A 144,179-nucleotide genomic window follows, 5' to 3' on the forward strand; every position below is an offset into this window, starting at 1 on the left:
TACTTATTATTAGCTTCTAGTTTTTAAATGTGGTATATAATTGTTAACAATATATCATTGTGTATGTGTCTGGGTTTATCATGCCTTCAGAATGAGTAAAAGGATCCTTGCATAAGGCAAGATGGCTAGGCAATTTGGGAACATTGAAAGAAAAGATATTTTAGGATGTCTAGACAAGGGAGTGTATTGTCCCAAAGTTTAGATAAGCAAAAACAAAACCCAGAAATTGGGGAAAATGTAAAAGTGAGTTGTAGAACTGGGTTCAAAAGAAGCACTTTGTGGAAGAATGTGAGGAATGATTAAGAAAAAGAAGAAAAGGAAAATATTAGCCTAAAAAGTAGCAGCCTAAGAAGATATGAGACAAAATGTAAAAGAAAACAAGTACAACTGGTCATAAACAACCTTCCCTACAGATATCAAGAAAGAAAAGTAATTTGGAGATACAAAGGAATCATCACTATCAGTTGGAGCTATTCAGCCAAACCGGGAGAGAAAGGATAGCAGGTTTTCACCAATGAGGAAACAGTTACAATGGATCAGTGATAGAAAGAGGTTTCAAAACAAAAAAAAAAGAAAGGAAAAAATGGATCATAGACAAATTCCTTGTGATATTCTTTTCATCCTTCCTAGTAGTACTTATCTCTTCCCATTTATGGCTATAACCTTGTTGCTTGTATCGTTACAATTTATATTGTTTTATTGTTTCCTGGTATGATTTGATTGCTTATTAGTATCCTATGACTATCACTAAGTGTTGTATCTTATGATTCTTGATGATTATATGCTATTTTTTCCTTATGTACACTGAGAGCATATGCACCACAGACAAATGCCTTGTGTGTACAATCACATTTGACCAATAAAGAATTCTGTCCTGTCCTGTCCTGTCCCTTCCCATCCCATCCCATCCTGTTCCTATTCCTATTCTCCCAGATATCAATTTTGACTTGACATCTACACTATTTATTTATTTGTTACATTTATTTTCAAGCTATCTTGCTGTGAGGCTACTTATATGTGGCTTGCAACAGGAATAGCAAATGAAGAGGAAATGTAAGCATAACAATAGCAAAATAGTGAAACAATTAAATGCACAATGAAAATACAGTAATAAGAGATGGGCTCAGGAGAAGTAGGGAATACAGTGGGGGGGGGGAGGTGGGGTTTTCTGTTAATCTAGTAGCCACCTCCAGTGTGTAACTTCCCCATAGGATCCCCAGGTCAATTGGTGGAGCCTTGTGGAAGGATAGAGGGTGGGGGAAGATCTCACCCTGGGAGGGGGAGGGGAGGATGTTCCAGGAAGAAGGTTTCCTGTTACAGAACCCAATAATGTTCCCCACAATTAAATCATAGGAACAAAAACCTGAGTTCCATTCAGGCATTACTGAAACCAGAAGGACTCTAATTAAATTCTGTCTCTTCACTGTTATCCCAATGACTTTTTATTTTGCAAGGAATTGCGCATGCAACACAACTGTCTGTAGGGGGAGTACCAGCATGGGAATGAAGAAGTTGATTTTTCAATGGTCAACTTCTAACTTTGGGTAGTCAACATTTTTTTGGAGTGGGGAAAGCATACTCCCTCCCCCTCCCCCCATATGGAAAAGGGAAAGATACCAAGAATATGGCTGTTCAGACCCCCTTAGTTGATCTCTATTATATTACGATATAGCAGCTTTAAAATTATTTGTTTGTGCAAATGTGCACCAGGTTTCGTTCTTTAACTGTTCTGTGAATAGAATAGCTAGTTTTAGTTGATTTGAATGTGATCTGAACAGAAATGTTTGGAATGTTTGTTCTAAGATAAAGGTAAAGGTTCCCCTCACACATATGTGCTAGTTATTCCCAGTGGTGGGTTTCAAAAAAAATTGGAACCTCTTCTGTAGGTGTGGCCTGCTTTGTGGGAGTGGCTTGCCAGCCATGTGACCGGGTAGGAGTGGTTTGCCGGCCATGTGACTGGGTGGGAGTGGCTTGGCAGTCATGTGACTGGGTGGGAGTGGCCAAGACAATGTCACTGAATTCTTTGCCCCAATGGATGATCTACAAAAAGAAGATATAAAAAAGAAATTTATTATTTTGTGCACTTACTACTTAAATAAGATTAAAATAAGTACACAAAAAAATAAAAGAGCTACTTACAGAAGGAAGATGACTGTCCTTGCCAGTCTTTGGTATCACTGACTCCAATGAATGGCCTGCACAAAGAAGAGACACAGAAATGAACTCTTCCATTGGATATACTGCATTAGGATGAAACAAGCACACAAAGCAATAAAACAGCTTCTTACAGAGGAAGGATGACTGTCCTAGCGGTCATACTCTGTTGCCTCTTCATCCTGTTAAATAATACTAACTGCAGAAGAAATAAAACAATATTGGACTTGATTGTGGTTGTAAGCTGAGGACTACACTACAGGTAACAGAAGGAACCTCTGTTTTCACCCAACAATGTACAGTCTTTTCAGGAAGGATGTCCCCCAATAAACAGGAAAGATATAGTTTTTCATCTAAGAAGTTAGATCAAGAATGAATGTCATAGGTAGATTCACAGAGCAATACAGATTTCTTTTTCTGAAATTTATTTATTCCTCTGTTCAAAAAACAGGAATATATGAATTAGGTTCAGTACTTAGGACAAGTAGCTATTCAAGAGTTAGTGGTGTCATGGTTAGAAGCAATGGTAAAGCAAGATATGGATTTAAAATCAGTAATATTTTGTTGTGTATTTCAAAGGGAATACAATACATATTTAATTTTACACATGTTAACAGCTGCTGGAATTGTGTTTGCACAACAGTGGGAAAACAAAGATATGAAAATGAATAAATATTAGAATGTGCAGGAATTAATAAATTGACAATTAAAATCAAGAAGGCTTCAAATATTTTTTCACGTGGGGTTTGTTTTATCAATGGCTAATAACAGAAACAGAAATTAGAAATCTGAAAGTATGAAAGAAAACACCAATTATGTAAAGAAAGGTAACTAAAATGTATAAGGAAATATTGTTAGTACTTGATCATTATTAATGTGTAGATAACTGCAGGACATTACACACACACACACACACACACACACACTCACACACAAACTATGATAGTGCCAGGAAAACACCAAAAAATAACAATTTCCCCCCAAAATACTGCAGATGAAACCAGTTTTTTTCCCCCTTAACCCTAAGCAAGTCTGGGGAAGTTCTTTGTGCTGGCCTTTGCTGGGCAAAGCATGGGGCGACGGGGTGCAAAGGACTTCCCCAGATTTGCTTTGGTGAGCAAGGGGCGACGGGCTCGCACCTCCACCAGCAGAAATCTGGAAAAGGTCTTCACTCCCTCTTGCAGCATGCCCCGATGTGAAAAACGCCGAGATTATCATGCTTTGGTTTGCTGCGATGTCCAGGGAGGCTAAACCAAGCCATTTGCCTCTCCCAGCCACTTTTGCGGCTTTCCGGGGTGCCGAGAACCTTCACGCTCTTCTCCGCACTCTCCTCAGTTCCTCACAACTGCAATAGACGTCCAGAAACAGCGGGGGCTGTCAGGCTGGAAACCCAAGCCCCATTAGCCCCAAAAGCCAATGCGCCAGCAAAGAGCTTACTTACCTCCTTGGCAGGCAGATAGGACTCTTAAAGGCGTGGTGCAGGTGGGCGGGGGGAGTGAGCGGACGAGTGGCCTCCGGATAGATGTGGGTGAGCAAGCAAGGGGGCCAGTTCTAAACGGCACGGTAGATTTGTGCAACCTCTTCTACCAAACCGGTTAGAACCAGCCGGAACCCATCCCTGGTTGTTCCTGACTCTAGGGGGTGTTGCTCATCTCCATTTCAAAACCGAAGAGCTTTGGCCACACCCCTCCAGCAACAGGGCAGCGAACCCGTTTCTGTAACTTTTGAAGCCCAGCCCTGAGCCAAAATACTAGATGAGACTAACAGGGCAGATAAGCTAAATTTGGTCCTGAACTACATTGATGAAAACTGGCTCTCCCAGAGATTTCCTTACTCCTGGTTTTCTTATTTGAGACACAGAGAATAATGTGTCTTTCTATGAGAATTCTCTTGATCTGAGAACCACAGGTTACAGATTCCCTCGGTTCAGGCTGACGTTTTTCTGTGTACTGAAGAATTCATCAAAGGGAACTTCAGATGCAGAGAAAGGAACAACCTTTAGTAAGCAGATATATTGATTCAGGATGAAAACAAATTCTGTTCCTCTTGTTAAATTATATGCCTCCAAACTTCTCTAAATAAATGATTGATTGTTTGATTAGATGCCATCAAGCCAGGGTCAACTCTCAATAACCATACAGATAAATTTTCTCCATGTTATTCTGTCGCCAACCTTGTCCTTCACGTCTTCCAACAGTGCATCGACTGTCACTGTAATTCAGTCCATCCCCTTTGCTGCTAGCGCTTGTGTCCTTTTCTCTTATCTTTCATTGTGAATTTTTGGGCATTTCTGGGAAGGGTATTGAAGAACATCAGTTGACCCACTTTTGTGTAGCTTTGCAATAATTGATTACAGGTAGCCCTCAAGTTATGACAATAGAGCCCAACTTTTATGTTGCTAAGTGAAACATTTGTCAAGTGAGTTTTGCCCCATTTTATGACCTTTCTTGCCCCAGTTGTTAAGTGAATCACTGCAATTGTTAAGTTAGTAACACGGTTGTTAAGTGAATCTGGCTTCTCCATTGACTTTGCTTGTCAGAAGGTTATCAAATGACCTCAGGACACTGCAATCTTCATAAATATGAATCAGTTGCCAAGCACCTGAATTTTGATCATGTGACTATGGGGATGCTGCAACGGTAAAGGTAAAGGTAACTCTTTTCAGTTCCATTGTAATTTTGAATGGTCACTAAATGAACTGTTGCTCTTTTTCAAGAGGCAATTGGACTTTCTGGTTTTTCTTTGAAGACATTTTGCTTCTCATCCAAGAAGCTTCTTCAGTTCTGACTGGATGGTGGGAAATGGAAGGTTCAGCAATCCATCAACATTTAAAAGACAAAGGCTACTCTTTTGAAGACAGCAAAGTCCACATTTTGGACAGAGATTGTTAAGTAATTAAGCTCCCCGTTAGAAGAGCGAGTATGCAGAGAAGCGTAATGTGAGTGGTATGGAAGAACACACACAAACCAGCATACAGGGACACTGAATAGTATAATAATATAGTAGTTTACTATGTAGAAATATAGAAGTATTCAGAGTCTGGTTAACAGTCCAAGTCATACACGGTTCAGTAATTCAGTTATCAATATTCTCAGTTTAACACACAAAAACAGCTAAACAGTGTAGCAAGACTCAGTAACTCACCAGCAGTATCAAACAGTATCCACGATCAGCATCTAACAAAACAGAGAGAGAGAGATTTAACAACCATTCTGGCTCCCTCTTATAGCTGCATGAGGTAACAAACCAATTACACCTCTTAAGCATTTAAAGTAACAGATACACTTGTTACAATCATAGCTTATATACATTGCCAAGCCAAGCCTAGGGTTACATCCCTAACAGAGATGACCATTGGTTTGAAAGAAGGGTTAAAGAGGTGATCTATGTCAAAATTGAACAAAAGAGGGGGAGGGATATGTCATCATCTACCTCCAATCTACAACACAGTCCTTTCAGAAGTTCCAAGAAGGCTCCACACTCATTTGCACCACTCAGGCGACCCTGACAACAGATAAAACGTCTAGGTGGTCTCAACGCCTCTCTAAAAGAATGCAAATGACCAGCTGTCTGCAAGAAAAATAAATCCTTCCATTTCTCACCATCCAGTCAGAGCTGAAGAAGCTTCTTGGATGAGAAGTGAAACATCTTCAAAGAACAACCAGAGAGTCCAATTGCCTCTTGGAAAAAAGCACTGTTTGGGACAACCATGACCTGGATGACTGAGAATCTCCATAGACATTTAAATGATCTGTTGTAAGTCGAGGACTACCTGTATTAGTTTTAGTAGTAATCAGACAAATTAGAACAGTTGATTGACAAGCTTAGCTTTCCCTGGGAAGGACCTGGGTTCTAAATGCCCAATAATAAATGAGATTAGAGTTGTTGATAGGCTAACGGGCTTTATTACTGCAGAAGATTTTCAGAATCAATAACTATGCAAGGTGGGAAGAAAGGGCAGAGGGGGTTGAGGGAGAGAAAGGCAGGCTGGAGGTGAATGGCAGAGACACTGGGAGACAGTAAGAAAAAGAGCAGTCAGGGTTTAGAGACTGTGTCAGGCACTAGAACTGATAGGCAAGGAAACACGCTGGTAGGCAAGGAGGCAGCTGGCAGATGGTCAAACTGGCAGAGACCGACATTACTAGAACAGCGAGAAACTGTTATGAAGAGTAGAGAGATTGTGCCAGGTGGTTTCCAGAGCTTGGGGTATGAACTTAGTAGTGTAGGTTTGTTTTGTTTGTTTGTTTTATTGGATTTATATGCCGCCCTTCTCCCAAAGGACTCAGGGCAGCGTACAACATTAAAAAACACATATCACAAATATGGTTGTGATATAAGGTTGTAGGCTTATCTTTTCAGAGGTTTTACCAGTATATAAGGAACAAAAAGGGAAGGGCCAGCGTGTAGCAGAGTTTAATGTGTCGCTAAAGGAGTGGTGTAAAAGGGAAGGCTTTGGTTTTATTAGTCATGATGCCTGCAGCTGGTTCTGGATGAACATTTAAACTGAATCGTGGGGACAGAGAATTAATTAATACAGAACATTTCTCTCTCCAACAATCTAAAACTCATAGGGTTATTAGTGCACGTAACATTTGCACCCATCCAAGAAAGGGACTGAGTTACTTGGCATTAAATTCACAGATTTTCTGGATGAACATTTAAACTGAATAGTGGGGACAGAGAATTAATTGATACAGAACATTTCTGTCCCCAGCAATCTAAAACTCATAGGGTTCAGAGGTTTTACCAGTATATAAGAACAAAAAAGGAAGGGCCAGCGTGTAGCAGAGTTTAATGTGTCGCTAAAGGAGTTGTGTAAAAGCGAAGGCTTTGGTTTTATTAGTCATGATGCCTGCAGCTGGTCCAATGAAAAACTGTACAAAAGAGATGGTTTGCACCCATCCAAGAAAGGGACTGAGTTACTTGGCATTAAATTCACAGATTTTCTGGATGAACATTTAAACTGAATCGTGGGGACAAAGAATTAATTGATACAGAACATTTCTGTCCCCAGTAATCTAAAACTCATAGGGTTATTAGTGCATGTAACATAGATGTTTGTGCAGGTAAGATTATCACTCCTGCTGTCAAGCAAAACCAAGCATTTAATAGTGAGTGCCATACCATGTGCATGAATCATACAAGAGGCAAGAAAATAGGGGCAGTCAGGCATAACACAGGTTATGTAGACAGTAAACACAGGGTCAATGAAAATGGACTCAAATGTCTATACACCAATGCACAGAGTATGAGGAATAAACAGGGTGAATTAGAAATTCAAGTAAATAAGGGCAGATACGATATTGTTGCCATTACAGAAACTTGGTGGGATGAAACCCAGAAATGGAACATACAGCTAGAAGGATTTAAATTATTTAAAAGAAATAGATCAAATAAAAAAGGAGGTGGAATTGCATTATATACAAGAAATAACTACATCTCTACAGAAATAGAGCACAAAAATGATGAGAACTATCTTGAATGCATTTGGGTCAATATTAAAGGTTGTGGGAGAATGACATTGCCATAGGTCTATGCTACAAGCCATCCAATAAAACAGAGGAAGTAGATGAACTTTTTGCTAGTCAGCTAACTAAGGTATGTAGGAAGCACACCACAATAGTAGTGGGGGATTTAACTACCCTGACATCAATTGGGAAACAAACTCTGCACCAAGTGGATGATCCAACAGGTTCCTAATGAACCTAGCAGACAACTTTGTTTCCCAAAAAATAGAGAAGGGAACAAGGGGACCAGCCATATTAGACTTAATTCTTACTAAGAGAGAGGAGATGATAGAAGATGTTGAAGCCATAGGAACTCTGTGGGCAAGTGACCATACAATATTGGAATTCAACATTATGCAAACAGAAGTAGTAGAACAAAGTCAAACTAGAGTCTTGGATTTTAAGAGAGCTAATTTCAATAAAATAGAGAGAGCTTGGGAAGAATTCTATGGATGAGAATCCTTAAGGGGAAAACAACCCAAGAAGCTTGGGAAATTTTGAAAAATGAGATTACAAAAGCTCAATCTAGCACAATACCAATGAAGAAGAAAAATAACAGCTCCCAAAAGAAACCAGCATGGCTGCATAAAGAACTCTCTGACAAATTGAAAGACAAAAAAGTTAAGTATAAAAAATGGAAAGAGGGGGACATAACTAAAACAGAATATCAGCAAATAGCCCGTGCCTGTAAAGATGAAGTAAGGAAAGCTAAGGCTCACAATGAAGAAAGGCTTGCCACACAAGTAAAAAATAAAAAAAAGCTTCTTCCAACATGTTAAAAACAAGAAAAAGGTTAAGGAAACAATTGGTCCATTGCTGGGAGTGTCACTGCGTTAATTGGTTTGCTAGCTGCGCTGAAGAGTTACTGCGCAGGTCACAGTTCTTATCTGCAAGTGATTTAGTGCGCCTGCTCACTTCACATTCCTTAACTTTCTCTTCTGATCTTCCGTTCGCCTGCCAAGAAGGTGGGCAACATAGCTCTTGCCAAAATGTAAGACTTAGATAGCAAGTTTTGTTTCCCCAACAAGTTCCAGCTCCCGACACATACCAGCCCAGAGGAACAGACTCCAGAGGCAGAAGTAGAGGCGGAAGACAAGGTCATCCTGGTCCAGGGCATAATCCACAAGCTCCACTCACCACATTGGCCTTAACCAACAATCCACAACCTGATCTAGAGTAAGACAGACATCTTTTGTGGACTTTGGACAGTGGCGCAGCTTTAAATGTTACCTACAAAAAGGAACTTTTGACAGAGATGCACGAGCCTGAATCTGATCTTCGGGAATTATATTCCTTCTCCAACCACCCTTGTAAGGTCATGGGAAAAGGAACTGTTTACGTTGAAGAGCTTGATACATTCATCCCTGATGTTTATTACATAGCTTCAGCAACCAGTAATTTGCTTAGTCAGTGTCACTTGTCTAGAGTGTTAAAGTTCCAAGTTCACCACCTCGAAAAAGCAAGTTATATAGTTAAAGATGGAGATATTGTTGCTGAAACCATGCTAATTGGTGGTGTTTATTACTTAAAGCCAAAGCCTAAACCGCAAGCAAAGGCAAGTATGCAAACTCCAAAAAGGGAAAGCAAAGGCCCAGAGAGAGTTGGTTCAGAGAGAGATCCTGTTGCTACTCCAAAGGCTCCTAAAGTCAACAAACAGAAAATAAGGAAGCAGGTTGCTCAGAACAACCTGATGTTCCGTCTTCGCAAGCCACAGATGCTGATGCTAGCGACGAATGTGAGGACGAGGACGAAGAAGAAGAAGAAGAATGGATTATTGTTCCGAGACGTACCAAGAGGGTCACAAAAGGTATCCCTCAACAACGATATTCGTGGCAACTGACAAAAACACCCTTGTCTTTGATTTGCACTTTGATTTACACTTCCTTCTGATACATTCACACAAATCAAGCATCTTCCTGATTCAGAGCAAGAGAAATGGTATGAAGCAATGCAGGATGAAATGGACAGTTTAAAGAAACTTAATCTATTTACACTGCAAAACCTCCAGCAAACAAAAAAAGTCATTGGCACTCGATGGGTCTACAGAATCAAGAAGAAACTGGATGGTGAGTCATTGTACAAGGCCAGACTTGTAGCTCAGGGTTTCGCTCAACGTTATCCTGAGGACTACACAAACACTTACTCACCAACAGTCAGAACTGAGAATGTAAAAATTGCTTTAACCACTGCAACTATTCTTGGTTTAGAAGTTTTCCAGTTTGATATGGACACAGCTTATCTACATGCTGACCTAGATGAAGAGATCTACGTGAGAGGCCCTCCAGGATTCCGACAGCAAGAAGAGGATACCTGGTTCCTGAACAAAAGTCTTTATGGTCTGAAACAGTCAGGTTTAATGTGGTACTTATGTCTTACTGACAAACTAAATTCAATGGGCTTTATTAAGTCTGAAACTGATGAATGCGTGTTCACAAAAAGATCTAACAATGCATATGAGATAATTCTTGTTTATGCTGATGATATTGTTTAAATAAAGAAAATGAGTGAGATTTTTGCTAAAAGTTTGCAGAGATACTTCACATTGAAATCTTTAGGTCACATTAGCACTTATTTAGGTGTTCAGATTGACAAAACACAGAAGGGGTTTAGTCTTTCACAAGAGGAGAAAATTGACCACATTCTGCATCATTGCAACATCATTGTAACACAACAACGACACCCATGCAAACAGATTTTCACAACTTAACACATGAACCAAGTCCTGAGTTCGAGGACCAAACACTTTATCGTTCAGTCATTGGGTCACTGTTGTACATTAGTAGTTGGACCCGACCCGACAGAAGAACCATGGTGGCACAATGATTAGAATGCAGTAATGCAGGTTAACTGTGCCCACAGCCAGGAATTTGATCCTAACTGGCTCAAGGTTGACTCAGCCTTCCATCTTTCCGAGGTTGGTAAAATGAGAATCCAGATTGTTGGGCGCAGTACTCTGTAAACTGCTCAGAGAAGCTGTAAAGGCACTGTGGATCAAGTATATAAGTCTAAGTGCTATTGCTATTAGTCCTATTGTATGACTCCCAGAGTCACTTCTGGAATGAGCAGCTATGTAAATTATATAATTAGCCAAATACTAGTAGAACTTGGAAAAATTTCATCTTCCAAAACTGCACTAGTCTTGTCAAGTAGACTTGATTACAATATGCCAGGTGGTCAAGAAGGGATAGAAGATGTCCTCCCTTTTTCTCCAGTCTAACAAAATACAAGAAGCTGAATTCATTTTGAACAAAGACTGGAAAACATAACTAAAATGGTTAAAGTCCAATACACACACACACACACACACACACACACACACACACACACAATTGTACTGTTCACCACTAGTCTGGGCCTTTTAGTTCAATCAGTAAGAAAGGCCCAGAGGTAGACTATGACTTACAACAACAAAAGAGTAAAAACTCTTCCAGAACTAGGTTTAGTTAAGAAATTCAAGCTACATCTCAAGTTGGAGAAGGATTTCAATTTATTTCTGACATCATTCTGTTTAAGATCTAGGTAGTGCATGCATCTTTAACGATTTGTTCCTATTAGCTTCTATATTGATAGAAGTAGGATAGGATGTCCAACCTAGTTTATTCATTCCCTTTTTAAATGTTCTAAAATTCAGAACATTGGGGGAGTTTGTTAACAGCCAGAGGCCCGAAGAGTAATGATATACTGAAATTGTCTCAATGTTTTCCTTTCAAAATGTTCTGCTTACAATTACCTGCTGCTTTTATTCTTAGCCTGTAATTTCACCATTGTGCACCATACATATATTTACAGTATGAATAAAAACGATCTGTAGTTTAAAAAAACAACAACCCCTCAGTTGCAGAAAGATGGTTCCAGGTGACCTGCCTTGCTTTTCCTAACAAACTTTTCACTCCTTTTTTCTCTCTTCCATTCACCCCACTAGATTGCTAAGAATAGTGCATTTCTGGTCAATAAAGTCTATGGAGCTGTGGTTCATTCTTACTCCTAGCCAAATTTCCACATTTTCAAAAAGAGAGTTTCTTCATTTTTAAAAGTACGATTAATTTGCAATACGAAATGACGAGATTGAAAACAATACAGACTTTTCCCCCTTCATCATCTACGTCCCTTGTTAAAAGTCAGGAGACCCAGCTTTTTGATATAGTGGTTATGTTGCTGAAGGAAAAGCAAGGAGATTGTGTTCCTTAAGGCATAAAAGCCCAACCTACCTCACAGGATTGTTGTCACAGGGGAAAGAAGAGGCAGGAGCATTATATATGCTGACTTGAATTGTTTAGCACAGTGATGGTGAAACTTGTTCTTACGGTGTGCCATAATCATGCATGTGTGCCCACTCAATCTCCCTGCCCACTTGTGCATGCATGCAAGACACCCCCCCATGCGCATGTGTGCCCCTGCACTAGCAGTGATGTGTTCCGGATACCGTTGCAACCGGTACGCTGCAATGGGGGCTGGTGCCCACCACGTGAAGGTGCGCAGCATGCACGCAATGTACACTTGCGTACACATGTGCACTTACTGCCCACGATGCTCCAGCTGCTCAGAGGAGCGTCACGCAGGCACCATACGCTCCGTGCACATGTGCAAAAGCCCCAATCGACTCAAATAGTGGTAAGAAGAACTGGCAGGCGGGCAGGTCCTCCGAAGCAGAGTACTGAACGGTACCTGGTGCTCCCAGCAGGCATTGGTATACCCGTACTGGGGCGTACTGCTCGTATCCCACCACTCCTTCCTAGGCTCTGGAGGTTTTCCTGAAGCCTGGGGAGGGTAAAAATGGCTTTTCCCACCCCCCCGCCCCTGAGGCTTTCCAGAGGCTAGAAACGGATCTTTCCCGAACTCCCTGTTGGGCTGTTGGGGCTGTTTGTTTGCCCTCTCCAGCCTTCAGAGGCTTTCCTGAAGCCTGGGGAGAGTGAAATGGCCTCCCTGGCCTTCCAAAAGGGCAAAAAAATCATCTGGCCAACATGCGCATGCACGCCGGAGCTGACAGCTGGCGTGGCACCAAATATGGCTCTGCGTGCCACCTGTGCCACTCGTGCCATAGGTTCACCATCACGGGTCTAGCATAAAGGCAAAGTGATACAATTACAGGTAGTCCTCGACTTACAACAGTTCATTTAGTGACCATTTCAAATTACAACAAAGTTGAAAAAAGTGACATGATCATTTTTCACACTTATGATTTTCGCAGCATGCCAGTGATCACTTGATTTGCATTCAGATGCTTGATCATTGATTAAAATCTATACAATTGCATTGTTCTGGAGTCACGTGATCTCATTTAGTGAACTTCTAGCAAGCTAAGTCAATGGGAAGACCAGATTCACTTAACCGTGTTACTAATTTAAGAACTGCAATGATTCACTTAACAAATGTGAGGAGAAAAGTTGTAAAATGGGACAAAACTCTATTAACACATTTCTTACTTAGCAACATAAATTTTAGGCTCAATTGGGGTTTTACGTTGAGGACTACCTGTATTCATTTCAGTTACTTTGAAAAATTGCATGGCCACCTATTGTATGCATCACAACTCTGGGTGGCTCAAAAAGCCACAATAAAACTCATCAGCATCAGGAGAGTAAAACCAACCTACAAAAAAGAAGAAAATCAACACCCCCCATTTGTTCCATAATTGCAGTCAGGCTCCAGCTTCACCTTAAACCAGGGCCTGAGGGAAAAGCTAGTTTTTAAATGATCGTAAACATAAATATAATAGTGTCATCTGAAATTGTCTGTCAATCAACACATATATCTTCTTTACACAGTAATGTGTCTCTAGGTAGGAGGTCTGATCCTTTTCTTTCTAATCGATGTAGCTTGCCTATTGTCAACTGTGCAAAGAATAAGTGACACTTTGGAATTAAATGAACATTGATGTCTTTTAAAAAAGGAAGAAACTGTTTCTTCGGAACAGACCTGAAGGGCCTTTATTTAAAACTATCCATTGGATGTCTTTGGTAGCCCAGTCCTCAGAGAGATATCCCCCCTCACACCCAAAGAGAGAAAGAGAGAGAGAGGGAAGGAGGGAGAGACAGATTTGACTTGATCCCTTAGACAGGACCTAAACATCATTTGATGCCTCCGCACCACTTTATAAAACCTTAGTAAGACCACACCTGAAATACAGCATTCAATTTTGGTCACCACATTACAGAAAAGATGTTGAGATTTTGGAAAAGGTGCAGAGAAAGGTAAGTATGATGATTAAAGGCAGGGGTGGGTTGCTACCAGTTTTACTACCGGTTTGCAACCCGTGTGCAATGTGCATGCCTCAGATGTGCACTGTGTATGCTCCCAGAGGCTCGAGGGCGAAAAATGCTCCCCCTCCGCCAAGATGCAGGAGGCCAACTAAGCCATGCCAACCATGGCCACGCCCATCCTGCCACCCGTTGCTGCAATTTTTGAAGCCCACCCCTGGTCATAAATCAGATTTTTCAGGACCATTGTAACTTTGAATGGTCAGTAAATGAACTGTTGTAGGTCGAGGGCTGCGTCAAAGTAGCTTTTTCTGGGCATGTTTTTCTTTGCATAATTCTCAATATCGCTCCTGTGGAATGGCTTTGGTTGAGGGAGCAGAACTGGCCTAAAGTTACAAAATAAATTCTGGAATCGAGTGACGATTTTAACGTGGCATTTTTACCGCACATAGCCTGTCAAAGCAGTTGAGAAATGAGGCTTCAATTATTAAAAAAAGAAAAAAAACTGGTTATTTCTAATACTGCCCATTTCTTTATTACTTATTTGCAGTGTCTTTTGGCATCACCCAGCCATCACTGCTTCAGCATACAGCCTATCTTTATTACTTTGGTATTAGTACAGCAATAATTGGATGATGCTATTAAAAGGCTATAATGAGTAGCTAATTTCTATTCCAGGATCAAAGCAGGGGACAAAGTAGATGATAGCTGCTCCCAGAGCTATCCAATTGGAAAGAGAGAAAGGGAAGGGATTTGGATGAGAATTGATTCCCAAAGCAAAATGAGAAACTGAGGTGAAAGGAGATTTTATTGCACTCCTTATCTGGGCAACATGCTTGCTCTGAAAATTGGATTCCTGGTTTTCAATCTCTTTCTACATATGGAAGACAGTGAAGAGCAGAAAGCAGAAAAAGCTCCAGACGATACCAGTTCTAATTATTTGAAGCAGTTTGGAGAGGTGGATCTGAAGGAAACAGTTTGCTTCCCTTCTCAATTTCTCATTGCCTTTTTGGGGGGCTTAGAAAGTACAGTACAGGTAGTTCCTTGAGTTACGACTGTAATGAAGCCTGCCGATGGACAACGTTCCTCCAAGCCTTCCTGTCCTCTACCATCCCCCAGAGTCCATTTAAGCTCACGCCGACTGCTGCAGTGACTCCATCCAGTCACCTCATTCTCTCTCGTCCCCTGCTTCTTTTGCCCTCAATATTTAGGCACTTCTCTTCTCCTTCCTTCTTATTAGTGGCCAATGTACTTGAGTTTCATCTTCAGGATCTGGCCTTCTAAAGAGCAGTATGGGTTGATCTCCTCTAGGACTGACCAGTTTAATTGATTTTGGCAAAAAGTCATAAAATGTGGTCATGTGACTGGTGCAAACAGCGCCCATATTACCAAGTGTAGAAAGTGTGATCATGTGACCATGGAGATGGAGGGGTTTAACCATTGGAACTTTGAATATGGGTTGTAAGTTTCCTTTTTTTTTCTAGGTGGTTCATAACTTTGAATGGTTGCTAAGTGGCTGGTCGTAAGTTGAGGAATACTTGTATTTTGGAAACCACCCCCTCTGTCAAGCTACAATTGCTTTCTTTTTCATAACTCAGTAGTTTTTTTTCCCTATCAGATGGCTTCAAAAAACAGGGCTTTAAGGTCCTCTAAGAGCTAGCATCTCCAAGGAGCAGAGACCCATGGAAGTGGCCTTGAAAGGAAATTCAGAAGCTGATCCATATGCCAAAGCTGCTTTTTCAAGAAGCAACCGGACTTTCTGTTTTTTTCTTGAAGACATTTACTTTCTCATGCAACAAGCTTTTTCAGCTCTGATTGGATGGTGGACTGGATTGTAGACTTCTTTAGTAAATGCAATGGTAATTATTCTTCATAAATACGAAGAACAAATAAACGTTTTCCCAACATTTTCCTATACCACCCCAATTTGAAGAAGAACATTTTTCCTTTGAATTCAAACTTTGAATATAAATTTGATAATCTTAAGGAATCAAAATAAGTAAGACTGTATAATTTGGCATGTTCTTTATAACAATGAAGTGTGTCTCTGTGTATGTATATGTATGTCTTGATTTTGAACAAGGCTTTTTTAAATATAAAATAAAACTTGCCATATGCCCCAGTTCCTTTAGCACACATAATATGATCTCCAAGATAGGCATCAGTTTGCCCTAATTTACTGATGACAGGGAGAGAAAGAGGTTGGTATGATCTTTTATCCTACTTAAATATCAGCAATTTTCTGGATAGACAAATCAATAGTCCAAGTATTTATCTGCCTATCAGGAAAGAGGTTCCTGATTTTTATTTCTGCTAATTTGAGGAGTGGGCAGGATTTTGGATCAAATTTTAAAGTGATTAAGTTTAGAAACTAACTATATTGTGCTGTGGACTAGAACAGACCACAAGGAGAAAGTGTAGCTGATGTGTTAAGTAGATTTCAGCAAGGAAGAAAAGAAGATAGGATAAAAACCCCGAAGAAAGCAGTATTAAGGAGTCAGTTAAAATCCATGGCCAGGGAAGTGGAGAGAAGGGAGAGAATGATAGAACATATTGTGACATGATTCAAAACCCACACTTTATATATTTGCCTCAGGCATCTGGATTCCAGTACACCAGGGCAAAAGTCACATCATGATGCCTTATGTTAACATTTTAACACCATTTTGATTTGTGGACGATGCCTAAGCTACAATTTAATTTTTCACTCCCAAACTAGCAGCTCCTTCCACTATATTGAGAGTGCAGTTCTCCGAATTCCCAGTTAGCAGAGGTGATGGAAAAATCTCCAGTTCTGATGTTCAAAACATCTAGCGATGTCAAGCTGGAAAAGGTTGCTGTATGCTTAAGAAAAATCCCATTGAACTCAGAATAGATTTATCTGCCCCAAATTGCATCGTAATATCCCTAATATCCCTTAGCATCTATTGCAAACCTTCCTGGATGGCTTTTTAAATTTTATATTGGGGTTTTAAATGGGTTTTAAAATTGTTTTTTTAAGTATTTAAATTGGTTTTGGGATTTTATATACAGACAGTGTGTGTGTGTTGTTTCTGCTCTATGTCTTATGTTATTTTCTGTTGTTTTGATTATGAATGGTCTGTACACCGCCCCAAGTCCCTACGGGGAGAGGGGGCGGTCTATAAATTAAATAAACTATAAACTATAAACTAATGCAATATTTTTGTAGTTATTTCTATTGTAGCGTAGAACAATTTAGGGTAAAAAAAAAATAAGCTGACCAATCGTGAAATAACTTGTCAGGAAGTTTTTCATAAAGTAACAAAATGAACTACTGAAATACTATTTTTTTTATAAAAAAATCGGAGTGTTATTAAAAGAAACAGTAAAGGTTAACAGTGATTTAACACAAGACCCTACTTGGGTAATCGCATTTATGCTGGATAGGAAATGAACCCATCCTGATGGAGAAATGGAAAATGAGTCTTTCCTAGTATAGCACAACTAAAAATGTTTCCATATGAATGGGGATTTTGACTTTTATATGTGTTTGTTTTTAGCAAAGGCTGTTTATTTTTTCTTTATTTCTCAAAAGTGCATCACAACTACCATCTTAATGTAACATTCCAGGGCTGTGAAGTGAATGTTATAAAATTCACGGCAGATGTATCTCTGGTGTGTTAAATAGATTTCATTGTAAATAAGCTGATTTATCTTTATTTTCCAACAAGGAAATTAAAGGATTTAAATGGTTGTATTAGTTTTTTTTTACCCTTTGTGATATTGGTTCATGAATAATAATTACTTGATTTTTCTTTTTTCACAATTATTTCTTGAACTAATATATTGTTCTTTTCCTCTTTTAATTCATTTAGTGGGTTGCATTTTAGTTTTCTCCATTGGCCTAGAAGACAACTTATGTACTTATTAGGGTTATATTTACAGAGTAAATGGTGGTGGGTGGAATAAATCTGATCCTTTATTCAAATCTTTGCAAACCATTTGCATCATTCCATCTCTATTGCAATAAGGTTCGGTTGTGGTGGCCTTTAATGGCTGGCAATAATACACTGCATTTAATCATAAGTTAAAAGATAGCAATGCATATAATTTTCGTTAAATTGCTTTAATCCAAGGAGATGGAAAGAAGCAATTTATGGTGCCTCTTCCATTTAGTTACTTTATACTCATAGTGCTTTGGGACATCCATACCTATCTGTTTTAATGACTCCTTGGAGATGCTAAAAGAAAAACATATAGGGAGATTGCCAAGTATGTGAAAGACTTAATGTGCTGGATCACTTTTACCTTGACAGCTCACAGGTGTTAAATTGTTTCTAGGGGAGAATACCCAATGAACAAGAGTAGAGCTTTATAGTGAATCTGAGTTCTGTTCAGTCTAAAGCAGGGGTCCCCAACACCAACGTCAGGCGCCTGGTGCTGGGCCATAGCCCACTTGGAAGTGGGCTATGAAAGTGATGGGCAAGTGTGTGTTCAGCTGCATTTGTGAAAATGGTGTGTGTGTGTAAAACCATCCCCTTCCCCACTGCCTCTGCCATCTCCGCTGAAAAGATTGGAGACCACTGCCTGCCTGCCTGCCTGCCTGCCTGCCTGCCTGCCTGCCTGCCTGCCTGCTCCCTCCCTCCCTCCCTCCCTCCCTCCCTCCCCCTCTCTCTCTCTCTCTCTCTCTCTCTCCTATCCATCCTATCAGGGATGCATCAGTAGAGCAAGGGTGTCAAACCTGATTTCATTGAGGGCTGTATAAGAGTTGTGCTTGACCTCGGGTGGCTAGATGGGCATGGCTGGGGTGGGCGTGACCAGGGTGGGCATGGCTAGCTTAACATCATTCATGTCAGGGGAATGGTTTCCTGGGCAGGGCTGGGGGATCCTCCTGTAGCCCTCTGCCAGCAAATATGGAGCCCAGGCTTTGTTTTTGCTGGCAGAGGCATTGTGGGCTGGTCCTTCACTATTTCCAGGGTGGATCTGGCCCGCGGGCCTTGAGTTTGACACCCCTGAGCTAGAGTCTATCTGTTCCTTATCTTTCTGGTTGTCTCTGCAGTGATAAATGTCTACTTTTTACACTGTGCTTTGGAAAACCATATTAAATTAAACTACTTATCTGTATGCCAAATGCCATCTCATAAAACATTTCTTATATAATACAAAAATGTCAACATGATGATGGGGGGAGGGGGGCAATGAATGAACAAAATGCAACCAGTGGTCAGTGTGTGTGCCATGCGAATTTCCTTCCTTGGTCTACCAGGTACTCATTGGTCTACCAGGTAATCATAGTCCAGATTGGTCTGTACTTTGAAATTTCCTGAGTGGTCTCTTGAGGGATTCAAATATATTTAATATATAAGAGCCATAATGGCACAGTGGCTGGAATGCAGTACTGCTGGCTACTTCTGTTGCCTGCTGGCTAACTGCAATTTGGCAGTTCAAATCTCACCAGGCTCAAGGTTGACTCAGCCTTCCATCCCTCCAAGGTGGGTAAAATGAGGACCCAGATTGTTGGGGGCAATATGCTGATTCTGTAAACCACTTAGAGAGGGCTGTAAAAGCACTGTGAAGTGATATATAAGTCTGCTATTGCTCTTTTGCAGGGTTTGTTTTGTTTCATTTTGGGGAATCTAGAAAGTAGTATTAGATCCTTCTGCTTCTATGGATACTTATTACATCACCTTCCTGCTGCACTATGGAGATAGAATAGCAGAGTCAGACTGTTCATCGGAATTCCAGGCTGGCACAGAAATGACAAACTGCACCAGGAAGCCCCAAATTTATGTGAGAGAAAGGCTGCTTAGGAATAACAATTTTTGCCAGAAGCTAAACAAGTTATTTACTTGTCTGTGTATTTACGTGTTTCTTTCTTTCTTTTTTGCCAAGTGTAAGTTAAAAGTCCTTGCTTCAATGAGCTTGTCAATTTAAAATAGGACACAATGATGTTTTTATACATGGATAAGCCATGGTCTATTGAATGAATTAAAATTGACTGCATACATAAAATAGGCAAAGCCAAGGCCAAGTAAATCACTTTGGATAGAGTTGTATAGCATGGTCAATTTTTAACAAGGGCTTATAAATAAAATTACATTGATATATTAGTCACTTATTCCCAGGGCATGAAGAAGTTAAATTAGTTGATTAGACTAAACAATTGAATATACAGAATATTTTAGCCTTCTCCTACCATTCTGATTCAAAACCTAATACCCTAGGAAACTCAAACATGACCCAAAGGCACCCAAAGCCAATGATTATTTTCTTCTCATTTCCCCCCTCTCCTTTGTTATATTTTGCTCAACTCTACAAATAGACAAATACACGCACACACACTGTTACCTACCTACCTACCTACCTACCTACCTACCTACCTACCTACCTACCTACATACATACATACATACATACATGCATACATACCTATTTCTCTGAGGCAATAGTGATTCCTGGCAGCTGCATGGACAAATCATTGCAGTTGCTTGTCAAGATTTCAGAAATGGTTTGCTACTGCCTCCTTTGGACCAGAAATACTCTCTGGCCCAGTGCGTCATCCTCCCAGCTGTCTTTGAGCCTAAAGCTGGACTCACAGTCTCTTGGTTTCCAGCTTGGTGCCTTAACTATTACACCAAACTGACTCTACATTCCTATGACATAGGCAGTGGTGAAATTCATTTTTTTTTAACCACCAGTTCTGTGGGCATGGCTTGGTGGGAGTGGCAGGGGAAGGATACTGCAAAATCCCCATTCACTCCCCACTCCTGGGGGAAGTATATTGCAAAATCTCCATTCCCACCTCACTCTGGGGTCAGCCAGAGATGGTATTTGCTGGTTCTCCAAACTACTCAAAATTTCCGCTACTGGTTCTCCAGAACCTGGCGGGACCTGCTGAATTTCACCCCTGGATATAGGTGTCAAATAAGTGGTAGATCTAAAGAGACTCTGTAGAGACGACTTCCGGTCCCCGAAGGCGACGGACGTGTGCGTCTGCCGCTTGTCTCTTCGGTGGGCTCCTTTTAGGAACACAGGGGGCCTTGGAGGGGCTGCCGCAGGGCGGCTTGTTGGGACCCCCTGGATTGGCGGCAGCCGCAGGGGGGTTTCCAGCTTCATCCCAGGAGTCGGGGAGCATGGGGGATGCATGGTGGCATTTTACGTTGTCGCTATGCGCCTTCGCCGATCGGATTCCGGAAGGAAAGAATCAATTAGACATTACAGCTGAAGTGCGGTGAGGTGAGAGGTTTCCCTCAATCTCCTGTAAATCTGTTTAACTGATGAACAGCAGCTTCTCCAAATTGTGGATTCAATCTTTTGAAGTGTTAAGATTGGAGGGGGGATTTTCCACCACCACCCTCAGAAAAAGCAGCACTCAGAATGTCTCTTTCTCTTGGAGGAGAGAGAGAGTGTTAAAAGCTAATTTTCACTTCTGCTAACAGTGGGAGAATGATTCTTGCTACAATTGCAAAGGATGACTGCTGAGTTGTTACTGTTAAACTATTTTATGAAAACTTTGGACATGTTGCTCCCTGGTCCCCTGTGAAGGCGGAGCCAAGATGGCCAACTTCCCCCTTCTTCTTTGCCTTTACGAATGAAGCTTCCCCTTTGAAAGAATTTCTGGCTTTATATTATTCTACACCCCGGAGATCTCCTGGAGCCTCTTTTCTTATGTGGCTCCCTTGGATTTGGATTTGACTCTTATCCTCTGCCTTGAAGCTGTACAGGAGGACTTTCATTTCTGGCTTGTTTGCCTCCATGATCTCTCCCAGCTGTGTATTCCACAGACGCCATTTCTTTTGCATAAGACTTATAGCTATCTCTGAACTTAGAATGGGACCTAAAAAGCCACTGCCTGGTAAGGCATCTTTGGCCCTGACATCTTCTACGTCTAGTCCAATTACACAACAGACACAAATGGCTTCATTTCTACAACCTAAAACAACTGAAGAGAGTTCAAGGACTTATCTGTTGCCCAAATGTTTCAAAATATTTTGAAGGTATAGGATGAACTGAAAAAACAATTAGCAGATCTAAATGAACAGCTCAGAGAAACGCAACAACAAGCAACACAAAACAAGCAGAGAATAGGTGTGTTGGAGGAGGACACGACTGGGTTGAGGGAGGAGGTTAAGACGGTCCAGAAGGGGAATAGAGAATTTGAAAACCATATGATAAAGGTGGAATTTGAAAGAATGTCTTTTTTCTTAGATTTCAAAACTTACCAGAGACAGAAAATGAAGACCTTAAGGAGATTTTGACCACGATTTTATCAGAATATATTAAAAGAGACAAACAACAGCTATGTTGGGATATTGATTTGATTTATAGGATCAATTCAGCATATGCTAGAAAACACAACATTCCAAGGGAAGTACATGTTAAATTTCTTAGGGTGGGACCATTAAAATATAAAGACAAAGAAATAGCCATTCTTAAACAAATTCCGAAGAAAGTAAGATATAAGAGGAAGAAATATTCCTCTTTATCAAAGAAATTATATGATAAAGGAGTTTGGTTCAGATGGTTATTGCCAGAAGGAATGTTGATTTTTTGGGAGGGCAACAGAATTAGAATCAACACAGTTGTGGAGGCAGAGGCCTTCATTAAAAAACACATTGCCTTTCTAGATGGAACAGGGGACAGTACACAAGATATGAAGGAGGGAGGGGCAGTGGCTCCGCCAGAGGGCAGGGGGGAGGAAGCAACATCGAGAACACTCAGGTCACAAAAATAAGTTTGAAATATTATTGCAATTGTTGTTACAATGTAATTGTTGGAAGTGACATATAAGATGATTGAATATATTGTTGATATAATGTAAAACAAAAAGCTGCCAATGTTTATCTTTTAATCTTTGATCTTTATTTCTTTTCTGTAAAAGTTGTGAGATTTGGGGGGTCTTCTACCCTTCGCACGATGTAGCTGTCAAATTTTTTATACCTACCGACCCCATCCTATAAATATTTGTAAAAACCAATAAAATTCTTTAAAAAAAATAAAGAGACTCTGTAATCCAAAACAACAGGAAGGCACTACTGAGTAAAGTTGGAATAGGATTAAATTGAAGCCTATTTAAACCAGATTAAATCAGTGGATTTAGGTCTGTTTAATATTATGTCTGTGTCTAATCTATGGCCTGTAATATATATCCTGCATACAGATTTCCCTGCCCATTCTTTGAACATCAGTTATTAATGACATGTTATCCAGACATTATACTAAATATGTATGCTTAAGAATGCATTGATGTCCAGACGGCAGATGTGCCTTTCAATAAATTAAAAAGTAAGTTCTCTTGGAAGTACAGTATAACTGAAATCACATTTTATAGTGAATATTAATGTTGCATAAAATATTGCATTTTCTGTGCACTGCAGGCACATTGCTAAAATTAGATATTATATGAATCTAATTGGCATTTTTCCCTTGTATTTTCCAGCTAGGCAATGAAAAACGCTAGAGCATTAATTTGTTTCAGATAAAATCTTAATGATAAAAAAACTACATGTTTTGTAGCTTTCATTCACCATCTGATTTCATGAAAACAACAAACCAATCTCTATATTCAATAATAATACAATACAATACAATACAATAGTAGAGTTGGAAGGGACCTTGGAGGTCTTTTAGTCCAACCCCCTGCCTAGGCAGAAAACTTATACCATTTCAGACAAATGGCTATCCAACATCTTCTTAAAGACTTCCAATGTTGGGGCATTCACAACTTCTGGAGGCAAGCTGTTCCACTGATTAATTGTTCTAATCAGGAAGTTTCCCCTCAGTTCTAAGTTGCTTCTCTCCTTGATTAGTTTCCACCCATTGCTTCTTGTTCTGTCCTCAGGTGCCTTGGAGAACAGTTTGACTCCCTCTTCTTTGTGGCAACCCCTGAGATATTGGAACACTGCTATCATGTCTCCCCTAGTCCTTCTTTCTCTTAAGCTAAACATACCCAGTTCCTGCAACCGTTCCTCCTATGTTTTAGTCTCCAGTCCCCTAATCATCTTTGTTGCTCTTCTCTGCACTCTTTCTAGAGTCTCCACATCTTTTTTACACCCTGGCGACCAGAACTGAATGCAGTATTCCAAGTGTGGCCTTACCAAGGCATTATAAAGTGGTATTAACACTTCACGTGATCTTGATTCTATCCCTCTGTTGATGCAGCCTAGAACTGTGTTGGCTTTTTTGGCAGCTGCTGCACACTGCTGGCTCATATTTAAATGGTTGTCCACTAGAACTCCAAGATCCCTTTCACAGTTACTACTACTGGGCAAGGTACCAGCTATACTGTACCTGTGCATTCCGTTTTTGTTGCCTAAATGTAGAACCTTACTCTTTTCACCATTGAATTTCATTTTATTAGATAGTGCCCAATATTCAATATGGGATACTCAACACAAAATTTGCATAGAAGTTACCCAATAATCTCTTTGCTTTACCTGATTTCCAATTCTTTCACTTCCTTCCTCCCCATAATCCCATCAGCTAGCATTGTCTTTATTTTCAAAAATATCTACCTCGGGAGGTCCCAATAGAAAATATAGAGTAGTCACCTACAAAGAACTAAACAGGGGTAAGTTATGTATTGGTAAATATCATCTTGGGATCTTGATGATAGTTTGTCTTTTGAAAAATAGATAACAGCCATTCTGGGAATGTGACATCCAACACTGTGCAACCTGTGACCTGCTGGCATTTGTTTCAGTTGTTGTCAGCGTTCCAAATAGCATCCTTGAACAAATCAAACTTGTTTCAAAGATACTTGCCTAAACAGATTGACAGAATTAACACTAGCAAGCAGGCAACAAAGTAGTGGAAGCAGACTTCCCGCAAGCTACTCCATTGACTTTGCTTGTCTTGGAGAAAATCAGTGGGAAAGCCTGCAGCGAAGGCTGCAAATGTCTTGGGTAATATACCCTCACCTAGTCCCTGTGAGGTCATGCTGCACCGGCCACTTGCGTACCCCTGCACCCTCCCCAACCAACACCTTCATGCACCCTGCCCAACTGTGCCTCACCTTGTGCAATTTCCTTAAGTTGCACTCTCCCTCACTCCCTTGTACCTCTTGGGTATCCTATCATACCACTTCCTTCCTTCTGCACTCCTCTCATACCCCCAACGTCCTTTTGCACTCTTCCTCACCCCCTTATACCTCTTGGGCCTTCTATCATACCCCTCCTTATTGTGCACCATACCTCTAGCACAGACTTGCACACTGTCCCTGACCATCACCACACTTATTGTGCAGCCTCTTGCTCCCTCCCCCACCTGGCTGCAGCCACTTGCAGTATCTTCCAGCTGGCCTTGGACCTGCAACTTTCTTCCGGATTCTCTGTTGAGAATTGACTTTGCTTGTGGGAAGCTGACAGGGAGCATCGGAAATCACAATCAAATTTAGACTTCTTACCAGCTTTCCCATTGACTTGTGGGAAGTTAACAGGAAGTATTGGAAATGATGATCACATGACAGTGGCTGATTGCAACAGTGAAGCATCATTGAAGTCACTGCAACTTTTCTGACTTTCAATCCCAAGGGAGTGATGGCTCTCAGATTTTAGATGCATTCTGTAAGTTAGCCCATTTCTGGTAATTTACTTCCAAAATTATTGCCCTATGACAGTGGTGTCCAAACTTGGGAACTTTAAGACTTGTGGACTTCAACTCCCAGAATTCCCCAGCCAGCCGGCTGGGGAATTCTGGGAGTTGAAGTCCACAAGTCTTAAAGTTCCCAAGTTTGGACACCCCTGCCCTATGATGAACCATTTTGTCCAATTGAACATTACAAATAGACACAAGAGTTTTTAGTATAGTATAGTCTCTATTGTCATTGTAGAAAATAAATACAACAAAATTGGTTTTAGCCTCAGTGATGCAAAATTATAGCAGAAAGGGGAAAAAAAGTACATAGTACATAGATTCATAATATACTCTCAAAATTTCCCAATATCCAGATTGCTATATTACCTGCAACTAGCAAAGAACAACAGAACTATTTACAACAAATCAGTCTTAAATATTCAAGAGACCCAATAAGAGTGAGAAACATGCAGTTACGTAAAAATGAATTCATGTTCTTCCCATTTACATGTTAACCGCTGTGCAGATAATAACACACCAATTAAAACATTGAATAAGTAGCAAGTAACATAATGTCACTTTACATGTAGCTGCCACTAAACTCACTTTTAATAAGGTTTAGTTCTGTTTACTTCTGTAAAACAATAGTCTTCAATCCTGTTCCACTTTATCCGGGAGTAAATCCCTTCCCTTGTCTTCCACTGTATTCTGGCATGTCATCTGGGTGGAGCCATTGAGGGGAATAAATGACTCGTGCAAATAATGTATAGGAGGTTCTTAGTTTACAAATACAATTGAGGCCAGAATGCGTGTTGCTAAGCAAGGCAGATGTCAATTGAATCACATGGCTGTTAAGCAAATCCAGCTTCATTCATTGCATTTGTTTTTTGGAAGCCAGCTGGAAAGGTCCCAAACGGTAATCACATGACCCGTGGCCTTGCAACCTTTGCAAATACGATGCCAATTGCTAAGACCCTGGTTTTCGATCATGTGACTGTGGGTGATGATCATAAATGCGAGGAGAGGCCATGAATCACTTTTTTTTCAGTTCTGCTATAATTTTGGCTGTTAAATGAATACTTTTAAGTTCAGGACTATCTGTAGTGCTTGCATCAGGTATCATTACATTTTTAACATAATTTTCACAATGACACAATCATGATTTGTTATAGATAATGCTGCTCTCCAAACTGGTTAAGTATTTAGCTTCAACCTTGTTTAAAATGTCTCTAGAAAACCAAGACAGATAAGAGCATCAAAGAACACCCTATTAGAGAATAGTAGCAATTTGCATTTATACTTAATACGATCCTAATGAAATATTCTTTCATTAACTATTACAAATTGAGCAGTGATTGAAATTGTGAATAGATATGTGAACTCAAAAAAATATTGCAGGATTGTATCACCAAGAATATAAAATGTTCTTTTTGTTCTAAGGTAAGAACAGGAAAAAAAATCACACATTTGAAAGGAGAGAAATTGGAAAAGAAAAATCCCTTGATAAGATGACAAATAAAATCGCAGACTTTGGACATATAATGCAAATAGGTGATAGACTAGGAAAAATGCTTGGCAAGGAAAGTAACAGCGTAACAGGTAACAGTGGGAAGGTAACAGCGTTCCGTGCACCTTTGGCTTTTAGTCATGCCAGCCACATGACCATGGAGACGTCTTTGGACAGCTTTGAAACAGAGTTGAGCACTGCCCTCTAGAGTTGGGAATGACTAGCACATATGTGCGAGGGGAACCTTTTACCTTTACCTTCTTTCAGCTGTTCTTTTATACTTCTTTAAAGCAAAGATAAAAGGGAAGCTAAGGAGGTTTTCACTGAGGATAGTATATAATGAATTAAGATCATTTTCCTGATTTATGTTAAAGTTGGTGGTCCTTTTCGCCTGAAGTTTGTTGGGCTGACAATATCTACAACCTGTGCAGCTCCTGACCTGTTCTTTTTTCAACACATTCCCACCATCATTCCCTCACACATTCATATATGTTTTACATTGACCATGATTCTATAGTAACAACCCAGACATTGAAAAAAAAACTGGGACATTTAATTCATAATCAGCTTGTTCTCACATTGCATCTTTGACAGGTTGTTTTTTTTAAATCTTGTTTTCTTTATTTCTAACAGTATCTGTAAAGGTAGTTTCTAACAATGAATTAAATCCACAAATGTCATATTTACAAACAGACCTCAGATGTGTAAACCTTTGTTCAGGGGTACTACAGTTTCCTATGTAAAATATTAGCAACTTTCAGTAAAGTGAGGAATAGGCCTATAGTACCAACTCTCCCTGTACAAAACCTTGCTTTTCCCTTCAGATTTCCCTTTTGAGTGGTGGCCTATGAAGCTTGTGGAGTACCTTCAGTTTGTTCTCTTCATGGAACTACATAATACCTTCTGCTTTAATGGTTTCTGGTTCTTAATCCATTCTTAACTCTAAACAGTTCTCTGTGGCCCAAGTATGATAGTTGTTTGTTAGTTAAGGGATTTTTACAGAAAGATCCTGGATATAGCAATAGCACTTAGACTTATATATTGCTTTCACGGTGCTTTACAGCCCTCTCTAAGCAGTTTACAGTGTCAGCACATTGCCCCCAACAATCTGGATCCTCATTTTACTAACCTTGGAAGGATGGAAGGCTGAGTCAACCTTAAGTTGGTCAGGATCAAACTCCTGGCAATGGGAATACAAAGTTAGTCTGCAATATTGCATTCGAATCACTGTGTCACTATGGCCAGATATACTCCATCTGGGAAAGAAATGGGAGGTGCAGGTGCCCCATCCTTCACATTACACTTCTCTCTTGCTTTATGAATAATTCAAGCTGAAAGGTTGAGAATTACCTATGTGTTTTGCATGCAGTTGCCCATTGCCTAGCTTTTCCTTGGACAAAAATATGCTCTGCGTAGCCTATTTGTCAGCTGATTGGTTATGCTAATTGGTTGTTTTCTGATTGGTTGCTAGTCAATTCTACCATGATAGAGAAGTCCTCCCCTTCATGACATGACCTCACTGGGAAGGGAGTGTGTGTGGGGAAATGGCGGGAATCAGGAAGTAAACAAGATTAATTGATTATGTGGCATCAAGTCATTGTCAACTATCAATCTATCAACCATGATGCAGCATTTTCTGTAAAGGTAGTCCTCACAATGACAATTGGGACCATCATTTCTACCAATAAATGATGCAGTTGTAAAGTATGATATGACATGACTGTAATTTTTAGCAACAGCAATACTTGCCGTTCCTGTTGCTGCAGTTAAGCAAACACTGCATGGGTCGTTAAGCAAGGACAACATATGACTGACATGGGAAAAGGTGGGAATTTCAAAGTGCTTGCTTTCACTGCCGAAACCACATCCCAGCCAAGCAGGTAAGACCTATATAAGCAGGTGGGTGAATGCCACATATAGTGCAGGTGGGTGGACATGTTCAATGGTGGGCATGATGGAGTATGGTTAGACGGGCACTGTGGAGTATGAGTCCCCATGTTGCCTAGGTCTCCTTGGAAGAAAAAGTTACAGGAGGAGGAATAGCTTGCAGGAGCATCTTCTGCCATGTTCCCCATTGATTTTGCATGTGGAAAGTTGGCAGAGAAAGTAACAAATGGCAATTATGTGATGGAGGTATACTGTAGCCATCATAAGCCAATTAGAAAGTGCCCAGATCTCAATCATGTGACCATGGGGAAGCTACCTCTACCACAACTTTGCTTGTAAGTTCCCCTTGTTCAGTGCTGTTGCAAGCATACACAGTGGCTAAACAAATGGTCACTAAGCAAAGCATCTGTTGATCTTTGGACTTAGAAGCATCCACATAGATTCAGTTTTAAAGCACATTCACACAGAATTGGTGTTTTTTTTTAAAAAAAAAAGCAGGCAAGGATAAAGATTGTCAAAATGTGAAGGCATCTTTAAAAAATGTTGAAAATATGTGGGAATAAACATTTACATCTTCCATAATTATCCCAACTAGAAAGTAAATGACCTTTACACTTCAGTTGGAAATCATTTCGTATCTATTAAGTATAATCTTTATTGTATAATCTTGTGTAATATTATTGTGTAATTAGATTTTTATCCCACAATCTTTGTATGTTTTGAATAATTGGAAGTGGTGAACAGACTTATTACCTCTTCCTATTATTTTCCCCACAACAATTATCCTGTAGGTGAGTTGGGCTGACAGAGAGAGTAATTGGTCCAAAGTCATTCAACTACTTTCCTGTCTAATGCTGGACTAGAATTCACATGTGCCTGCTTTCTGAACCAACAGCTTCATCACTACACCAAACTGGCTCTCATCCTGGATGATACAATATCCTTTTTTTTATAGCAATAGCACTTAGACTTATATACCGCTTCACAGTGCTTTACAGCCCTCTCTAAGTAACCACGGAGTCAGCATATTGTTCCCAACAATCTGGGTCCTCATTTTACCTACCTCGGAAGAATGAAGGGTGGAAGGATGAGGAAACCTTGAGCCTGGTGAGATTCGATCTGCCAAATTGCAGGCAGCCGTAGTCAGCAGAAGTAGCCTGCAGTACTGCACTCTAACCACTGAGCCACTGCTGCTCTTACAGCAATAGCACTTAATTTTTTATACTGCTTCATCGTGCTTTACAGCCCCCTCTAAGCATTTTACAGAATCAGCATATTGCCCCCACCATCTGAGTCCTCATTTTACCCACCTCAGAAGCCTCAACCTTGAGCCAGTCAGAATATAACTAGTATACTATATTTCCTGTGTGTGTTTATATATTTAGCAACGAATATTTAAGAAAATAAGTTGTTCCTTCAGTTCTAATAAAAATAGTCTTAAAATAGTAAAAATAATTATTTGTATCTCATGATTTTGATTTACTTATAAATTGTAGACTCCTCTGTATAATAGTTTGGGGTATTTTGTTTATCATCTACAATTTCAGATTGCTTTCAGATATGCCTATGTGTACATTATTGCTTACAAAGTCAGAAAACCTGTCCCCGGGAAAAGCACAATTTAATTGCTGAAATATAATTTCCAACCATATGTGTTCTGCAAATGATGTCTAATATTTAGTTTAGGTTGAAGAATATAAACATGATTTTTAAATGTTTTAAAAGCCATTTTTATAAAGATACAGAGGTTCTTAGTTTTATATCTAAGTGATTATTTCCTAGTAATATATGATTTCTTTCTTGGTCCTTCCTTATGCTCATGCTATTCAAGAGCATCATCCTTTTCTGTCAATTATTTCTCTTTGACACTTTCACTTCCAGAAGAAGTTTATGTGCTTAGCTCATGTTGGTTACTTATGCCTGTGATAACATAATTGTGGTCAACAAAATATATGCTGTATAATTTTATTAATATTTTACGTTGTATAATGCCAGGAGTATGGCAGTATAATAATTAAGTAAATCAAGGGGTGGGAGGAGGACTTTGAAGTAATTCTAAAGGTGCTCTAGGCCTCTATGATCTCACAGTATCAGCCATTGTATGTTCAATAATTCAACAGATTCATTCATTCTTCATTTATTCCATAGTTCTGTAGACCTTGTTTTCCCCATTTGCAGGACTACGCTGTCTCTCTCACTATTTTCTAAGTTTATCAAGAGGAAACATACCTTTGATACCTTTTTGGCTCCTAGTCATAGGACCCCTTTTGCAAACAATGAAAAGAGGTACACAATGCAAAGTAAAGGGATGGATACTTTTGATTAAAATATTTATTTCTATACATAAGGAATATGAAATATTCTGAAGATAAAACAATTTCAAAGATAGCATTCTGTTCTCTAACCACACTCCTGATCCACAGTACTTTGGTTGTGATCTAAATAAATAGTATGCAAGACAATGGAAGGTTTTTTTAAAAAAAATCCTTGAAATTATTTCTGTAGATACCTGACAGCCAAATATCTGAGAACTTGGTTTTAAAGAGAGCAGTAGCTTGCCTTTTTGTCAATTCATATGGCTTTGATGAAAGCTTGCTTTCTGCATATTTTTCTCCCAGAATTTCTCTGCTGACAAATTATTGGGATTTATATTTTTAGGAAAATATAAAAGATCATCCATCCTTCCATCCATCCATCCATCCATCCATCCATCCATCCATCCATCCATCCATCCATATCTAAACAGTATTTGCCTGAAACTCACATATTGCATGTTTCTGTTACATTCATATGTTCATATATTTTTCTTGTTTCTTTTTTTATGGCTTCAAATTGCAATTGCAAACACAGTTCAGGGTACAGCTTTTATCCTGACAGAGCCCCATCAAATATCGATTCATCTACATATTACTTGCATCAGAATTTCAAACAGCAAGTTGCAAAATGTAATGAAACAAAATGCCACAATGCACAGCAATCAATTCTAGGTTTTCAAAGTTGCTGAAGAGGGTCCCCCCTCCTACTCCTATAAAATACTTTGCCTTTTCTATATGGAAATGCCCATCAATCTTCTTACTTTTTATTGTTGCTCTATTTTATAACAATAGCACATATATCTAGGCAAATAGCTGATGTTGTTCTAATTTGCACATAAAGAGGATCATATCGTTTTAAACAAAAGCTTTCAAATAGAAATATTCAAAAAGACCCACAATACCAATGGATTAGATTGCTCTTATATTTAAAGAGAGTTTTGTATTATTTCTTAGGCTCAGAAATTTCTTACAAATGCTGCATGTTTACTGTGAACAAGAATCACAATGCTGCCAAAAAAAGAATGATTTCAACCTCAAGCTTGCTGATTGTTTTTTTTTTTTAATTTACTAGCCTTCTTTCCTTTCATTGTTTTATTAGTGAAAGGTTTGGAGCTTCTGATGTTACAAGTGAAACACAGTGATGAGTGTTGAAATGTTGTGAAATTAAACTGGAGTGAGCTTTGGAGATACATGTGGATGTCCTTTAACAAATGGAATATGAAGCAGATCGATTCTAAAGGTTAAGCGGTAGCCTGTATTAAATTGTTCAAGTAAAATTACCCTAATCTAAATTAAGTTTTAAAAGGCATTAAACTGATTGGTGGTTATTTGTGTCAATGTCAGTCAATCACATCATTCATCCCCACCACCGCTGTCATTACCACATTATTCAGATATATGCTATATAATATATTGTGCATAGCAAATTCAAAAATCCAGAAAGAGTAAAAAAAAAAAAACACCTACCACTGATTCCATGGAAGTCTGTGACTAGAAATCATGTGAATTAATTCACTATCCTGAAACAGGTTCAATTTATACATTTCAATTTATAAATCTGATTTGTTGGGATAATTTGATTTCATTTTCATTCAATCAACATGTTCTTCAATGCCTGGCACAGCTTACTATGATATTTTAATTTATGTTTAGGGGGGAAAAGGAAGTTGAGAATTAACACAGCATCTTTTCCAAATGAGAATCATTTTGGAGTAAATCTGAAGACACTTAAAAGGGAATGATGATATTTGAGATTGAACAACTCCAAGTAATCTGGATTGTGTCCTTTGTATATCATATTTTGGGATCTTCTACCAGGAAAAGTAATATTGGAGACAATTTTGTAGGCAAAATTGGATATTGAATAATAGCTTTGCTTCCAACCACCACATTAGATTTCCTCTGTGCTGTTGGAAGTCACTCAAGTGCCATTAATTTGTGCCACCAAAACTCTGCAGATAAAGTGTAAACAATAACAATTCTCAAAAACTTGAATAGCTGTTCAGTTAATTCCATAACAAATATTTGGGCTTTAGTTGAACAGAGGGGATTAACGGATCCAAGGGTTTTTAAATGCCAATAGATTTTTTTTAGGTAGCTGAAAATGCAAATGATGTGGAAGTTGTATTAATCAGAGTTAAGGAGTACAGCAAAAATGGGACTGAGATGAAATATAAAGATCAAACTAAGTAGGTATATCAGCCTTAGAACTGACAACGAAGAGACTGAAACAGTACAGTTTCTGCCATTGATGATCGATTATCAACAATAAAGGACCAGCAGTCAATAAACATGCCTCAGACTGGCACTGTGGTTGAGTACCAATTAAGACCTTGAAAAAGAAATTAGATGCCATGACATGTCAGTACCTATGAAGAAAAAAAAATCTGTGATTTTTTCCAAACACTGTATGAAAGTGAAAGTTGGATTTTGAAGAAACAGAATCAAAAGTATTGACATTTTTCGACTTTGGTGTTGGAGAAGTTTCCTGTGAATATCAAGGACAGGCTAGAAAATAATTAAATCAGTGCAATGTCTTCACTTGAGCCCCAAATTGACCATATTGAAATTATCACACAAGTAGTCCTTAACTTACAGACATTTGTTTATTGGTGGAAGTTACAATGGCATTGAAAAAAGTGACTTATAATCATTTTTCACACTTTCATCACACGTATGATATGATGCGGCTGCCCATCTTATATAAGACAATCCTAGCCAGCTCACAATAATATTAAATAAAAAATAGATTCAGTCAATCAACCAAACCCAAGCTTAGTGCCACGCCATCACATAGACTTTCCATGCTCTTACATTTACTGGGTTCACTTCAGTGGTGGGTTTCAAAAATTTTTAGAACCTCTTCTGTCAGTGTGCCCTGCTTTGTGGGAGTGGCTTGCTGGCCATGTGACTGGGTGGGAGTGGCTTGCCAGCCATGTGACTGGGTGGGCGTGGCCAACTTGTAAAATGTGGTGAAACACACTTAACAATGCTCTTGCTTAGCAACCAAAATGTTGGCTCAGAAACTCTGGCATTTGAAGCACGCAAGTCTTAAAGCTGTCAAGTTACAAGACCCTTGCACACCTAACCCTTTAGAAAAAACAAACAAACCCAGGAGTGTTCAAACTTGACAGCTTTAAAACCTGTGGACTTCAACTCCCAGAATTCCTCCTCTCGCTCTTCATCTTGATGATGTGCAGATGGGTGCGGGGAGGGAGCTGGAACCGGTTCTAAACAGCACTGTAGATTTGTGGAACCTCTTCTATAAAGAGATTAGAACTGGCAGGAACCCACCCCTGGTTCACCTCTACCCTAGCACAAAGCCTGGGTGAAGAGCCAGGTCTTCACAGCCCTCCAAAAGGCTCATAGGTTGGGGCCTCTTCAAATGCCTTTGACAGAATGGGAGGAGTATAGCATGGAATCCCTCAGTTTACCCTACAAGTTTTAGCTAGATCTTTTGAAGGAAATTAGTGGTTGTTCGAAGTATAATGTCACTGAAAAAGAATGACTTGTGACTTTTTTTTCATACTGACTGCTGCAACATCCCCATGCTCACTTGATCAAAATTTAAATACTTGACAACTGACATGACTGTTGTGGTGTCCTGGAGTCATGTGATCATTGTCCTGAAGTCATGTGATCCCATTGACAAACAAAGTCAATGGGAAGCCAGATTCACTCAACAACCATGTTACTAACTTAACAACTGCAGCAATTCACTTAACTGTGGCAGGAAAGGTGATGATATGAAACAAACCTCATTTAATAACCCTTTTGGGCTTGCGGTTGTAAGTTGAGGACTACCTGTACTTTAGACAGATTATGTGAAGACACAAATCCTTTGAAAAGTTCACAACTGGGCAACAGCAAGGTAAATCAACTTGATTATCGCAGTAATGAATGCATTGGAAGGTCTATTGGGGGCAGAAATAGAATTGCAGTGGCTCAGTGGCTAAGATAATGAGCTTGTCGATCACAAAGGTTGCCAGTTTGTGGGATGAATCCCTATCGCTGCATAACAGAGTGAGCTCCTGTTACTTGTCCCAGCTCCTGCCAACCCATCAGTTTGAAAGCATGTAAAAATGCAAGTAGAAAAATAGGAACCACCTTTGGTGGGATTTTAACAGCGTTTAGTCATGCTGGCCACATGACCACGGAAACGTCTTCAGACAGTGCTGCCTCTTTGGCTTTGAAATGGAGATGAGCACTGCCCCCTAGTGTGGGGAAATACTAGCACATATGTGCGAGGGGAACCTTTACCTTTATAGAATTGCTAAGAATCAACATCAACTTGATGGCACCTAATTAACCAATAGAGTTTCTAGATAAATCTTTATATTGCTAAGTGATACAGGGACTTTCAATCCTAACAGAAATAAAGCTTCTTTGTAGCTCTGATTCTCTTTTCTTTTTGGAAATAAATAAATTTGTGACTTTCTCTCCAAAATATTATAGATGAAAAAGAATCAATTTCCCTGTCAGGGCAGCCAGGCTCTGAATAAAACACACTTATCAATCATTGATATTTCACACTCCAAGTTCCTGTTCTCTGGATGTTTTTTAAAAAAGTTTTTAATGTAATTCAACCAGAGAATCTTAGATATTAGGTGGATGACAAATAAAAGAGTATTTTGTACATGTAAGTTGTACACTCACATGCTTCCCAGCCATCATGTTTTAGTATTGTTTTCTTTTTTAAAAAAAAACCTAAGATTTTGTAAATCTTTTCCCTTTTTCTTAGTGGTCATGTTTTATATCAGTAGAAGTGGTGCAATGTAGAAGTTATAAATTCTACAGTTATATTTACATAGGTTATATGTAAATAAATATCATCTCCCCCTCCTCTTAAATTTGAATTGAATACATACGTGGATTGAATTAGGGTTTCCATTTGAATACCTATCTGTGTATGCAACTTTAAAGTACATATCACAATGGACGTGCGGGGAAAAAGAATAGTTGTATGGATTCTGAACATCTTTGTAACTCTGTTCCCTCCCATTATGTGACTGCTTGGGAAACATCTGATTTTTGGTGTTCTGAGTAAATGGACTCTAAAAAATCACAAGGGTAAATATCCTGAGCATTCTTTTTAAATAGGACCTCTTCCTGTTTGTTCTAATCCAATTTATTTCCCATCTTTACTATTTTTATAAATAACTGAAGACAGTGAACACACACACAATATCCTTCTTATTTTCCCCACACAACCACCTTCTGAGGTGAGTTGGGCCGAGAGGGAGTGATTGCCCAAAGTCACCCAACCAGCTTTCAAGACTAAGGTGGGATAGAACTCACATTCTCCTGGTTTTGAACCTGATTCCTTAGCCATTGGACCAAACTGGCTTTAAATCACGTGGAAGACTGTGTCTTAACTTATTTTTGTTTTCCTCAAAATCTTGAAATTGCAATTCTAAACAGTCTGATGAGAAAACCATTCTTCATGGTCTAAATTAAAGTTCAGGGAAAACATTTTTGCTAAAGACATAATAAGACAGAAACATTGCTGACATTCTTTCTTGATTCTTTTCATATGTAGAACTATTTTTTTAAATATCTTGAGAAATGTTAAAAATTAATTTTAGAATCTCTGCCTCCAAGTCTTTACTACTACTATTCTGAACAAATAAGCCCAGTTATCAGTTAGTTTGAGGGGTTTTATATACTTCTATTATGCTGTTAACATATTTTTAGGAAGAGGGAGCAGGTGGTAGCCCCATCTGTCATATCTACCTCTACAGGCAATTTGCATAAAAGTTTTAAGAACAGCAGCTTAAGACTATCAAAATTAGCATAGTAAATTTAATATATAATGACTGAAATAATAACAAAAATGGGACATCCCTTTAATAGTTACAAAAATGGGACATCCCTTTAATAGTATTTTTCAATGGAGTCAAAAGGCAGATTAAAGCATGCATATATACTACAGGAACTATAATAAAAGTTGTGGCTTTCCCATTCTTTGTTGATAAACAAATGGGAGAGGATTCCATTTCACTAGGAAAAATTGGAAGATTTTAAATAACACACATACTGACTTAATATAGTCAAAAAGGGAAAATATTTCTATGAAAGCTTGGAAGAGGAACTGGAAATGATGCAATTGAATCAGATGGGAAATATACAATAAATGCAGCAAGCTTGGATCTTCTGCCTCCTGAACTCATCTGCCTGCTCTACTTCTTCACCTGCCCAGTCTCTACACGGACTGATTTCTCTGCTTTATAAACTATGTCTCCAAAAAGACCACCACCTGGAAAACCTGGCTACCTCTGCACCGACATCTGCAACATCAAGTCCTGCCACACAGTCAAAGATTACAGAACTGATGCAACCTAAGAGTACAGAGATGGATTTGCAACAAATGCTTCAGCAACTCATACAGGGCCAGGAAGAAATTAAGAAACAATTAAAGGAAATGAAGGAAGAAATTAAAAAGAATCAAGTCCAAATTTATAAGAACTCACAGAGACTGGACCTTGTGGAGGGTGGGGTGGCGGAGGCGAGGGGGGGGGTAGAAGCTTTGCAGAAGGGTAACAAAGAACTTGATATACAACAAATGAAAACAGAATTTGAGAGAATGTCCTTTTATCTTAGATTTCAAAATGTTATAGAAGCAGATGGGGAAAACATAAGGGACATCATGACTAATATTCTAGCTGAATATATACACAAAGATAAACAACAGATGGAATGGGAGATAGATCTGGTCTACAGAGTGAATTCAGCATACGCCAGAACACACAATGTACCCAGGGAGGTCCATATCAAATTTCTTAGGAAAAACACAAGAGACATAATTCTGGGTGTACAAAGGGGGCAAGCATTGACATATCACGACAGGGAGATAACCATCTTGAAGCAGATCCCAAAAAAGATTAGGGAGAAACGGAAAAATTATTCGCAATTGGCGAATAAATTATACCAGAAAGGGGTGTGGTTTAGATGGTTGATGCCTGAAGGGATGCTGATATTCTGGGAGGAGACAAGAATCAGAATCAATACACCCATAGAGGCTCAGGCCTTTATGGAAAAAAATAAAGCGAACCTAGAAAAAACAGAAGACTCTACAACGGTCACACAGGACACGGGAGGGGCCGGAGCTCTGCCCGCGGGGGGAGAAGGGGCAACACTAAGAAAGCTCAGATCACAAAAATGAACAAGAAAATCACATTGTTATAAACAGACCGAAAGTAATAATGAAATTATATCTAGACTATATATCATAATATATAAGTTGATTGAAATTTTTTTATAGAATTAATATGCTGATTTTATACGATTTTGTACTAATGTTTTATACATAGATGTATCTTATGAGTTTGGAGGGAGGGGGCGTCTGCCATACTTGCAACTGCCAAAATTTGTATACCATTCCACCTACCCTTTTCCTGATAAATGTTTTAAAAAACCAATAAATTTTTTTTGAAAAAATAAAAATAAATGCAGCAAGAAGATCAGGAGGAGACAACTACATTAGACTTTACAGATCTAGACTTTCCTAAATTTACTAAATTTCTAAATTCTAATGTGGAATATAAATGGAGCAAATACTTGTCTTTTTCTTTGTTTTTAACTGTATTGCTTTATTCACCCTTTAAATATTTTTCCTCTATTTTTCTTTATATTTTCATGTTCTCTCTCTCCCTCCCTCCCTCCCTCCCACCATCATAAACTATTATGTAAACAAAGAGGAAAGTAATATTCCATAAGTTGAAGCCCTGGGAAAGGCAATATTATTAATAACTATTATTATTATACTGACTCTTCCCTGAATCATTGGAAAACAAGGTGGAAGGGAGAGACAGAAAAACACAAGAGTTGCTGTATTCTGTTATTATGGCCTATCTCAATAAAATATCATTCCTTTGGTTTCCTGATTTAAAAGGAGAAGTGGATGAACTAAAAAATGGGAGGGTGAAGCCAATTTAAAGAAGAAGAAAGGACTCTAAACTCAAGTCATTACTGCACTTCTGATCTAGCTTCTCCCTCCCAAGAAATCCACATAAACTTTATATCTTTGTGGGAAGCCCCCCCTCCCCTCCTAGAAGAATGATCTTTTTAAGGAATATTAAAAATGGCAGATCATTATATTTCTCCAAAGGGAGAAATAGAGAAACATGCTGGGGGGGGGGGGGGGCAGAAAGCAGCCCACACTTTCCTTAATAGCCCCAGCAGATACTGAGGCCAGCTTTTAGAAATGCAGATTTGGTGATCCATTCAAGACAGGGTATTTTGAAACAAAGGCAGAATGGTAGGATTAGAAGCACCCATCACTCAAGATCCAACACAGAAGAAAGCCATTAAGCCACAATAGGAATTATTACATCACCCTCAGAGCAGTCCAAACATCAACCAAAATTAGTTCAGAGAAACACCTAGGATTTTTACCTTGCTATAGCACTAGCTCTGACCCTGACATAACCCCTACATGATCCCATGGGAGTCTGACAACAGTCAATATAATGCATGTTCTTTCACAGTAACAGGAAGCTCAAGTGCAAAGCTTAAAGAAGGTTTTATACCTCTCACTTAAAGAAGGTTTTAAACTTCTCACTCTCAATTCCATTTTGTCAGCTGCACCAGACCTATGTCCTTGGCGGTTCTGTTCATCATTAAACCTTTCCAATCAGACTCCATGTTTCCATTGTCTTTCTCCCAGTTTGGAACTGAACCAGATGGATATTTCTTCCCACAATAGTTAATGATCTATTCCACAGTCAACCCAAGATTGATCTCTGCCATTATAGCTGAGCCTTTCCTTCCCCTTGTTCCACTAATGTAGTCACTTTGATTCCTGTGTATTCCGTTGATATTCACTTATATAGGAATTGTTCCGGCTCTTTGAGAACTGCATTAGCAATGAAGAAATCATGGAAGTAGCAGAAATGGATAAGATGTTTTCTTGCTTTATTTTGGCTTCCTGGGACATGCAGTTCAACTACATTTTTCTCCTTACAATATCAACTTTGCCATTCCAATCTCTATCACCAGCAGCACACTTTGCTTGTATTTGTTAAATTTCTCTTCTGCATCAGTGATTTGAGCATAAACTTGGATAATCATCATATGAAAGGGTTGTTCTGAAGTCTAATTGATGTTATTTTATCATTAACTGCATTGTACTGAAGTACTAACCCTTGATACATCCTTCCTGTGCATGAAAGCGAAGTTTTCTGCCCTTCTTTTTAAAACCCTGAGTAGTAAACAGTCAACAGTGTACATTGCCAGTCCATTTCAATTCGCTGATGCTTAAGTTGTCAGTGCAGTTGATTCATTTCACATTTCACTGTATTGAGCTTTCCTATATTCACGCTTCATACATTCCGTGTTCCCACTATAATTCTGTCTTTGCAGCTTCAAACATTCTCTTCCTGCATGACAATATCAGCAACTAGGCATGCCAAAGGGTTTAATCTAGCCATGTCATAAATATAATGGCTAGATTAAGCTACAAAGAACCAACACTGGATGGAACCAACAGAGGAGCTGGTACCTGCAAAGTATGGAAATCACACAAGTACAACTAGATACAGAGACACTCTGAACAAATAGGGATATCCACTTGCTTCTGCTTTTTGCAATTGTGGTGACATGCAGAGAACAAAACATACGTATACCTGCCATTTGTGTCCCCAATCAGTGGTGTACAGGGCCTCCTGGCAGAATCACAGAATGAAATTAATGTTGCTAGTTTCTGGGCAAAATCTGTTTAATTTAATATTTTAATCATGCATTTCATTTTAATCTTGTATTTCATATTTTACATTTTATGTCATATACCAAGACTTATTTTAATCGTGATGCTTCTGACAAGAATAAAGAAACAAACATAAGTATCATTAGTATTTGGGGAAAAAAATAATCCATTCTTCTTCAGTTGGTCCGACTTCAGGAGTCCATCATCCCACATCATATCAGTCCTTCATCTTGACTACACATGTAGCTTTCTTGGTTAAAAAAAAAAAGACAAGTGATTTACTATCGCAGTGTCTTGTGCAGTATAAAATTATACTTTCCCCATTGTCACTAAAGAGGCCATCCACGTTCAGCGTTTTCCTATATTGATCCTAGCTAATGTAGGAATCTCTTTGCTTTAAGTGGGCAGCTGAGATGATCTTCGTGCCTTGGAGAACCCTGTGAAGACGCAAAAGACAAGGTCCACAAGTGAAAGTCCAGTTAAACTGATTTATTGCTACAATCTAAGAACAAGAATCTTCTCAACTAATGGTTAGCACCTGCTTAGGGTTAGATAAGGGACAATAGCACTCAAAGGCAGTGGTGAAATTCATTTTTTTAATTTTTTTTTACTATCGGTTCTGTGGAATGGCTTGGTGGGCATGGCAGGGGAAGGATACTGCAAAATCTCCATTCCCACGCCACTCTGGGGCCAGCCAGAGGTGGCATTTGCCGGTTCTCCGAACGACTCAAAACTTCCACTACCAGTTCTCCAGAACCTGCTGGATTTCACTCCTGCTCAAAGGGGGATGGACTTGGTTCACTTGTGACTATGTAGGCACTCTAGACTGATCCCTCTTTTTACTCCGCCCCAGGTTCTGCCACTCCATCTCCCACACCCTGTTGGGATTATACACTTTTGGCATACATTCCTGGAATTCTTCACTCATAGCTCTCAGGAAAATCATATAGGTTGGATTATAAGTTGTACAAATTTTAATATGATACATGGTGAGGCAAAGGTAAGCTACTTAGTTACCATTTTTAGCTGCAGTTGTATATTAAATGTAATATTACCTTTAGATATTTTTTAATATGCCTAAAAGCTAGCAGTGGCAGTATACACAGACTCATACACATGCATATTAAATTCTTTCGTATTATGTTCCAGACCATAAAATCATGTATATGAATGCTTCTGTACATTAAAAACTGAAATTGAATTTCCATGTGATAAATTACAATAACTTTCTACAGATTTTTGTGATGTTTCTAAAATCTGTTGTCCAATTAAATGAATTGATAAATGCGACAGAAGTTTGTAAACATTTCATGATAGAAGAATGTTAGCATGTTTCAATTGTTACTCGACACTGACGTAATTATTAAGAAGAAATACCTGACCCAGAAGTTATTGCCATTATAAACTGTGAACAGACAACAATGTGACTGTTTCCTTAATTACCGTAGTGCATTTAATTAAAACTGTCAAGAGGGCGATATTTTGTTTATGGAGGAATTTTCTTTGCTAAAACTAATAGAGAAACTGTGAAAAGAAGATGGAGTTGCTTCAAAATAATTTCACTTTTGTTGGAATGCTGTTGTTTATATAATCCGTGTGTGTGTGTGTGTGTGTGCATGCACACACCTATACAGTTAGTCCTCAATTTACAACCACAACTGAGCCCTAAATTGCTTATCAAATCAGTTGTTAAAATGAGTTGGGCCTCACTTTATGACCTTTGTTGCCACAGATGTTAAGCGAATCATTGCAATTAAGTGAACCACGAGGTCGTTAAGTGAATCAGCTTCTCCCATTGACTTTGCTTGTTGGAAGCTAGCTGGGATAGTGCAACTGTTATAAATACATATCAGTTGCCTAATGCCTGAATTTTGATCACGTGACCATGATCACAGTCGTTAAGTGTGAAAAACAGGTCATAAGTCACTCTCTTCCTGTGTTGTTGTAACCTGGAACATTCACTAAATGAATGATTGTAAGTTGAGGTTTCCCTGTACAGAGAGGTAGTCCTCATTTAGCAACCACAATTGGGACTTGGTTGTAGGCCAGGTGGTCACTAAGTGAAACCATGACTGTCTTATAGTCTGGCTTCAGCTCTCCTGTACTTTTCAGACCTACAAAAATAATAAGTGGAGGCATTGGTCACAAAATTATTTTTTCATCACTGTCATAACTGCAAACAGTTGCTGTTTGAGTCAATCGCTAAATAAGGACTGTGTGTGAGCTTGTGTTGAAAGCTTTAACTAAATTGTTGCATATTTATATATGCATTTCTTTAATGTGTACACCTTGCATTCTGTGTCATCAAAGTGGAATCCAAAGTTGCTATTGGCTTTTGTCTAGTCAGGTGAATAGTTAAAAGGGTGCTAGTAAGGATTAAAAAGAAAGTATTTTTAAGAAGAGGGATAGTTGCCTGTAATGGTTAAGGTATCAGGCAGGAAAGGAGGAGGGCACGAGTCTAATCCTGTCTTGGACACAAAGCTGCCTTTGGGCCAGTCACTCTGTCTCAGCCCTACGAAGCAGGCAATGGCAAACCATTTCTGAAATCTTGCAAGAGAAAAATGGAGGGATTTGTCCAGTTAGTAACCAGGAGTCAACTCTGAATTGGAGGGAGGGAGGGAGAGAGGGGGAGAGGAAAAGGGAGGAAGGAAGAAAAAGAAAGGGGGGAAAAAGAAAAGAAAAAATTGAAATAGCAAAAAATACTTTTAAAATGTTCAGGAGGAGCATGATGCCTAGAGGATACAAAAGGCTATCAGATAATGAACGAGATAAAGTGAAGATATTAAACTAATGGAAAGATAGAAAGATTGAATCACTTGGAAATATGTTTTGATTGGAGGTTTGGGTAGCTGGAGCAGTGAGTTCTTGGTGGGTAGGGCATTGGACCTAGTGAGTGATTATTAGTCTGATCTAGATTAAACTGTACCCATTTTTTGATCTGATTCCACGCACCATCAACTGCAGCCTCCCACTCAAATTTTCTGGCGTGTCCTATTGTTCTTACTGATCAATGGCTCTTCATAGAAAAAAATAGTTCACCCCTCCTTTATTTTTATGACTGCTTTGTATGTATTTCCTACCTGATCTATAACCTTGTAATCTTCATTTCTCTATTTCTTTCTAGTTTCACTGCCTTAATAGGTTGCATGCTTCACTGCACCTTGATATCACAACCCGAAAGGAAAACTAGCATAGCCAATAGAAAACTAATTATAGTGGTGATAAGTAGTGAGGCATTATCACACTGCAGAGTTTGCTTTTCAGCCTCCAAATCAAGGTTTTGACATTGTTGCTAGCAGCAGTTGATTACAAGAACAAGACCCTAAATGGGAAATGTTCCTCTTCTATTTAAAGAAATGTTCGTAAATTAAAACAAATGGCCACAATTGGAGAAGTAGCAGAATGCTTACTGAAATGTAAAACATGCGCATAAGTATGTATAGATCCATAAAATAAATTTGAATAGGGATATTAAGAGAGAGCCAGTTTGATGTAGCAGTTAAGACATCAGGCTATAAACCAGGAAACTAGGAGCTCCAGTCTTGCCTTTGGCAGAAATTCTGCTAGGTGACCTTGAGCCAATCACTCCCTCTCAGCCCTAGGAAGAAGGCAATAACAAACCGAAATTCTTGCCAAGGAAACTGCCAAGGAACTAGCTCAGGCAGTTACTGTGGTGGCACAGTGGTTACAATACAGTATTGCAGGCTAATTCTGCTGACTGCCAGCAGTTTGATTCTGATCGACTCAAGGTTTACTCAGCTTTCCATCCATCCGAGGTTGGTAAAATGAGGATTCAGATTGTTGAGGGCAATATGCTGACTCTGTAAACTGCTGTAAGTGGGCTATGAAGAAGCAGCATATAAGTCTAAGTGCTATTGCTATTGTTTGTCAATATTGATTTGAAGGAGTGCATGTATGCACACACAGAGAGAGAGAGAGAGGGGGGGGGGCAAGAGACATAGTAAGAGCAAGGGCAATTCTCTTGTCTTTTGCTGTGTGTTTAAAATCCAGGGTTGAACAATAGTTCAGGAGTGAAACTGGAGATTGGTTTTGGGCAATCTCAGCCAGGGATGTCCACTGGGTGAACTTTGACTCAATCATCTACCCTCATCACAATCTATCTCACAAGGTAGTTGTGAAGAAAAAGAGAAAAGCACCCTGTATGCTACCCCAACTCCTCTATGAAAGGTGACGTATGATTTGAAACCAGAGGGAATTCAGGAAAGAATGCTTTCTTATTGTCCTCCCTTCCAATGAGGCCCAAATCAAATGAGCAGTATCACAAACCTATTGTGATTTGTCCTCCTACCCTTAAATTCTTCCTTAAAAGTATCTGAAATACAGGTAGTCCTCGACTTAAACTATTCATTTAGTGACCGTTCAAAGTTACAACAGCCACTGAAAAAAAATGACTTATGACTTATGACACTCATAACCATTGCAGCGTCCCATGGACATGTGATCAAGATTCAGATGCTTGGTAATTGACTCATATTTATGAAGTTGCATTATCCCGGGATTATTTGATCCCCTTTTGCGACCTTCTGACAAGCCAAATCAATGGGGAAGCCAGATTCACTTAACAATCACGTTACTAACTTAACAACTGCAGTGATTCACTTGAGCAATGGGGCAAGAAAGGTAGTAAAATGGGACAAAATTCACTTAACACATGCCTCACTTAGCCACAGAAATTTTGGGCTCAATTTTGGTTGTAAGTTGAGACTATCTGTATAAGAGTCAGTTTTAACATCAATTAGTGATTGGATTAGCCTAACAGAGGATAGAATATTGAATATTGAATATCTGTATAAGAGTCATTTCTCACTGGAACTTAAATATACTGCTGAAATATGAAAAGGCTGCATTCCTGGAGTAGCTTGTCTTTTGTGTTTAAACTATGCATGTATAAATCAGTGGTGAAATTCAAATTTTTTTACTACTGGTTTGTGGCTTGGTGGGTGTGGGAAGGGAAGAATACTGCAAAATCCCCATTCCACCCCACTCTGGGACCAGTAAGAGGTGGTATTGGCTGGTTCTCTGAACTATTCAAAATTTCTGCTACCAGTTCTCCAGAACCTGCTGAATTTTACCCCTGGTATAGATATAGTTCTTGTTCTGCACAACTATTGAAAATCATCTTGTTTTCTCCCCCCACCTTCCTTCTCATTTTTTCCAATGTGTGTCTTTATTGGTATATACTATATAGTCATCTCTCTCTTTTAGAGCCAGAGCCTTAGAATCTACTTTCAAGTCACATTTTACTCTTAATACCTGAGCAATTTCAGTGATGTGCTTTTCTTCCTTCTGCCTTTTCTCCAAATATATCCGAGAAGGAGAGTTTCTTCTTACATATTCATTAAAAACAACAAAAACAAATCTGCAGAGATATTTATGCTGAATCTGTAACTAAATTTCCTGTTGCCGTGTATAAGTTTGGCTAATGTGATTGTGCCTAATCAGACAGATGCCAGTCTGCTGATGTCGTCGGCAATCAAGCCGGGATGTGACTGTATGAAAAGGACATATAAAACATTTGGGGCATTGTTGAAATATTAAAAACATACTGTATGGTAGGGAAAAGAAATCCCAAACTGCACAGCTGTTGTTTTGAGATTTTCAAATGATTCTGGGGCATGTGTTTGTGTGTGTGTGTGTGTGTGTGTGTGTGTGTGTAGGGAAATCAGTGTTAAAGAAGACTTTAGAATAAGTAAATCACTAAACTTTAGTAGTGGCAGGCAAATTTGCTCCATCCTGAATGCAAATCAGATCCGTAACTGTAAACATTTTGCAAGAAAAGTTAGAAAAGAAATTTGCTAAAAATACTATATATAGCATGTTTTATAAAGTATAGTAGGTGGCAATGATTTGGACTTTGGGACAGTTTTTCCCTCATGGAAAAATCACGGTTACAATAAAACAATGATACAAACGAGTGATAAATCATAAGATACAAATAGGAGACAATAGTAGGAAAAATGAGGAGGATAATAGCCAGTGGTGGGTTTCAATTTTTTTTAGAACCTCTTCTGTAGGTGTGTCCTGCTTTATGGGAGTGGCTTGCCAGCCATGTAACTGAGTGGGAGTGGCTTGCTGGTCACGTGACCAGGTGGGAGTGGCTTGCCAGCCATGTCACTGGGTGGGCATGGCCAACTTGTAAAATGTGGTGAAATTCACTTAACAACGCTCTTGCTTAGCAACCAAAATGTTGGCTCAGAAACTCTGGCATTGAAGTGTGCAAGTCTTAAAGCTGTCAGGTTACAAGACCCTTGCATCCCTAACCCTTTAAAAAAAAAACCCAGGGATATTCAAACTTGACAGCTTTAAGACTTGTGGACTTCAGCTCCCAGAATTCCTCCTCCAGTCATGTTGGCTCAGGAACTCTGGCATTAAAGCATGCAAGTCTTAAAGCTGTCAATTTACAAGGCCCCTTGCACCCCTAACCCTTTAGAAAAAAACCCAGGCGTGTTCAAACTTGACAGCTTTAAGACTTGTGGACTTCAACTCCCAGAATTCCTCCTCTGGCTCTTCATCTTGATGATGTGCGGATGGGCAGGGGGAGAGAGCTGGAACCGGTTCTAAACGGCACTGTAGATTTGTGGAACCTCTTCTATAGAAGAGGTTAGAACTGGCAGGAACCCACCCCTGATAATCGCAATACAGCCTATTACATGGGTAAATATCTTGAGAGTTAAGACAGTGCTGTGGGAATTAGGTGTTCAGCACAGGACAGAATTTAGGTGATGGCACAGGGGAAAAACTACCTTTGTGTCTAGTTATTTTGGCATGCAATGCCCTATAGCAGCATCTTGAGGGGAGAAGTTGAAACAGTTTATGTCCAGGATGTGAGGGATCTATAGATAATTTCTCAGTCCTCTTTCTGTTCATCCAGTATATAGATCCTCAATGAAAGGCAGGCTGGTTGCAATTTTTGGGATGATGGAAGAAGTAGTAGATGGGTTGCTCCTGGGTCCTCCACTTCTCCAGATGTTATTACAGAGTTCTCAGCAGTTCCGGGGTATCCAATTAGAAATTGAAATACATATTTTGAGAGAAAAATGAATATGTAGCAGCCCATATTAAAATTATGTATGTTAAGAGGATTTTCTTTTTAAAGTGGAGCTTATGGAGAAAAAAGAATGGAAAGACATGATTGGATTAAAAACAGCAAGAATCTGCAATAAAGAAAACATGTTGATATTGGGGATAGAAAGAACGAAAAGGTTCGAAGAGATTCATCCTAACTGATAGCAGTTATATATCTGTGTGTGTGTGTGTGTGTGTTTATGGAGACTTATTTATTTTATTTGAGTAGATGTACTGTATAAGGCCGCCCAACAAAAACAATATGACTCTGGGTGAAATCATCACCTTCTTTTAACATCCTTACAGAATGGAGTCTGGGCAACTGAATGGAGCTAGCAGAGTGTTTACTGGATGGATGCTTTTCCTGTCGCCAATGCGGAATTTTGTTCAGCAGATATATTCTCATTGTGCCCAGAGAGAGAAATATCTTCCTCTACCTAGGATCGAACTCACAGCCTTCTGATTGTGAGGCAAGAGCTCCACCTCTAGGTATACTCATACAGTATAAAAATGATAATAAAGGGATTACTTAGGTGAGATGAACCTAAGTGTGATGGCTGGCTGTCTGGCTGGATAGAAAGATAGATGATAGATAGATAGATAGATAGATAGATAGATAGATAGATAGATAGATAGATAGATAGATGATAGATAGATAGATAGATAGATAGATAGATAGATAGATAGATAGATAGATGCCATACTATATAACAATAAACAAATACATAATATAAATAAATATATAAATAATTTTTCGGGACATTATGTTGTCCCTAAGTAAGCAATTAGTTTTGCCTGGATTACATCCACACCATCACTTATGTTGAAGAGTTACTGTGTATTAAAGGATTCCTTCTTTGCAAACACTATCAATAATAAGGAAAAGTTACAACCTTGAATAGGTGGGATTTGTTTGTTTATTATTTATTTATTTATTTATTTATTTACTTACTTGCTTGCTTGCTTGCTTGCTTGCTTACTTACTTACTTACTTACTTACTTACTTACTTACTTACTTACTTATTTATTTATTTATTTATTTATTTATTTATTTATTTATTTATTTATTTATTTATTGGTGTTGATTCCTGGCCTAGAGAAATCCCTGCAGTTTTCTTGGCAAGTTTTTTTGAAGTGGTTTATCCTTGCCTGCTTTCTAGGACTAAGAAAAAGTGACTGGCATAAGGACATCATCTAGCTTTGTGCCTAAGCCGGAAGTAGAACTCCTGGTTTCTAGCCTGGTACCATAACCACTACAGAAAACTGGCTTTCTGTAAAAGGGTGTACGAGGTAAGAAAGAAAAGAGAGAGAATTGATTGTCTAAAAGAGGGATAGGTAAAGGTAAAGGTTCCCCTTCCACATATGTGCTAGGCGTTCCCAAATCTAGGGGCAGTGCTCATGTCCGTTTCAAGCTGAAGAGCCAGCACTTTCCGAAGATGTCTCTGTGGTCATGTGGTCGGCATGACTAAATGCCGAAGGGACATGGAGTGCTGTTACCTTCCCACCAAAGGTGGTTCCTATTTTTTTACTTGTATTTTTTATGTGCTTTTGAGCTGCTAGGTTGGCAGAAGCTGGGACAAGTAATGGGAGCTCACTCAGTTACACAGCGCTAGGGATTGGAACCGCTGAACTGCTGACCTTCTGATTGACAAGCTCAGTGTCTTAGCCACTGAGCCACCACATCCCCAACAGAGGGATAAAATCCCCTCAATACTGCAGAAGGAAGTGGCTGAGTAGCTGGAGAAGAAATCAATTAAGGGTTTGTCAAAAGTAACATTTTCAATGTGTGCTTCTTTGTTAAACCTTTGACAAAATATATGTATTGGGGCTGCATTTGGCTTGTTTATGGATAGGTCAGGTTTTTTTTTTTTTAACTTCATGTACCTTACTTTAAAAACAACAATATATTTTATTCCATTTATCTTTTTGTTGAACTGAGAGTGGCTACCAGCATTAAAAATATATCATAAAAATATAAGCCAAAATTTAAAAAAATACAAAAGGTATCTTAAAACCAAATTGCAAATGTATTAGCATGTGCAGGTTTGCTTCAGAGTGGTATTCAGCTGGTTCTGAAGAAGCGGTAGTGGAATTTTTTTTCTAATATCTTCATATTGGGTCTGGGGGTAGAGACAAGAGGTGGTATTCAGCAGGTTCTGACCAGTTCTGGAGAACTGGCAGTGGAAATTTTGAGTAGTTCGGAGAACCGGTAAATACCTCTGACTGGCCCACCCCATCTATTCTCTGCCTCCCGAGTCCCAGCTGATCAGGAGGAAATGGGGATTTTGCAGTAACCTTCCCCTGGAGTGGGGAGGGAATGAAGATTTTACAGTATTCCTCCCCTGCCATGCCCACAAAGCCATGCCCACCAAGTCATGCCCACCAAGCCATGCCACGCCCACAGAACCAGAATTAAAAAAAAAATGAATCCCACCACTGGTTTGCCTGTAGAGATCTTCTTCTAAAGGTGGAAGGGATGGAGCCCAACCACAACTTGTTAAGGCACCAGAGACCTTGCCTTAAGAGCAGGACAGCACCAGTCTTCCTTCTATGCACCCAATAAACAGGTATCTGCAGGTGGGGGAAAAAAACTTTTAAAATATATCAGATGTGGCAGAAAGTGGTTGATACAGTTATCTTTCCAAATGTGCTTGCTTGTCTGTCTGTCTGTTTGCTTATTTATTTATTTCATATTGGTTGTTTTTCATTTCCCAAATGAATCAAAAAGAAACAGGATAGTTAGCATTGTTCAATCAAGTAAAAATATCAATAGCACTTAAGGATGAAATCCAGGCAATGTTGCTTTTCCAGTGGTACATAACACCATATGGAAAAAGCATTCACTTTAGTTGGTGTCACAAATTAATGTTGATGTTGGCGCCAGTTTTATCTCGGGATGGCGGGTATTCAAGAGTGAAGTCACACTCACGAAATGTTCAAGGATAAGGTGTTTAAAAGGGGCTACGCAGCTGCTCTAATTCAGCAGCCAGTTGATAATAATAGCGAGTGCTCTTTCGTTTACCATCTAATTTATTTAGATTAGCTCACAGGATTTAATCAAACATGTTTTTTTGATGCATAATTAAGCTGCCACCTCTGTTCGCCTTACAATCTCAACAATTCCACGACAGACATTGTCATTTCTACGCGTGTGGGTCCTAGCTGAACCCACAGCATTTGAATTAGGCCAGGGTAGATGCTGAATTTTTTTACTTTTGAACATTGATGGCCTTATTCTAATGCAATATTCTTATTTATTTGTTTATTTACTTGTTTATTTTTGGCCCATATTATTTTTACAAATAACTCAAGGCAGTGAACATATCCAACATAACTTCTTCCTCTTATTTTTCCAACAACAGCAACAATTCTGTGAGGTATTGTTGGCTAAAGAGGGACTTAACTCACGGTCTCCTACTTTCTAACCTGGTGCCTTAGCCACTAGACCCAATTGGTCCTCAAATTTAAATTTGTCTTCATAAATCAAACAGATGTATTTATCTAATTCACCCAAAACTCTGGGCATCAAAAACCAACTAGATGACAGCTATTAACAAAAGTCTCAGTCACACCAAACATGTTATCATGGAAAATCATGTTCTATTGGAAAGATTCTTTGTATTTCCTTTTCAATAGCTGTCTAGCAGAACTGTGAAGGGTTTAGAGCTGTGATGGCGAACCTATGGCACACGTGCCACAGGTGACACACGGATCCATTTGTTAGGGCACATGAGGTGTTGCCCTGTCAGCTCCAGCATGCATATGCACTCTGGCCAGCTGATTTTGGCCTTCTTTTAAGGCCATTTTTCACCCTCTGGAGGCTTCCTTGAAGCTTCCGGAAGGTGAAAAACCAGCCCTAAGGGCAAACTAGACGTCCGGGAATGGACTTCCTGTTTTCTTGTAGGGCTGTTTTTCGCCCTCTGAAGGCTCCAAAGGATGAAAAATGGCCCTACAGACAAACTGGAAGTCACAGTTCCCGAACTTCTGGATTGCCCATAGGGCCGTTTTTTATCCTCCGGAGGCTTCAGAGAAGCTCCTGAAGTCTCTAGAGAGCCTCCTGGGGGCGGGGCAGGGGAGGCTGCTTTCACCCTCCCAGGCTTCTAGAAAGCCTCTGGAACCTGGGGAGGGTGAAAAAAGTGCACCAAAAGCGGGGGGAAGCACTGGTTGCACATGCATGCATGGGGGGAGCGCTGGTCACATGTGCATGCATGCTGGAGTCATGTGCATAGCATTATGGGTGTGGACATGCCTGCGCACAACCCCCCTGCGCTCCCACCACTTTTGGCATGCAATCCAAAAAAAGGTTAGCCATTGGCAGGCAATCCAAAAAAGGTTAGCCATCACTGGTTTAGAATATCTATCACAAGAAATCATGTTGGCAGTGGTTTCTTTTCCAAGCTTGTTGTTCAGCTGCCAAACATTTCACTTGCTAGACGAGGTAACATCATCAGGGGGATTTGAATGGAAGCATCTTGACTCTGTTGTCCCCCATTTATATTGGTCTTGTGTAGTGACAGGCTCAGTTGGTTGGGTGGTTGACTGGTAATGTCATGTGAGTGTTGTGGCCTGCCAGCAGAGCTGGTAGCAGACACTTGATAGTGAGGAGGTTGGGGAGGAACAGAGCCAGTGCTGGAGTCTGGCGAAGGCTCTCTGTCTCATAGGGAATAAAGAGGAGCAAAAGGGGTGTCTGCTTCATGCTTTGGGGAAACCTAGGTCAGAACAGTGAGGATCATCTGGTGAATAGGTGGTCAGTGCCGTCATTGGTTGGTTGTCCAATAGATCCACCTTCTTACATGTTTGTACGCTAGTTCCAAATTGATATGTATTTGATCAACCTGTTGGTTGAATGCCAGACTTCAACGAATTTCTGTGAGCGGTGGGTGGTAGCATGGCCGATGATTTTTGTTCTGTTCCAATCAAACTGGTGTTCGGTGTCGATGTGGGTAGAGATTGGAGATTTGTGGTCGTGCTGACTGACTGCTAGTCTGTGTTTTTGGATTCTTGTCTTGTCCAAGGTAGAAGTGGTTGCAAGAAATAATGTTTTATATCCCTTGGGTGTCTGCTGTAATAAATTCAGTAGAGCTGTGCAAAGCTTCACAGCATGAGTTCACTTCAGTAGAAGGTCATGCAAAACATCCATTCAAGGCAGTTCCACTTCTAAAGCCAAGAAGCCACATGCTTTCACTTCACATTGCCCCAAGTCCCCTATCCAGTATTTCTAGTAGCCAGAAGAGGCTTTTATACACATACAAACATCTAATCACTGAAGTGGAAAAGTACCAGGTGGAGTCTACAGCACAGCCACTTTGCATAAATATCAATTTCACAGAGGTCTTTGAGGATAACATCACATGAGTTAACTGCCCAATTTAGGTCCAACTTTAAGAAATGTGGACAAGATGCTTATGTCTAATTTATTTGTTCCCAGCACAATTAATTTGAAGCAAATTTTGAGTAGGGTGAGGAAGTGTGTCTATCTGAGAAGGTCCAGAAAGTAAATGAATGAGTGGTCTCAGTTGTCCTTAAAGTGATGGAGGTATGTCTGCTTCTTAAAAACCTTTTCAAACCCAGAAAATTATAAAAATTGATTGTGGTCCTTTCTTGGGAAAATGATAAAAATATAACAGCAATGCAGTTACATGGATTCTTGAAGGATGCTGATTGTTTAGATCTATTGTATCCTGGGATTTGCCCCAGATATAAGACTGAATACGTTTTAAGAAAAGTTATAACTGAAAGATGCTAGACAGATCAATATTTTTGCTGGACTTCAGCAAGCATCAGTCTGGGACAAATTCATAGATAAATTTTCAAGAGCACAGATACTGTATATAATCATTTCACAGGAAGCAGTTGCAAGAGAATAGTACTGAGAGAGTGCAAGATGGCTATCTAGAGATCTTACTGTATGGTACCTTTAGATACCATCTTTTTTTTCCAATTCTGTTTAATATCTCTATGCAGCTACCAATACATGATTAAGGCATAACATCACTTTTATGTTGATGATAGCTAATTCTATTTCTGAACCTTAATCAGAAGAGCTTGTGAATAACATAAACTGGTGCTTGAACGAAGTGGTCAAGGTCAATAAACTGAACTCGAATTTTGGTAAGACAAAAGCACTGTGGGAAAATGGCTCTTGAAATTAGAAATTAGAGGAAGTGACTGCTCTAAATTGGCTTCTACTTTTGAAAAAAAAATGGTTTGCCATATTGTAACTCTTGGATCCATTTCAGCAAGTAGGTGAGGAAACAGTGCAAGCATTATAGGAATGCTATTTTATTGTTGTACATAGTGGTGGGTTCCTAACAGTTCGGCCAAACTGGTAGTGGTTTGGTGGCCTGGGTCATTGAAACCGGCAGTGACCAGGCCTGCCATGTCCCTGAACCAGTTCTTCCGGCAGCACCATAGGCGCCACCATCTTGTTTTTGGCTTCTGCGCATGCGCAGAACATTTTTTTATTGAATTGTATATGCGTACGCAGCATGGCCATGAGCGAACTGGCAGTAGTGCCTGCCAGAACCCACCCCTGGTTGTACAGTATAATAACAAAATCATGAAAGCCTATCAGAATTTCTGCCTGTCCCCTCTTATACCAAACAGAATAAAAAGCAGAGTTATTCTAAGTTTATTTCTCATCCTTTCTCATTTCTCATGACTGAGGTGTGTCTTAAATTCCCTGTTTCTGTACTTTGTTTTCATCAAGGCTATCTCTGTGGTCTTCTACAACCCATCACTGTCAGTAGAACCCCAGGTGACTTTTCGAACAAGGAGGTGATCTCAAGACTTTTATTATTATATTTAATGGTGAAATACAGAAACCTATAAATCAGCAGGGGGAAAAAAAGATAAACAGTGTCATACAATCAAGATTTTTAAAAGTGCATGTGTGTGAAAGAAAGCATACAAGAGAAAGGACTACATAACTTGAAAAAAAGGAAAAAGATCCATGCACACTGAGAAGAAATCAATTCAGTGGTTAAGCTTATTATGAAATCTAGACCCCATAGAAACACACTACTTTGTTTTTTTCCCATTTTCATCAAACACGTAAAGCAGTAACAAACACCAATATATCAGATAGATAAGGAAAATAAGAGGGTTAAAAATGGTGAAACTCAAATGAAATATATTAGAAGGGGAAATAACATAAGGAGAATGGTATCGATTTGAAACTGCTATAAGAAGGAACATGAAGTTGCAATGTATTGTGTAAATGTAATTTATGTCTAAGTTTTGTTTGTGTGTATTTTGTATGTTTGAAAGTAAAAATAAAATAAAAAAGAAGTAACAAACACATAGGTGAATCTATTCCTCAAAATCAGGAGCATTTCATAATTTCACCATTCATGTGAAACTATCCTCTCAACTTTGTCATTTGCTCTACATTGGGCTGTTCTTAGGATTTGTTTGGAGGTTGTGTTTAGTGAAGTATGCTTGGGTATTAGCTGAACGACTGTACTACATGCACTGCTAAAGGAACATGCTTGACTCTCAGCCTGAATCAAAGTGGTGGCTTAATATTCAAATCACCACGGAGTACTGCCAGGTGATTCAAAACTACATCTTCAGTTACACCAGATCCTTTTACTCAGTGATACAACAGTCTTCAAAATGGATTTTCCTGGATTTCTAGAACTTCTAGAGCTAGTTACTATTCCTGAAAATAAGACCTATCAAAAATTAAGCCCTAGCCTGTTTTATGTCTGTACTTAATATAAGCCCTACCCCCAAAATAAACTCCATTTAAAAGCCTAAACAGCTGGCCAGCCATCTATTCCATCTGGTTGCTTGTAGTGCCATGGCCACGAAGCGAGACACGGGAGATGGAGCTGCCCCATGTGTTCTGCACTGGATTATCTCAAGGCCCCCGCAGCCAGGTCATCCACACCCTGATACTTGCCTTACAGTGGCAACACCAGCAGCCATGATCAGCAGGAGCCCATGTAACTGCCGGCCCACTTCTGCTTACTCATGTCTGCAGCAGAGCAGGAGGCTGAGTGGAGTGGTGGTGCTGTGGCCGTAGCCGAAGCAGGTGTCAGGGCATGGATGGCCTTGCCACGAGGGCCCTGAGGTAAGCCAGTGTGAGGTGTGTGGGGCAGCTCCACCACCCTCACACCTCAGGCGGTAGCACTAGTATGCTGTGCAGCCTCCTGCCCTGCCACCAGCAAGCAGAAGAAATGGGCCTCCCATACATGAAAAAAATAAGTGCTTATTTTGGGGCCCAAAAGAAAATAAGATCAGGCATCCTTGTCTTATTCCCTTCTAAATGGTTTTGTGAAGTCACCATTAACAATAATTTGTGCATTTTCTAATATATATATATGTTACGGTGAAAGACCGAAATCTGGTGAATGTCGACATTCACCGGTGAAAGACTGAATATTTCATTACATTGTTTTACATTCGGACCTTCACCGGTGAATGTCGACATTCACATAGTCGCTTGGTGTATGTCTGAAAATACCCTTATCCTCTCGACACCCTTACCCTAATCCCCTTACCCTAATACCTCGGCTCCTCGCTTCCTTTTAAGCGTCTTCTATTCGCGGAGTTTTTTTTTTTTAAACCTGCAATCCTTAAGAAGATGCTTAAAAGGAAGCGAGGAGCCGAGGTATTAGGGTAAGGGTGTCGAGAGGATAAGGGTAATCCTCTCGACACCCTTACCCTTACCCTAATCCCCACTACAAAAAACACTACAATACAACCCCCCCAAACATATCCTAGATCTGACCAACCACTGCCTATCCAACACATACTTCATCTATAACGGACAAAAATACAAACAAACAGAAGGAGCACCCATGGGATCACCCCTCTCACCTGTCATTGCTAACCTCTACATGGAACACTTTGAAACCCAAGCTCTAGAAAAATCCGATCACAAACCCAAACTCTGGCTCAGATACGTAGACAACACCTTCATAATCTGGCCACATGGGAAAGATAAACTGGATAACTTCCTCACACACCTCAACAGCCTACACCCCAAAATACAGTTCACCATGGAAACAGAAGCCAATAACCAACTCCCCTTCCTGGATGTCTTAGTCTATAAGAAATCCGATGGATCCCTAGGACACACCATCTACCAGAAGAAAACACACACAAACCGCTATTTGCACACACTCTCACACCACCACCCAGCACAGATCAACTCTGTAGCCAAGACACTCATCTCCAGAACAAAACGCTTAGCTGACGAACAACACCTCAAAACCGAACTACACACTCTCACCAACGTACTAACATCCAACGGATTCCAAAGAAACAATATCACTAACCTAATCCAAAAAGAAAACCCCACTAAAATCCAAGACAGTGAACAAGAAAACGGCAAAGCCCTCTTCCCATACATAAAAGGCACCACAGACAGAATCAGCAAGATCCTCCACAAACACAACATCAAGACAGCATTCTACACAAATCGAAAAATATCCACGATCCTGAGAAACCCCAAAGACAAAATAGAGTTAGAAAATCAAGGAGTATATGAAATCCCATGCCCCACCTGCCCCACCACATACATCGGACAAACCAACAGAAGAATAAAGGCACGCATTGAAGAACACAAAAACTCAGTCAGAAAGGAGGAACCAACCTCTTCCCTGGTCCAACACCTCAAAGCCACAGGACATGATATAGACTTTAAAAAGACCAGAACTATTGCCAAAATTGAACACTTTAACAACAGAATAATCAGAGAAGCTATTGAGATAGAAAAACGACCACACAGCATGAATAAACGAGATGATACCTCCCGCCTACCAGCCATTTGGAAACCCGCCCTCACTGACAAACGAGTCCCTAACACTAAGAATGATACCAGACCCACACTCACGAAAACCACACAGGATGTCACTATCACACATCCACGCAAAAAACAAGCCAAACCCACACCGATAATGACCACAAACCAGAAGCCCGACCACAAACCAGAAGCCAGACCACAGCTGCATTATTAGCCACTTTAAACCCCTCCAATCCATACATGAAGCAAACTGATGCCCACCACGGAGATGTGGCACGACCACAAACGCGAAGCCAAACAACAGTAACGCAGCTCACCAGCTCAAATCCCTCTGCAACTCAGACTAACACAAGCACAACCAGGCCCCCACCCAAACAGAACACGCCCCCATCCAATCAGAGCACAGCCAAACTCCCATCCAATCAGAGCACAGCCAAGGCCCCTACCAATCAGAATACACCTCCACCCAATCAGAATGCAGCCAAGCTCCCACCCAATCAGCACAAACCCCCACTGGCAGTTAAAAAGAGGAACCGGCTGAGATCTCACATTGCTCCTGGAAGCACCAAGCCAGAAGCACCAAGCCGGAAGCAGCAGCCTGAAGATGATGAATGAGACTTCATCGAAACGTCGTGAAGATACTTCCAATTCTACGCGGGAGAAAACCCGAACAACCAAAGACATACATACAAACACCCGCGAAAACCTCAGAAAACAAATATATATATATAATGTGTGTGTGTGTGTGTGCGTATTCGTATGTATGGATGTATGGATGTATGGATGTATGTTGATTTAATCCACTTTACAAAACCCTCACCAAAACCCACAATTTCCAATATTTTAAACAGAAATAGCCAATTGAAATTATCAAAAGCTTTTTCTGCATCCCATGAAATAATGCAGCTTGTTTTTTGTTCAATTGCTGTAGTTGCTCTTAGACATTCAGAATTATGCTGACATTGTCCTTCAATTGCCTTTTGAGTAATTAATTGGTCTTGATGGATGAGTTCTTTATGCATTGTCTTCAATCTGTTAATCAATATAGCTACAGTATGAATGTGATCATTATATAATAAAGATATTGAGCTATAATTTTTAGTTAAAGTTGGGTTGTTCCTTGTTAAGTAATACAGTGTTGTTGGCTTGTTTCCATAATTCTGGCAACCCATTATCTTGTAAAATATAATTCATTGTATTCTGGAAGTGTGATAATTCATCTTTGAAACATTTATAACAACTCCCCAGAAGACATTCTGGGGGTGATATGCATTCCCATAATTTGATTGTGAAATCAAATTATCCATCCAACTATCATCATGATTGGTCCATATCTTTTTGCATATCTGTAATTAGTGGTAAGTTCTGCTTTTGGAGATAATCTTCTATTCCCCCCCCCCCAAAAAAAAACACAAGAAATATCAACCTTTATATAAATCAGCAATGATGAAGATTTTTTTGTATTGCCAAATATCTGTTATAACTGTTAGATCCTCCTCCTAGAGTTTCAAAATCATATTTTCTCTTTCCTAGATGCCATATTAACGTGAACTAAAATTTATGCTTGTACCATGTAACAAGTGGTTCTAAAATAGAAAATTATCTTTGATTGTTGAAAGTCCAACAAAGTCCAGCTCTTTAAGTGGGAGATGATAGGCAACCACTGAGAAGTTCTTTTCCCTTGTCCAGGAGATCTTCTGGGAGTTATTATAAATGATTCAAAGATTGGTCCCTTGTGTGACTAATTAGGCTCATCCTTCTGTTCACATTGAATGGAATAGAATTTAGTGAATCTTTAGCTTGATGCATTTCAGAGGACTCTGGGTTGCTTGAGAAAGTATGATGATGATGATGATCTGATGGGCTGGAAGGAAAAGATAAAAACTTGGTTTGCCACAAAATCTGAAAAAAAGGAATTCTGAAGAAATCCATAAAAGAAAGTCCACCAAAGTTATTCTATCCACCAGGGTTTGTCCTTCAGGGTTACCTTGTTACTTTGACCACATAGCTACCCGACATAGCCACCCAACAAAACAAAACTTGAGGTTTACTAATCAAAAATGTTAAAAGCAAGGAATACATAAATAACAGAGATTCACAGGCAGGTGAGATACCACCTCTCTTCTGTCAAAGCTCCTTCACACTCCATAGTTTCCACAACCAGAAAGGCATACTTTAAAAAAAATGTTAAGCAGGGTAAAATAGGAGATTAATAGTGCTTTACTTTGTGTGATGTTATGACATTTTAGGAGAATAAAGCCAAGTGTTTAAGAAAACATGACATTATGTTAAAATGAAGGAAAACCATCCATAAAATTGCTTAGAACAGTTCTACAAAGAATGGGGAAAACAATTCAAAACACCATCAAATCCTTAGGTGTAAGCATGATTTTAAAAAAATGCTCTGTCAGATTTATAATGAAGCACAAAAAAGAAGGGACATGCTCCATTGCTTCTGCATGTCCATTTAAATAAAGGGAGATTTATTCTGGTTTTAGGATTTAAGGCAACTTTCATTTATGTCTTCAGGTAAGCTGTGAAATCTGGCTAATGAGAAAATTTCTCTATACTCATAAGCTATACATTCACTTAGGCAATTTTTATATTATCAGTTACTTGGCCAATTACTACTCTCTTAGTTTATAACAAGGTAAATAAAAATGCTTACCTTCTATAATCCATTTTCTATATTAATTTCTATAATAATTGGGAAATGTTAAGTCAGATTAAATATGTGTCAATATCCCTTCAGTTATAAAATGGCTTTAACTTGATCTATATCCATGCCGGATATAAATATTTATTTGCTGGTATTTGCTAAAAAAAAGGTCATTAATTAAGGAGATAAGATAATTATCAATTGAAAAATAAAACCATTCAAAAATTCAAATATTAAAATAAAAATTCATATTCAGAATATTTTATTCCCTGCCCTGTGGGAGATAAGACTGTTTAGCTGAAACTGGACTATTCTTTATTTTAAAAAATAGGCTTCTAGTAAAATACGTAGATGTCAGTTTGTGCTCTCTATCTTTCTTGAAAATTAGATTCAGTTTACAGTTTTGTGATCCAATTTAATAATGCCCATCTTTTTAGCACCAATTCTATACAGAGGCTGACCATTTTGTCAACACTTTCCTGGGCTGGCTTTTTTTTAAAAAAAAAAAAACCCTCTTCATAGCTTCTGTGTCAAAATATAACATGTCAAGGTAAACGATTCCCAACATTTATTCTGCTCTAGCCTAAAGCCAAGAAGTACATTGACCAATTTAATGTGCCACATCTGAAAACGCAGTGTAGAGTCAGCCTTTAGACAGCTGCACAATACTGAATTAGGCTAGGCCATTTTAAATGAAGCTTAATGGAGGCAAAGCTCTAATTTAATTATTCTAAAATGCCAAGATTATCAATATAGCTTCCTACTTTGTAGAAACTTTAGACATCAATGTAAAACAAATCTTAACCAAAAGGTTAAGTTCTGCTCCTGCCAGATTCTCACATCACTGGGAAGAATAGTAATTTGTACCAGGAAATGAAACAAATTTGAATTCTCAGAATCTTTAAACATTCATTGCAGTGTCTCTGAGAGAAGACATGGACAAATGCCAACAAGAATGATGCCCACTTAATATTGTGCTTCCCTAAAAAGTGAGTGAAGGGCGGGGAGAGGGGGTTTGCCCTTCCTTTCTAAACTTTAAAAGATGACAAGAAGGTCTTCTCTCCCCCCCCCAGCAATTACTTTAAAAAGGCCTGGTATTTTACAGTCATGGTATGGTGTACCTGATTCCAGCCTTGGTACAGGGCCAGTGGGGACTATGGAGACTGGGTATTGAATGGTCATCTAAGAAGAGTTTGATCCTGTTGAATCTGAGGAAGTGAAAAAGGCTCTTGTGATTGTTAGTTTGTTTGGCCATTTCTGTATTAGACCCATGCCACTCCTGGCTAGTTAAGGTTGCCTCAGATGGGTCCAAGGGTGGGCTGTGTGAACCGGGTTCTCTGCCTGGTTGCTGGGTGGGTGTGGCCATGGTGGGCATGGCCTAGCCGGCCTCCTGTACTATGGTGTGTGTGTGGGGGGGGGTGTTTTCACCCTCCCTGGGCTCCATTGGCTCCCATTTTTGCCCTCCCAGAGCCTCCACACGGAGGTTAGCATCCAAAATGGGCCATATGGAGATTTCTGGGAGGGATGGGGTGGGAGGGTCCAGCCAGGAGTGAGATTTGGGGGGTTTGCTGAACTGCACAGAATCTTTGCTATAGGATTGGCCAATCCCGGGTGAACCCAGAGCAGCCCACCCCTGGATGGGTCAAGTGTTTGAGTTCAGGCAGTGGTTGATTCCTCCTTGAGGGAGTGGGGTGGTCCTACTGGCTCTTAAAGAAGCAGGGAAGGTCCCCTTTCATAAAGGGATATTGCTCAACCCAACTAGTCAGCTTTTGTTCAGTCTCCCTTTTTAGAGAGGACTGCAGCTTCAAAATACCTTATACCTTTTCATTCAGGATTCTGGTCATGGCATCATTGATCTTGCTCTTGGATGTCCTCTGGTGGGAGTGGAATGAGGTACTATGCCCATCCTTGCTCTTCTTGTTCTCAGCAGCTTTCTATATATATATTATAGTTTTTTTCTCATTTTCATAACATATAACTACATGTATACTATTACATAACCAACATCGTATTATATTATTAAATGTTTACATCAATTCGTCTTACCATCAACACCCAAAAACAATTATTGACTCTTCTGCTCTCCATACACCATATTTGTAGTTTATCCATCACTTTCTTCTCCCTCTCTCCTCCTCTTCCCTACCTCCTTTCTTCCCTCTGTCATCCTTCTCTTCTCTACTTCCCCTTCCTCTCTCCTCCTCTTCCCCCCTGCCCTCTCGACTATCCCTCTCTTCTTTCTTTACCTCTCTCTTCTACTTCACACTCTTCATCTCACTTACTTGGTGTATTTCAGCCTCTGAGCGAGCTCCATTTTATGTTGATGGTATTTATAATTCCTTTCCAATATACATATTTAATTTTAACATATATCTTCCTCCTTCTTTTTTAAAAGAGAAAAAAGTATACATATATAGTAATTGTATTTTAACCCCCACCCCCAGCCTATTTTTGGCCGAGATGTAGAACTTGTTACAATTCCCAGCTATTCTCATCATTATAGTTATATAATTATGCATCCTTACATGCCCTAAATTTGTGATTCTGTCTTTATAATCCCAATAATTTCCCATTGTAAGTATATTTCATGTTCCCTCTCCATTTTTCCATATCTTGGCTTAGGTTACCCTTAATTGTCTTTAAATAACAATCCTTGCAGTTCAATGTTCATTACAATTCCCTTAACAAGCGGTACACATCTCACTTTGTTCATCATCTTAGGAGTTCTATATGTGTCCATGTTTCACATATTTTAACCCATACTTAATTGTCCTTCCATTGTCATATTCAATCAATTAGCAACTCAGTTTAATTCGCATGTATAAAAGTGAATCCCATACCTCTGCTTTACATTCTCCTCACAAGTTTCATATTTGCCCCTATTCCATATATTTTAACCTTTATTTAATTATCTTTCCATTATCATATTCAATCAGTTAGCAACTCAATTTTATTATCATGTATAGGAGTAAACCACATATCTCAGTTTTATATTTCCCCATATAACGATTTCTAATTGTCTGATTTTTTCCTAGTAAGTCTTTTATCCCAATTCTCTATTCCTGTCTTCTCCCTTTTCTTTGTTTTGATATGCCTACCCTCTTCGGTTTTCCCTATGCTACTGTCACCCCTCATCTGTGCAGCTGGAGAACTTCCGGTCAAATCGTCCTCAGCAGCTTTCTGTACCATCAATCATTGAATCCTTCTGGACCAGCTTGGGGAGTTAGCATTGAGTGGCACAGGGTTGTGCCAATTCTCTTCATTCCCCTGAAGCCTGTGTCAGAGTTTGCAGTAGAAATCACATCCAGAAAGCACACAGATAACTGATTCAGCAGGATTCATTAACTTTTTAATATGCATAATAACACATGAATAAATGTACAATACCAACAGCAGATTCTTCCAACATGGTAGAGAGGAGAGATTGTTTTCAGTTTCAATTCATAGAGCAGACTAGATTAGTTCTCTTGCAGAGACTCATAGCTACATAGGTAATCCACGCCCAGGCTCCAAGCCATCTGGCATGGCTCTTAGTCACCAAATAGTTCCCATTAGCTGACCTAGTTGCCATGCCTATACATTGGCTGACCTTGTTACCATGCCCTATTCCAGCCAGTCCCCAATGGCTGACCTGTTGCTATGTCCTATTCCAGTCAGTGAATATTCTGACAGCCTATACCAGTTGATATTGTTAAAGTCTATTCTGCAGTCCCTATTCTGTGAGATGCCACAGGGCTCAGTTTATCTCTGATGGGCTCCTGGATGAGGTCATACAATGGTTTTGGATGAGATATCCCTAGTAATTTGACAATATTCAGTTTTATATCTGCCACAGTTCACCTGAAGGATGCCACTGTCTTGAGGCTGTGGGGACCTGATTATGTCAGTCCTCAGCTCAACTCAAGTAAAACTGAGTATTTGGATATTTGGACCTTCTGGTGACAGGAGCTTCTCATCTTTATTTTGGATAGGGTGGCATTGCCCACGCTGCTTGATTTACTGGGTAAGTAGAAACTATTAGGTATAATTTCTGAAATAAAATTATCTTTTATCACTCATTGTCACATGGGCAGAATTGTGCTTATGTCTTGCAGAAGGAACAATGAAGTTTGGCACAGTTTCACAAATAACCCATCTTTTCTAAAGTCAATTCATTTTTTATGTAAAGACTTCAATTTTTTTTCATATATTGTTTCTTGCAGAGGTACAATCATCTTTTGAAACTACAGGGACTGCTTTCATGGTGGAAAAAGAATGAAGGGTTATTTCTCTCTGGACTAAAGATCTCAAATGGAATAAATTAGCATCATTGACCAAAACTATCTCTCAAATCATAGCTTCTTTCAGTAGACATTTTGCATTTCATCTTCATTTCAGAAGTTTAATTTTTAAGCTCTTTTCCTTTCTTGAAGCATTTACTGATGCTCTGTAGTGTGACGGGCAGCTTGCCTAGAAAAAGATATTTGTTTATGTGAAGCTGTATAAGGAAATTGCTGAAGGATTGCGATTGCTGTATGAAAGAAGACATTTAAAAAATTCTTTTAAGCCTTGCTCATATAATCCAGTTGCAAAAGAGGCAATTTGGTGAATGTAAACTTCTGACCCAGTAAGTTGAATAAGACTCATCAAACAAGTGGTTTAGTAAATTTTTGGATTTTGCTGCTTCCCTATAAGCAAAAATGAAGAAGATTCTTAAGCACCTGGTACGTTTCAAGATAAATGACTAGGGAACTGTTTTTAAATTTCTGGGTCATAGATTTTATAGGACTGGTACAAGTCATTTGATTTTGTTGGGGGAAAAATGCATAGCATTTGAGCATTCTGTAGCTCTGAATGTCCAAACTTACATTATAAATGTAAAGAAGGAAAAGAAAAACAAAATACTCTGAGAGTTCATACTGAATGATGCTTGCCAAAATCTCCTCAAATCATCTTTAGAATTTCTAAACACTTTCTTCTCCTTATCTGTCTACTTCCAACATGTCTATGGAGATTCTCAGTCATCCAGGTCCTGGCTGTCCTAAAGGTGCTTTTTTCAAAAGGCAATTGGACTTTGTTTTTCCTTCAAAATTCTATTTGCACTCCAGGTTTGCAAGTTAAAGAAGCAAAGAAAAGAAAAGGCCAATTGTAGCTGTTTTGTCATTCAATTCTGGATCTAGACTAGGCCTAGAAGAGAGACAAGCCTTGAAGTAGCAAAAAGTTGGGTCCATCGAGTAAATAAATTATTGTTGTTCAAGGTTTTCCCCCATATTTGCAACTAATTTTTTGTAGACCAGAGTAGAAAATGTGAGGCTTTCCAAATGTTGCTCAATAATGGTTTATTTCATCTTCCCCATAGGCCATACTGCCTACGGCTGCTGGGACTGGATTTAGTACCTTTTGTAAATTTCCTACCCTCATTATAGTCTGCTGTATCTTTGATGGGACAGTGTGCTTCTAAAAATCAAACATCTTGATCAGAAAGCAAGGAAACTGAGATAGCTAAGTATCAGACACAATAGACCTGTAACAATGGAGATAATCATAAATTGATAAATCATAACATATATAGATAAATGCCTAGGGAGTTTTCCAGTCATCTAGATCATGATTGTCCCAAAGGTGCTTTTTCAAGAGGAAACTAGACTTTCTTGTTTTTCTTTGAAGACATTTTGCTTCTGATCCAAGAAGCTTCTTCAGCTCAGAGCTGTATATCAGGAAAGAAAGGAAATAATCTGATGGAACAGCACAAGCCTATGAAAATCAAGAGAGAGATGGCCATCACCTCCTAATCCTTTGATTTTATAGCAGTTTTGAAGTGAGCTTAATAAAATCTATCCTCTGAGTTTACCCAAAGTTTGCCAAGTCATGGACTAAATAATTAGGAAAAAGGTCTCACCACATAAAAAAATGAAACTCTAGTTAAGGTTGGGATGAATGTATTTATTGATGTTGCTTCAATATAATAAATGATCCATTATCAAGAGAGAAGGCGCAGCTGAATGTACAGTTGAAGTTCATTCAAAAAGAGAGTTTATTCCCCTCCCACACTCTATTTATATGTGTCTGCCAAAATTTATATTCCAACAATTCTTCCAATACTAGTCAGGTTATAACATATGTGATAAAATGTTAATAAAATCATAACATCCCAGGACGCTAACGAAACTGGCAAAGTGATCTTAGAACCACTGACAGTAATCTTTGAGGATTCCTGGAGTAAAAGGGATGCACCAGAAAAATGAAGAACTGTCATTGTTCCAACCTTGAGAAAATGGGGGGAAAGTGGGCCCAGAAAATTACAAACCAGTCAGCTTGACTACAATATCTGAGAAAATCTTAAAAGAGAATCACTAGGTTTGCAAATACTTAGAAAGGAAGAAAGTAATTATTAAAAGCCAGCATGGGATTTTTTAAAAATAGGTCCTGCCAGACAACTTTTACTGCATTGTTTTGACAAATTGACTAAATTACAAAACATGGGAATAATGTAGATGACATATATATAGACTTTGCTAAGCCATTTAATACGATGTATCAGTCTATTTTTTGACAAAGGGGAAATAAGGTGGGATCAGTGATTCCATTACCAGATGCATTCACTTTGTGACTATGCCCAGTGTATGGTTGTTAATGAATATATGTCTACACAAAGGGAGGGGTGCAGTGGGGTATCTTGGAGATCTGTTCTGTGCCCAATGCTTTTCAGCATTTTTGTACATGACTTAGATCAGAGAACAGAAGGGATGTTCTTCCAATATTCATGTCAGGCCTGCAGCCATGTTCCTTTTGAGATCTTTGGCCTGCCACACTTCTATTCTACTATGCTGGTCTATAGTGGGAAATTGGGAGGGGGGATAGTACTTAGTAGAATGTTATGTAGCCAAAATAAAATTCCTTTCTAGATTGCCAAGGTCATCCTTTGTCTTGGTATCTCTGTACTTGACTGGAACTGGATTGGTGGAGCTGCCAGCATGGCAGTGGAAGATTGGACCATGTGATGGACTTGTGGATGTGGGGCAAGACCATGAACTTTAACTTGGGTGGGGAAAACTGAAAAGCTTCAGATTCGGGTTTTCCCAGAAGGTTGCCAGCATGGCTCTCTTAATAAATTGGAACTTTGAGAAACACTTTGCCTTGGACTCTGATTTAATTTTGGATGCTAACTGGAACGCTGACAATTCAGACATCACAAAACTGAGAGAGAAGAAGATTGCTAATCCCACAGAAGATCGACTCAAAGTTCAAATAGATTTTGAGAGATTGAAACACTGGGCCAAGGACATGTTCAACAATGAAAAGTCCTGCACTTTGGTGGAAAAACCAGATGCCCAGTTAGTATCTGACTCAGCAGTACCATTTGTGAGAAAAAACCTGAATGTTCTTGCAGATCACAGATTCAGCATAATGCAACAATGTGCTGCAGTTGCCAAAAGATCTAATACAGTCTGGGTCTGCATTAATAGCAATAGCACTTAAACTTATATACTGCCCCATAGTGCTTTATACAGCATTATCTGGGCAGTTTACAATGTCTTTGCATATTACCCCCAACAATCTGGGTTCTCATTTTATTTAGCTCAGAAGACAAAAGTCTGAGTCAACCTTGAGCCTCATCAGGATCAAACATCAGGCTGTGGGCAGAGTTGGCCTGCAATTCTGCACTCTAACCACTGCATCACAAGGCATAGTGTTGACATAGTGTTGAGATGATGGGAAGGTCCATTTCCATTCTATACTCTACTGGTTTGACTATACCTGGGAATGCTGTAGTCATTTTTGGCCCCACAATATAAGAAGGATGCAAAGGAACTGGAAAGAATACAGAGAACAGCAACAACAATTGTGACAAGCTTGGAGACTAAACCCTATGAAGAATGGTTAAAGGAACTGATGTGTTTATCCTAAAGAAGAGAAGGCTAAAGAGAATCATGATAGCTGTTTTCCAGTATTTGAAAGGCTGACAAAAGAAGGCAACGTGGATTTATTCTACATAGTACCAGAAGGTAGGAAAGGAATCAGAGGATGTAAAATTTATAAATATATTTTGATCAAAATATGATCTAAAGTCAAAACAATTTCATAATCAGGATAGTAGTTAAACAGTAGAACAATCTGCCTCCTGGAATCATGGGCCCTCCGTCACTGAAGGCTTTCAAGTAAATGATAGATAGCCATTTGTTTGGGATGCTCCTCCCACAGGCAGTCTGCCCACCTGCTTGCTTGACTGATGTGCCTATCTCTTCCTCTGACTGCCCACAATGAGTTGGTCATGTGGAGTTGTCCTGCGGCGACTTGGCGGTGGTAAGCTGTCTGCAGTAAGCTGGCCATGCTGAACTGCTGCACCAACTTGTCCTAAACCTTCTGGCAGGAGTTTACATAATAGAAGATATCCAAGAACTTTCTCAAGCTTATGATTCCATGAAATAAAAGACTCCATAAACCCATTAAATAATAAATTTATTAAAAATTGTAATTACACAGTCAAACAAATCAAAATGCCTTCTTGAAGAGGACTGCCTTTGTCATCTTCCAAAATGTCAACATTTAATCATATACCTACTTTCAGAAAAGCATGAGGGAAAGAGTTCACAATGAACACTAGATTATCAGTGTTAGATTAAATATAAATCTCTTTTTAAAAAAGATACGATATTGCACTGCTTCTCAGAATGTTAGTATTAATTCTGAATTGTTGAAATTCTTTCTTTTTGGGGGGGAGGGGTGTAACTTGCTACAGCACTAGAAAAGGAGAGAACAAATAAATTCCAGATTATCTGATTGCAGCAAATATTTGAAGTCATAGAGGGCAATGCTGAGTTCCTGTTTAGCAAGGCATTTCTAATCCAGGAGTGTAACCCATTGACTTGGTGCAGTCTATCTCCAGAAAAACTAATGTAGCATTGCAGCCAAAGATGAGTTATTTCATTTGAGTTCAGGGTCAATAGCTTCTAATATGGTTTCCAGATTTCTAAAATGTATGAAATAATTTTTAACAAAATGTTGACATCTTTTATTCTCAAATGCTCATAGCAGACAAGCCAATACACCAAAAATACTAGCTAAATTATATATAGGACTAGTATTTTATTTGTATCATCCATAGGTTTTGTATAGTTTTATCTTTTTCAATATTGTAAGCTGCCCAGTGTTAACCTATAGTAAGATGGGCAGCCAATAAATGTAATAATAAATAAATAAATGTAATAATAAATAAATAAATGTAATAATAAATAAATGTAATAATAAATAAATAAATGTAATAATAAATAAATAAATGTAATAGTAAATAAATAAATACTGGTTTGTATATATTCATGCAAAATATGGATGTGTTATCTTAGATGCACTAAAATGTACTATGATTTAATTTATCTAGATGCAATTTGCTAATATAAGTTTGATATACCTTGAATATTCTATGAAAACTGAATTTGCTGCAAAGCTGGAACTGTGGTCAGGATTATCTGGGAAGTTGCCAACAGCATGAGTTTTTCTTTCTCTTTTTAATTGAATTTAAACATATAGAAAGCAATACAAAATGAGGAAACCCACAAGTGGGATACCGTCAATCAAACTATCCTTCTCGATCCGTTTAAAAAGTTAGGAGTAGGGGATGCTGTATTGCAGTGACTTTCCTCCTCCTTCCAAGGTCAGTTTAAATTTATGTTAGTAGCATAGGAGAAGTCTTTTCCTGAGGTACCTCAGGGTTTGGCTGTTAATGTCCACTCCTGTTAAACATTTACAGTATATAAAACCACTGGGTAAGATATATGATCAAATCTATAGAAGGCATTGATCTTAGGGAAATTGCTAACATTTTGAAGATAGACTCAAGGATTTTGACAAACTAGAGCATTGGACTCCATCCAATAAGGTGCAGTTCAGTGGTGAGAAAAGTAAGGTAAAAGTTGTAAGCAAGTAAAACTTAGGCAGGAACGAAACTACTGTGTGCATTCCTATTCAAAGCAAAATAATTCAAGCAAGTTTTTTTCAAAAATTCTGTTTTGATTAGCATCCCTTGTCTACTGCTATCTCCTTGACCTTGATTAAACTGCTAATCTCCATAGCAACTATGCGTGTGAGTGTATAATTGAAACCTGAAGCAGGACAGTGGTTTCATGAGCTGTATTGACTCCAACTGTCCTTCTAGGAGTATGCATTTAAGGAATTGATTACCAAGTTCTGGATGGCACAGGGCCAGTTTACTTTTGGGACCATCTTTTCCCATCTGATCTAACAGCATAAATATCTTTATCAAACAGCATCATTTGATGGAACAAGGAGATATGCCTTCTTTGCTGTGATCCTCCCCTATGAAGCCCTAACTGTACAAGAGACCCAGCTCTTCTTGGGTGCTTGGAAGGGTTAGGTTGAGGGTTACAGAAGGTATGACAATGAGCAATCTCACTCATGCACTTTTATATGAGTGGGAACATTGTGACATGTGCAAAATTGTTCCATAATAGACATTTTATAAGTGTGCTTACATTATGTTCTCTCCCCCCCCCCCAATTGCTACCTTATTTTAAAAGAATTTGTATCTTGCTCAATAGTAGTAACTGTGAGAGGGATCTTAGAGTCCTAGTGGACAACCATTTAAATATGAGCCAGCAGTGTGCAGCAGCTGCCAAAAAAGCCAATGCAGTTCTAGGCTGCATAAACAGAGGGATAGAATCAAGATCACGTGAAGTGTTAATACCGCTTTATAATGTAAGACCACACTTGGAATACTGCATCCAGTTTTGGTCGCCACGATATAAAAAAGATGTGGAGACTCTAGAAAGAGTGCAGAGAAGAGCAACAAAGCTCATTAGGGGAATGGAGGCTAAAACATATGAAGAACAATTGCAGGAACTGGGTATGTCTAGTTTAATGCAAAGAAGGACTAGGGGAGACATGAAAGCAGTATTCCAATATATCAGGGGTTGCCACAAAGAAGAGGGAGTCAAACTATTCTCCAAGGCACCTGAAGGTAGAACAAGAAGCAACGGGTGGAAACTAATCAAGAAGAGAAGCAACTTAGAACTAAGGAGAAAACTCCAGACAGTTAGAACAATTAATCAGTGGAACAACTGCCTCCAGAAGTTGTGAATGCTCTAACACTGGAAGCTTTAAAGAAGATGTTGGATAACCATTTGTCTGAAGTGATGTAGGTTTCCTGCTTAAGCAGGGGGTTAGACTAGAAGACCTCCAAGGTCCCTTCCAATTCTCTATTCCAGCGATGGTGAACCTTTTTGGCTCGTGTGCCATAAGTGGGGGGAGCACAGGGGGGTCGTGTATGGGCATGCCGCACCCACACTGCAATGCGCGAGCCGCCAGTGGACATGCGCACACTACAGGCACAACCCCCCATTTTTTGCATGTTTTTTTCGCCCTCTCCAGGCTCCAGAGGCTTTATAGGAGCCTGGGAAGGGCAAAAACAGCCCCCCGCCCCCCGGAAGCCCTCCGGAGGCTTCAGGGACTTTCAGGACGCTTCCCCGAAGCCTCCAGAGCAGTCAAAACAAACCTCCGAGCAAACCAGAAGTGATTTCTGGTTTGCTCGTAGGGCCATTTTTTTTTGCGCTCCGAAGGCTTCAGGGAAGCTCATGAAGCCTCCAGAGAGCCTCGGGGGGAGGGGGGAGGCTCTTTTCACCCTCTCCAGGCTCCTATAAAGCCTCTGGAGCCTGGGGAGGGTGAAAAATGGCTTTTAAAAAAGGTGGACTCAGCTGGCCAGTGCGCACATGCACGCTGGCCAGCTGACAGGGCAGCACCTTGCGTGCCCTGACAAATGGTTCCATGTGCCACCTGTGGCACATGTGCCATAGGTTCGCCATCACTGCTCTATTCTATTCTATTCTATTCTATTCTAATTATTGATTCAAAGTTCTACAGCCTTAAAATTGGAGAGCTGAATATTCCATAACCTTTTCTTCAATTTAACATTTTTTTCTTAGTATTTCTTGTGTGACATCTTCTCCCTCATCCACTAAGACCTTACTTTGATTTCTGGTAGCAATTAAGGAGTGGAAGGACTACATGAACCTAAGCTTCAGATACTGTATAATTTCCTGCATTTGTCAGTTCTGTGCTTGATGTCACCCATTGTTTGCTGTTTCCTGAATCATTTGTGAACTTCTTAAAGGCAGGTTATTTGCTTGGAGCAATTGGCTTTCAATACTGAATCTTGCAAATAGAAGTATTGTATTTCAGATTAGCATATGTCAACACTTTAAGGAGTAGAGATTTATTAAAACAGCCATTTGCATCACATGCAGGTCAGGGACATCTATGTTCATATCAACAATATTAGCACTGTCTGCATATCTAAATTCATCACTGTCTCCTAGGTAGCTGTGAGGCTAGTTTATCTATGTTCTGCTGACAGCCTATTTGTTTCTGGATGGGGTTTCAAATATTTTCATCCCATTATTTCCTCCCAAATAGCAGTGTCAGTTTGGGGGGGGGGGGGTTGGGAGGTAATATTTCTGAATCAGGGGTCTAGCACCTTAAAGTAAGGGAATTGTGGAGTATCTACCTTTAGTCTGGGAAGGCAGAATATATCCTCATTAATCAATTCTCAATAAGAAATGCTCCAAACTGTAGTTACTGTTCTGACCCAGGCTTCCTTAAAAAGCAAGAAGCAAAGTCTTGGTCCAGGCAAAACCCCTTTTATTTACACGACTGTGAATTCCTTTCATTCACAGTCAGCAAGGCTTGGCAAACAGTCTTTCAGAGGAATGTTTATCAACACTTATCTTGTTTGGTGAGCTGCCGAATAACTAGTTTCCAAATGCAGGGCAAGGCAAAACTTGGCACCGAGTCTCTTATAGTCACAAACAGAACTTCCCACTCTTGAAATGACCGAATGAACAAATTGTTTCCTGCAAAAGCCCACTCCCCATTCGCTCCTCTTTTGTTTCCTATGGGAGAGGCCAATCACCTTTACTCCTGAATTGACCCTGCTTTCTTAGTCGTTCCTGTTTTCTGGCAGCTTTATGCCTGCGCACACTGGGAACAGGCTCCAGTGGTTCCTCTGCCTCACTGCTATTTAGCTCCCTCACTGCCTCCTATGCAGAGTCCTCATCTGAATTTCCTCAGCTCTCAAGACTGGCCCATGTTCCTTCCCAACCTCCTCACTGTCTGACTTTGCTCCTAGCTCGACTAGCTGCCGGTAGACCACACCACTTTTTACTGTGTTGTTCCTGTTGGAGTGATTCTTTTTTAAACACTTCATTGGAATAAAAATTATATTCATAATCAAATTTCTTCAAAGCTCAAATCTTGTTTTTTTTTAAATGGAAGCCAATCCCCAAACTCAACCCTTTCAAAAATCTGGACTGAATACTTTGACCTAAGAGAAGCTGCAGTGCACCTGAAAAGCTTCTTAAGTTTGGCTGCTAGAAATCACTGGCAGAAGCAGTAGCAGAAAGAATCTCAAAGTTGTCTCTCCAAAGTGAAAAGAAAAAATGAATTTTCCAAGGATGTCTTCTTTAAGGGATGATACGCTTTGGTAGTTCATTCATTCTGTATCTGATCAAAGATATGAGGGCTTCCGTGAAACTAGAATGGCTAGTTAATCTGGGAGAATCAAGTGCAGATACACCCTATCAACATTTGATTTAAGATAGATTTCCGGTTTGACCTCATCGTTTAAAAGTGAAAGATTAAATTACACCCAGGAAACTGCAAACGTGTTTTGTGATTATAGGATTAGAGATTTATTTAAAATGAGAACTATCTCCAGGCACAGTAATACTACAAGAAAGTGTTAGATAATATACTTTTCGATTTGCCAATTCCATCTAAACTTAAATCCTCAAACGTGAACAAGATTTCATTAATAGCAGGTCATATTTATTCTCAAATCACTATTGGAAACATATTCCATTACTTTGGGACTATCAAAATTTGACTTTGTTTCATTCTCCAGTGGTTTGTTGTTTCTTCCCTTTCCTCTCTCCCTTCTGCACTCTCCGTACGGGTTCCAAATAGCATCCTCAATCAAATAAAAATCCGAGACTAGAGGGTCCTCAAAATTCCAATTTATTAGAGAAGCCATGTTGGCACATCTGGGAAAACCCGAATCTAAAAGCTTCCAGGTTTTCCCCACCCAGTTGAAAGTTCAAGACCCTGCCCCAGTACCCACTTGTCCGTTGCATGGTTATAATACAATACAACAGCAGAGTTGGAAGGGACCATGGAGGTCTTCTAGTCCAACCCCCTGCCTAGGCAGGAAACCCTATACTGTTTCAGACAGTCACTGTCCAAAAGAAGATTCCTCCCAGTGATGCCTCTCCTGATGCCGGGGTAAGATGACCTTGACTGTATGAGAAGGAATGTTATTTTGACTACAAAGCTCCCATGCTGCATACAATCCCCCCTGCCAGTCTCACACAGTAGAATATGTGGCAGCCTTGAGACCTACTGCAAAAGATGGCTTCCAAGCCTGACACTCTCATTTCTATGAAGGCTGAATTCCAGTGTCTAAATACATTTTTACAACCAATGTATTAGCTAAATTATATTTATTGCTTCTTAGACCTCTACTGTGATGTGGTCAATATGAGACTATCTTAAAGAGTATGTAGAAGCTCCACTTGCTGCTGAATATCGTAACATAGGCAATTATGTGTGTTTCTAGAAGAACACATGTTCTTCCTCTGCTCCACACATGCAATGGTTACCATTCTCTTTTTAGGTCTAAAACAAGGTGCAGGTTTTACTTTGAAAAGGCATGGCATTGGATCAGATTCTATGAAGGACTGCCTCACCTCAATTACATCTGCCCATTCCACCAGATCCAGGAGAAAGAGATCCTGTGCATCCTGCTGGTTAATAAGTTTCATTCGGTAGGCGGTGGTGGGCATTTTCCACCTTTATGGAACATTATTCCCCACAAGGTGAAGCAGGCTACATTACTTTCAAGCTTCCATAAGTCCCTCAAGAGAATTTTGGGGTGGTGACTTGTGAAATATTGAAATAGTTTCAGGGTAATTAACACCTACTCTTTGTGTATTTTTTTTAGATTGGCACCTTTTATAATTTTAAAATTATGAATAATAATGGAGAATCACAAAATACAAAGGCTTGTGAAGTCATGGGCGATAAGGAAGCATTCGAAACGCTCCAAAAACGCGTCCCATGCCTCAACCTCAGGCCGGAAAGGCAAAAAAAAAGAATTGGTGGCCATTGGAGGCACGATGTAGGGTTCCACGTCGCCCGTCCTCGTCGCCAGAGTTGTAGTTCGGTACTGAGGAGACGGAGCCGCTTGTAACTTTAACGTATTTATTAGTTAAACAGAACTGACAGGAACCGAAGAACCAAAGCCGTCTGACAGCTATCTATACATGCAGCTGTCAGACGGCGAACCAATAGAAACAGGGTATTTCTCCCGCCGGCCGGCCGGCGCACCTGGGCCAATCAGAGGGCTTCTCCTCTCGACTGCCCTCTGCTGGCCAGGCCCGCCGGTACACAACACAAAGATTATAGAATTAATGTGGCAAAAAAAAGCAAACATAGTACCAGTAGTGGTAGGTACAATTCCAAAACATTTGGAGCATCACTTGAACGCCATTGACATTGATAAAATCACCATGTTTGTGAGATAGGTGGCCTTGTAAATAGGATGGATGGATGGATGAATTTCAGATAAATTTTCTTGGTCTTTTCCTGATAAAAAGTTGCAGGTGAAGGGACTTCCGGTTCCGGCGGCTACGGCGACAGGCAAGCCTTTGCCTGCTCCCGGTCTCCCGGTGGGCTTCCCCCGCTTCTGGGGGGGCACAGGACGCCCCGGAGAGGCGTCCTGCCGAGGGAACGGCTCGCGGAGGGTCCTGGCGTCGGCGGGGGCTGGCGGGGGCTTCTCCGCTTCGTTCTAGGCACCGGGGAGCAGTTTCGGAGGGCGCCCGTGTGCGCGCGTCTCGCTCCATGCCGATCGGAGAACGCACTCTTGAACGAAGCAGCGGCAGTATGGTGAGAGGCTTCTCTTCTTCATTCCCTCTGTCTTGAATTGATGGACTTTTCAGCATTTTTAAAAAAAAGTTAAACTTTCGGATTCCTGCTAGAGGTGCGGCTAGAGGGAGGGGGATTTCCCCCCCTCCCTTGGACAAGCGGCTTGAGAAGATTTTGCTTTCGCCCCCAGGGGAAGGAGGAGGGGGGAGAGCCAACTAATGATGCCTCACCCTCATAAAAGTGACTTTCATTGGACTTAGTTCCAGAACTTATGGGTGAACTGAGAACTTTCTGAACTTTTAAAATTTTATTATGCCTCTGAGCCCAAAGCTGGCAGGGCAAGATGGCACACTTCCGTTGTCTTCATGAACTGTGAAACCTGACTCCACCTTTAAAATTCAGGCTTCCGGTCTTTGTCTCCGAGTCACCCAGAGGAATCTCTTGTGGATTGTTCTTTTCTGAACTCTTTGGAGAAAAAACTTTCATCTATTGCTAGAGTGACTAAAGAAACCCCCATCTGTTTGGATCCTCTGCCTTCTGAATTCGCCTGCCTGCTCTACTTCTCCAGCTGCCCAGTTTCTACTCTGACTGATCTCCTTGCTTCATAAACCATGTCTCCAAAAAGACCACCTCCTGGAAAGCCTGGTTTTGCTACTTCTGCCCCAACGTCTGCAACGTCTAGTCCAGCTACACAGTCAAAGATAACAGAACTGATGCAACCCAAGACTACAGAGATAGACTTTCAACAAATGCTTCAACAAATCCTACAGGGCCAGGAGGAAATTAAGAAACAGTTAAGGGAAATGAAAGATGAAATTAAAGAGAATCAAGCCCAAATCTTTAAGAACTCACAGAGACTGGACCTTGTGGAGGGTGGGGTGGCGGAGGCGAGGGGGGGGGGTAGAGGCTTTACAGAAGGGGAACAAAGAACTCGACATCCAACAAATGAAAACAGAGTTTGAGAGAATGTCCTTTTATCTTAGATTTCAAAATGTAATAGAAGCAGATGGGGAAAACATAAGGGACATTATGACTAATATCTTAGCTGAATACATACACAAAGATAAACAGCAGATGGAATGGGAGATAGACCTAGCCTATAGAGTGAATTCAGCATATGCCAGAACACATAATGTACCCAGGGAGGTTCACATTAAATTCCTTAGGAAAACCACAAGAGACGAAATTCTGGGTGTACAAAGGGGGCAAACACTGACATACCACGACAGGGAGATAACCATTCTAAAGCAGATTCCCAAAAAAATTAGGGAAAAAAGGAAAAGCTATTCGCAATTGGCGAATAAATTATACCAGAAGGGGGTGTGGTTTAGATGGTTGATGCCTGAAGGTATGCTGATATTCTGGGAGGAGACAAGAATTAGAATTAACACACCTATAGAGGCACAGGCCTTTATGGAAAAAAATAAAGCGAACCTAGAAAAAACAGAAGACACTACAACGGTCATACAGGACACGGGAGGGGCCGGAGCTCTGCCAGCGGGGGGTGAAGGGTCAACACCAAGAAAGCTCAGATCACAAAAATAAATAAGAAAACCACAATGTTATAAACAGACCGAAAGTAATAATGAATTTATAACTAGACTATATATTATAATTATATAAACTGATTGAAAATTATCTTTTCTAGAATTAATATGCTGATTCTTTATGATTATGTATTAAGGTTTGATATTTTGATGTAACCTAGGAGTCTGGAGGGAGGGGGCGTCTGCCACACTTGCAACTGCCAAAATTTGTAATCACTCCACTTACCCTTTTCCGCATAAATGTTTTTAAAAAACCAATAAAACTTTTTGAAAAAAAAAAAAGTTGCAGGTGAAACCATCTTACTTTGGCAAGACTCTTGAGTACTGATGGGTTTGTGTCATAATTAAAGTTCAAACAGTGTAGCAAGTTGAGGGCTCCTTTGTCCTCTCTGAGCTTGCTTGTTTGTCTTGCAAGCATTTCATTACCCAACTAGGTAACGTCATCAGTGCTAGTGTAGCAAGATACAGTAGGAGTCCTAGTACTAGTGTAGCAATTTAGAAGTCCTAGTGGACGTTCACATGAGCCAGCAGGGTGCGGCAACAGCCAAAAAAGCTAATACAGTCAGTGGTGGGTTCCTACAGGTTCAGAACTTTTTGGCCGAGCCAGTAGTGCTTTGATGGCCTGGGTCGCAGGAACCGATAGCGACCCAGGCCTTCCACATCCCCAAACCAGTTCTCTGGGCAGCGCGTACAACATGTGCAGAACTATTTTAATTGCACTGTGCAGGTGCACGCACGGTATGCAAATGAGCAAACCGGCAGTAGTCCCTGCCGGAACCCCCCCCCCTTAATAATATAATATTTGATTGTATAAGCAGAGGCATAAAATTAAAATCACGTGAAGTATTAGTACCGCTTTACAAAGCCTTAATAAGGCCACGTCTGGAATACTGCATCCAGTTTTGGTCACCACATTACAAAAAAGATATTGAGACTTTGGAAAAAGTGCAAAGAAGAGCAGCTAAGGTGATTAAAGGCCTAAAGATTTTAAAATCTTGGCCATAGCAGGTAATAGAACCAGCATTGAGAATTTTAATGTCAGACTGCAAAAGATTTGTTTATCTGAGATAAAGTGGTTGCCTGTTTTATTGTTTTAGGTTTGCTTTGTATAGAAGCAAATGAGACAATAAATTGGGGATGCGGACAATGATTTTTGGTATTACAATAGTTATTTTTATTTGTATAACAGTTCTACAAATCCGAGTCAAAATAGAATAGGACTGAAAAGGTAATTGGCAAAGTTCTGAGATAAAAACACAAAGAAAACAAGAAATATAAATGGTGGAACGCTACTTATAGACTCAGGGGCATTTGGTGGGAAGGGAAACAGATTATATTGTAGCCGCACTATGCTACTGGAAATGTTAGTATAGATAATTTTATGCTCTGACAGCCCTTATGGCCCAGGACATCTGCTGCCATCAACAAAAGCCTAGAAAAGTCAGCATATTGCAGCCATCTCCTTAATGAAATGTTGAATAGTGATGTGAGCTGGGGTCCCTCAAGGGCTTGTGAGATGGAGAACCAGGAATAATGAGACCCAGAAATCTGTCATAACCCCATGACATTGCCTTCATCTTGTCCCCAGCTAGATGGAAGCAGCATAGGGACTGGCAATGGGAAAAAGTTAAATTCATGCTGGTATGGTTTTCTGCCAAATCAAAGTTGAGTGAAAGTCAGTTTTTGAGGGGAACAAACTCAATGTACTGTAAGCATCTTTAGATTGCGGCATTAATCCTTTGGAGAGCTAGATTGCACTTCCCCAAATTCTTTCTTGCTGCTCAGCATTCTTCTTGTTTTGAATAGATCTTGGAAATTTGATAATACTTGCCTTTTCTGATCTTCTTCTTCCTTATTGTATTTCTTTAAAACCATTTTTTTTCTTTACTTGGAAAGTTTGACATCCCTTTCTCGATAGTTTTTCAGTTCAAAGGAAGAACGGAAGATCAAAACTACTCATTTCTACAAATGTGAAATTACTATAAAGCTCTTATGTGTAAATCTTATGTGTAAATCACGTTCTTTTAAATGGAGTTTATTCTCCGGTAAGTGTGGTTACAACAGTGGCTGGTTAGACTTACTTGAATATAAATCCATTAAAAGAGATTGTAGTTCTGGGAATAAATTGTTGGATTTTCTTTCATTTTATAATATAGCATATCTACTTTTTTCCCCCCTCCAGCTCAACTGCCCTCTTTGGTGTAAGAAAAGTTAAAGTTACTTCCTTTTGAAGAAGGTCATCACTCAAACCTTACTGTTTCCCATAAGATGCATGTATACAATTCCAGCATCTAGTGTTTTTTTTTCATATTGTTTTTATTCTGTTTTTAATTGTTAGCTGCCCAGAGTCATTTATTTGAGTTAGGCAACCATATAAATTTAAATTAAATAAATTAACATGGGCAAGTTGATCGTATAGAAACTGTGGCAGTCATACTAAACCACCTTGATCATCATTTTCTACAAAACAACATAATTTTTTTTCGTTTACACTGTTTTTCTCTGTAGAATAGAATAGAATAGAATAGAATAGAATTCTTTATTGGCCAAGTGTGATTGGACACAAAAGAAATTTGTCCTTGGTGCATAAGCTCTCAATGTACATAAAAGGACATGACAAGATACATTTGTCAAGAATCATAAGGTACAACACTTAATGATAGTCATTGGCAGAGGTGGGTTGCTACCAGTTCTCACCGGTTCGGGTGAACTGGTAGTGGAATGTTGGCCTGGGTTGCAGAACCGGCAGCAGCCCAGGCTGGCCCTGCCTCCAAACCAGTTCCCCAGTCGCCACAGCATGGTTGTTTTTTTTTTTTCATTTTTTAATGTTCTGCGCATGTGCAGACCTATTTACAGGCAACTGCTCATGCACGCCAAGCGTGCACGCATCGAACCGGCAGTAGCGCTGGTAGCAACCCATCCCTGGTCACAGGGTACAATAAGCAATGAGGAAACAATAAATATCAATATAAATCATAAGGATACAAGCAACAAAGTTACAGTCCTGCAGTCATAAATGTAATCTGTAATCCTCCCAATCATTCTTGGGTGGTTGTTTTTCCCCCAGGTAATTGTGCCTTACAGGTTATCTTGATATATGTGTATTTATGTGTGACTTTCTGTGTGTTATTATTCCTTTCTCATGTACTAAATCAATTAATAAGTGGCTTTCTCGTGGATATAAGGACATCAATGTGTATCAAGCTAACTATATTTCTTTTTGTCTAATATTTCTTTTGGTAACATAACCCTTGATTGGCTTTAAAAATGCATCATGGAACTTAGTCACTTTGTACCCACAAATCATTTTCACCCCTTCTGCAATAGTCCTTGATTATCCAGAATGGAAGCTATAATTTTCTCTAGATATTTCCGACATATTAAGGAGGATTTGCCACTGAAATATTTTGACATCACACCTGTTTGACTGCTCAGAAAAAAAAAATCTACATTTAATGTACAAACTGTTAAAGCTTCTTAGAACTGCATTTGGATAAATCATATACAATCAATCATTAATGTTATACCTTTAACCCCTTTTATTTTTATTGATTCAGTACTCAAAAGTATTGCCTAGAGAAATTTCCATGAATGCTTTTCAATCTATACAGTTTTTGAAAAATATTAATGCCAAACTTATAGCTTATTTATTTATACTGGATAATGAGACTTTGGTTCATCAACCTAGTATTTGATGCACATATGTTGTGAATATAAAAATATTCCTGACTTGCAAATATATTTATCTCAGGAACTTTGAGAAGAACCCATAATGAAGTAGATGAGAAATCTAACTTATATTGGTTGTTGGTTGAAACAGGCAGTCCTGTTATGCCATTTTTATACCTTTTTATTCCATTTGGAATTTTTATGGCATTTAATGAATGTTTATCTGCCATTAAATGCTAACAGCCATGAGGAAGGGGTCTTTCGTATTCACAATAGCTATTCCTATGTATACCTAATCAGAAAATACCAAAAAGGTAAGATTATGCCCTGCTCCAATTCTTTTAGTCTTTCAGGATCCTGTTTACAACTGCACCTGATCTTGTTTGTTTTAAAGAAAGGTTGTTACATAGGAATCCCTATGCATATTATCTGGGTCTCAAAGGCATTTTTCTTAAATGATGATGGAGACTGTCACATCTAAAGTCAGATTGGATATGGGGCTTAAAAGTGGTCAAGAGAAATGTCCATGGGTGTTCTGACCTAGGCTTCCCAAGAGCATGAAGCAGATTTCTCATCCCAATAAAATCTCTTTTATTTAGGTTAAAGGAAATTGCTCTCCAGCAAAGTCCCAGCAGTCTTTCATGAGATTTCACAATTACAGACTTTTATCAGGCTTGGAGAGTTGCCAGGCAGATATCTTCCAAACGCCATGCTGCAGCAGCAATTACTTGGCAAGAAATCAGGAACAGATCTTCACCCTAATGAATTGAACTAATTGTCTCCTGTAAACTCTCTTCCCCTTTCACTCCTCTTTATTCTCTATGAAAAGGGCCATTCATCATTCACCTGTGCCTTTACTCCCAAGTCAGACCTTGTTCCTTAGCTGTTCTCTTCTCCTGGCAGCTCTGCACATGCGCACATCGGGAACAGGCTCCAGCTGTTCTTCTGCCCCACTGATATCTGACTCCGAAGGCAGCTGATAACTGTCGGCCCCATTTCTGCCCCCAACGCAGAGCCCTCATCAGAGCCTTTCCCAGACTCCAGGACTGGCCCACGTTCCTCCCCAATCTCCTCACTGTCTGAGTCTGCCACCAACTCTGCTGGTGGACCACAACAATGGGTACACATCATCTTGATAATCTAAAATGAAAAGGGAATGAATTTAAAAGGTCTAGAGATGGTAATATGGATCAGTTATGAAATGGAATTCCTTAACAAAACTGATGGAGATTGTTGAATAGATTTATTATATTCAATCAGTAGACAGCTGTTAAAAGATGTTGTGGTTCAACAAGCTTGAAGAACTGAAGATCAAATGTTGTGGAGATGTTCACAACACAGAATTATGACTTTGGCTAATGAGATACAATTGTTGGGAAAGATCCCTGTTATAATTTTAAGGAAAAGCTTTATTATTAAGAATCGATTTAAAATATTTGATCCTGGAAAGATTACAGATAATGATTGCAGTGGTCAATGGTAGATTAGAAGCCGCAGTGGATTTTCTGCATGGGAAATACAATAATAGATTGTTAAAGAGGGCTTTGAAGTTTAGCATTGTTCTTCTCTTTATCTATTAACTGCTTTTTTACAGTAAATAAATGGTAGGTCAAATTAGTTGGGCAAATAGAGTTGTAGAAGTTTATAAATTGTAGACCTGGTTTTTTTTATTATTGTTGAAATATATTTATCAGTATTCAGCTGTTCAATATATGTATATGGTTTTTTTGCTCATTTTTTTGGTCTTTAGTTTTTGCTTTGTTTATTGTTGATTTTTTTTCAGTTGATGTTTATATTGTAACTTTGGAAATAAAATGTAAAAAAAAAAAGCAAGATAATCTAAAATGACTAGCAGAATCTCTATAAGGTTTCCTATAGCACTTCTACCAGCATTGCATAAACTTTCTAATTGGTAGAATGCTTGCAATAATATTTTGTATTGTTAATACAATACTTTCTTACATGTATTTTATATTAACAATATTTTATGACATGGATAGATTAAAGCTTTCAGAATCTCTAGTGCTGATGCTGCCATGCAAGAAAAGAAAATTTGAAGTTACAAAGACAGAATTACAATAGGAACACAGAATGAACGAAACATAAATATGAGAAAGTTCAACACACTGAAAGATGAAATGAATTTACTACACATTGTCATCTTAGGTATCAGTGAACGGATGTGAAGGCTTCAACTCATCAATGTCATTATTATTTGTAGAGCTCAATAGCAGTCTGAAATGGACAGCCATAACAATTGAAATTACAAATTAAATAAATAAATATTTATGGTCTTGTCTAGAGACTCTTTAATATGATAATAAACCAAGTTTAAGTTCCAGTCACCGATCCAGAAGAGATTAGTTTTATGTTGTGATTAATCTGAAAATAAACAATATCCTCTACTTTTGACTAAAGACTGGCATGCCAAAATTGGAAATATTAGGGAAGATAATGCTGTGGCCCATGTGACCTATGAAACCAAAATGAATGTAGAACGACTTATCAATTTCTGTCAATCCAATTATTTCTTAATTGCCAACACAGTCTTAATTGCCAACACAGTCTTCAAAAACTAAAACAATGCCTATGACCATGGACATCTGATGTCTATATTTTTGGTACAATTTGTGGTTAGTGGCTAACATTAGAATATATCATAATCTTATCATGTACAAGTTAAGCTAAAGTTGAAGAAGAATGCCATTCAGTTTTCATTGTATAAACCTGGGAATATATATACATACTGTATATCCAACCATTTTTAAGGAGAACATCAGGAATCACTTTGAGATCCTGAACCACAGTGATAGGGAAGTAGAAAAACTGTAGAATTAACTTAAAGTAAATTGTTAAGGTTGAATGAAAAAAGACTTCCAAAGATCAAATAACAGAAGAAAATGAACTAAATATCAAAACAAACAGTGGAAATTGCCAAAAACAAAATAAAAAGGAAAACTATAGTCAAGACAGATATCACAAAAAGAAATTTAACAAAGAATTATGAAGAACGATTAGACGAGACAGGATTTAGTATTACAACAACATTTGTAAAGACATAAAAGGGGGGGCAGGCGGTCTTCCAAATGTTCTCTGAACTCAGAAGGTTTCACCTCAAATTGGTATGGTAAAGGATGCCAGTGGACAATTAGTAACTGATTCAAAGAAGATTAAACAAAAATGGAAGGTACTGAAATTCTATACAAGTGTTGTCAAGATCCAAGATAGTACAAGGCCTGTAGATCTCAACTTACAACCACAATTAGACCCAAAATATAACATTTGTTACGTTCTTTCTTGCCATAGTTGTTAAATGAATTACTGCTGAATTAGGAACACAGTTGTTAATTGAATTTAACTTCCTCATTGATGTTGCTTGTCAGAAGGTCACAAAAAGTGATCATATGGCTGCAGGACAGCGCAACTGGCAAGCATCTGAATTTGGATCATGTGAGCATGGGGATGCTGCATTGGTCATAAGTGGGGAAAAAGCAGTCATAAGACACTCTTTTCTGGTCCCATTATAACTTTGAATGGTCACTAAATGAACTGCTGTTAAGTTGAGAACTACCTGTACCGGCCATTGAACTGAGATGAGCACTTCAGTCATTACAAGTTGGAAAGCTATAGGAATTCATTAAATATCTAAATAAATGTGGCAAGCAATAGAAGGAGAATCAGTAAAAATTCTAGCCAAACGCTGACAGCAAATACGAAGAACAACACAATGGCCATTTAGAGAATAGATGAAAACAATCTACATAACAATATCAAAGAAATGAGATTTACAAAGTTTGAACAGTGCTGAACAACAGCTTTGATTTCACACACTAACGATGCTTGGGATAATCCAATGCAGATTAAACCCTACTTAGAAAGGAAGATGCCAGGTGTTCAAGCTGACCTTAGAGAAGGCTAAGAATCATGAAACATCATTGATGATGCATTCTGTATACTGAGAAAGCCAAAGAATTAGAAGAAGAGAAAGGAGGAGGAGGAGGAGGAGGAGGAGGAGGAGGAGGAGGAGGAGGAGGAGGAGGAGGAGGAGGAGGAGGAGGAGGAGGAGGAGAAGGAGAAGAAGAATTAGAAGAAGAGAAAGAAGGAGGAGGAGGAGGAGGAGGAGGAGAAGGAGAAGAAGAAGAAGAAGAAGAAGCAGTAGCCAGTGCTTTACTGGATTATAGAAAGACCTTTAATTGTGCCGATCATGTTCAATAAGTAAAATATGATTTAAAAAATAGAATAGAATAGTATAGAATTCTTTATTGGCCAAGTGTGATTGGACACACATGGAATTTGTCATTGGTGCATATGCTTTCAGTGTACATAAAAAGATGAGATGCATTTGTCAAGAATCATAAGGTACAACAGTTAAATGATAGTCATAGGATACATACTGTATGTATGTATATTCCTGAAGGCAGGAACTACAGCAGGGGTGGGTTCCGTTAGGCACTACTGCTGGTTTGCTCATGGGCACACACTGCATGCACATGCACAGTGCAATAAAAATTGTTCTGTGCATGTGCAGAAGTGAAAAACAAGATGGTGGCACCGCCTGGAAAACCCATTTGGGTGCGTGGCATGCCTGGGTCACTGCTGGTTCCAGAGACCCAGGCTGCCAAACCACTATCAGTTTGACCGAATCAGTAGGAACCCACTACTAAACTACAGCAGAGAAGGCCTATCTCTTTTTTTGCAGCAAAAGAAGGTGACTTCTTCTTCTTTAAATGGTTCACCAAATATAGTAAAATATGAATATTAATGAATTCCATAAGTTATAAATTAATTCTCTGGGTTTACAGAATACTTGGACAATAAAATAATGTAACTGATACTTTGCAATGCACAGAGGTACAAATGCATTGACAAATGCATTTTAACCTTATTTGATATTTAATTTACATGTCAGTGGGATTGATTTTATTTATCCTGGCCAGTGTCCCAACTCTCCTTCTGTCCCACAGGTAATTATTTTATTACTGTCCTGAGAAAACGGATGGGAAATCTACCTCCTTCATCTGATGGTGCATCAGCAAGATCAGTTACATAATCCTTCAGGGTGCCATAAAAACAGAACTTGGAAGATAATGCAAGCTGCCTGTTCTGCATTTTCTACCTCTGTGCTAAAAATATGTGAGCCATTACTCTGTACCAGCTCAGTACATTTTCATTTGAAGTTTACTGTAGTTTTGAAATTGAACTTCTAATGTACCGCAATTGATCGGCAAAATATAGTTGGAATAGAAGCCATCTTTTTTTTTTAAAAAAATAAACTTTTCCCAAGTTTAATACTTAGTCACAAGTACAGAATCTGTTTACAGAAATTTTCAATGTTTTCAAAATATATATGACATGATGAAATGAATCTAATTGCTTTGGACTAAAGTATAAGCCTGCAAAGCAAAACTAGAAATTGTAAAACCTGTATAAGCTCTGCTCTAAGAATGGCAGAAAAATGTTTCAATAAGTAAGAACATCACCATTTTGATTTTGTTTTCACCATTCTCACAGAGATTCCTAGATAATTACTTCAATTTTAACATACGCAATATCAGTTCTGATGGAAATAATTCTTTGCATATATATTGAGGGAGGGAGTTTTCTCAACACCCAAAGTGGTAAAAGAGAAAGAGAGGGGGAATTAAATGTAAGTGTGTATAAGGAGGACAAATTATATTTTTCACATTAGCTATCAAGTCAAGTTTCAGTAAACATATTAGAAAATAAAAGAAATGAGGAAGTTTGGTAGCAAAGTGATGAATGAATCAGTCTTTAACAGCCTTTTGAAGTTACAATGGTGCTGAAAAAAGTGGCTTACAAATGATCCTCATACTTATGAGTGTTGCAGCATCCCCGTAGTCACATGATCAGAATTTGGCTGCTTGGCAAATTCTAAAGTAATTACAGCAGTTGCAATACTCTGGTGTTCACCACTTGATCACCACTTCCCAGCTAGCCTCTGACAAGCAAAATCAATAGAGAAAGCCACTCAACAACTATGATGATTTGCTTAAAGACTATAGTAAAAAAAAAAGTCATAAATCAAGCAAGACTCACTCAATGATCTTATCACTTAGCAACAGAAATTCTGGTCCAATGGTGATCGTAATTCAAGGATTAACTGTAATAAAGATAAAGCTACAGGTTCTCCTCGCACATATAGTGGACCCTCTGGTCACGAACGCTTCTGACCATGACAAATTGGGTGCCAACCCAAAAAATATCCTAAATGTTTCACTCTGTGCACGAACACATCCTCGGGCGATTTTCCCTGCCGCTGCAATTTCCCCTTCCACACCTTTATTTTTGTGTGCGCGCATGCGCAGTCAGTCTTGCTGCCAGTCACGACCAAATTGTTACTGAAGTCCTGGAATGGATTACGGTCACGACTGGAGGTTCCACTTTATGTGCTAGTGGTTCCCAACTCTAGGGGGCAGTGCTGATCTCCGTTTCAAAGTCGAAGAGCCAGCCGAAGACAGCCAATGCCTGAAGCCGTCTCCGTGGTCATGTGGCTGACAGAGTGTTGTTGTTTTTTGCCAAAACTTTTTTATTTATTTTTAATTTTCAAAACAAACATAAAAATCCTCCTTCTTTACATCCTGTAGAAAGTGTATCAGTTGGTTACAAACAGTTTTTGTGCATCTCTTCTACCGTCATCAAGTATAATTCATTTTAACTCTAGTATCTTAATTCAAATGTTTATACATATTACCATCATCATACCTCCACTTTTATTTGGCTATAATTGTTTAAATGTCCTTCATCATAAAATATACCAAGATTTAATACATAACCACATACTGGCATTTCATTTACTTATTTATAAAATCCTCCATTAACATTAAATCCTTATATCCAATGCTAGCTAAATATCCATAATATTTAATAACAGAGTTTTCTAATCCTCCTTTCCAAATCGCTGTTTGCAATTTACATCCAATTTCCTTATATTATACCCATACATATATATATAGATTATTATTATTATTATCCATTCTTTATTTGGCTATATTCTATGTCACAACATTTTCCCCCTAATAATCAAAACTTAACTGTGTCTAATTTAGTTCTCTTTTTTAATTGTTATTATTATTATTAACCTTTATATATAATCTCAGGTATCATTCAGTATTCATATCCAATTATTGCTTATCATAACACTACACATTGTATACAGTATTATAATTATCAATTTTTTATTTAACTATATCTATTATCACAAGAGTTTCACCAGGTTTAGCTAGTGGTTTTAAATTATACTCTTCCATCTATCAACCTGTATCTTTCCAATAACAAAGTAATCTTATGTCCTCTGCCATTTGTGGTAGCAATCTTCTAAACTTCTTTTTAATCAGCTTTGTATGGACTGGTCCTAGCAACTCCTTGCTTGTAAGATCTCTCATATAATCCTGATGCCCTCTTTCTGCTTCTTTATTCCACTTGTATTTAGTTGTCATCATCCATATTTTCATTAATGAAGTTTCATAGTCCGTAAATTCTTTACTTTTTTCTTCTTCTTCTATGTCTTGCTCTTTGAAATAGGTTTCCTCTCCATTTATTTCCTCTTTCAGTATTCCATTCTTTGCATTTTCAAAAACAAACCAATTACCGTAAATGTCAGTAAGTTTAATCGCTTTATATTCACTTTCCACTTCAGTTCTTTGAGTTTTAATCTCCTCATTTTGCATTTGGTGAACATCATCAAATTTTTGATCACGTCTTTCTGTTAACTGTTCCAAAAGTTCCAGTTTTTGTTCAATCTTCTCATATAAATTTGTTAATTTTAGTAATTCTGAAAATATTGTCTCCAGACTTACAATCTCTCCATTTTCCTGACACTCCGCCATCTTAAACAAAGAGCTCTTGCTTGGAAGGTTTTTTTTAAGTTAAAACATGGATTCACAAAAGCCATTTTTTCCCCTCTTCTCTGGTTGAAAACATGCTTCAAAGGGACATTTGGCTTACCCCTATTGCTCTGTAATGAGGCAAAACAAACCACGAAGAAAGGGAAAAGTTCCACTTGAATACACAAAGCTCCAATCAACAAAATCTCCCGGCAGATAGCACTTTTAAAATATTTCTTTTTTTATATCTATTTTGTATTTCAAATTAGAAAAAGAGGTCCAGTCTTTAAATGAATTAAAAAATAATAATACTCACAGTGATGAAAAAGGAAAGCTTTGGTTTATAAATCACTGAACATCACAGAAAAAAAGATAGAAACTGAAGACCATTTTAAAAAGCTTGTAAAGGTTTCATCCATGAAGATAGCATATAAGAAAATGGGATAACCACTGTCCAGAACCATTGCAAGATTAATTTCACCGCTTGAATCTTCTATTCTTCAATTTAAATCAATTTTTATAGGCAGTCTCTCTTTTAAAACAATGAAGATTCCTCACCAGCTGGAAACACTTTCACTTTCCATTCCTTACATTTTGGGGCCGCCCCGACTATATCAGCCTTGGCTGGATTTTTTGTCACCGGCTTGAAGAAATTTCTCTTTTGCGATATCCCCGAGTTCAGCAAGACATATTCTTCCTGTTCACTGTCTCTACGGGTTTAGATCCATTTGGACACCCCCCCCCCCGGTGGCAAAAGTGTCGATTGCGATCTCAGAGCATTGAGACCGCACATCGTATCGTCATGACTTCAGCCCCTGGCAGGGTATTACTGTCAGCTCCGACAAGCCCACAGGCCTGGAGCTGCCATTTATGGGGAAGCTGTGGGAGCTGCCATGAATTATGCTTACTAGATGGGGATCTCCCTCCTCTACATGCAATCCATCTGAGAATCCCCCATAACTGATAACTGACTGAAAACAAGCCATGACTGATTGCTGGGTGGTTTTCACTCTAGGTCATGAGGTGATGGGCATGCACATGTGCGGGGGTGGGGTTTAAGCTAAACACCAAGTAACTATAAAAGGGAGCACCCGATGTCAGCTCTGACAATTTATTCATTGCCTTAGTGCTTTGGTCAGTTCATGCGGGAGGAAGATAAACTGCATTTTCAAACCGTCTCTGTGTTTGGCTGTTTTCCTTAACCCTTCGGAACCTGACAATTACCTTCCCACCAAAGGTAGTCCCTATTTTTCTACTTGCACTTTTACATGGTTTCGAACTGCTAGGTTGGCAGAAGCTGGGACAAGTAATGAGAGCTCACTCCATTATGCAGCACTAGGGATTCAAACCGCCAAACTGCCGACCTTTCTGATCAACGAGTTCAGTATCTTAGCCACTCAGCCACCATTTTTCTTACTTAACTGTAATACATGATATGAAATCAGATGGACCCCATTCTTCCAGTTTAGAAAATGAAATTTATTCACTCAGAAATGCATGTACAAATGAATAAATGAATGGATGTGTATTTGTGTATCCATATCTCTGTTTCTATATCTATATTTACATATGTAACAAAGACATACAAGTACTAAGGTATGACTAAAGCAACTCAACAAAACTAATTTAAGAAGATTCTGTTTTTAAAATATAATATTCAACATATCTCTGAGAAAGTCTAAAATATGTGCTCATTTGTTTGAAAAAAAAACACAAAGATTAAGAGGAATATCTAAAGCTCTTACCTAGTGACAAAAACCCAATCAGTATTCACATTCCTGGAGAAATGGAAATAAAATATGGAATTTCAATCTGGATACCTTGGTGCTTTTACTCAGAATTTCCATTTTTGGAAAAATGCCATATATCTACAGCTATGATAGATTAGCATTTGACTCTAGGCAGTCTGCATCAGGATCTAGAAATGATAAACAGCCATCAATATTAATCACTATCAATACCCAGATCCTTCATGAGTCCATCCAGTCCACTTTTAAAACCATCCAAATTGGCTGCTATTACCCCAGGTGTTGACAGCAAATTGTGGTATTAACTTGGCTTGTTGTAAAAGTATTTCTTTCTGCACTATTTTCAGTGATGAGCTAAAATTTCACACTGTGTGAAAGAAAAACAGCAATTATCTGTGCCATCCATGATGTCCCATGTAAGTCCCCTCACCTTTGCTCAATTTGAGCTAGAACTCCCCAGTGATGTAGTTGTGCCTTCCATCCCTCTAATTATTTCAGTTGCCATATTTTTCTGGACATTTTCCAGCTATAGTGACTAGAAGTAGAACATAATGCTCCAAGAGTGACTTCCCGATAGATTTGTACAAGTATCTTATTACACTGGAAATTCTATTTTCAATTCCCCTCCTAATAATTGTAAGCAAAAGATTTTCCATTTTTGAAACAGGTGTACATTGGGTTGATATTTTCATTGAGACAGAGTTCACCATGACTCAGATCCCATTAATGTATAAGTGAAAGTTTGTAATTTTTACATCAGTAGGTTTTGCTTTCCACTTGTTAACATTGAATTTCGTTTGCCATTTGGAAGCCCATTCACCCCATTGGAGAGATCCTTTATAGCTTTTCACAATGCTTTAAAAAAAACATTTTTTTAAGCATATTGAACTATGTATGATCTCTACAGTGACTATATTTGCTTGGAAAAAGTCAAGGACAATCCTGACAAAGGGGCAAATCTGAAAAAGGTTCATAAGGATTTTTTTTAAAAAAATAATTGTTTATAACTTTGCTTTACAAAGGAAAATTCACAAGCAAAACCAAGAAAACAAGTAATTAAATAAATCTAAAAAACTTTATTTCTGAAATAAAGGGCTGCCCTTTATAATCAGGGATGTGTGGCCACTGTAATCACCTGCAAACATGGACTCCCTGCTCAACTCCAACTTCAAAATTATTTATCTTCAAGTTAAAAAGAACCAATTCTGACATCAGTTATTGAAGACCCCACTGTGTACATCTTGCCAGTGTGAAATTGCCAATTTATTCTTACTATTTCCTGTTTTATAACCAGCTGTGAGAGACATTGGCTAAGGTTTTTTTTTAAAAAGTTTGGGAATAAAATACTCCTTGTTTACATTTATTGACACCTAGAATATTAGTGAGACCAGGCTTACCTTGGAGGAAGTCATGTTTTAAATGTTCAGCTGGGCTCCTTCTTCAGTGTCTTTGCTTATTTTCTTTTTAATAAATACTTTCAACAATTTTCCCCAGAAGAGATGTTAAGGTAACTGGCCTTCTTTCAGCTAGCGCCTACTCTTTGGAAATAACTTCCACTCAAAGTACATTAGGAAACAGATCTCTCAAGGTTTAAAAGGGGTCTTTTAAGGCTTCTTTATCAGGACTTTTGTGTAATGTTGGAGGAATATTATTATTCCTTTTCCAGTTTAAATAACGGCAGAGTTGGGCTTAGTTCCTGGTTATAAAATTAATAGATAGATTTGCATGCTTTTTGTTATGTCCAGTTTGTATTACTTGTAGGTATAAATATATACCAAATAAAATGACCACAGTTACTATTATGTTTATTATCCTCCCTGCAGTCCTGGGAGAACAGATGCCAATGTTGAAAAGAAGTTGCATGTTTTATGAAAAGGAAAGCAAATCAAAAGCTGTTCAATATGTTTGTGTGGATACCATTTGGATCCAGGGATTTATTATTTTTTAGTTTGTCACCCTTGTTTGCAATTTTGTTACTCATTGTTTCTATTTCTTTCTATTGCTCCAAGATTAGAAGCGTACAGAAATCCCATTCGCTCAGTCATTTTTCTGACATTTCCATTGTCTAATACTCCAACATTTTATTTGGTAGTTTCAATTTTCAAATATATTTGAAAAGGTTTGTGGATTCTCTAATTATTTTTAACTCAAAATACTTTCCCCTTCATTTATTAATTTGATTGCATATCTTTCTGCAGAGTAGATGTTCTTATTTGTTCACTGCATTTCTACCAGATTTCCATATGGTCAGAGTCTGTGTGGCTGACCACTCATAGCAGGTTGATGACACATTTTTATAAGCCAAATTTTTTTCTGAGCACAGTTTGTGCTCAGAATGTGACAACTCGGCACAGCCAATTTGCTACCATCTTCGCTGACAATTTGCCACAGCCAACTAGCCGAGGCCAGCTCACCATGGCCAACTCGCCATTGGACAATTTTCTGGGGCCAATTCGCCACAGAAAAACTTGCCACAGGACAATTCAACAATTTTATTTAATTATTTAAAATAATTTAAAAACTAATTTATGTCACCCACCTTTCATTTTGTCAGTCCTTTTGCATCTTTTCTTTAATGATTCAATTTCATCATTTCTTCGATATTATGTAACTTTTGTCCTGCGGCAAGCTGGAAGAAGTGACAGATTTTATTTTCCTGGGTTCCAAGATCACCACAGATGGGGACTGCAGTCAAGAAATTAAAAGACACTTGCTCCTGGGGAGGAAAGCTATGGAAAATCTAGACAGCATAGAAAGCAGAGATGGCTATGGTTTTCCCAGTTGCAATGTATGGCTGTGAAAGTTGGTCCATAAGAAAGGCTGAGTGCCAAAGAATTGAGGCCTTTGAACTATGGTGCTGGAGAAGACTCCTGTGAGTCCCTTGGACTGCAAGGCAATCAAACCTATCAGTCCTAGAGGAGATCAACCCTGACTGATCTTTAGAAGGCCAGATGCTGAAAATAAAACTCAAATACCTTGGCCACCAAATGAGAAGGAAGGACTCACTGGAGAAGGGTCTAATGCTGGGAAATATTGTGGGCAAAAGAAGAAGGGGACGACAGAGAATGAGGTGGCTGGATGGAGTCACTGAAGCAGTAGGTGTGAGCTTAAATGGACTTCAGAGGATGGTAGCGGACAGGAAGAACTGGAGATATGTTGTCCATAGGGTTGTGATGGCTCGGACACGACTTCACAACTAACAACAACAAGTTGGCCATGGTGAATTGCTCCATGGTGAGTTGGTTGTGGTGAGTTCTATGCTTCCTCAGATCCCATCCTCCAATACTCCAAATGGAAGGAATAAGATACAAAAGGAACCTGAGATAATGAACAGTGGGAGAGAAGGCAAAATGCTGGCAAAGGTATGACTGATTAGTCATATTCTGAGAAATGTGAATATGGAACTTGTATTATTAAATCCCTAGTCACAGCAAGAAAATCTGTTCTACCTGAGGCTCAATTTGGGATCCGAATGTCAACTCACACTTGTTGGAAGTGGCCAGCTGTGGGAATTTAACTCAGCTTTGTATATGAAGTTTCATATTAAACTAGCAAGTAGGTTGATGAGCAGGGGAAATTGTTGAAATACTGCATTGTGGTTGTACTCTTTTTCTACCTGCACCAGTGGTGAGTTGCAGGCGGTACGCCCCGGTACGGGAATACCGGTGCCTGCGTGGAGCACCAGGTACCTTTCCAGTATGGTGCTCTGGAGGGCCCACCCACTTGCCTGAGCTCCTTACCTGTATTTGAGCTCTTTGGCTCTTCCGCGCATGCGCATGGAGCACATGGTGTCTGCACAATGCTCCGCCAAACAGCTGGGGTGTCATGGAGGCTTACGGAGGCATCACAAGAAATAAGTATGCATGCATGCACTGCACATATGTGTGTGCGTGCTGCTTGCGTTCATGTGGTGCACACCGGGCCCTGTTGCAACCGTACCGTACCGGTTGCAACGGGATTCGGAACCCACCACTGACCTGCTCTCACTATGTGTCCTCCTGGAAGTTCTGTGAACATGTTAAGACAGATTTGTGGATACTCGTTAGGGGTAGCTATAGAAATATGTATTTTATGAGTGGAAGTTCCTTCTTTAGTTTGAAATGAACTTTAGTATTATGAGATAGATAGATAGATAGATAGATAGATAGATAGATAGATAGATGGATGGATGGATGGATGGATGGATGGATGGATGGATGGATGGATGGATGGATGGATGGATGGATGGATGGATGGATAGATAGATAGATAGATGGGTAGGTAGGTAGGTAGGTAGGTAGGTAGGTAGGTAGATGATAGATAGATAGATAGATAGATAGATAGATAGATAGATGGATGGATGGATGGATGGATGGATGGATGGATGGATGGATGGACAGAAAGATAAAATTTGTTGATTATTAAAGAAAATTATGCCTTTTAATCAAATTATCTCTGAATTACAATACTCATTTCCCCTATACCTTAGCAAGGGGGACTAAGGAAAATATTGAAAAGACTAGTCTTTTTTCCATGGCTCTCCTATTTTTGTAATATACTCTTTATGGGAATGGTAATCTGCCACCACTGGATATTCTCTCAGATGCCCAAATGTAAGGTTCACACATTTCAATAAGACATATTGTCAGGTGTTTTCATTTTGACTTTAAGTGTTTGATTTGAAGTTATTGTGGCTTATATATATGGCTTATAGTTTGGATTGCCATAATAGGCAAATCCGGTTAGTTAGTGCTAGGACTCAAACCACCAGAGCACAGATCTTCTCTGCATCTTTAAGCTACTACATCCTCACACCTCTTTTGGTTTCAGCCTTCAACAGTTTCAAATCCTAGTTTGTAACTCTTGTTCCTGCTGACTGCCTGATTTGACTTTCTGTAATTCTTGGAACATATTTGGGGGAGGCTATTGCTTTTTTTGGATTGTAGTTGACATTTTTCAAGCAAGCAGTCTGCTAGGCATTTGAATTATATTCCTGTCTTCTGTTATCTGCTTTAGCTTCTCAGTACTATGCCTGCATATGTATGCCTACAACCTTGAAACAGAACAAAATGCATACAGCGAGTGATATGCTTAGTTGTGTGGGTTTTGCTCTTTAGTTCAAGAGAATAGTTTGCTGTTCCACATATCACTTCCTGAGGCTGACTCAAACAAGCAAAAAAAAAAGCTTAAAGTTCTCAGAACAAAAAGGAATTGACTCAGAAATTCCATTTGACTCAGAATTTCAGCTTTGATGCATCTTGGCTGTTGAGAGTGAGTGAAACAGAAGGAAAAGGACAAAATTTGACTCTTTTTTTTAATTATTACTGTTTCCCCACTCCCCCCGGGTAGAATGCTGAGAGCTGTCTGAAATAATACACATTTGTGGGCTTCCAAAAAGAAATCTGAGTCCCTACAAGACTTGTGATCCACCATGATCATGACACCACAACCAATGTTTACTCTGCAGCTTGTGAAATTTCTACAATGGGGCTTACTCATTAGGTTGTACAGAATTGAAGGAAAAAAGGAAGGCCCACAAGAGAAGCATTGGCCTATGGATAGCATGTTCATAGTTAGCAGCACAGCAGCGCAAGTAATAATCTGTCTAGAAGATTAAGTGCCCACAGATTTTTCAAACTTTGGCCGCTAGAAATATATGTCATCATTATATTCCTGAACACAATAAAATGGAAAATAAGCTTATCAAGAAAAGTATTCATGCTCATATTGTAGCTTTTATCAGTGTGGGTAATACAATACAGAACTGTGGTAAGAGCAGCAATTTCATAGTCTAGCTCACTCTGAAATATAATTCTCTCTCTCTCTCTTTCACAAGGATTTTATGGGTAAATTATTTTGTTCTCATATCAAGTTGTCTTCACTTACATTTTTTTAAAAGTTAACAAGCTTTCTAAAGAAAACTAAAATCACAATCACCTTAGTTCTGTTCTCCAATTTCCCGAAAAAAATTATTTGCAGGTAAAATAAAGTTCTGCTTTTCAAACTCTTTCTTAGAATCCTTTTGTGGGCTGTCTTGTTGGAATTAACAGTATATGCAATAAACTAACATACACTCAGGATGAGTTAAGGATAACAATATCTAAAGACTAAAAAGGTTAGGAATGCTCTTATTTCAAAAAAGACATCATTTGTTTGGTTTGTTTGCAGTGGTCCATCCTTACATTTTACAAGAACAACTGATTCTTAGTCCACCAAAAGAGATGGATATGCAGTAGGAGCTTGCACAGAGATGAAGACAATAATTGGGATAAAGATTTGCACTGGCTTTTTAGCTGATGCTTCCTGTGGGACACATATATTCAGTTTGGTCCAAACTGCAATATAGAGTGGGAATGTATTTCCATAAAACTATACTAAAGGCTTGGAGAGGGAGTGGGGAACACTTATTTGCCTTTTGGTAAATGAGTAATTTGAGCCTAACCATATTCCTCTTTACGACTGTTTGATGAAAGCTGTCACAATACATGCTTAACATTCCAACTGCCTGTAATAGCCTGTTGCCTACTCCCAATTTAAAATATTTCTGTTGTGGCTCTTCAGTAGAGATGTGGGAAGCTTCCAGGCTATTTCCTCACCTGATAGCAATGAAAACAGAACCTACTTTATCTGATAATATGGCTAAACCATATGCTTGCAGACCATAGGCCAATGAATTTAGTAACACAAAAGTAGGGATGTGTTACCATTTTAACAGAATAACAGAATTGGAAGGGACCTTGGAGGTCTTCTAGTCTCCTGCTTGGGCAGGAGATCTTATACCATTTCAGGGCTTATAAGAAATGTTTGGTTTCCTAAGCCTTCCAACTGTCATAGGGTGAAACATTTTGTGTTCCGTATGTTCTGTATAACATATTGCTATACAAGTAGAATACTTGAATAATGGAGAATAGTAGAATAATAGAGTTGGCAGGAACCTCAGATATCTTCTAATCTAACCTCCTGCTCAAGCAGGATATCCTATATCATTTCATATCAATGGTTCTCCAGTCTCTTTTTGGAGCCTTTCAGTGATGAAGCACCCACAATTTATGCTCCATTGGTTGGTGGCACTCACCATTAAGAAATTTCTCCTTAATTCTAGGTTGCTTCTTTCCTTGGTTAATTTCCATCCATTGTTTCTTGTCGTGCCTTTTGGCACTTTGGAAAATAGTTTGACCCCCTCATCTTTGTAGGAGCCCCTCAAATATTGTAACAGTGCTATCGTGTGTGTCCCCCAGTCATTATTTTCATTATACTAGACATACCCAATTCTTGTAACTGTTCTTCATACATTTTAGACTCTATGCCCTAATAATTTTAGGGAATGATACAATAACACAGAAAAAGCCTGTAAAATACTTTGGATATGTCTACTGATCTAATTTCACCAGAAATCGTACTTAATTTGCATTTCTCCATTCAGTTTTTGCTTGATGCCTTGAAAGATCAGCACTAAAGGGTTTCCGATAAATTTTGATTTATTTCAAACACATATCTTTTCTATCTTTATAAAAGTTGAAGGAAATCATTAGAATGAAGAGTTGAGGACTTTTCTCCTCCCAGATGAAATGTGATTTTGTTTGTCGAAGCTACATCCAAACATGCAACACACTCTCCTTTTGTGAAGCGAATCCCATTAATATTCTTTATCTCATTGCTCAGAGCCTCCTAAGGACAAACATGCTATAAAATGTTTCCATAAATCAAATTTAAGTGTACTGCAGAGGTAATGGGATAGTAAAAATGTCATGCTTTGGCAGTGGTTTAGTGGAGAATGACCCATTTTCATATTAAAATGATATGATCAGTATGATAAAATTCATAAAAAAATGTGGCTTTTTTAAAAAGCTGAGAAGCCAATAAAATTTAAATCAGTCTTATAAAGCCTGGATTTAATATCGGTATTTTGGCAGTTCTATGACAGCTGAAAAAAATGGGCTCTTTTCATCGTCTGGCCTTTTCCTGCAATGACATGGACAATTGCCTTCAAACTACATGTGGAAAATTAATTCAAACCTCCAGTATCACAATTGTGAAAATTTACAAAAACAACAAAAATCAAAAAGATTTTTGTCCTTTGGAATGGAGAAAGAATTGGGAACCTATGCAAGCTTTGGTCTAAACAATATTTGTTAAAAGTCAACCAAATCATATTCTCTCTATATTTTTTTATTACAATTGTGTTTTATTTGTGTTGTATTTGCTACTTCATTTTAATATCCTTACTGTATCTTTGCTTGGAAAAAAATAAGGCAAAAAGATTTGCAGAAGAGAATTCTGAAAATAGCAACTATGTGGAAATGAATAAAAAAAAAGGTTCTTAACCAACATATCATTCTTATTATTTTAACTCATCTGTGTGAAGCAGCATGTCAAAGGGTTATTAAAAAAGCCCTTCACCCAGCAGTAAAATGCACCCAACTTCAAATATTCCACTTTTTCTCCAATCTACTATATAGTCTAATTATGCATTCCCCTCTCCCCGCCCGTCGCTCAAAAGTGTTGATTTAGTAAGTTTTCAGTAAGAAACTGCTAAGAAATCTAATGGAGTTGCATGAATTCAGTTTACCAGAAACAAAGTTTTGGCACATTTAATGATTACCAAAAAAAAAAAAGGGGGGGGGGGTCCTATCTAATTGATTATACTTTGGAAATTATCAAAAAGGAATGGAATCAATATCATAATGTATGAAAGCAATTTTATGGTCATTCACAGTTATTTAAATCACATGACTTTTTTCAAACTGTTTCCTTCCAGAATTAAGCACTGTGACTAAAATTCATCTTTTTCTTAGCTAGTGAGGAATTTCGCTTTGTGTATGTTAAAGTGCCAGCTTCCTTTTTTCCAGTGATGTTTTCATGTTAGTGATGGGCACCTGTCAGCCACCCAAGGCTTTTGTCATGACAGAATGCCAAAAAGCCAACACAGTTCTAGGCTACATAAATAGAGGAATAGAATCAAGATTATGTGAAGTGTTAATACCACTTTATAATGCCTTGGTAAGGCCACACTTGGAATACTGCATTCAATTTTGGTCGCCACGATGTAGAAAAATGTGGAGACTCTAGAAAGAGTGCAGAGAAGAGCAACAAAGATGATTAGGGGACTGGAGACTAAAACATATGAAGACCGGTTGCAAGAACTGGGTATGTTTAGCTTAAGAGAAAGAAGGACTAGGGGAGACATGATAGCAGTGTTCCAATATCTCAGGGGTTGCCACAAAGAAGAGGGAGTCAAACTATTCTCCAAGGCACCTGAGGGTAGAACAAGAAGCAATGGGTGGAAACTAATCAAAGAGAGAAGCAACTTAAAACTCAGGAGAAATTTCCTGACAGTTAGAACAATTAATCAGTGGAACAACTTACCTCCAGAAGTTGTGAATGCCCCAACATTGGAAGTCTTTAAGAAGATGTTGGATAGCCATTTGTCTGGAACTGTATAGGGTTTCCTGCCTAGGCAGGGATTGGACTAGAAGACCTCCAAGGTCCCTTCCTACTCTACTATTGTATTGCATTGAATGTGTCTTAGTGTCAAAAATGTCCAAATCTTTCTTCTAAACTTTTCCTTTTCTTTATGTTTACTGGAGTTGGAATCCACCAAATTCACTTTTTGAAAAAAAAAATGTTCAGAAGAAATGCATCAGCAATTCTAGCTAAGCTATAACAGCACAGTGTCACCAGATATGATGTTTAATGTGCTGGATAAGTCTCTAGTAGTTGAAATCTTTCCAGAAAACATTGAATAACAAACAATTTCAAAGGAGAGTCTTAATTTCCTTTCTTGGAGGTTTTTCTCTCTTTCTTAACCACTGATTGTAAGACAACAATCACAAATGGAAATGATAACTGACAGCTATAACTACTGTTTAACCTAGGAGAAACAACAATGCATTGATACAACTTGTGAGTTTGTGATTGATGATGATTATCTTCAACTAAAACCAGCCAGTTAAGTGAGTATAAACTGTATTACCCAGGGCACAATTAAGAGTTTTGCCATTAATATGTAGGCTAGGAGGAAAAAGTGAGGCTCTGCCTGAACTAGCTAAATCCTACTCTGTTGTTGGGCTTATTTCTCAATATTTTTAACAGTTCAAGATAGCTGATAGAGGACAAGATCATATGGCCTACACAGAGAGTCCAGATTACTTTGAATAGTGTTTGCCTTTGAAAACAGCTCTAGAATAAAAGGGAAACCACGGAGAGCAAAACAGAAGGACAGAAAAGAAGTTTTAGAAAATTTTAATAATCTTAATTACATCTGAAGAAAGCTTTGAAAAATCGATAAGAGCAGAGAGAATGTGATGTGTATTGTTTTTCAATAGGGAAAAAACCTTTACTGCTGATGTGATGACATGAGAAATGATTTATTGGAGTGTAATAACTTGTAAAGGATATTAATCAAAATGGCAATGCAAACAATACATTTGATTTACCAACATCAGCCAGGCTTTCAATGCCATGCAATTTAATCTCCTCAGCATAAACAAGTAGGCAAGCAATGTTAACAAATATACAAATCAAACAATAGCATTTGGGATCACAGCATGATTTAACCTGGAGGCCAACTTCAATATCTTAATTCTCAAAGTGTGTTTTGCCCCTCCTCCACCGATATCCTTGTAAGCCTTTCTAAATAAGCTAGTAGCAAAAAAAGGAATGTGCTGTTCAAAAATACTACAGAACAATACAAAAGGGACAAACCCTTTGAAATAAGGAATCATATTCATGAATTTCTTATGTGTGAATTTGTAGAGAGGTGGGAGGGGAGAGGCTTTAAAAACATTAACATCTAAAGTGCCCGCTTTCCTTCACTTTTTTAACCTAACCTTAGGCAGTGAAAATCTCAAGGGAATAAGTTTAAAGATATTCAAATTGATCTTTAAAAAATGAAAGGAGTCAGAACCTTCCAGAAGGTTTCTTCACAGGAACATTTCTTTTAGGAGAACAATGGGCATCCTTTTACCATCATGATAAAAAAGCATCTGCTTCCGAACCTGAGGTAGAAATGTCCCTTAGGCACAAAATAGTCTAATAATACATATTGGGTAATTCCAACATTAGCATTTGCTAAATCTAGAACAAAGTCCAAATCTATCAACACAAAATCCCATCATTGTGGACTAATTGACATCTTTAGTGCTGAGTGATGGGAAAAGGTAGGTCTTCTGGGCTGAAAAAGTTCAGCAATCATTTTTCAATCTAAATTGCATTGCAGTTTTCATCTATATAAATTAGTGGGAGTCTATGTACTCTTAATCAAAAATTATAATAGTCATTATGTAAACTCTGTCTATCTATCTATCATCTATCTATCTATCTATCTATCTATCTATCTATCTATCTATCTATCTATCTATCTATCATCTATCTATCTATTAAATGTATATGCTGCCCATCTCACTATCTAAAATATTTTTACTTAATATGATGGAAATAAAGAAATAAAGAAAGGATGGGAGGGACTCGTATTTGCTGACCTGCATTAGTTGAATATCATATATTATTAGGGCAGGTTATGAGCCAAAACAGAATTCATGTTTTTCTGGTGGTTTAAATATGTAATTACAGTATAATAAGCGTATGTTGTATATACCATTACAAGATGCTAGGCTTGGAATTGAATCAAATTGAATTGAAAGGAAAAGAAGAATCCCCTTGATAACTTTTTGTGATGTTTTAAATTTCAGGGAGATGATGGAAATATTTTTCAGCTAAAGATAAATCATGATAAAAAGTTGACTTGAAGAGAAACCTCATGTCCAAAGAGCACCTGATCCACTTGTAAACTTTAATGTGTGAGAATTCTGCTGAGTGACTTTTGCCAGTAGGCTAAAGCAGCTAATTACCAGAATATTTCTATTGCTAGGTTACTCTCCATCCGATTTCTTTGCTCCTGTCAATAAATCATATATCTTCTGGAAACAACATATGAAATCACCAGATTCAGGTAGGACTTGGAAATAAATCACTCTATTCAGAGATCCACGATTACGGTAGGTATCCCACCATTTTCAGTAGAAAATTCAGTCAGAATGTAAACTTTCCTATTGGACACTGTTTTGCCACAGAGAACTCTTCACACCAAAGCTGGTTGCTGTTTGAACCAGGAGAACCATTTTTTGAGGGGAAGGGGATACTGAGAAGCAGCATAGATTAGTCTAGTAACCTGGTGATTGTTCTCTGGTTGGGAACCCGTGTGATAAATAAATATTTTTAAATAACTCGTATTGAATCATTTTATCTATTTTTCTTATTCAGAAAATTTTGAAAAAATATCTTCCACCATTCTGATAGGTGGAATATGAACTTTACGCATTTTCTATGAGGTAGCTGAGGGAAAAATGTTTGAATCTCCCCCTCACTACACTTTTGTTTCTTTTTATTGTTATCCTGCTTTACCTTCAAGTCCTCATGAAAATGGAGAAAACACTCATTTGTCCAATTTTTGCCTAAAGAGCCACTTTATGAGGTACCCAGCACTTTTTATGGCTGAGGGTGGATATGAACTCGAGTCCCTCTGAACCAAAAGGCAAGACAAGAAACAATGGGTGGAAACTAACCAAAAGAGAGAAGCAATGTGAAACTAAGGAGAAATTTCCTAATGGTGAGAAAAATTAACCAATTTTTGTTATTCTATGTTCTATGAACATCTTGATACAATGGTCAGATATGGGAGATTCCATTCTATACCCTACAATGAGAGTCTCTGCATTTGCGGAGCAACAGAGGTAGAAGACTGGCTCACATCCTATTTGATTGTTGCTTGTATAAGGCGGTGAGAGACAGGTACCTTGGTCTATATACCAAATAAATGACCCATTGGGATCCCCATATCAAAACAGCTTACTTTACGTGCAGCCAGAACCTGAAAATAACATTTAACATAGCACAGTACTTAAACCAAATGGTTCAATTGAGATCTGCATATGCAGGACTTATTGGGGCAAGTAAGTAAGTAAGTAAGTAAGTAAGTAAGTAAGTAAATCTTTATTACGGTCAAAGACCAGAAATATGCATGACCTATTGGGGTAGATCGTAAGGGTGACACAAAATATAATTTTATGTCATTTTATTCTATTTTACATATTTATGTATTAAATTATATTGTATCTTATCCTATGTATTGTATTTTACCCTACTCTGATTTTAAATTGTTTGTATAGGATTTTATTGGTGATATGTGTTTGAACCTTGTGCTTTGATATGGCCTATAAGCTAATCAATAGCTTATTATTATTATTATTATTATTATTATTATTATTATTATTATTATTATTATTAGTAGTAGTAGTAGTAGTAGTAGCAGCAGCAGCAGCAGCATTAGTATTAGTATTAGTATGTTCTATGAGTCTTGTAATCACCACATCCCACTGGGTAGTCATCTTTTTGCAGCCTGCAACAAACCCACTATTGACTTCCAACACACCCTTTAAAATTAGAAGCAAAACATTCTGAGGGAGTTTTTCCCATAGATTCTTTGCTCTTCATATTTCCAAACTGAAGAAATTAGGACGCATTAGAGAAAGGGAAATATGTGTACAGAAAACAACAGTAGAGTTGTAGTCCTCCTCCATTCCCTTGTAAGATCAAAATGGGATTTTTTAAAAAGCAGCAAAAGTGAAAGTACTCAGTCTGAGGTTTAAAATAAAATGAAAACATAGTCCTCTTTCATCAATTAAAAAAACTTTCAGAAACCAAAAGGATAGATTGGCGAAGTATTAGATGAGCAGAAACAATCTAAAAAATTAAGTTCCAGACAGATCATTCATTCCCTCCTTCTAATATCTCCAATTCTTTAGTTCTAGGAAGTAGCAGCATGGAAGCAACAGTCTAGTGGTGAAGATCCTTGCCTTCCCCTCAGAAGGTTGAGAGTTCAATCCTAGGTAGTAGCAGATGTTTCTTTCCTAGGGTTCCAAGAAAAAAAAAAACTACTGTGAACCTACTGTGGCATAGGTGTCCGGAAGGGCATCCAGCCAGCTCCATCCAGTTGCCCCTGACTCTATCCTGAATAGAACTACAATGTCATAAAAAGGGAAGTTTTTTAGTCCCAGGAAGGGTTTTTCTGAGGAGAGAGGGGATAAAGTCTTGTCACTCCACTCTGTTCAATCCCCTGTTTACTTATTATTTTGCCAGATCTTCCTTTTTTGCTTCTCCTTGTTAGCCATTCTGGCAGGCTTGTCCCCTTGTAAAACATTACACTTCTGCCCACATCTTACCCTTGGGATATTAAAATTATCATTAATCTTATGTGAACAAATAAAACATCTGTCATCAGATTGCTAATGTATTTGCCAGGGTGCTTGTCCTCATTTGGGCTCCAGTGCCTGAGAAAAATGATAAATGTTTGCATATACCAGCAGGTTAAACTTTTATAAATGATAAATTAATGTATGATAGGCGTAAAGAGGATAAAAAGTGGAAGCCAGATTTAATTCTTCTCATCTTCCTTCAAAGTTTTAAGGCATTATAAGTGACTACCCTTCTCCTGTTTTCGAGTTTCTAATCCTCTTGGCTATGGAATAATGGAATCCAGATTAGTGGAGTATTAGAGTGCTAAAGTGATATATTGTAGGTAGTCCGTGCTTATCTTATGTAGTGACCATGCAAAGTTATGACAATGGGGGAGGGGGAACCTTTGTGAGCAATCTTCCCATTTATGTCCATCAACAGAGTTACACGGTCACATGAGCTCCATTCCAGCACTTGTAATAAATAGAGTTCATGGTAAAAGTGGAAATAAAATCATAATGTCCCAATGATTTTTCACTTAGCAAACTGCATTGTTTTGTTTACTGATTGAAGGGAAAATAGTTATAATTATAGTTTACTTTATCGTCGCTGCACTCGTACAATGAAATTAAATGCCATCATCAGTGTATATTATAACTATAAAAATAAAACACAAATACACATCCTTCACCTTCTATACAATTGAATTGAAAACCCCTGATATTGCATTAATATTGCACTATACAGTAGAATTCAATATGGTTATTACCCTGGGATAGAAGCTGTTTTTCAGCCTATTTGTCCTTGGTTTTAATATCCTGTATCATCTGCCAGATGATAATAGTTTAAAAAAAAAAAGATCCCCAGGATGAGATGGATACTTAAGAACGTTTTTATCTTTCTTAAGGCAGCGGGAGCTATAAAGCCAAGAAGGGGAGAGGGCAACCAATGATCTTCTGGGCAATGATGTTAACCTTCTAGAGTGCTGTCCTATCTGCCACTGTGCAATTGGCAAACCATACACAGGTACAGTAAGTTAAAATACTCTCTATGGTGCAGCAGTAGAAGGTCACCAGCAGTTTTTCATTCAGTTGTTGTTTCCTGAGAAGTCTCAGGTAGTATAAACTCTGCTGGGCCCTTTTGACCAGTGCTACAATGTGAGTACCCCAGGTGAGGTCCCCTTTTATGGTAACACCCAGAAACTTAAAACTGGCCACTTGCTCCACTCGGTCTCCATTGATAACCAAGGGCTGAATGCGTGATCTATTCCTTCTATAGTCCACTATAAGCGCCTTGATCTTATTGGTGTTATGTTGTGTCCACACCATGAAAGCAACCGGTCCACCTCATGTCAATAGGCAGACTCATCCCCACCCCACCCCCAGAGAAGAGTCCCACCACTGTTGTATCATCTGCAAATTTAGTAATAGTATTACTAGCGTGAGTGGGAATGTAGTCATGCACATAAATAAATAAAATCATTAATCTGTTCTGGTCAGGTGATTTTCTATTCAGTGACCTTGGCACTTAGTCAAGTTGCTGGTCCCAATTATGGTCACTAAACGAGGACTGCTTATAGTTGTTTTCTCCATCTCTCTTCTTCCCCATTCAAAAAGACTTGAAGAATGTCAGTGGGCAATGTTTAGCCTCGCTTGGAGGGCCATAATTTCTCCAGTCTTATTACTGCAAAATGACCATGCATGTATGAACACGGCTGACTACAAGTAGTCCTCGATTTGCAAAGTTGAGTCCAAAATTTTTGTTGCAAAGTGAAAGAATTGTTAAGTGAATTTTGCTCCTTTTTATGCCCTTTCTTGCCATAGTTGTTAAGTGAATCACTGCATTTGTTAAATTAGAAACATGGTTGTTAAATGAATAGGGCTTCCCCATTGACTTTGCTCATCAGAAGGTCGCCAAGGAGTTCATGTGACTCCAGGCCACTTCAACACACATAAATATATACTGTATTTTTCGGAGTATAAGACGGACCAAGGTTTTGAAGAGGCAAATTTTTAAAAAAAGTTTTCGCACTCTGCAAACCCCCCCAAAACAACCTTTTTTTGTGAAAATGGGCCCGATTTTTGTCAAAAAAAAAGGGCATTAGGAAGCTTATAGAGTGCTCCTGGGGGCTGGGGGGCAAAATTGAGCAAACATTGGCCCATTTTTGCTCATTTCTGCCCTCCCCAGCCCCCAGGAGCTCTCTGAAAGCCTCCTACAAGCTTTGCACAGCCATTTTGGAAAAGGGGTGGGGTTTCGGGAGGCAAAAATGCTGTATTCAGTGTATAAGACACACCCAGATTTTCAGCCTCCTTTTTGAGGGAAAAAGGTGTCTTATACTCCGAAAAATGCAGTATATGACCTTGGGCACTGCAACATCCTAAATATGAACCACTTGCCAAGCATCTGAATTTTGATCCTGTGACCATAGAGGTGCTGGAACGGTCATATGAAAAACAGTCATAAGTCACTCTTTTTCACTGCTGTTGCAATTTCAGTCACTAAGTGAGCTGTTATAAATCAAGGACTTTCTGTGTTATCAGGGTAGGAAGAGTGATATTTGCAAATGTATTTCCTTTATTGAAACCGTAATGTTGAATTTCTAGCATGTTTTTTTTTTTTAATGCATCGAGATCATGGGTAGAGGAGGAGTATTTTCTTCAGATCAGATTTCCTTAAACCAACTGCTGGCAATGAGAAACTGATAAAGGCTCAGGACCATATTTTCTTATGCATTTATTCATAAGCAGTTTTTCACACATGTATAAATATTTTTGCATCATATTGGTAAACACATTTAGTCTCTTCCTCCTTCTTCCTCACATTGACCCACTTCAGGTAATTGATTTCCTGCTGTCAATAGCAAAAGAAACTAGCACTTTAGCTCTCAGCCTGTAGCAGACTAGCTGGCTGACCGAGAGAAGAACCAAATGATACACTTTGCAACACTTTGGTCACAATGATGCACTGTCATATCATTGTGATGCAAGTTTGTTCTTTTCATTGACACATGCAGTGATGCAAATGCTAAAAGAATGAGCTTGTATCCTGGCAAAGCTGCTTAAGATTTATCCCCTGAACTCCTCAAAAAAGCATCTGCACATTTCTGTGGACAGATACATAAAGTTCATATGGGAAGATGTTAATAGCAATAGCACTAGCAATCACATTTAAACATATATATCACCCCGTAGTGCTTTACAGTCCTCTCTTAGCAGTTTACAGAGTCAACATATGGCCCCCAGCAATCTGGGTCCTCATTTTACTGACCTTGGAAGGATGGAAGACTGAGCCAGTCAGGATTGAGACCCTGGCTGTGGACGGAATTAGTTTGTAATATTGCATTCTAACTACTGCACCACCATGGCTCATTAAGGAAAACAGCTTGGCTTTCCTGGACTGTGTAGTGCACATTAACAAAGGCAGAAACCTTATCATTGAAGTTTACAAAAAAAAAGAAGAAAAAAACCACATGTAGAGATTAGTAGTTACATTTTGATTCTCACCACTCACTAGAGCACACTCCTATCCACTGCAAAGAAAACCTCCACCAGCCTTCTCTTGTTCTGCATAAAAAATAGCACTGTCTGATTTCTGACAGCACAAGTAATGTGTGATCTGAGTGTTGTGCTTCATTTCACTACAGGAAAATGCTTCTACTCCATTGGCTATTGCAGGTAATTTTCAACTTATGACCAGTTGCTTAGCAACCATTTGAACTGGGGAACTGGGGAATAACTATGATCTGAATTTGAAGTTCTGATGGTTGCCCTCGTCCAATGGTCACATGGTGGCACTTGGCAACCTGGCTGCATTTATGGCCATTTGTATCATCTTGCACTCAGGTGACCACATTTACAACAATTTTGCCAAAATCCAGCATTTACTTTGATGTTCTAGTAAAACTGCCTCATAGCAAACCATGGGTTTTCTTCATTACCCTGGAGTTCACTTAATGACTACTTCAAAAAAGATTGTAAAATAAGGTAGGTCATGTGGTTTAGGTTTATGATTGTTGCAAGTTACAACTGTGATGGGCAGGCTTCATTACTGTCACAATCAAGGACATTTTTTAGCGTTCCCTTTTATTTGGACAACATTTATGGTACATACAATTATTAATTATGTCAGACGCCATGACAATTCCAAGCTTAAGATGTTCGGATTAACATTTTGGTTTCTATCTATGCCTAGTGGGTAAAAGACCTCAAACTCTGTTGTTTTTGTTTCAAAGGAATTGGAAGTTTAAAAGGACAATGATCAAGCGATTACAAAAGGAAAAAAAAACCAGTTGAAATGTGTCCAGTTTTGAAAGTCTCAAAAGAAAAAAAAATAGATACAGTGAGTTGAGAGAAGAGTGTTGCTTTGAGAAAGAAAAAGGGGTTTGGGATAAAAAATGCTCTGTATCCACGTGTAGACCTGAAATTATTATTTTGCTAAAATCTGCTGTGGGTGAGATTGGATGTTCTGGGACCTGCCCTACAAAACCTGACCTCTTTGTACCAGCAGGAAATACCTATTATAAATAGTGCAGATTTATTGTGACTGATGTCTGATGCACAAAACTTTGTACACATGAAAACAGTAGTTTTGCTTTCTGAAGGAGAATAATCCAGAGTTTAGTGACCCAAGAAGGTTCTTTCAGATTTCTTAAACAAGAAGAAAATACAATAACAATATTCCAGAAACAATCTTTTTGGCCCATTTTGGCCTTCTGAAAGTGCCGAAGATTTGGTTCTACAACTGGCCTAGGGCCTCAATGGGGCATTCTGAAGCTGGTTAATGGACTAAGATAAGATTCCACTTTCTTCCTGTATGTGTGTCTTACTCCCTTCCTTCCCATCTTTGATCATTTTTAAATCTAAATTTTACTATTTAATTAAAAATCTAAATTTTACATTTAAATCTAATTTTTACTATTCATTGCTTTAATGTTTTATCATGATTTATCACTTGTTGCTTGTATATACACCAAGAGCTTATGCACTGGAGACAACTTCCTTGCATGTCCAATCACACTTGGCCAATAAAGAAATTATATTCTATTCTATTCTATTCTACTCTATTCTATTCATAAATATTTCTAAACTGAATTGTCGATCAGAAGGTATAATGCATCATATACAGTATTTTAAAAGAGCACATATTTATCGTGAGTTAGAATTGTATAAATAATTTATATTATTCCATAACGTTCAGGTCCTCTGAGTAGTATAAATATCATTACATGGCACTAGAAAGAGTAAAGAGCTACACCTAAACCATTAATTTATGTTTGTGAAGTGTCATCTGTTTAAAGAACCTGATTTTGTTATTGCCAAAGAATTTGCTGCTGTTTTAGAAAAGTCTAACACCTGGAGAAAAAAAATGATAAATTAGAAATTGTAATTAATCTACAACTCACAGAAGTGTTTCGTGTTATGCTTTTTATGCATGTTTTATAATTTTTACTTAATACTCTATTCTTTTTTCTAGTCACCTTTTTATTTATTAGAAAAGCAGGGCAAATTTGTATTTCTCTGTTTGTATTTTTTGTAGTTTCTATATTTGCTTTAAATTTTTTTTTTGTAATTCTTAATTTAAAAATAAAAAAAACCCATCAGGGCAAATTTTTTGTCAGATGACAATTTCGATTTTATGTGTGTTGTTTGTACAACAATTGCTAATTCACAGAAACATAATTCAATGTTAACACTAAACATGCTTGTGTAGCACCGCAGCCTGGGCTTCCAGTTTCCTTCTGGGTGCAATTCAAGGTGCTGGTTGTCATCTTTAAAATGCAAATGGGTCCGGTTATCTGTAGGACTGCCTATCCCTAAAGACATCGACCTGTCCTATCAGAGTAGACATGGTGAGCAATGCTCCCTTAAACATTGCCACTTTATAAGAGCTAGGAAGATGGCTTTTCTGTAGCAGACTCTGCCCTATGGAACTTCCCTCTGAGGTTCAGCAGACTTTTAACCACCCAGCCTCAAAAACACTGAAGACATGGCTTTTGTCTCAAGCTCTGGGATAGAGTGAGGATGTTTGGATGTTGGAAGCTTGACTTGGTGCCAGGTTTTTGTTTTTAATGTTTATGTTTTTAATAGTATTGTGATATTTGTGTTGTTTTAATTCTTTATGGGAGCCCCTCTCCCCTCAAGATTAGTAGAAGATGGGAGGCAAAATCAATGTTTTAAATAAATAAATAAAATGTGTGACTCAATTTATTTTGAAGGAGAACAGGTGGAGATTTGTTGTGACAGTCACATTTTCAGCCACATGAAGGGTAATGAACTTCCTTCTCTCTTGGGCAAGGTAGAATCAGTTAGTTGCAGATAAATGAAGTGAACTGATGATCAATTATCTGCAGTAGACAGCCTTAAAAATTTGTTACCCCAGCCAGCAAAGGACTAAATATATCATACAACAAAATGTAACAAAGATATGTACAAATACAATATGAAAATTAATCTCTCTCCACTGTTCGTTATTGTGGTTTGACCTGTTAGCCTGTAACAAACAGGACTACATTTGGGCAGTATGAATCATCTCTTTGCCCACTATTAAAAGCCATCTGGTCCCAGCTGTTGTACAAGGAAATTTCTGATTCCTACACAAAACAGTATCTATTAAATTCTGTCTCTTTATCCACAATTGATTGCAAAACATACCTTGTTCCAGATGTCACTACATTCTCGTCCCACATAGTTCGCTTGTAACATTTCCTCCATTATTTGCAATGTATTGGAAACGAGAACCTGAAAATATGTGTTGTGTTTTCCAAATGGTTTTTCTTCTAACATGAAATTTCACTCCAAATACTCTTTAAGTAGAAAAACCTATTAAGTCTCAACATAGTACTAGTAGTGGTTTAATGAAGACATGTTGTTTCGCTAGCCCTTAATCAATGATTTAAACCACCTCTTTGCTAACAGAAAACAATTCATAGTGTCTATTTGCTAGCAGCCTACCTAGAATACTGTAATATTGTTTTCCTGACTGAAATATATGTTTTATCGAGGAAACTGGACAGAAACCTTATTTTGGGGGTTTCTTTGCAGTTGATTTACCATACCACACTTTACCTTTCACATTTGTTGTTTACACCTTTAAAACACATGTTCTACTACATGCAATCAGTCTAGGCTTTTACTATATATATATAGGGAGAGCATTTATGGTTTGTTTACTTGTTTACATTTTTCGGGCAGTAGGTATCCAATTCAATGAAACAGTGCAATGAAACAAAGCAAACTTTCTCCTTTCAGATTATCTGAGTGCAATGAAAACTGTTTTATCTAGTCTGGGCTCTTAACATCGAAACCATGGCAGGTAAGATCCCAAAACCACCACTCCAATGTTCGATTGATAGCTTGTAGTAAAATGTCTCATGGGTGCAAAATAAGTCAAAGAAACTCCCAATATCAACTTGAAATGAAGTGAAGCAGCCACTTAACTATGATAAGAAGTGGATTGTCACTTTACTTTAGTTAGCTTCGAAGCTGCACTTTGACTGAAGTTCTAACACTGAAATGTTCCTTTGAAAAGTTGTAGAGCTCTACTGTTCAATGCCATGGTTAAATATGTCATAGTTTGATTCCTTTATGTGAACTTGGCCATTCCTAACTTCCAACATCTTTTGCCATTGGTTAGGGTGTTTCAAACTTCTAGGAATTATGATTCAGAAACAAGGGAGCCCACATGTTTTCAATTGTATCTTACAAGTAGAGAAAATATTGCCGTTATTAGAAATGTGGAGAAGCTGAGATTATATCAACGCACAAAAATTTAAATATTGACACTTTAACTTTGAATTCTTTTTTCTCCCTTTGGATGGTCTTATTTTTTTAAATAGTTTATAATCTTTAAAAACCCTTAAAATATTTAATTAACAAAGATGAAGATATGATAAATTTCCAAATCACAGATTTTCCCCAGCATGTCAGATTCATAATAATATTTTTTTTTTTGCTCCATACAGTTTAAAAAGTAGGATCTTTGAACTAGCAGAGACTTTGGGCAATTTAAAATTATTCTTGTACAGCCTATCTCCTCCATCCAAATGCATTTAATTGTTTTATGATTGTATTTTTATCTGCATTGACTGTACACCGCCCCGAGTCCCTTTTTGGGAGAGGGGGCGGTCTAGAAATCCAAGAAAATAAATTAATTAAATAAATAAATAAATAATAAATAAAATGGTGATAAAAAGTAATTTCTAAACGATTACTAAAATAAAAGGTGTCAATGATTTACTAAAATAAAAGTTGACATTAATAGTCTTTTTACTGATATCCAAGCACATTTAGCGTAGTCATTTTCTAAGCAGAGAAAAACTGGAATAATGTGACTATAGTCTACATGAGAATATTCTCATGTTTAATAAATATAATTGTTATAACAAGATTATGTAATTGATCAGGCAACATTATTCTTCAAAACATACTGTCAAGAAAACCCCTGTGTCTTTTCTTCATCCCTTTCTCTCTCCTAACATAAAACTAATTATAGCTTCATTTCTTTTCTTTAGTACAAAACCTCCTTAGGGTTTAGATCTCATCTGATATGCATTAGCAATACAGAATTAATATGAACTTAAATATAATAGAGAAGGTTGCAGCAAAGTTGAGAAATAAGTAAATGGATTAAAATCTGGTGGGAACTGGCAAGAATGTGCCAGAAGGATAGATAGTTTATTAATTGATTAGTATTATAATCATAGCAAAATAAATAAATGAAAGTACAAGGTTTAATTCCAGGGAAAGTAGATACAAGAAAATATAGAACTAATATCATGATGATCATAAAGTAACCCATTCAGTTGAGGTCTTGGTGATTCTATGGACCAGGTTCTCTTCGCATCTTCCAGTCTTGTACTTCTTTGAGTTGTTCTATGCTTTGGCTGAAGCCAGCTTTAATGGTGTTCTGACACCATGTTCTTTGGTGGTTTCCTTTCACCACTAACTCTTCCAAGAATAATTGCTATCTCCAGTGAATTTCCCCGCGTGATATAGTAGTTTTGTGATTTTATTTTTAGTACGTAAGTGGCAAATAAAAATAATCAGTTTTCAGATAAGTACATCACTCTTACAGGATATACCAATTGGTTTGATATAATGTGTTCTTGGCTCAACTGCCTTAACTATAAACTTAGCAGTTCTACTTACAATGTATACCTTAGAGCAGCGGCCCCCAACTTTTTGGGCACCAGGGATTGATTCCATGGAGAGAGGTTTTTCTGTGGACTGGAGGAGGCTTGGTTTCATGTGCTTCCTTCATCCCACAGATTGGGCTTCGCTTGTTTCTGTGGCTCAATTTCTGGCATGCCATAAAGTGACAGTCCACGGAATGGTGACTCCTGGTTTGGAACCAAAGAGGATGTAGGACAATCTGCAATTCAGATCCCAGTATACTATTCTTTCAAGTGGGGATGTATCTAAGCCTAAGAGGGCATGTAGTTGACAGTCAAGAAAAACATGAGCAATATCTTCAAAGGCTGGGAGTGTGTGTGTGTGTGTGTGTGTGTGTGTGTGTGTGTGTGTGTGTGTGTGTAAAGTGTTATGTCAAAGCACCTGATATGCCCAAATATGGGAGGGAGCATACTGCTTCCCTTTTGCCTTTCAGCTTTCAGACTTCCAGGAAGAAAACCATTTTTGTGTTGCATTTGTGCTGATAAATAAATAAATAAGGGAAGACTAGTATAGATCTATTTCAAGCTATTTAGCTCTCATCAGGTTGCCATACCCTTACTGGGATTCGAACCTGGGCTGTTTTTACATGTTAGGCAGTTGTATTAGCCTCTAAGCCACAAGCTTATTTGGGTATACCAGATGCTTTGACAAAACACTTCCTCATTTCCCTGGCTCAGCTGATAAGGGAGGAGACCTTGTTGCTTAGAGCCTAATACAACTGCCTAATATCTAACAGGTTTGAATCCCAGTAAGGGTATGGCTAGCTGATGAGAGCTAAATAGCTTGAAATAGATCTATACTAGTCTCCCTTTATTTATCAGCACAAATAACATACATACGGTACATACATACATATATACATACATACACACACACACACACACACACACACACACACACACACACACACACATTCTCTCATGATACTGCAGGTGGTAGCATTCAAAAACTCAAATCTTGCTCTAGAGAAAGGTCTTTCTTGAGAATTGTGTCAAATTTAACAGGTACTTTGTCAGGACAAAATTCTTTTTGTGCTACATATTGTGATATGCAGGAATATGTTTGCATTAGTAAACACTGGCAAAAGAAATGTGATTGCTGTTATACCTCAGAATACCAAGCCTACAGTATTTCTTCAATGTATGTATACATCTGAAGCTTTGGAACAGGACAGATGCACATAAATTGAAAATTCAGGAGTATGGTAATGATTTGATTTTGAAATAAATGACAGAAACAAACTGTATGTCAGACCTGGAAGTCATCTTTTACATTGAGTCTTCAGGCCTGTCCCATTTTCCCACAGTAGAAAGGGGTGTTACTTGGAACACTGACACTGTAATTGTTAAATTGAAATTCTTTTTTTAATGATAATTTTACAATAAAAAAAATTATAAAGGATAAGAAGAGAGTGAGGAAAAAATACATTGTTAACTTCTTTCTACTGAATAATTGCCATATTACATTTTCCCCTTCCTGTTTAACTCTTTTTAATTCTCAAGTTCATAAATAATCACATCATTCTTTTCTTTCAGCAAAAGGTCCATATGTTTCTAGTATCTTCAAAAAGTATTTATTTTTTTCCCCTGACCAAACTGGTCAGCTTTGTTACTTCTACAACCCCCATCAATTTTATAATAAAATCCTCTACTCTGGATATAGTTAAACTGTAATTCACATAGAACAAATCCACTATTCAGATCCATTCCAAATAAAAACTAGAAAAAAAATATTGATGCATGGCATCAGTATGGGAGAAAATAGGAAGTTAAAACAACGATAATCAACTTCAGCATTTGAATTAAAACAGCTTTGTAGCAGGAATAATAGAAGTCTAGATAATGTGGGAAGAAAATTAATACATTCTGGAGAAATTATTGAATGTAAGATATATTTGTGTTTGGTAGAGGAATCAATAGCTATTTACAGTGAAAGTGATGATACTGCATGTTGAGCTGCCAACTCAATCATCTTGACTATCAGACTGATTTTTACAAAATTGCTCCCTTCATCTTTAATGGGCAGTCTCTTGGAAATAGGGTATAAGTCTACCGATATATGAAGGGATTTCATATATTACCTGTCACATGATTTTACACTGTTTCCCCCTGTACTTCATGATTCCCTTATATCAGTGTTTTTCAAACTTGGCAATTTTAAGATGTGTGGATTTCAACTTGCAGAACTCCTCAGCCAGAATGGAAGTCCATGGTGATATGTTAGCAATGGGCATCGGTCCTTCCCAGGGGTGGGTTTATGCCGGTTCTAACCTCTTTGGTAGAGGAAGTTCCAGAAATCTACCGAACCGGTTAGAAGAGGTTCGTCACGGAATGCCTGCCCCGCCCCCTCACTCACTTCCCCTGCCCAGCGGGCGGTAACTTGTGCGGTGAGGCCGGCCTCCTAGGACCTTCTCGAACTTGCCTAGGAGGCGTGGCCCCCAGCAAATCATGGGGGCATTCCAGGGCATCTCACCCCACTGGTCCCCTGCACAGACCTCTTTGCGGTGCTGGGAGGATCCCTCCTCCCCAGAACCAGGTTGCCCAAAGAGGTCAGTGCAGAGCTCCAGTGGCTGCAAAGCGCGGCATGAGGGGCAGAAGTCCCCAAAACCACCAGGGCAACACAGCTCCAGCAGTAGCAGTAGTTTCCCCCTTCCTATGCCCAGCTCTCCGGCTCCTCCTTTGCTTAGGCTCCCCGCTGGGTTCGGCGACTTCTGCCCCTCATGACGTGCTTTGCAGCCGCCAGAGCCCCACATGGACCTCTTCAGGGTGCTTGGTTCTGGGGATTTTCCCCCTCCCCAAAAGACCGCCCGCCCTTCTCTCCATATCTTGCGGCTTTTTCAGGGTTTTCTTTTTAAAAAACTCCTCTCTGAAGGATCTTGAAAACCTGCGAGGTTGCTTTGGGAGGGAGCAGACAGGCAGCATTTCCCCCTGCCCCCTCCCTGGGCACCTGCAGTCTTGGAGCCTGCAGCTTTAAAGCAAGCCTTTGCACAGTAAAGAAAATCTTTTCACGAGTGTGAGAAGTTCTTAATTACCTTTACTGTGCAAGTTGCTGCAGGCTCTGAGGCGGCAGGTGCCTAGGGACGGGGGTGTGTGCTTCCCATTTGTCCCCTCCCAAAGCAACCTCACAGGTTTTCAAGATAATCTGCAGAGGCATTTTTAAAAAAGAAAACGGTCTTTTTTGGGGGGGAAACGGACTGTGCATGGAGGAGCCAGCGGCCAGGGCGCCCTGAAGCAGTGCCAGCCAGATGAGGAACATGAGGGGGATCCCTCCCTCCACGGATGGGCTTCAGACCAGCGGAGCCTCTTCCTTCTTTTTAGCCAGGCAATCTTTAACCAGGCGATCTTCGGCTTCTGCACAAGCCCACAGGCACACACTGCCTTCTTCTCTCTGATAGCCACCTGCTTAAAAAGAAGGACGAGGCTCCACTGGTCTGGAGCCCATCTGCAGGGGGAGGGATCCACCTCGTGTTCCTCATCTTCCCGGATGGGCTGGTAAGGGGACAGAAAAGGTTGTTCTCCAGTCCCAGGTTTCAGCTTCCTGTCTTCAGTATCTCTTTCCAGCTTCTTTTGTTGAGCCTGCAATTAAGGTTCTTTTTTATGTCTTAGGAAAGATCGCCTGGTTAAAAAAAAAAGATAGCTGCCTGGTTAAAAAGAAGGATGATGCTCCGCTGGTCCGGAGCCCATCTGCAGGTTGGGAGGGAGAGACGGACAGACAGGCAGAGACACACACACACACACAGAGACACACACACACAGAGTGAGTGATTAAGTGAGTGAGTGAGAGAGAGAGAGAGACAGACAGACACACACAGAGTGACAGACAGAGATGAAGGGAGGGGAGAGAGACACAGAGAGAGAGAGAGGGAGGGAGAGAGACAGACAGACAGACATGGAGACACAGAGAGAGTGTGAGTGAGAGACAGACAGACACACACATACAGAGGGACAGATGGAGGAGGGAGGAGAGAGAGAGAGACAGAGAGAGACAGAGAGATAGACAGACCCAGAAAGAGGATGACAGAGAGAGACAGAGAGGGAGGGAGGGAGGGAGGGAGGGAGACAGACAAAAAGAGACAAAGAGAGATAAAGAGCCACAGAGAGAGAGAGAGAGAGAGAGAGACAGACAGACAGACAGACAGACAGACAGACACAGAGAGACGGAGACAGAGAGAGACAGAAAAAGAGAGAGAAAGAGAAATAAAGGAAGAAAGAAAAAAGAAAAGAAAGAAAAAGAAAGTGGGAGAGAGGGATGAAAGAAAGAAAGAGAACTTATGACCACAATTGAGCCCAAAATTTTGGTTACTAAGCAAGAGTGTCATTAAGTGAGTTTCACCACATTTTTCAAGTTGGCCACGCCCACCAGGTCACATGACCGCTGAGGCCCTCCCACAAAACAGGCCACGCCTACAGAATAGGTTCTAAAAAAAATTGAAACCCACCACTGGTCCTTCCTTAGAATGTCCTTTGTTAACAAAAGGAGTCTTGAAAACTTTTCTCAGGGCATCAGTCTTTTGGCAACGCTCCTTTTCAGACTTTCAGAATGAAAGCCATTAATTTAACTCAGTCACCTGGCCAACTTTCTCCTTTTTTAAAATTAGTTTTTGTTCTCTTCCTGATTCGCTTTTGCTAGTTATGACCATTTACTTTCTCCCCCATTTTGTTACAGAGCAGAACTCTCTTATAGAAGGAACAAGAAACAAGAAAGGCTTAATGAAAGAAGGGCTAGGGATGATATGTTAGCAATGCTCCAACATCTAAGGGGCTTCTACAAAGAAGAGGGTGTCAACTTGTTTACCAAAGCCTGAAAGCAGGACAAGAACCAATGAATGGAAACTAATCAAGGAGAGAAGCAACCTAGAACTAAGGAGAGATTTCCGGACAATTAGAGCAAATTAATCAGCAGTACTGTTTGCCTCCAGAATTTATGGCTGCTCCAACACTGCCAGATCTGATGGCTGCTCCAACACTGGAGGGGTTTAAGAAGGGATTGGACAGTCATTTGTCTAAAATGGTATAGAGTTTCCTGCTTCAGCAGGGGATTGGAATAGAAGACTTCCAAGGTCCCTTCCAACTCTGTCATTCTGTTTTGTTAATAGCTCATAAGTGACGTGTTGTTTCATTCAGGGGCGGTATATACTTACCCTCCCTACCGGTTTGCAAATGTGAGTACATGCGCCACCTCTGCACATGCGCACAGCCTTCTGCAGATGCACCTTTGGCAAAAAATAAATGTCATAAATGGGATGCCATAGAGCTGGGATTGGTGGGTGGAGCCACCTGCAATTCCCGCTACCGGTTTGGGCGAACTGGTCCGAACCAGTAGAGTACCACCTCTGGTTTCATTCTATTGGTAGTTAAAGTCACTCAAGGGAACTCTGAGCTCTCCCCCATACAGGAGACCAGAAAGAAACCTATCTTACTTACAGGAGCAGAAACAAACTACCAGAATATGGACCTTCTTGACAATGAAAACAATGTTGGATCCTGAAGCAGCCCTGATATGTGTGGCTTAACAGCCTGGAAGAGACAGCCCTTTGCATTAGATCATCTGCATCTAGAATAAAACAAGAAAATAGCATAGCAATAAATACTTTGTGAACTGTTCTAAGTTTCCAGCATCAATCATGTATTTTTCAAGTGGACGGGACCCACTTAAACCAGTGTTTCCCAACATGGGCAATCTTGAAAAGTGTGCATTTCGACTCCAAGAATCAGTGTAAGCTTACCTTTTGCAGTGATATTTAGAATGTTTATGTTTTTATTATGCTTTTTAACAATTAAGCTAAGATTCTGTTAACCTGACCATTATGGCACTGCTCTGGAGGATGAGGAAGACTCTGGAGGGTGTTTGGAGTCAGAGCAGGAACTAGAGAGGCCTGGTGGCCACCAGGTGGCATCTGAATCAGGGAGCAGTGAGGAGGAACAGAGGGAGGTTGTCCCTGATGTGCATTTACGTAGAGCTGAGAAGAGAAAGGAACAGCTGTGGAGAAGACGTCATAAAATAGACGACAGTCTATTTTACTAGTCTTTGAGAAAGCATTCTGTAAGTTTCATCTTGGTTTCTTGAAGAGAACTTTCTAGGCTCCTAGCCAAGGGGTGGTGTTATCTATGAAATTAGTCATGGCAGACAGCCAGGCCTGTGTCTGCATATTCATTGGAATCACGGGACAGAACATAACCATACATTTAAATTATAAGTATTGAAGCCTGGACCAATAGATAGATGACAGAGTCGCTGAAGTAACTGGAACAACATTTATTGAAGAAGAACAGCGCACAAGGTAACTAGAACACACTTCAGCACCTTGCTCTGCTTGACAGCTATTTATATGGGAGCTGTCAAACAGAGCAGCCAATAGGAACAATTTTAAAAGCCAGGCGCGTCTTAGCCAATAGGTGCGAGCCTTTCGTTGCTGGGCTGTCAGTTGTAAGTCGAAGACTTGCAGCCAGTCATAAGTCCGGGGACTTACTGATTGCTAGTCAAGGACCTTACACCTCTTTCTTCCCCATAACCCGCTAGATACAGTGGGCCGCCTCCAGATCCGCCAAGAACGCCTCAGTTGTGGTTCATCAGTGGATAAGGTAGAACATTCCCATTGCAGCTCCACCCCAGCCAGGGAGGAGTTCTGGGGGACATCATGTGGTCTCAGTCCAGGAGGCAGGCCTGACTCCTCAAGTAAGTCCTGTGGCGGCAGCGAGGCGGATTGAGGTGGAGTCCTAGCCGGCTGCCGGAAGGCGATGGCTGATTGTGGGTCTTCATAGGAGAGGCCTGACTGGGAGCCTCAGTTGGAAGGGGATGCCGCAATTGATCGATGTGGCAATGCCATTCTCGCCCGTCTTGCAAGACAACCCTGTAGGAACAGGGGCCTGTTAAGTGCGTAATGGTGGCTGGCACCCACCTCAGATCCCCTGCAAAATTTCTGGCATGGATGGAATTGGCATGGGGGTTTCCCCAGGTTATTGGGCCGTAAGTCAATGTAATGGGAGTGCAACCTGTCCAAGGTGGTCCTCAGGCGCTAGTCCATTAGCAGCTCTGTGGGGCTTTTATTAGTGGAGGGGCATGGTGTTGAGTGTTGGCTAAGGAGGTAGGCCGCCACCTTGTCTGGTCACATTCCCTGGTCCATACGCTCCAGCACTTCTTTGGCTGAGTGGATGGATCTTTCTGCTCAGCCATTGCAAGAAGGGTGGTAAGGGGCAGTGAAGGAATGGCATATTCCCAGGCCGGGTAGGAACCCCTGGAACCTAGCAGCTGTAAATTGGGGCCCATTGTCAGATACCAAGGTATCTGGTAATCCGTGTGTGGCGAAGATGCACCACAACCCCCTTATTGTGGCTTTGGTGGTGGTGGACGGTATAAGGGGAAGCTGTACCCATTTAGAGTAAGTGTCCACCACCACCACCAGGAAGTTTTGGCCATGGAAGGGGTCCGCAAAATCTATATGGACCCATGGTCCACATAGATCTATTGTCTATGTGGACCCATGATCCACATGAAATCTATGTGGACCCATGGTCCACATGAAATCTATGTGGACCCATGGTCCCCTGGGCAATTCCCATTCCCTGGCCGGTACAGCAGGGGGCATTGACCGGGATTCTTGGCAGGGGTGGCAGCTGGCGACCCAGGTCGTGATGGCCTCATTCATTTTGGGCCCCCAGACATAGCTTTATGTGAGCTATGTCAGGGTAGCCCAAATGGAGGCGGCCAAGCACCTGGGTCTGCAAGGAGGGGAGAATCACTACCCTGTCCCCCCAGAGTAGGCACCCACCCTCACTTGAGAGTTCCAGCTGGCGAGCTTTGTAGGGCCGGAACTCATCAGGCAACTTGCCCAAGGGCCACCTCCTGTGCACCCAGTGAAGAATCTGGGATGTGATAGTGTCAGACTGAGAGTGGTGGGCCACATCCGAGGTGGGGAGGTCCAGGTCCTCAATTGAAAGGACCATGGAAGCTGGGGCTGGGTCATGATCAACATTAGGAAGGGGGCAGTGGCTCAGGGCATCAGCATTCCTGAGCTGCTTCCCTGGGCAGTATTGCAGTGTGTATTGATAGGCTGCTAGGAATTCTGTCCACCAAGACATGTGTGGGGACAGAATAGGAGGGGTTGGGCCAGCAGCCCAAGGAGAGGCTTGTGGTAGGTGATTAAGGTAAAATGCCATTCACAAAGGTATTCATGAAACCTTTTAATCCTGGAAACTGCAGCCAAAGCCTCCTTGTTGATCTGGCTGTAGTTTCTCTCCATGGTGGAGAGGTCCGAGAATAAAAGATGATGGGGACCTCCGAGTCATTGGGGAAGACAGCCTAAGGACAGCCCCCAAACTGAAAAGGGAGGCATAACATGCTAACATCAGCGGCAACCTGTCATTATACTAGGACAGCATGGATTTGACAGCCATGAGTGCATGCACTTTGGGGCTGCCCCAGCGCCAGTCTGCCGATTGGTTGAAAAGCAGATGGAGCGGTTTGGCTAGTGATGCCTTGTAGGGAATAAAAGGGGTGTAGAAGTTTAAAAGGCCGAGGAACCCCTGCAATTTGGACTTGTTAGTGGGGATGGGGGCATTCTTCACAGCCTTGACATTAGAGGGGGTGGGGTGGATTCCTTGGGCATCCACAAGGAAGCCCAAGAATTCCACCTGCGGGACAACAATAGAAAACTTGCTGCATTTTAATTTAAGACCCACACTCCTAAAATGAGATAGGACCTTCCGTAGTACTTCGATGAGCTCTGATCGACTGGCAGCAGTGATCAGAATGTCATAGAAGTACGGGAAAACTCCAGGCAGCCCATGGAGCAATCGCTCCACAAGGCTCTGGAATATACAAGGGGCCACGGAGGCACCAAATTGCAAGCTGCGGCAGAGGAAGCTCCTCAGTGGGTGATAATGGTCTGCCAGCCACAGCCTCATCATCCACCAGGAGCTGCTGGTAAGCCTGGGCCATATCCAGCTTCGCAAAGATGCAGCCTTGCCACAGAGAGTGGAGCAAATGTTGCACCATGGGAACTAGATATGGGTTTGCCTGAAGGCCCTTGTTAATGGTCGATTTATAATGGCCGAAGATCCTGATGGATCTGTCGGCCTTAATGAGGATCACAATGGGGGTCTCCCATTTTGAATGGTCGACAGGTTCCAGGATGCCTTGCACCAGGAGCTTGTCTAGCTCAGCGTCGACCTTGGCTACTAGGACAGGCAGCCTGCTATGGAAATCAGCATAGTCCACCCAAATGTCAAGGCAGCCCAGGGTAGGGATATCATTCCTTTGGTAGTCCCTCAACATAGTGTGAGCTGTGTTCAGGTGGTCTTGGGAGATGGAAGGCAACAGGGTGGTAAGGGTGCTCCGTGTGAGAATTGACCTGGATCAACCAGAGTCAACCTCCATGCAGTCTGGAGCGATCTCAATGAGTAGCAAGAGTTAGATCTTCTTGCCGTCAGCCGAGCAGGATGTTGCATTGCTGACCGAGGTGGCAGGGCAAGTCTGGTTCCTGGAGATGGCAAAACAGTTGTTTCTAGGCAAGTTCAGATGGTGAGCAGGACAAGTAGCCCGGGGACGGTAGTCAGTTGTGGCCGGCGCTGGAAGGGTGGCTCGACAAATGTGCGTGAGGTGCCCTTTTTTATTGCAGTGCCGACAGACTGCATTTTTAAATTGGCAAGCGGTGCAGGCATGGACTTGCCCACAGCCCAAGCAACCTCAGCAGGAGGTCGTGAATGGGTAGGAGCCTTTCTAGTTGGCAGAGTCTTGAGGTGGTCAATTTGATCTTCCTCTTGGTCATCTAGAGGTGCCAGTTCATCAATTAGGCAAGTTCTGGGGGTTGGTGACAGAAACTGATGGCATTTTTGTGTCTTGGCCATGGACCTGACTGTACACCGCCCCGAGTCCCTCTGGGGAGAGGGGGCGGTATAAAAATCGAAATAAAAGGTAAAGGTAAAAAGGACCTGTCAGAGAGCTCAGCGGCTCTGGCTTCATCCATGGCCGCTTGCAGGGTGATCTCGGAGCAGGCCAGCAGCCACCGCTTGAGGCGGACGTCACGAACCCCGCACACAAACTGCTCCAGCAGCGAGTCATCCGGTTCGGGGAACTCGCATTGGATGCTGTTCTGAGGGATGTGAGAAACTGGCTGATAGTCTCACTTTCTTTTTGGACGCATTGCCGGAAAGGGTAGCACCGGGCAATGCGGGAAGGTGTAGGAGCGTGGTGGTTCCAAAGTTTAGCAATAAGAGTGTCCCATGACAATGAGTGGACAGGCAAAGGTGTGGCTAAAGCTCAAATGGTCATGAATATTTCGGGACTGCAAGAGCTGAGGGAAAAAAAAAACACTTTTTCTGTCCGTAGGCAGTTCATGGTAGTTGTTGGCTATCAAGAAGTATTCAAATCACTCCAAAAAACCCATCCCATGATTCTGTGGTTGAACAAAAAGGAGCAAAATGAGGAAGCGATGCCATGCAGAATGCCTCAGGAGACCAATGAGGAGAAAGCGAGAGAGAAATCCTCCCCCATCTTTTCTCTAGTCGAAGTTGTGGGGTTCCTCAGAATCCTATCCTCATTGCCAGTATTGAAGCCTGGACCGACAGACAGACAACAGACTCGCTGAGGTAACCAGAACAACATTTATTGAAGAAGAACAGCACACAAGGTAAGTAAAACACACTTCAGCACCTTGCTCTGCTTGACAGCTATTTATATGGGAGAGCAGAGCAGCCAATAGGAACAATGTAAAAAGCCTGCTTCCAGCTAGGCGCATCTTAGCCAATAGGCACGAGCCTTTGGTTGCCGGGCTGCCAGTCGTAAGTCAAGGACTTGTGGCTGCTCGTAAGTCAAGGACTTAAGACCGGTCGCAAGTCGAGGACCTTACAATAAGTATATTCTTTTTACCCTTAACTGGAATATATCATTAATGTGCATATAACATTTTTCATTACCTTTTCCATCAATCTGGAACAGATTACCATATTTTCCATAGAAATATCACTTCAGATAGTGTGAATTCAAATGATATAACCATTTCGTGGGATTCATGAACTGCACTAATTGAGATCTACCTGTATCATGTAATTTTTCTCTCTTTTTTAAGGGAACAGAAAGTCTTCACATTTCTTGCTTTTTTTCTACCTTCTCCTTCTAAAGGTGAACACATCATCACATTTTCCTTGCCATCTCTGGTCTCCTGCTTCTGTTTTTTTTTCTTTTACATATTGAATGGAATATACAACTGTCTCAATCAATTCGCTTTTTCTAAACTGAACTTTATTAGGTGCTACAGCTGCTGCTTATTTGATCACCTCATAAACCAGCCTCAGAAAGCCTCCATGCTAAAAGGCTGAACTGCTTATTACTTGATTGCACTGTAAAACATTAGTCACAAATATTGCTTAATGAATTGAATTAGTTATTAATTGTAGTTTAATTTTTAGACTTCTAGAATGTATGTGTTTGGTTTAATAACCTATAATATTAAAGTCTTGACAGAAGTGGTACTTTGGAAAGCCCTACGTTGTATCTTAATGGTCTAACTCAGTTTTTCATGTGATCATTTATTAGTTTTTTGCTCATATTTCCATGTTAATAAATAGGGCCTTTTATTTTTTTAAAAAATTGGGGGGAGGATTTAAAAAGTAGAATGAATACAGACAATGTCAACTCATGAAGCATTCCTGCCCTGCTCTCAAGTTGCCATAGGCAGGCTGATGGGGAACAGCTACAGCGAGGAAATTACACCTCAGTCAAAACAAAAGCACATTCCAGCCCTCTCTATGTCAAGGCCATCTCCACGGAGACCCACAGTGGCTGGAGGGAGGAACTTCTACAACCTGGGAAATTCCTTCGTTGGGGAAATGTGAGTGATGACATACCTTGTGGGGAGGGGGGAACAGGGTCAGAGCTGGGTCATGAATTAAGGGAGGTTAGAGTTGGCTTTACTTGGAACATGCTGACATGAAGCTTCTAATAAATAACTAGATTACTTTTGAAGCTTGGCTTGAGGCTCATGATTTAATTAGGGCATTGGTCGGAACCCTGACAGCAAGAAACTCTCTCAAAACTAAGCAAAACAACTGGGACTCCTGAGTTCCAGGCTCTCCAGTCGCTCTCCGACCCCTAGAGTGTGTGGTGAGAAACTCAGGCTACCATGACAGAGGGCAGAACTTGCCTCCACCCAGGGACTTCTAGGACCCAGTAGCCCAATCAGAACTGGAGTGCAGCCCTCCCTGACCATCAAAGCCAAGACGCCTGCCCCAGCAACTGAAACCAAAAAGATTGAGTATTGGTGGGGAAAAAATCCCTAAAGCAGGTTGAGGTTGAGTTCCCCCACTCTAGTGGCGAAGGCTGGGAAAAACCTCTGAATGAGCTAGGAAGAGTGGAATGGATGTGGGACTGGGAACAGGCAAGGCTCCCAAACCTTTGATGGAACCCTTGGGGAGATCCACAGAGCAGATGAGGGAGGAATTTGATCAAGCCTCCCTTTGTGATGAGGGGCCATTGTGCTGCCCAAAAGGGAGGTTGCAGCTGAGCCCTTTGAAATGAGGAGATGCAGACGGGAATGCAGGCACCCTTCTCCACCCACCAGAAGGAGAATGAGCCCGAACCTGCAGCCAGTGCCTTCCCCACACAATAGGCAAGCCACCCAGGGCAGGTGGCCCCTCCCCTCTCTACGAACTAGAGTCGAGGGAGGCTGCCAAACACACCAAGCGCAGTTATACATGGGCCAACATGAGGAGGGAGGAGCAGCATTGAAAGAGCCACCCTGATTCAGGGGGAAATGGGACTCAGATCAGCTGGCTCTATTCCTTGACTTGGCTAGGTCCACCTAGAGTGCTAGGGACACCTCTACCCATCCCATAGAGCCATGGTGAATACCATTGCTGAGGGGCTAGAGGGAGAAGCAAAGGAATGGCTAGTAGCCCTCTACAAGAGGAAATTCCACCAGCTGCAAGACATTGATGACTTCCTACAAGAGCTAGAAGCCAGATTTGACGAGGCAGAGGAGGATCCGTACATGGAGTATTAGCTCTAAAAGCAGAGAGGGTGACCCATTAAGGAATACATCCATGAGTTCAGGAGAGTCATGGAGAAGCTACCCCCTTTTCCCTTCTATTAGTTCATTTTTTTCAGAGCAAGCCTGGATAAGCAAATAACCGCCTATCGGGACATCTTGAACTGACTCCTGATGGTTCCGAGTAGCCATAAAAGTTGACGGCGGATTACGTGCCAACGACATGAGAAAGCATTTTATCAATTGGAAACATTGGAAAGAAAATAGGTTAGATGAATCTAACATCTAGATCAGAAGTATAGCTGAGGTTCAGTGGATTTGGGATTCTACTCTGCTTCCATCTCAGCTGCAGGCATGCTTTTTATTGAAAGTTTTCCAAGGCACCAGTTTTCAAAACTCCAGAAAAAATGACTTTTACCTAGTCACAGCTAGTGCCTATCTGTGTCCTGGAAGGAAACTTGCATATCCCGTCTTCTGTGCCCATTATTTATAGAACAATAACAGCAGTAATGTCAAGGAAAAGCTTTCTGAAATAACTTTCATTGTAGTTAGCTGTGATAAAATGGGTTTATATCAGAGGTGGGTTTCTGCCGGCATTGCTGTCGGTTTGGTGTGCGCGCGATTTGCACACGTGCTTGCTTTGCTTACGCCTGATGAGCGCTCTGTGCATGTGCACAGTTGTCTGTAAATGGGTCTATGCACATGCAGAACATTAAAAATGTCACCTTGAAAGTAAGACATGTTTAGAGAGATAATAGTAGGCAGGTATAATTGTTCAAGTTAGGGCAACCACCTTAACAAAAATATTAATATTAGAAAAGACTGCCCTGATGCTGAAGCAACCACATGACAGGAATGAATAATATGGAAATATAATTCACAGTGCAACATAAATATGAAGTAATTCCAAATCCAATCAGTAGATCTTCATATTTCCTCTAAATATTCTGTTTGAAGTACATGATCTATGCCAAGGGTGCTTTTATATAGCCCGAGGAAGAAAATAGAAAGTTATTCTTTTTTTCCTATTATCTTTGCATTTACATCTTTGATGTAAGTATTCTGGGATGTATGACTTAAAATGTTTATTTCAATCTGATTGATTTGTTGATCTCAAGTAGCAGTGAGGAACATGTAATTCTCCAGATGTTGAAGTGCAACTAAGCAGCACAAGCCAGAAAATTCAAAGGTAAGTGATACAGGAAGCTACTGCAGCAACATCTGGAGGTATACAGATGCTCCTTATTCTCTTCCTAAGGGCATGCTTTCAGAGCAAGAAGTTTGAGTTCTATGTGGATGAGAATAGGGCTATATATTTAGGAGAACATTATATTTCAGACTAGAACAAATTTTCCATGCAGACAGTCAAAAATTCAAACCTAGAATCTGCTATCATGTAATTTAACTTTAGAAGTAATGGGAAAATGTATCTGGATTCATAGCTTGTAGGAGTAAATAGTGATACTAATGGACTTATGGACTGTCTGAGATAATATAAATAAACTTTGTCCTTCCTGGGTTATCAATTAAAATAATTAAAATTCAGTTTTTTAAAAAATAATTCCAATCATTAATGAAAATAGTACAATACTATTCACTAAATAGTAAAATAAATAAAATAGGTATAATTTCAAACTGAATTAAATTTATCCATCAGCTAGTCAATGGATGACCATGTGGCAGCCGTGGTAAGGGGGGCGTTCCACCAGGTTCGCCTGGTGCGCCAATTGCGCCCCCTACTGGACCGGGATGCCCTACGCACAGTCACTCATGCGCTGGTGATGTCTCGCCTAGATTACTGTAATGCTCTCTACATGGGGCTTCCCTTGGGACGCGCCCGGAGACTGCAGCTAGTCCAGAACGCGGCCGCGCGGGTTATCATGGGGAGGTCTAGATACTCCCACGTAACACCGCTCCTGCGCGAGCTGCACTGGCTACCTGTGGTTTTTCGGGTGCGTTTCAAGGTCCTGATTACTATCTTTAAAGCGCTCCATGGCTCAGGACCTAGTTACTTGCGGGATCGCATCCTCCCACATACATCCCTGCGGCCAATCCGCTCTCACAGAGAGGGCCTTCTCCAAGTGCCGTCCACTAGGCAATGCCAGCGGGCGGCGCGGAGGAGTAGAGCCTTCTCTGTGATGGGCCCAACCCTCTGGAATGACCTCCCCCCTGACATTAGAACCACCTCGGACTTCCGCTCCTTCCGTCAAAAATTGAAGACTCACCTGTTCCGACTAGCTGGCCTGGCATGATTATAAATGTTACATCTATGAACTCCTGGTAGTATATTCTCATCTGGTTATTTTAAGGGTAATGTTTTAGTTTTCATTGTTTTTAGGGCTTTTAGCCTCATATTTATTCTTCTGTACAGGACTGTTAATTTTAACCTCCTCCACATACATACATATATTTATAGCTCTATTTATATTTGTATTTTATCTGTGATTTATTGTGGACTGTACACCGCCCCGAGTCCCTTTTTGGGAGAGGGGGCGGTTTAGAAATGTGAATAATAAATAAATAAATAAATAAATAAATAGTGATTATATTCAAGTAGACAAAAATCTCATTCATCAAACAGAAAACATTTCATTTAAAAAGTATGAATGAAAGTCAGGATTAAAAAGATTTGAATAAGATGTTACAAAAGAGCTTTCTCTTCTGTATGGGATTCATTTCTCCAGAGCATTCAAACAAAGTAGGCTCACAAACTAGACTATGGAGATACCATTTGATTCTATCAAGAAACTGAATTCAAGTCAAGCTTTAGCCATGAAGGCCAACTAGGTGACCTTGGACCAGTCATTCTCTCTCAACCCAATTTACTTCAGAGGATTGCTGTAATGGACGAAAAAAATAAAAAGAGAGATATAACTCAAGGCAGAGACCATATCCATGTTCTCTGCCTTGAGTTATTTGTAAAAATAATAAAACTGGGATACAAATAAAGAAATAAAATGGGAGTGAGTTTGATTTCATGCCAGTATCCTCTTTGACTTATCTTTTAAGGCAGCATAAGTGAGCATCGGAAATAATGATCATGTGACTGTCATGTGGCAATGATGCAACACTGAAGTGGCCACAACTTTGCCAAATTTCAATCCCACATAGGTAATGGGTCTCAGATTTTTTTATGCATTTTTAAGCTAACCCATTTGATGTCTGTTGATTCAAGAATCGTTGCCCTATGACTCACCATTCCTCTCAATTGTAGTTTAGAAATAGACAAACAGACAGGGGAGTTTGAGTAGTGTATAGATTTTGAATTATCTCATACCTAATAACTTGGGATCTAGGATACTACAACATCAAATTTCATTCATCATAGCAGTGTTCCAAAGGGGCTGCTGCAAAGAACACAGACTCAACCTATTCTCCAAAGCACCAGAAGGCATAACAAGAAACAATGGATGGAAAATAATCAAGGAGAGAATCAACCTAGAACTAAGGAGAAATTTCCTGACAGTTAGAACAATTAATCAGTGGAACTACTTGCCTTCAGAAGTTGTGGGTGCTCCATCACTGGAGATTTTTAAGAAGAGATTGGACAGCCATTTGTCTGAAATATTATGGGGTCCCCTGCTTGAGCAGGGATTTGGACTAGAAGTCTCCACGGTCCCTTCCAACTCTATTATTCTGTCATTCTGATAATACAAAACTTTTGCATTCATCCCTCTGTGTGAATTAAGTATACAATAAATTTTAGAAGATTTCAAATCATTAAAATGGAAGACAGGACAATGGTGGCAGTAATAAATAAAAGCACTATACTTTCAGTAATCAGCCATTTGGCAATATTCAATCACAACTGTGTCACTGCATTTTAAACAACAGTTCTGCTTTCAAATCACTGAAATCCAATCCTTGCAGTCTCTTTTCTCTAGCAAAGTGTCTGTTGGTGACTTATTTTCCTAAGGCAAGTAATGGGAAGAAAAGAACAAATAGATTTAAAAGCTTCCCTATTTAGAAAGATAAGACTTAAAATGATAGGTTTAAATTGGATTTGTATAAAGGAAGGCCAGCCATAAAGAAAGAAGCTTGTGCTCACTTCTAAATAGGCTCACTTCTAAAGACATCTACTGGACAGATAAGTGATGGTCATTATATGCAGTATTGAGGAGATGTTCCATCATGTTACCTGAAGCTAAAGAGGAAGAAGATGGGAGGAGGATGTTTTGCTCACAGCATCAAGCAGATGTCCCATAAAAGCTACTTGAATAAGGTATTTTAAGCCTGTTTACAGTGCAAACTCTCCAAATCCTTCTAATGAATAAACATTTCAAAAATACCACTATGATAGTGGTATTTGGAATAGTAGACTTACATAGTTTTGGGACAATGCATGGGCCAGATGTGTCTTTCCCAACACTTCATCACTGCCATGAGAAATATAGAAGCAGAAAAGAAAGCTTTAAAAAGTATGACTAGAACTGATCATTTGGGGGTCCACGTTATTTTCTTATATTTTTGATAGTTTTATGTTTCTATATTAATGTGGGATTTAAAATATTATGCTAATATTTTGCTAGTATGAATGTCCCGTACATACCAGTAACCTCTTTACCCTGTCCATTAATATTCTCTACCAGTCTATCACTTTCTAGGCTATGTTTGATTTGCTCAGATGATTTCATATTGAAGAATTCATGTCCTACAGAAAGAGTAATATTTGCATATGGTTCTTGCTTTTATCATTCTCCACTGATTATCAGAGAACACACATATGTACATATGTGTATTTGTGTGAATATATACCATTCCTATATCAAATCCAAATAAATATCATTGTGATATTTCTGATTATCTTGGTTTTTTTTAAAGGTTTCTGACTAATTCTAAGTAAGTGTTGGGATTTCTTATTTAAGAGACTGAAAGCTGATTTGAAGATAAATTGCTAGCTGTAACTACATTCCCTTCTGAATATCGAAGACATTTTTTTTTGCCTCTCATCTTCTATAACAGTGTTTCTCAATCTTGGCGACTTGAAGATGTCTGGACTTCAACTCCCAGAATTCCCCAGCCAGCATTCGCTGGCTGGGGAATTCTGGGAGTTGAAGTCCAGACATCTTCAAGTCGCCAAGATTGAGAAACACTGTTCTATAAGGTCTTCGAAGCACAGACCAATTTAATATAGTATGAATATCACCATTAGTAAGGACTGTGGATGCAAAAGAATTTCACTGCGGATATGATGCAAGGGAATAATGCATTAAATTCCCAATCTACATCACAATTATATAAATATGTGAATCAAAGAAAGCCTGTTTTGTGCTTTCCTGATCAAAAATCATCTCAAAGTTGCATTCAAACAATATAGTTCATCTGTGATGGATAAAATAGAGATGTAACTATCAGGCTTTCTCGAAAGGACATAATGAAGGGATGCTTGACATTCAATTTTATCTGATGGTAAAACTGAATTAAGTTTAGCTTGAGTCTCAATCTCTTTTGGAGGGGCAACCTTGAGTTCAAAGTAGACAAAACGTTGATGCCCTGCTTCAAGATAACTTTACCCTTTATTAGAAATGGACTGATCTCAACACAAATGCTATGGCATAAAGGGCATGTCCTTTTCAGTCCTGATCAAGCCCATCATAGAAGAGGATGGGAGGCAACTTCCTTAAATTTTCTCCCCACCTCTCAATTTTGTTTTCCTTAAAAGATCAGATAAATTGGTCTCTTCTCCTGCTCCTTTCTCATTCTCGTTTTTTTAGGTTGGCTAGAGGCTAAAAACATATCTCTGGTTTAAATGTCTTTTTGGGGAATTGTTCACGACTACTTCATCCAATTAACTTACTAGTTGTCTTGTGAAATATTATGTCAATATGACACCTATACCATTCCCAGACTGCACATTGATCCTGATTCATTTCAATCAGGCCAAATCCCTAGAAATCCATTATTACAGTCTCTGGAGAGACAGCCCTTTTCTCACTAAGATTATTCTTTCAGTTAAAAAGAACCATTCTAGGTACTTTCTTCCAATTAAGGAGCTGTAACATTCTTTTAATTTAAGGGAAGGTTATAAATGCCTCTTAGCTATTTGATTCTTTCAGAATACTTGTTTGTTTCTGACAGCTGGGTGAAATTTCTCTGACAAAAATTATGAGTTCTATTAACATTGTTTTGGCTCCCCTCAAAATCCCTTGAATTATGTCTAAGGAGGATCTTTCCCATTCACTTCAATTTCATTTTGACGAAGTCTGTGACAATAGGGGCGGAGGAAATTGAGAGTCCTTTGAGAAATTCAGCTATAGTCATGGTATATATAAGATGAACTTGAGTGGAAGGTGTGTTTGTGTGTGTGTGTGTGTGTGTGTGTGTGTGTGTGTGGTAAAGGTTCACCTCACACATGCGTGTTAGTCATTCCCGACTCTAGGGGTAATGCTCATCTCCATTTCAAAGCTAAAGAGACAGTGCTGTCCGAAGATGTCTCCGTGTTCATGTGGCCAGCACAACTAAGCGCCAAAGGTGCATGGAATGCTGTTACCTTCCCACCAAAGGTGGTCCCTATTTTTCTATTTGCATTTTTACATGCTTTCGAACTGCTAGGTTGGCAGAAGCTGGGACACGTAATAGGAGTTCACTCCATTAAGCGGCACTAGGGATTCGAACCACCGAACTGCTGACCTTTCTGATCGATGTACTGTATCACAGACTAAATTCCCTAGACTGAATAATGTCTTATCCTGCTTTTAAAATATTTTTCAGGCTTTTATGGACTATAGGGTGACATGTTCCTCTTGTTAGAGCCATAACTTTGGTCCTCTACTTATTTTCTCTATCTGATGTATACCTTAATTTCCCCACCTTCTGCAATTTCCAACAGTGTTTAATTTTGCCATTCTATATAAAAAAATAACATCTAGAGCTGAAAATGACAACAAAATCCACTTAAATTAACCTAATACCTTATTCAAAGACATTTACTTTGCAGCAGAATGAAGTGACTCTTTGAAGCTTTTGAGCTGACAAAGTTAGCGCAGAAATCTAATCTAATCATATGAAACCAGTATTTATTTGATGACGATCAAACCACTGGCAATTGAGAATAGAGATTTTCTGCCTGGTAGTTGCTGTTTTACATATTAATTTTAGAGTCTTACCTTCTAATAAAATGTGTTTCTGCTAGCTTATTTATGAAAGTTTTCAGTAGAAGTATCTTCCAGGGATGGGAGGTAAATTAAAAAGTTAAGAGAGTAGCTGCATGGAATTGAAGCCCTGCCCCCTTTTAGCATGCACCACATGGTTTATCTTTCTTTCTTTCATTCATTAACACATATGTGTGTGTATGTATATGTAATCACACACAGATATATACATACACAGTATATATACATTAGGTAACAAAACAATGGATATTTAATGTTAAATATCAGCTTAACAGAATTCTAAAGGACAGAAAATTAAGATTTTCATCTATGAAAGTTACAAACAGATTAAGAATCCAGCTAATGTTTGAATGTACTGTAAGTAGTCCTCAATTTATAACAAATGGCTCAATTGCTGTCCAAAGTTATAATGGCACTGAATAAAGTGACTTAAAATTCATGCCCAAAGTCACAGGTGTTGCAGTGCAGTGTGGCAAAAAGGGCAGACAATGGGAGCAGACAGGTGTGTGTCTGGAGGGGAGGGGATAGTTGGAGGTAACCCCTTATCTTTTTTGAGATTTGAGGCTGTGAGGGACCAAGCCTGGAATGGCTTGCATCAGGCTGGGTTCTCACTTAACAACTTGGGCAATAATGACAATTATAATGGCTGTAGGGATTGCAGTCACTAAATGAGGTGTTCACATAACATCTTGCTTTACGACTGCATTGCTTAGTGAGGGAAAATCTGGTCCACATTGCAGTTGTAAGTTGAGAACTACCTGTAAATGACTTTTATTATAGGGTTTTGGAATTTATTATAAAAAGCTAAAAAAAAAACTTCATGTGGGAATTACAGTAGACTTATTTTGACTATCATAACCAAGCTGTCCTTTTATTAACATTATGCTCAACTTTGGATGAAAAAGCCAAATAGTTTTATGCTTGTGAGACTGACATCTTAAATTGTAATTAATATTGACACAACACTTTTTTTATCTTTTCTATTTTCAATACTCAAAGCTACCTAAGTAATAGAATATCAATAATCTTTAATTACATTGTATAAACATCTCTATACTGAAACATTACCATATACCAAGATTTATAATAACAAGGGGGGGGGGTTGGAGAATAATATCCACTGCGCATGTGGTACATGAAAAAAGGGCAAAGTTTCTGCTGCTGTATCATTGCAGTCACTATTCTGATTTTATTGATACCCTTATATATTCCTGTTCAGATTTCTGGCACTTTCCTGCAGATACCTGACTTGCATGGTGGCTAACACATGTATAAACCAGATGTTTCTTCTATTAAATTATCATGCTGAATGTGTGATAGTATGCAGCAACCTTACATTATTTGAATGACATTGACAGGAGTAGAACTTTAATGGAGTGCCGCAAAGGGCACTTCTAATTCTGACTCATGATGCTTCTCTCACGGCAAACAATTATTCCTCCAACATTCCTTCTGGATTTTCTTTCTGCACATCAGTACAGAGAAGAAGGCAGGCAACCTTGATGGATATAGGCAGGAAACCTTACCTAGGCAACAGGAGCTGGGACATTTTTTAGATTTTGAATGAGAATCTTCCCTGATTCAGTGGCTTACAAACAGAAGGAGGTAAAACACAACCCCACTTACAAGATTCTGTTGTTATTTTCAATTTAAATATAGTGTTAGCTTTCCTGTGGAGTTTATTTCCTGCTCTAGTCAACCTAGGGGATTTGTCATCAGTCTTACAAGTGTGGTGTGCTTACCACATCTCCCTTCTTATACCTCATTTCTTAGAACTTGTCTCCTTTTGTCCAGATAACAAATCTTACATATAATATAATCTTCCTTCCTTCCTACATTCATAACATAATAGACTAGAGATGGCCGTACTTTTTGAACCAAAACTCTTCCAAAATGGATGCTGGGGGAGTTACTCGTTCACAAAATGGTTTCCATGGAATAGGTAGTCAACAGAGGGAAAGCTGACATGCTTTCTACTCATCCCTTCCCACAATACATTGAATTCTTTTGGACAAAGATTGAGCTTTACCTACTCTCTCTCCACTATTATCTTCTGAGCAACTTGTAAGTGGGATAAATAAAGGCTGTAAAGAAATATACCCTGCTGCTGAGTCAGTGCAGCAGTATACAATAGCAATAACAATAGCACTTAGACTTACATACAGCTTCAGAGTGCTTTACAGCCCTCTCTAAGCAGTTTACAGAGTGAGCCTATTGCCCCCAACAATTTGGATCCTCATTTTACCCACCTCAGAAGAATAGAAGGCTGATTCAACCTTAGGCAGCCTGCAATATTGCACTCTAATCACTGTGCCATTGCGGCTCATATAAATGCAGTTCATCAATCAGTTAAATAAATTATAATACTGGTGTAACAAACCTACTTTCCATTTTAATTTTTTTTTTTAATTGAACCCATCCACATGGGGTAAACAATGTAGTGGACTCCAAATGTGGTGTCCTCACTTAGCGCCCAAAGATACCATCTTGAAAATCCCAGTTATTGACAGTTCCAATGCAAAATAATGTAACAATCGACAAAATATTGCCATACTTCAACCAACCATGGAGATTAAAAGTGCTCCTTTTAATATGGGATGAACATTGAGAAAGTATTTTTACTGAAATAGCTGTGATAACCCGTTTGGAGACTGAACGGGTTTATTTCATTGCCTTTTTTTTTTCCAGTGGGGAAGATTGTGGTGCTATAAATTCCTGGTATTTTTGTGCTGGTCTTGGGAGGCTCAGGGAAATCAAAAACGGGCAGGGGGATACTCCCAGTAAAATGTAGGGGGAGCCATTGAGCCAAATCTAGCAATGACAGGCAGCACTGAGTAGAAAAGAGAGAAAAGATATATCGGTAGCTTTGGTTTTACTTCCTGTCAGGGGCAGTAAAAACAGGAAGATAGTCTAGTAAGCACCTGGCAGACAACAATATAGATCTGGAGGAAAATGGACTCTATTCTGGTGGGTGGGTAGCAATTTGCTGCAAGCCAGACTAGGTCAGGGAGAAAGGGAGAAGGCCCAACTCCTATGCACCAGCAGATGCTGGGTTCTAGGTTTGTTCTCAGTTTAATTAAGGAGGCAAGGCATGTCTACAGTACAAAATCTGAAAAAGAAGCAACAACAAAGTATTTTTCCTACTAGTGATTGATTTGCAATTAGTTATGATAACCAGGCTCTGCATGTAGACTTGAAAAGAGTTTCTTTTAATATGCAAGAGGGCAGGCCCAAGAGGTTGGGAAGTCTGGGATTTGTGCAAAACATTTCATTTCAGAAAATAGCTAATTAATTGCTAAAACCAGAACTCCATGAACTAGTAAACAGTTTTCATCAAGTGCATTAAAGAGGAAATGTATTTAATAGTCTGATAATGTTTTATTAAAAATAGACAAAACCAAAATCAGCTCAGAGCACTGAAATCCACCAATAAACCTTTGCTAAAAGCTTAGAACATGTTTGTTTTTTCAGTCTCTTTTTGTACTCCTTGAAATTACTGATTTTAAGTTTTAATGGGATCTTGGATGAAGCTTTACTGGCTTATTTCTAGGATGACTCTATATTCCTTTCTTCTCTTAAGAAGTGACAAAAGGGAAAACTGTTACGTATGTACAGACGTTGTTAAATGTACATGTTTTCACATGCTCACTGGGGATTGGTTGCCCAAACCCCGGGAAGTTTAAACAACTGTCATTGACCAGATGGGCTGCTGGAGCTCCTTAATTTACATGTTTTCACATGCTTAAAAGGCAAGCTCCAGCAGCCCAGCCGGCAGAGCGTAGTCACTTACTCTTGCAAAAAAAAGTGCTGAACCTCACTCACGCCTCTCGCCTTCTGCTTCTCGCCGATCTAACACTTGAGATGAAGGACAAAGGGACCTGATAACCCTCGTTGGACAAGTAGCCATTTCGCACAAGGACCAGGACCCTGCACCATAGCACGAGCATCGCAAGCATCCCCTGCACCAGTGATCTTTGACCTGCAGATGGAGGACTGGCACACATACATGGGGTGATTCCAGATGTTCCTGGAAGCCGACGACTACCAGGACCAGCCGAACAATAGGAAGCAGGCATTTTACTACAGAAGGCCACCATTGCTGAGCCACTACACAAGCTCCTGGGAAAGATAATGCCATTGACCTGGGGACAGAAGGAAGACTGGGCCTTCACAGCGGTAAAAGAGCTCCTATCCTCCAACAGCGTGCTCATCCAGTTCAACCATACTTTGCCGGTTCAAATCACCTGTGATGCCTCCCCCTTCGGAGTCAGAGCGGTCCTCAGCCATCGCCTACAAAATGGATTGGAGGCCCCCATAGCCTATTACTCCAAGACCTTGTCCCCAGCTGAGCACAACTACAGCCAGATCAACAAGGAATCCTTGGCTGCAGTTGCAGGGATAAAGAGATTCCATTAGTATGTGTATGGCAACATTTTGAACTCATCATGGACCATAAGCCACTGTTGGGGTTCCTCACCGGGAACCAACAAATCCCGCCGTACATGTCCCCAAGGATGACCAAATGGGCCATTTTCCTCATGGTGTACAACTACAAGCTGATCCACCACCCAGGGAAGGACATTAGCCACGCCAATGGACTCAGCTGTTGCCCATTACCAGAGCTGGTGGAAGACCCCGCCCCCATCACCATGGTACTGCTAATCAACGTCAACCCAGCCAGCCCAGTCAACACCAGGGACATCGCCGAGCACACACAAAAGGACAAGGGGTTGTGAAAGGTTCTGAACTGGGTTGAGGGGGTGGCCACAGGAGAAGCTACATGAGGAGTTCCAGAGCTACCTGAGTAAGCAAGCAGAACTATCAACTATCAAGAGTTGCTTGTTGTGGAGGGAGAGAGTCATCATACCCCAGAGGCCATGGAGGTGAGCCATTGAAGCCCTCTACAAGGGTCACCCGGGAATAGTATGGATGAAGGCAGTAGCCCAGAGTTACATCTAGTGGACTAATATGGATAAGGACATCAGAGTGGTAACACTTGCAGACCCTGCCAGGAGACATGACTAGCCCCACCCCGGGCACCCATGCGAAAGTGGGAAGCAGCCAAGGGACCATGGTCATACATCCACATCGACTTCGCAGGACCAGTGGAAGGGTAGACATTCCTGATCGTGGTGGATGCTTACTCCAAATGGATGGAGGTCATTATCATGCAATCAACCACAGCAGAAGCCACCATCAGAGCTCTCCGGAAACTTTTCATGACCCATGGCCTACCCGACATCCTGGTCTCTGATAACGGCCCACAACTGTCTGCCAAGATGATGGAGGCATTCCTCACAGAGCAAGGGATCTGGCATGTTTTCATCACCCCATTCAATCTGGCGAGCAATGGACAGGCCAAATGAATGGTGAGGCTCATAAAAGAAACCCTTACCCGAATGGGACCAGGAAGGAAAAGGTTGACCAATTCCTTTTCACCCAACATATCAACCCCCACGCGACCACCAACAAAAGCCCACCAGAGCTGTTGATGGGGAGAAGACTGTGGTCCAGACTCTACCGGTACCACCCGGACTATCTTCCAGAGAACCCCTGGATTCGGCTCAACAAACCCAGGAGTTCAACATAAATTACCAGGTATTCACCCACAACTACGCTGGATACCCAACTTGGCTGGCGGGCCGAATTGTGGCTGTCACCGGGTCAAAGACATACCAAATGAAGCTAGAGGACGGATGAATCAGGAGGAGGCACATCGACCAGCTCCAACACTGCCTGGGGGACGCTGAACTAAGGAATTAGGGCGATTGGACTGCACCTGCCAGCTCAGAACAACTCCCAGAGAACCCCAGGCCTCCACCCCATGGAGCATGCTCAATTGCCAGCCAGGAAGCAGATGGGCAGGAACTGGCCCCACCAAGCCAAGAGATCAAGGGATGACCATCCAGCCCGAGCCGCGAACACGTAGCTGCGTCCACAGCCATCCCAGGAAGAAATGGCATCTCAGGAGCTGAAGGAACCAGGCTGGAGCTCAACTTATGGGCCGAGGAGCTCCAGAAGGTTCCTTCCCAGACAGCCGGAGGAACAGCAGTCTTGACCGCATGGCCAAGCTCCCAGGGACAAATGATCTGCACAGGTCAAGTAGAAGACTGGTGCACCCCACCTACCTGAAAGGCTACGTCACCTACGTAGGCCGGGGATTGGACATTGTTAATTCTAGGAGGGGAGGGGTGTTACGTACAGATGGACATTGTTAAATTTACATGTTTTCACATGCTCACCGGGGATTGGTTGCCCAAACCCCAGGAAGTTTAAACAACTGTCATTGGCTGGCTGGTCTATCGGAGCTCATTAAAAGGCGAGCTCCAGCAGCCCAGCCAGCAGAGCGCAGTCACTTACTCTTGCAATAAAAAGTGCTGAAACTCACTTGCGCCTCTCGCCAGCTGCTTCTCGCCGATCTAACAAAAACGAAGCACAGATTAACCCATTGTTATCACATATGTAGGCAGACTCACTCTCTCTCTCTCTCTCTCTCTCTCTCTCTCTCTCTCTCTCTCTGTGTGTGTGTGTGTGTGTGTGTGTGTCTGTGTGAGAGAGAGAGAGCTTAACTTAACTTTATTGGATTTCTAGACCGCCCCTCTCTCAAAAGAGACTCGGGGTGGCGAGAGAGAGGGAGGGAGGGAGGGAGGGAGAGGGAGAAGGAGAGGAGAATAAAAATATGTTTTCCTTTATTTTTTGGTCATCTAGTTCCTAATATTGATGTGAGAGTCTTCATCTGAAAGAGAAACCTTAAATTAAAAACTAGCATTTTATTTGATAGATAAAGAAGGGACAGAAGACGTAGTTACCATCCTATCTCTTTCTGCTCTGCTGAAACTCTGTAGGTGGCATAATGATTATCTTATGGCAGCATCCAAAATAGTAGATTGACATTTCTGGATCCAATTTTCCTCAAGTTTGTATCTTTGTAGAAATGTTACAGAGAGAAGTTGATGCAGCTCTTTTGCTACTCCAAATTCCTGGAATTTGGGGGATCTCCAGGTATTATAGTCATCCTTTTCTCTGGGACAATGATGACTAACCTTTTTGTTGCTGGATGGTGAAAGCATGCACATGCACAACCATAATGCAATGCATGTGTGATCCCCCCCTGCACCCCACCCCCACGCATGTGTGCATGAACTCCCTGCATGCACACCGCCCCTCCGTGCATATGGGCACACCCCTGCGCATACATGTGAAACCCTGTGCATGCACACATGACCCCCCCTTGCTACCCTCACCCCCCTGCGCTTGCGTGCACATCTCCCGCATGTGTCCCACCCCAGCACATGTGCAGCAGAAACCTGAAAACCAGCTGGCCAACAATAGGCACGTGTACACACACGGTGGAGCTTAGCTGGGGCAGTGGCTTGCGTGCCCGCAGAGAGGGCTTTACATGCCACCTGTGGCACATGTGCCATAGGTTCACCATCACGGCTCTAGGAGCTCAAGGCAAAACCTCTTTCCCACAGCAATAGTAACTTTCATCCAATCAGTTCCCATGTATCTCCCCAGTCTTAGCCCAATGCTTTAAAAGGTATTGCTTGCAATGATGACAAATAACACAAACATAGTGAATAAGAAAGCATTCTTGAAACTAAATATTGCAGAATCTCTCCTAAAGCTATTTATTCTCTCCTGTTCCTCTTATTGAAACCAAACCAAAAGAAAAATATACACCGGCAGTCCTAGAGGATCTCTTGTCATTTCATCTCTTCATCTCTGGAAAAGAGAAAACTTTTAAAGCTGGCATTTTGCCAGTACTTACCAATACAATGATCTAATTGTAAGTTGTGGACAAATATCTTAGCCCTACTACAGGATGGAGGAGGAACCTAAGCTAGTTTAACAACTCCATCTTAGAATTGATGAAATGTCACTGACAGTCCACCAATTGATGGTAACCTAGGGAGGGTGGTTTACAATTGTATGCCCCTCTCATTTTAGCACTCTGTAAAATCTACTCTTGTTCACTCAGCCTAGGAACCAGACAAGCTGGCTCCAATCCTTCATGCTATACATACTGGAAGTGTGAAACACACTCATTTGACACCCTGTGTTAACCTGGATTTCTTAGACCAAAAAGAAATGGAACCAGTGAGACTTGAAAGGTATTGTTTTGGATGAGCACCTCCAAAAGTTAAATGGATTTAATGGATGGGTAGCTAGTGTTACAGTAGGGCAATTCTGGACAAATTTTCTCAAAAGTAATGCCCACTGAGTTTAGTATGTTCTATTCCAAATAACAGGGGACAGTAGTTGCAACTTTCGTGGGTATTAAATGTTCTCTATCTGATATGATGCCCTGAAAAAGGATATAATTGTGTTTGGTGTCATTGGGTGTGTGTTCACTCTGGAGTTTAAATGTTTTCACAATCTTTATTAGTTTATCAAGGCATCAGTTGGCTATAGCTGAATCAGCAAGCTTTATGAAAGTTGCTTACATGTCCACTGCAATATATGCTAGGGGAAAATGGCTATTGACATGATAAAAAGAGGAGAAACAGACTGGATAGGACATTGTGGTAGAATGATTCAAAGTTGCTCCTTAATTGAGTCAACTCCAGACTTTGCTTCACAACTAGATTGTATTGATGTGGTAGAGAAACACAGTTGATTGTGTGTTTTTTAAAAAAATCTTCTTCCCACTTCAGTCTCTTTACATAATCACAAGCATTACAGCCTTCCCCATTCTGAAAAAGTACCGAAAGTTTATGAGAGTGCATTCATACTTCCTAAATAAAAATGTATACTCTTCGAAATTAAACTTGTGAGGATATTGAATTTAGTAGCTGGAACAGTAAAGTGTCCAACAGGCCTGAACACACAGTTGTAGTTAATTAGTTAGAGAGTGCTAACTCATGCATGTTGCAATCTACACTGTGATTGGTTCAGCAGTGGGATTCACTTATCTTCCCTACTGATTCGTAAATGTGAGCGGGTGCACACTTCACTTGCATGCCCCATGTCTGTGCATGCGCACCACCTTCTGTGCATGTTCAGTGCTCACATATTATGTTGGGGCAAGTGGGGCAGAGCCTCCCACAGCCGCTGCTACCGGTTCTCCCAAACTAGAGAGAACTGGTCAAATACCACCTCTGGATTAGTTGCTGTAAATATAAAGGGGGACTTTCCCTTTTTCCCCTCCCTTTTTCTTCTGTATGTTCTGTATACCTTTTAATTTGCCTCGTGATGTTCCTGTGTTCCTATCTTGTTATGTTTTGTTTTTTTCTGGATAATGTCACAAACTGCTGTAAATTTGAATGTTAAATATACTCAGTGTGTGTGTGTGTGTGTACGTATACACACACACACACACACACACGACTACAAGTCTGTGTTAGTGTCCCCGACTTCATCTGGACAGCTGCTGCACAATTCTCTGACAAAATTCATCCAAGGAATGTGGTCACACCTTGCCTCTCAGTAATGATTTCCAGCAAATGCCATTGAGGAAGGAATATTTTCTTGAGAGCCGCTCGGGAGCATCCAAGAAACCTTTTGACCATTATTGGACATAGGGTGAGGGCATTGGAGAACTGCATCAGGCAGAACTCTTCCTGAATTCTTATGAAAGGCGATGTGGGAGATCTTGTTGATTTTTAAAGTCTAATTCATTATATCTTGTGTGGTGTGGAGGTTAAGATGTTGGATGAGGTGTAGAAAGATGCAGGTTCAACT

Source organism: Natrix helvetica (assembly GCF_964273705.1).
Source record: "Natrix helvetica genome assembly, chromosome: 2".
In the NCBI taxonomy this organism is placed as follows: Eukaryota; Metazoa; Chordata; class Lepidosauria; order Squamata; family Natricidae; genus Natrix; species Natrix helvetica.